This window comes from Corvus cornix, chromosome 2 (genome assembly GCF_000738735.6).
Source record: "Corvus cornix cornix isolate S_Up_H32 chromosome 2, ASM73873v5, whole genome shotgun sequence".
Taxonomy (NCBI): Eukaryota; Metazoa; Chordata; class Aves; order Passeriformes; family Corvidae; genus Corvus; species Corvus cornix.
In genome coordinates, this window is record NC_046333.1 from 94,166,991 (window position 1) to 94,311,169 (window position 144,179).

General features: G+C 41.9%; 1 protein-coding gene across 3 annotated transcripts; it reads left to right on the forward strand.

The window, feature by feature from the left end:
- The first annotated feature begins 5,059 nt into the window (after positions 1–5,059).
- Positions 5,060–105,386, forward strand: ZNF516 (zinc finger protein 516). Of its 3 annotated transcripts, none has more exons than XM_039549130.1 (6): positions 5,060–5,195; positions 47,536–49,557; positions 91,082–92,551; positions 97,467–97,571; positions 98,482–98,549; positions 105,094–105,386. In XM_039549130.1, exons 2-6 carry the CDS (start codon positions 47,748–47,750, stop codon positions 105,289–105,291), a joined length of 3,651 nt encoding a protein of 1,216 aa, XP_039405064.1. In that variant the 5' UTR covers positions 5,060–5,195; positions 47,536–47,747; the 3' UTR covers positions 105,292–105,386. The 3 variants fall into 3 exon arrangements, with proteins under 3 accessions (XP_039405064.1, XP_039405065.1, XP_019138096.2); XM_039549131.1 differs by lacking the exon at positions 5,060–5,195 and adding an exon at positions 5,261–5,337; XM_019282551.3 differs by lacking the exon at positions 5,060–5,195 and adding an exon at positions 24,717–24,737.
- The last annotated feature ends 38,793 nt before the right edge of the window (positions 105,387–144,179 follow it).

The following is a 144,179-nucleotide window of genomic DNA, read 5'->3' on the forward strand; positions in this document are numbered from 1 at the left end:
TTATTCAACCACTTTAGACCACTGCACAGAATGTCAAGGGAAATTTTGTTAGCAAGGACAAGTGACTGTTTTGTTCCACTTTTACTTTTGAGGTATTTTTTACTCAGCAGCAGATAGTACAACGATGTATTTGCCAAGCTGCTCCATAAATCATTTAAATTCTTCTCCTTACTAAACTCCAGAAATGAACATTTGTGAAACTATTTTTTTCTGTAGTCCTTTATTTCAAGTTCGTGAAACAGCCCCAAATAACACATTGTTTAGAGCTAGCAACCATTTCCCCAGTTTTACCAAGCGGCGCATTCGCTGTAACATCAGAGGTCATTTTTAGCTATTGTACGTCTTTGTCTGGTCCAGTTAGAAAAGCGCACAAGCACTCCAGTACTATCAGTTATGCTTGGAGGAACATAAGAAGGGCGAGGGGGAGGGGAGAGGAGGCAACACAAACTCAGAAATAGCCCATTTTTCTGCTTTGGGAGAGCACAGCTCGCTAACAGCCAGGTCGAGCCTGCCAGAAAATCAGTGTACTGCAGTATTACTATTGGTAGACAGCATGGAAAACCCCAGGCCACAGAAATATGCCCTCCCAATGATCTCTGTCTCAAAGAAAAAAAAAAAAATCTTAAAAGTCGCATCCTTATTGAATTTGTCTTCCTTGAAATTAATTCTACTTTGTGGCCTAGTTTTTTTTATTTCTGAACCTATTATGGGTCACATCTGTGGAAGTCTGTATCAACTACTCTGAAACCAGCTGCTGCTGAGATTCTTTCAGTTAAGCTGAAATTAAGAACAGGTTTGTGGGCTCCTTACCTGCTGTGAAGCCGTGATGTAGTTTATAAAATTACATATGGGTGAGAAAATCTGACTGCCAGGGCTGGAAAAGTTGGTACATTTAGCAGGAACCTAAAATAACCGTGTACGCTGAGGCTGTACTTATTTGCAATATTAACTTTTTCTGCTCTCTTCCTCAGTGTCATTGTAAAAGCAATATTGGATAATTCAGTGTAAAAAATGTGGGTTTGAGAGGATCAAAGCACAAAAAAATCAAAATCAGGCTATATCCTAGCAACTGTGTTGGCGGTAGCGGCAAATATGAAAGACATTAGAGTTAAAAATGTTGATTCTTCAAGAAAGGTCTCCAGATTATTTCTGCTATAAGGAAAAGCTCATTATATGCCATAAATGAGACGATGGAAACAAACACCAGTCATCTTTTATCATTGATGCAATTACATTGATAGCAAGGGGACAACTTGTATGAGTAGAAAGTAAAGAGGTTATGACCACATCCTGACACCTGATACAATTTGTCAACAGATATGACCAAGATGCTTATTGCTGTTACACATTAATAGACACATCAGATCATGAAATATGTGCACCTCTCCAGATGGAAAAATATTTTCAAATCCTTTTGCTAGATTTATGCCTGAATAAATTAACAGGGTGCAAGAGCTTGACCTCAATCCATGCAGACCTGGAGTATGCTGGCGTGCAAAACTTTGATGGGTTGGGGTATGTTTTCATAGTACAAACTCTGGAAGCAGCCTGACACTGCACAGCTACTGAGGGATGATTAGAGAAGAAAGATTGTTGTGGTGCACAAGAGAAATCAATGCATTTAATCCAAGTGTATAAGCTTGCTATTAATTGAAACCATTTTGTTTCAGAGTGAAATCTGTGCCACCCACAGAAACTCTGTAAGCACACCAGTGTTAGAATGGCCCATCTTAACTGGAGTCAGATATGTGAGTTTCTTGCTTAAAAACATTACTGGTCATGCTTCTGTGTGGTGATCTGTAGACATAGATGGGTATTAGAGCTGCCTGTGCCTTCCAGTTGGTAACTTCTGCACATGCTTTTTGCATCTCCAGATACACCAAGAAAATTCTGGTTTAGAATGTAAAGAGTAATAGAAGATTATTTGTCATCAGTTTGTGTGCTCTTTTATCTGACCAAGCACAGTTTGAGAGCAAAACCTCTGTTTTAGATTTAAATAGAATTTCAGATAGATTTGTAACAACAGAAAATACTAATTGGCACAAAACCTGAGTAACTCTGAGCAAGCACACAGAAAAAGAGAGACTGACTCCCCTAGATTACATTTCACTGACTGTATCTGTGTATGTGACGTGTACACACACACATACGCACACACAGATATATGAAATGTAATCCAAACTTGGCTTGCTTGCCTGTCTTGAAGTATTTATCTATGCTTTCAGCCTTGCTTTTACAGAGATGGCCTTTTTTCCTCACTACCACAGTGTTTCTCGGGAACCTTTTCTTATCTAAATTTCCACCAATCACTCCTAAGGCTAAGTTATGCAGACAAGTCATCGCACAGAATTTCATCAAACTGCCATTTTCCCTAACTTGAGAAAGCCTGGTCCCAAACGCTGAACAAATAATTTATTAGACTATAGCAAAAGTAAATAAATGCTTTCCTGCTCCAAGTATTTCATTAGCCAGAATTATTATACATGCGAGTCTATAAATAGTAAAACACGTATTGAGCCATTAATATCACTGACATTCTCATACAAAATACTGTAATTTAAAGAATTTGAAACTGGAGGACATCTGGAAGATTTCTGGCAAAGACAAAATGAGTAAATTGTCTGCAAACAAATTAGTCGCCCATGGAAATGATACATTACTAACGAATTGAAAATTAAGAACATCATCTCTACCTGAAATTTCTAATGACATCAATGATATTATGCAAACACATCCTGCATCTCTTTTAAGTATATAAATTCTTCCACTGTTTCAGTTTTGCTTTTAAAACCCAGAAGTGCTGGACTCAGCAGAAGAAATGTGAGAAAATCTCCTATTTAAAATTACATGGACAGAGGAACTCTGCTGGTGACTTTCCGTGAAATTAATATACCGCTTGATTGTTTTTAAGGTCTCTGCGTCTTCTGAATTTTTAATTGCCTTTCCATTAAAGTGGAATACCCCTCGCTTACTAAGCTTGAGTTAGGTTCTCCTGTCCTTTCACCCCTGTAGCCTCTTATTTTCTTACGGGGGTTAAAGAAATGTAAGACTGGGCCCTATGGAAGCAAGTATGGAAAATATTAAGCATTTTAAGCATTACTCTGTCAAGAAATAGAGTAAGAACTGTGTTGTGTATTCTCATGTTTTACTGTCTAAGGAAAAGGATCTGTACAGACTCCGAGAGAAAAGGAGTAGGTCATAAAAATCACATTTTTAGGTAGAGGAGTTGAGAAGTCTCATGCACCTTTCATTGCTCTGACTTGTCAATTTTCGCCATATGGAAATTGTTAGCTTAATACTGTAGTTCTAAATACTGCCCAGGAATGCTGATTTATGATGGATTTCTTACTCTTTGTGTAAAGAAATACTAAAGTACTATATAAACTGTGATTAGAGAATCTACACGCTTGTGTTACAGGCGTGTGCCTGGGGTGGATTCTTCAGGCTCAGAGAGGTGACATCTGCTCTGGTCCACTCACAGGTAAATCTGGCACCAATGAACTCAGAATTCCCACAAAATGCTGCACTTCTGGAGTAACTGGGAACCCAATTTGGCCTGCGATTGAAAAAGTGTGCAGGAAAGATGCTGATGCATAAGGGACAAAATCCAGACATTCCAGATACGTTATTTACTATTGAGGCACTTAAAGACACCACATTAATGTAATGAAGCTGCCTTTGAAGAACAGGCAATGTGCATTTTTTAAAGCATGTCCTCTATATTTTGACCAGCTGCTATGCATGCCTAGTTATTTTTTCTTCTGTGAATTAGAATTTAATTTGATTGTCCCAAATACATCCCACTCAGGCATTCATGCTGAAAGCAGCAACAATTGTCAATGACCTTTAACACGCCTGCTATACAAATTAGTGCAGATCATTAATCACACATAGCTTACATTTTATGATTCGTGTATCCTTCATTACCAACTTTCCCCTCTCGCTCGCTGCCCCCCACCCCCACCGCTTCCCTTTATTCCGAGGGTTCCTGTAGTAAGCACTGGAAAGGGCAGGATTTAAAGCCTCCCCCGGCCCCAATTTTGTTTTCTTCTCATTGCTGGAGCAGTTCGCGTCCCAAGTGTGAGACGGAGGGAGGGTGGCAAGGGGCCGGTGCGCCCAGGAAGGGCCGGGACAGGGGCGGGGGCCGACCACGGCGGGGAGCTCGGAGCCGGGGTGCCCGGGGGCGATGGGGTTGTGCCGGCCCGGGGCGTCGAGAAACACCGTCCCTCCGTCAAAAGTGCTCCGTGTCAATTGTACGTCATCGCACGTTACGAGACAAAGAAAGAAAGAAAAAAAAAAAAGGCTCCATCCACACCCTTGATGTCTAGTACCGAGCGTTAAATTAGGCTTCCCAGCCATAGACTAAACACACTCCCCTCGCCTGTGGCACACACAGATTTGGCGTGATTAAACCGAGCTTCGCAAACAGGCAGGAAAACAAGAATTGAACTTTTCAGCCATAGGAAAGGGGGGTGGCATGGGGGGCTTTTTTGTTGCTTGTTTTTTATTTTTTTTCTTTCTAAAGCCATATGGCAGATTGATTTGTTCGGAGGTCTTTCAACTTCCCCAGCGTGGCTGTTGAACAGTATTCCTCTTTGATCTTGATTGAGGACTTTAATGTTGTTGTTTCTGCGCATTTCAATAGATCCATAAATATTTTACCAGTGGAATTCGCCCCCCCCAAAAAAAAAAAAAAGAAGAAAAGAAAAAATAAAGTTTCTCATAGAAATGCATCTGGGGCAACTCCAGCCCGCACCTTTCGCAGCGGAGGAGGTACGTGGGAACCGGAGCGCCGGTGGGCAGAAGCGCCACTCCGCGCCCGCACAACGCGGCGCCCGCCTTCCTCCCCCCCGCGCTCCCGCAGCGCCCGGGGGCGGCGGCACCCGCGCCCCAACTTTGCCCCGCGCAGACAATGGTCCCGGGCGTGTGCGTGCGGGATCCGCACCGGCCACACCAGCGCGACCGCCGGGGGACGCGCGGCGGGGCGGGCGGGGCGCGGCGGGCGCGGGCGCGGCGGGGGCGGTGCGCGGCGCGGGGCGCGGCGGGGGCCGGCGGGGCCGCCCCCGCCCGCGCCAGTGGAGCCGCTCGGCGGATCATGTGCAGCGCGGCGCCGCTCGCATGCGGCGCGTGGTTTCACCTTCAGGGCGGCTCGGCGCGCCCTTCCCCGAACGCTGCCGCCGCCGGCCGCGCAGGAGGTGAGGGGCGGCGGGGCGGGGGATGGCCCGGGGGGCGGGGGGTCCTCGGTCTGTGCCCCTGGGGGGAAAAAAATCCCTCAACTTCGCGCTTCCCCCCGGGTACGGGGACTGTCCCCCTGGTCATCGGAGCAGCTCCAAAATGGTAACTTTGCGCTGTTCCGCGAGGAGGAGGTCGGGTTTACTGCAGTGGTGGTGCCGGGGGGTGGGGGAAGCCCTGCGGGGTCCGGGAGCCTTTTGGCTTTGTACGCTCCGTCAGGGGCGTTGAGGGGGGGGCGGACTGCGATATTAATCCATTAAGAGACAAAGAACAAATTGCCGCACTTTAAAGTAAAAAGCTTCGGCTGAAGAAGGTGGGTGATGGGTCGTCGAGCCCCGAGTAGCCACTTCAATTATTAACAGTGGGTTGTTCCCCCCTTCTCTCCCTCCACCCCCGCTAATATTGATCCAGCGTGTGCGTGAAATACCCGATGTGGGGCTGGGTCCGTGTGTGTCCCCCCCCTTGTTTGCGAGTCGCACTCGGTTCCGTGGCGAGTCGGTCGCTGCGTGATCCCCGTTAGAGAAGTACACAGTTTATCAAAGGAAGTTGGGGGTGGGCGGGCAGAAAAAACAATTATTCACATATAGACAGCGAGGAGGACTCGGAGGACAATGTCTCCGTAGCGATTATTTCCAGAAGAGGAAAAATAGCCCGTTTGATGCGGGTGGAGTGGGGGAGGGAGGCAGGGAGTTTAATGTACATGTTAAAAAAAAAAGGGGGGGGGGCGAGAGGAGGGAAGGAAGGGGAGAGAGATAGGGAGGGAGAGAAAAGAAGAACAGAAATAATGCAGTTCCAGACATTTTGTGCTATAAAAGCTTTCCTCCTCCTGGTCCCTCCCTCCCTCCCCCCATTACTATCTTCGGTGATCATTAGCATAGCGCCGAGTCGCGATCCTAATGCGAATTAAGCACTTGGGCAAGTTGAGGAAAGTTTGGATGGGTAAACTTTGCTATGAGGGAAGAAGGTGGGGTGCTAAAACTGGCAGTACGTGTGGGGAGGCGTGTGGAGCATGACAGCCGGCCGTTGTTTTTCCCCTCAAACCAGCTAACCTCTGCAATTAACTGCTGGAGACAAACCCTGTGTTTTAAGCCGAAAAGTGTCGGTTTGGAGTCAGCACCATTTATTAGGAGCGTTAATAAGCTCCCAGCAGCAGACAGGGATCTTCTGGGGAATGCGCATTGTGTGTGCCCACAGCTTATCCTTTACATTACCCCTATAGATACTGAGGCGCTTGGGCACTGGACGTGCAAATATCATTTTGCTCGGACTATTTTCGAAACATTAATTCTCTTCTTTATTTAATCCAGATGCAGGGTTCCCCTCCCCCCCCCTCCCATTTGCTGCCTTATTGTTGGTGTACATTTTCTGAAAAGGCGACTGGTGTAACCTGTGGAATTTGAAATGCAAATAAAAGCCTGTGGGAGTTGAGGCAGAACAAATCAGCATTTATAAAGTGAAAAAGATTTAATGTCTTTGAAACCACTGCGAGATTTATTTATTTTTTTTTAAATAATAACTGAATCGTGACGTCAAGTCGTTTGGGCAAGATTTTTTAAATTTTTTTTTTAAATGTCTGAAACGCGGGTATGCGAAGTGCTTACAGGAAAAACAGATTACAAGATTAACATCTGTTAACATGATCGTTTATCTCCAGCCAAAAATAGGTCAGTCCTTTCTTAAGGAAACACGATTGCTGGGCGCATGATTAAATAATGAAATTAGGCTGATGAGTTCATAAATTAGACGCTGTGTCGACGTGCGTTAGGATCCGACCTGTGACAAAAATATGTAATTCGCGGTCCGCCGGAGAGTGGTACGGGGTCAAAGTCCCTTTTTGGGGAGAGGCGCAACTCTCTCACCGTCTCCTCCTCCCCTCCTCTTCCTCCTCCCCTCGCTCCCCATCGCCGGGCGCTCCCCGCCGCCCCCCCCCGCCCGCACCCAGCGTCTCCCCGGCTGGGGAGCCGAACTCTCCCAGCGAGCGGAGAAGTTTCCTCGGCGGGGAGGGACGCGGGGGTGCCGCGGTGAGGCGGGGTTGGGAAACGGGGCCGGACGGACGCCGAGCCGAGCCCCCGCCCGCCGGCGGCCCCGCCCCGCCGGGGCGGCCCCAGCCCGCGGGCCCGCCCCCTGCCACCGCCCGGCCCGGCCCGGCCCGGCCCCGCTCCGCTCCGCTCCGCTCGGCCCCGGGGTGTCGGGGCGCGGTGAGGTGGGACGAGGAGCCGCCGTGCCGCCGCCTTTCCCCGGCCTTCCTCCTGCCCTGCCCTGCCCTGCCCTGAGCGCACCCCCGGCCCGCCCTCGTTACTGGTGTCCGCTCGCCGTTCCCCCCGCAGCGCTGGGATCCGGCTTTTTTTTGGAAGTGGGTGCAAAAGTGCCTTTATGAAAAAGCTCCTCGGGCCTGGCGGGGCCATCGATCTTTTGATTTTTGCAGGGTTTATTTTAACCTTACTATCATTTTGAGGCTGATTCACCGGTTTCTGGAGATTCTCCCCCCAAAGCTGGTGGCTGGCTGCCGTGCTCCGGGCCGGCTCCTCGGCGGCCGGGGAGAGGTCCCAGAAGCCTGCCCGGCAAAGGGCCGCTGCGCTTTGGCCCCATGCCACGGACTTTATTTCATGCTTGCTGCACTAAATGAGTTAACAGCCAAAGGGTTTTTCATTAACTCGACTTGGCAACCGTGTATTTCGTTGGCTTCTCCCCCCCCCCCCCCCCCAAAAAAAAAGCGTAATTTTAAGCAAAAGCTGAGTGGCATAACATGGGTTGATTTTGATTTGGGAGCGGGAGTCTTTTTCAAAATCTTCCGTCAGATTTCCTTTGTGCCCCCATCCCTGGGCATGGTGTGTGGGTGGGATGATAGCTGAGTTTTATTTTGTGAGATGTGATGTGTGTCCTGATTTTTGACCATTGCTTTCCAGCAGTGTTTTAAGGCCCTGTGTGTCCTGGGCCAAGCAGGAGGATGCTGACCCTGTGGGAGGGCAGTAACCTTCAGCTGCCCCCCCCCCCCCCCGGCCCTGCGAGGGATATGTGGATGGGGCCGGGGGAGTGTGTACATGTACCTGCTGGGGAGCTGGGTGCTGCGTGCAGGACAGGTGCACGCAGGGCTGGGAGGGGCGTTGTGGCAGGTGGATAGGAGTGTGTGTGCACAGATGCAAGGCAGGGATGGGGTATGTTGCATTGCTGCATGGGAGCCAGATGTGTGTGCCTGCAGGTCCTGCTGGGTATGTGTGTGCATGGCAGTGAGGCTCACATGGCTGCAGGGAAGGGGAATGCTTCATTGAAGCAGGTGCGTGTGTGTGCTCGTGCCCCCGTGTTTGTGGCTGTGTCCCACGAGTGGGTGTGGGTGGTAGTGCATGTTGGGCTTCTCTAGTGAGGCCCCCATGTGCTTGCCCCCCAGGCTCGCTGCTGCCAGTGGGTCGAAAATAACTGCATTGTAAGAGGTGTTGGCTGTTTTTGGGGGGAGCAGTGCCAGGGAGGGGTGATGGTGATTATAACAAAAGTTTCCTCTCAGCGTGGAGTATATTGGGAGTTTTGCTCCAGTCCCTTTGTCCATGGCAGCTGGCTGGGATGAGTCGTTTGTTAGAGAATGTTGTTGCTTCGTTTCTCCACCAGCGTGTCCTTTACCTCTGTCACAGCAAACCCACAATCATCAGCCTGGTCATTTGCTACTCTGTGCATCCCAACTTTGTCCCACTGGGGTGGGCCACAGTGGTTTTTGGAGCTTTCCTCATGTTGAAACTGGAAGCTGAAGTTGCGTAGGAGCAAGGTGTAATTAGTATCAAGGTGCGGATATTCCAGGAGACATCTTTTCACAAGAGCAGCTGCTGTAGCTATCTTGAGTGAGTTTTGTATAATAAAGTCATTTGCATGGGGCTCTGTGTTACTGGCACAAGAACACCTTTACTAGCTCCTGGTGTAAACTGGTTTTTAGCTATCTCTAGAAATTCTTGCCTGGGGTTTGTTTTCAAGCCTTTAGTTCCTATAAAACTGAGTGGTGTTGAAGTGACACCTAGTTAGTTAGTGATAAGTACTGTGGAGTCTGTGTGAACAATAGGGCATTATAACGCCCCCTCTAAACTGTTAGTTTAATATGCAAAGATAATGCTTACAGAAGGGAGAGAAAAAACAAAGCATCAGTGAGAATAACATTGTCCTAAGGAATAATCTAAAACATGTTTAAGGAGAGGAGTGATCTTTGTTAGCGTGGCACCTATCTAAGCTTAGCACAACCTTCTAAACTTCTGTACCAGACAAACTATGTATTAGTTCCTCTATGAATGTGAAGGACTATTTCTCTGTGCATCACAGAATAGAAAAGAGTTTACATCACTAGGGTGAAATCTACCTATTGTTACTTGCAAGTGACCTCAGTAACTCTCTCTGCCTAGAATGGAACAACATTTTGTAGATTAAAGTTTTCCTGTGGCAGTGACTAATGTATTTGCTTTAAAAATTAGATTAATTTTATGATTTTATAATTGGTCATAGTATCATGCTGTCACCAAGATTTAATAATAGCAATTATCAGTACAGAAGCATTCATTGAAGGAGTTGAAAACTATTGTGCCATTGTTCTGAATCTCTCCCTGTTGAATTGATCCTTGTTTTAGCAAAGGAGGATGTTTATGTTTTAACATCTTACAGATCACCTTCAGAAGCTGGGCTGTTGGCTTCAGTTGACTGAAAAATGAGTAACCTTTAAAATGCACCTTTGCTGTGGGTGCTTACACCAGAGGGGGCAGCCTGGAAGAGTATCGTCATAGAAATGGTGTAGTTACCAACTCTTAAAAACTTTGGGCAGCCTGTTTATTTGGATTTTTTTGTTAAGGTCTTTGTGTGCAGGTGACTTCAACAGTTATCTTTAATTACCTATAACTATTACCTTGTATAGTTATATGTATGTATATAGTTAGCGATAAGTATTATCTGTCTGCAGTTACCTAGAACTAGAGTTATCTATAGTCATCTATCTATAGTTCTCTGTGATTAAGATCTGGTGAGTTTTATGCTGAGGTCCCATCTAATGAAGGGCATCTGCATTTAGTATGATCCAAAACCTGTCAGCTTTGAAAGGCCTAACTTCTGTGAAGACTTCAGTTTGTGCCAAGAACTTCCAGGAGTTCTCTGGAATTAAATGCAGTATGTAGAATAATCCAGTGCATAAGCTTTCATTGAGACCAGTGATGAAGTCTGCATATGTGTACTTAAACTGGAAATCTGGGTTTGACTGTACTGTTTCTTAAAAGTCATCAAAATAGAAAGCTGAAATGCAAAGTGATTGCATTTTGCAGGAAGCAACTTGTCCAAGCTTGCAGATTTCACAAGAAAATGTGCCTGTTTAAGTTTTTGAGACACAAGTATGAATTTGTAGATACATACCTTTCAAGCCCAAATGGGCATTGGATTTCTGCACAGAAAGGAGAAATGGACTTACTACTGTTTTTCACAGCCATGTGATGTTCTTCAGTTGGGTAAGAGCATGTACTAAAGAAGTCCTAAAAACTGACTTGTTGCTTGTGAATCCACTGCTGCCCCATAATAAGCAGCTTTTCCACTCCCACTGACTACTGGGAGTTGCATGAGGGTGATTCTGGGTGGAATTACAGTTTCTGTATGCAAATCCGAAATCCTTAGTTATATTGGCAGTTAATCAACTAAAACTTACTATGGTCATTTCTTTTTCTCTAGCCATAAACTTAATCCAGATACCTAATCACAGTGTGGCAAAAAAACAGGAAAAAAAAAGTCACATTTATTTGATTAGGTATCTGCAATATAAATATTTGAAACTTGGAGCAACATTGCTTTTTCAAAGCAGACATCTTACATGCTGCAAATATTTATACACTTCAGTGCTAGGATAAAGCTGTTCTGAATCAGACACTGAAGGCAAAATTCTGTTTTTCAGTTACCCACTGTAACTGCACAGAAACTGTGCAATACTTGGGAGTTAGAATGACTTAACAGATAGCAATATTTCTTGATTGTCAATTCTATGTTGAAAGTAAATGAAACTTCCTTTCCTTTTCCACCAGGAGCGATTCCAGTAAATATTATGTTAGTGAGCCCGCACTAAGACTTGCTAGTGGATTATGGTCCAGGTAGTTAACACTGCCACGGCTTTCATTAGGATGGTGACTTCATTACAAATGTTTACTTTCATTACCTAACTATTAGTCAGCAAATGTTTGGTCTCTTGATCTGCTGAACCTGCTTTACCATTTGAAGCCAGCGAGCTCTCTTTTTTTTGGTGTGATGATTACTCAACGCTGGTTGTTCATTTTTTGATGTTGTGTACATCTTGGTTATCTGCAGAGCCCCGTCAGCATTGTTACACACTTGGTGTTAGCAGTTTCTCCTTGTGTTTCTGAAACTGCATTACGGCAACAGCGCCTTGTGCTGAACACGAGGCATTAAGCGTGTGTTCTGAGATTAAGTTAGTGCATGGATGGACAGAACTTGCATCTCATAAGTTGCTACCAAACTATTTCTTGCCAATAAATTCTAGCAGGTCTCATAGCAGTAGCACAGGTCTGCTGTGAGATAAGTTGTTTATTTACCACTCCCAGGTTGTGAGCTAATATTGCACATAGTGTCCATTACAGGGACACTGGGACAGGGCTGCTGAAGACGCTGGTCTAAACTGTTTTAAGTCATGGAGGAACAGAGGCTCTTTTCTGTGCATTCAAGACTGCTTACCTTCTGAGAACTACTTAAAATTCATTTTTGCTAACCTTTCATTTAAGTGATTACATATGGAAAAGAACTTAATTTGTATCATCAGGATATTGTGTAGCTTAACGCTTGTTCAATAAAATCCGCATTTCATTATGTTGGAGAAGCTGTAGGCCTGGCATTGCTGTTGTACCGTCGTGGCAAAACCCAAGGTAACTTTAGTAGGGTGACTGAATTTACAGCACTGGATGTGGGGATGAATTTAGCACACAGCACTTAGCTCCTAATTAAAGCTTATAGTATTACATCTGTAATCAGGGCACTCTTAGAATCTCTAAGAAATTACTTTTTGCTTTGTCTGCTATTCTCCCTTTTCTTTCTCACCATCTAACTGTGTGGTGTTGGGAGCTTGCTTCTCCATGTTGGGGCTGTCATATTTATGTCCCAAAGGAAATGCTTTCCAGCAGTGTACTTCAAATTGCAAAGTAGAAGAATTTTGTGGCTCCCCAAATCTTTAAGGCCGGTTTCTAAAATGATCTAGCTTTTAATCTTCTTTTCAAAGTAAAATAGAAACTACAAAGCATATGTAATTACAATTTGTAGCTATTTTTAGACTCCTGACATGTTTCATTTATGGTATAATGATAAAAACAAATATTCAGCACAGAGGCTAGACAGACAATTTTCAAACCAACAGCATCCGCTTCAGCTACCCTGTGTGTATTTCATACGTGTTTCCTTTGTTTTTTTTTTTTTTTGTTCTTTTTTGGCTGGGAGTGTACTGAAACTGTATGTCTCAGTACATGCTGGGGGGTGCAGAGAAAGTGAGAGCTCTGTCTGTTGGGCAGGTCCTGTTGTGAGTGTTTGCTGAAAACCGGATCGTATGTCAGTGAGTTTTAACGTACTGCACACACACACACACACAGACGCACGCACGCATGCTTTGCTTCTCCGGCAGGTATAAGAAAGGAAGAACGGTGAGTTGGCTTGTCACTATTTTTACACTGCATAGAAATGCTTATGTTGGCTTTTTACAGGGATAAAGCTGACTGAATAGTAATTTTTCCTTGCCTTTTTTAAAAAGATGGTGAGCAGTGAAGTGGTGTTAGTTTTCAGTAAAGAAAGAAAGAGAGAAGCTGGTGGAAATTGAGGTGTTCTAGTCACAATTGTAGCCTAATTTTAAAATGATCACGTTTACTTATTTAAAAATAGATTTGGGAATGAAATTAGCCATGTTCTTTGTTTTTAAAAGGGTAACGTGTGCGCACTCACCATATGGTAGCATTTAACCCATATTGTATGAGCTGACAACAAGTCACATTTATTCTCTGATTTATTTCAGTGTTTCAGAATGTTCTTTTTCTGAAATCTAGTACAATAAAAGATGCATTTAAGATTGTGCAATGTAATTGTCTGTAGCTGTTTTGCTTCATTGTTACACTGATACCAGGTTCATGAGTAAGCAATATTTTTCCCTTCTGAAATAATTTCCTTAAGAAATAGTCATTCTCTGAATGTTGAAATGGTTTGCGGGAAGAGTTATGAACAATAGCCAGTGACACGGTGTGTTGTAAAGGATTGCGGGGTGAGGTGTTACAGTCTCTGCTGGCTGAAACTAGAGCTGCTCCTTTGATGGTTGAGTGTGTGCTTGCAAAGTCTTTCTCCCCCTCCCGCCCCCGTCCTCCAGTCTTTACACAGAGGTTGCTTAGTTGTCTATTTTAATGGATGCATTCTGGCTTCCTTTGCGGTAGACTCTGAGGCACCTGTATTGGTGAGCTGGTACCAGCATTGGCAGCCACAAGTATGATAAAACCATGAATCAGGCAGCTTAAGGATTGACTTAAACTATGCAGTTAGGGAAATAAGATATCTTATTTTCCCTTTGGATTTCCCTGTGTGTTGTATTTTTAGGCTTTCTTTCCCCTGTGCCATCCTATCTATGCACATCTTTGGGGTTTCAGGAGATTGAGGCTCTACTGCAAAGTTCCAAAGTGTGCAGTAAATAGACTCAGCCCCATACGGTGCGTAGCGTGAGAACTTTGAAAAGTCAGTGGCACTCCTCACTGAGGTACCGGTTGCTCACCATCTGTCTCCTAAAGTAATTTCTTTTAACCTTGGGACTCTAAAATGTTTCAACAAGGTTATTCATGTGTTTGTCTGAAGTGTCTATAAGTGTACCGAAAAACTGCTAAGCTTCTAATTTCAACGTGGTGTTTGAATACTAATGTATACTAATTAGGAATGGCTGACGTTGTAATTTACAGAAGTTGAAAGGAACATTAAACACCACCCTTCCAACACTAAATACAGCTTTTCCTCCTGTGTGTAGCTGCTTACTTGAAACCAAGGGTCCGTCTTCCAGACTGTTGTGCTAGCACATTGATACATCCTTGGATAAACTACCAGGCTCATGTATTATCATCACATCAGTCCCTTTGCAACATCCTGTGTGTAACTGTACCTTTAGCTGATTAACACAATGCTTTCTTGGTACTGTTTTTGATGGCTCTGTGAATGCTTATTTTAAGACCTTTTTTAAAGAAGTGTTTTCATCACTAAAGAGAAAAGCTGTATGAAATCTGTAAATACTTTAATTAGATTTGCTCTGTCTCTTTTTTTTTTCTTTCCCTCCAGATAAATTTTACCTCAGTAATGAATGCTGTGATCTTCAATGCATAATTTATATTGACATTAATAATGATAGTTGAAGAATATTTTAAAGCCAGTTTGAGAAAACATGACAATTTATGTTGATAACCTTGGTCCCAATAAATTTGAACAGATTTTAGAAGAGAGCTGTGACTATCAGTGGTGTGATGAAATAACCCACTTCTTTTCATTGTGGCAAGCATATTGGAGAGTTCATCTTATCATGAGCGGTACATACCAGGTGTCAAGTGACATGCCAGACACACAGCTTTGCTTCTGAATGACTCTTTCCAATTAGAAAGTAATGGCTTTAACGGGATCAACCAAGTAATCGGAGTCTCTCAGTTCTCCAGTGCCAGGAGGTGTATATTTGCAAATGTTACTTATTTATCTGCTTTTTAATGAGTTGCAAAATTGTTGGTAACCTTGAGTAAATTTGGGGGGTGGTGGAAATACTATGTGGAAATTGTGGGATTAATGGTTTAGCAGTTGGGATTAAAAATAGTCTCAGCAAATTACCCTGTTGATACTGAAGCCAGAATCTGTTAATGGGGTTACAAGCAGATTGGTTTATCGGTCATTTATTTTCTAGGTTGATTAGGGATTATAGGTTGCCATCACAAAAGTAAGCAGTGCAAAAGGCGAGGATTGCTAATATTTCACTTCGAAGTTTCATGGATTTATAAGGAGGTTGTCTGGAGCTCAAAAGTGGCTTCTAGATTGTGGGCAGCCTTTCCCCTCAGATTTTTACATTCTGAAGTAGATGTCTAAGGAGCCTAGGTATTGTAAAGGGGTGGTTTGGCTTGTTAAAAGTCTGAAAAATGGTACAAAACAATAATTGTGAAATTCATGCAGGCCGCTAAGAAAATTTAAAATTCCTGCTGCTGAGTTGCCTGCTGTTGTGTCTCCTGTTTCAGTGCAGAACCCAGGGCATTTCTCGCTCACAACAATGTGTATGATGTGCAGTCTATGCAACAGACTGGAGGCTTTTGTGTGTCCTGTTCTAACCTGCGCAAAAACTGTGTGTACCTCTGCATGACAAAATCCTTTAACTCCGACCTGTTTATTGCAGATCACACATTTGTCTCTGAGGTAGGGATGGAGTTGCAAACCAGGCCATCCCCTCTGAGTCCTCATAAAAGGATGACAGCCATGATGGAGCCCTTTAGATATTACTCTTATCTTCTGGTATCTAGCTTGGGAGATGCTGTGACTTTCACACTCTTTGCTACCTTGTCCTGACGTACAGCTTGAGATAACCGAGTGACATTTATTTGGCTTTTCAATACTTGCCAAGTGAAATGCAATGAAATAGCAGGTGAGCATTTCTGCAACTTTTTAGCTGGATGTGGAGCACTGCACAGGACTGGTGGAGAGAACCATAATTGTTTTTGTGTCCTTGGCTCTGACAGAAAATAAGGGGGAGAACAAGAAGTTTAAGAAGAGAAATGCTGACTTCTTTTGTTAAAGGAGTGGAAGATATGAACTTAAAAGGAATCCTCTGGGGACTGGCTGGTCTGGCAGGCTGGTGAAAGGGAAAGAAACGGGAACCTTGAGATATAAAAGATTCTTACCCTTCTAAAGACTAGGTCTTCTAATGTCCTTGCAGAAGGCTTGTCCGAGCTTCGTGCAGGTTCTGTCACTGGTATCCGAGGATCAAGACTTGTATCACCAGGCTGGAGAGGAAGACAGATGGTTACCTGCTTAATGTGGCTCTTTGAGTTTTGTGCTCCTGGGGGATGGGAGAGAGAGTGTAATGGACTTGATGAAGGACAAGTGGTCCAGGCCAGTGACCAGGGTCAAGAAGTTTGTCTGAATTTTGGTTCCAAGTCTTTTCTCCTGCAGTTCAGCTTGCAGACCAGAGCAGGTTAGTCTGGAGTGTGTAGGGAGCTGTCGTGCTGGCTCAGTGGGATTGGGAATGCTGTCCTCTGAGGTGGTACTTCCTCTGAACAGGAAAAAAAAACCCATTGCTTGGTACAGTCTGTGTCATCTGTGATCCGCGTGGAAGAAGAGCACTCTCTCTTAAACTAAACTCTCTTCAATATGTAAGAAAAAGGCCAAGATGATCAGAGTTGAGAGTCTGACAGCTAAGAAGATGCTAGACGAGACAGATTTTTGTTTTCTTACAAACCTGGTTTATTCTGCTTTATTCATTGTATTTTACAGTTTGAAGAAGATAACAGTATTTGAAGGGCTTAAATATCAGTTTCTCATTCTAATATGCAAAATGAAGTTTTGAACTTGAATCTTCCCTTCTTTTAAAAAGAAAATATCTGTGTCAGTGTAGCAGTATGTGAAGGTAGGAAAATAATTTAGCAGACGAATAATAAAAATGCTCTTCACACAGTCCTCCCTACTTTCCTCCCATGCTGTTAGGGTCTTACGGATTTTGACTAGCAACTCAATTCTTGTGGAATCTTACGGCAGCTCTGTGAAGTCTATTGAAGACCAGATAACCAGAACTACTCCTCGTGTAATTCCACCCACAAGTAAGATAATTACACCTTGTGTTTGGGATAGCGGAGCTGTGCCAGTATGAGCTGGTTCACTCATAAAGATCTCTCAGCCGTTTCACGTCTGGCATCAGCATTGGTCTCTTCGCTCGGAAGTGATGAAGAGCTGGTGCAAGCAGCAGGCACGACAAAAGCTGGAGGAGAGGAAAACGGGGTGTGATGAGCTGAACACAGCCTTAAAGGAAAAAAGACAGTAACAAGATCGTACAGAAATAAAGAGGAGAAAATGGATGTTTGGAGGAGCTGTGAGTGTCCAGGAAGACTGTTGAAGGTGGAGGACCACTTTCCCCTGTACCTAGGGGCACTGAGTTTCTGTAGGTGGGCGTCTTTGTTTCATCAGAAATCACCATGGCAGGAATCTGTAGTTACCTGCATTAAGGTAGCAGAAGAATCATTGTCTTTGGTGATCCATTTCTTCATGAGTGGTGAGGCTGAGGTTGTGGCCAGGGCTCCGTTGGTCATCTCGTCCCTGAACAGTGTTGCTGGATGTCACTGTCTGGGATGCGTTAATGGGGTCTGACTGAGATTTGTTTTATTTCCTGTGGCACTGGTCTGCTGGGTGGTTGCTGCCGTCCTGCAGCAGCACCAGAATGAGATGGGGTGTGTGCAGAGTTGTGTACGAGCAGGATATGGGAGATACCTGGTGTTTTGTCTGGTGCCTAGCATGTGCAGTCCTGCTTCATCAAGGCTCTGGGAGAAATTAAAGTGGTGGTGGTTGTGGAGAGGAGATGTTAAGTAGAAGAAGAAGAGGAGGTTGGTCAAGCACGTGTTTGCATATGCATGGGGTAACTGAATTTTTCTTCTGTGTTGTTACTTGGAGGGACTTAAGACTTGGTTCTTCTGCACAAATCACCGTTTGTTGTAGACTTCTTTCCTGTCTCTTGTCCCCTAGGTGTACTTTGCTCTGCAATCCCTTTTTCCTGGCTGTTGCACACTTCTGAACTTGAAGGTGGCAGAGACTTGGGATGAGTGGGTGGATGTGGCATGCTGAGCATGAGAGTTTTTGGAGGAGGAATATGAAGTGGAGCAGGTTTGTGTTCAGAATGAAAACAGGAGCGATTCGGGTGTTGCAAGGGGCCTGTGAGAAGGATGAAGCTATGCTGAAAAACCAGGCTGTTGGCACAGAAGGGTTGGGAGGATGTCAGGCATGATGCTAACAGCCACCTAAGACTGATTAATTTTTAGCACTGGTAGCAAACTTCCTTAAGAAAGGAAACAAAGAAATTACTGTTAATGAATAGAATTTGTTAGGACTAGCTGGGTTTGTGAAAGATGCATGTCAGCAAAAACAGCCATGAAAAAAAGCACTTGGGAAGTCTGTTGTTCATCCCGTCTTTTTTGTGAATACTGTCATGAATCTGTCCTGAAAGCACATTTTCTAGACATGACTTTTACTGCTACAGCCTTAACTCTGACTACTTTTGCAAAGAATGTGCTGGGTATAATGTTTCTGCTCTCCTAAAAAGAAGTAGTAGCTTTATGTTTTTAGCATTATAAAGGAGATAAAATGAGGACTTGGAACAGTTCCCTTTTCCAGGCTTTTGTAGCTCTGATCAGTTCCTTTTGCTAACAATCATCCTCTACATCAAACCACAACATGATGGTCAGGTAAAGGTGCGTGGAAACACTGCAGGCATCTGTTTTTATCTGACACAAAGTCAGCGGTTTAGGCTTACAGAAGATGATGATTTATCAAGAGAGTATAATTATAAGCTGTTGTCATATGGTGGCACCCAGTAGCAGTGATGATCTGTTGCTGCTGTTCTGGGATGTGTACAAACACACAGTGAGAATAAGTCCCAGGACTTGATTGTATCTTGTCTGTGTACATGTGGTTGTAGGGATCCATTAAGGGGTCATTAAAGTTCTCCAAAGCATATCTGCTGTCAAATTAAGTGCTAATAAAAGACTGTTAATTATCACAGTCCTCTTCACAATAATATGTTATTAGAATTGAATTTACTGTGCATTTTACTGCAGTGGGGGGAAGCCAACTTTGGCGTTTGATCCTCACCTGGCATTTGAATGTGTGTGCATAATACGAGGCAAAATTTTGCCACAATCTTCCTGGTACTGAAGGCTGCCTGCATGGTGGTCCTATGGAAGTACCCTCTGCTCTCCTCCAAACTCAGCTGGTTTCTGTGCAGGAACCAGTCCTGCCCCAGGCTTGCAGGAAAACAGCACCATGGGGCTCTGGTTCTGCATCACTCCATGGGTGCCTAGAAATGTGGTCAATGCCAGAGTCCCTGGGTCATTCCAGAAATTAGCCTGCCAGCTACCTGGAAAATACTAGGATGGTTCATTGTGTCCATTACAGAGGGGTAGTACTGAAAAGTCACTCGAGATGAGTGACCAAGGAGGAAAAGGTTCAGCATACCATATAGCATGGGTATAATCAGGTGAGTACAGCTTTCTTCCCTGGGGAAAAGTGTTGTGTATGGAATTCTCTTTCACTGCAAAGATACTTTCCTTTTGCAAACAGCAGCAGCGACTTTCTGGTTTTGGCAATTTAGCCTATTAGTAAGAGCTGTGTGGCATAGTAAATATACACAGATATAAAGCTTACTTTTATATATTTTCTGAGCAGTGCAGCTGGAAGTGAAGTAATGCCACATGCTGTGGACATGTAAATGGCATTGTAGTTTCTTCTAGACAGTGGTCAGAAAATGATACAAATTCCATTACTTTAGGACATTGCATCAACTTGACCCCAGAGAGTAAACCTTGCTCAGTTACTGTGCATTTTGGTGGTGTTTCTCCAGTTACTTTGGTCATGTTAGTTTAAATTTACATCAGCATACATTAGGCTAGAGCTTGGCATTAGGTGTGCTGAATATGCACTGTGGCATAGAAAGTGGAGCAGGATGACAGGGAACTGGGCTGGCAGAAGGAGGTGTGCTCATGGCGTCTATTTTGTTCCTCTGTATACTTTATTTCAGCCTTGTACTCCCTGAGTCATGTTAATCCTGGTATCGATAGGTACCGCCTACGCCCAGGTTATTCCTTCCTTGAGGTCATGGCATAGGGTCATTTATCTCACTTTCTGACTGCTTTTCTCGGTAAGCCATACTGCTTTGTAGGTCAATGATGAATTCATGGCTTTCAGGGAGTCATGTCTGCTCATGTGCATGTGCACACACACATACACATACACACGCCCCACTACAAAATAGTGACTTCAAAGCCCTCACTGGGTAATCTTTACTGACATCAGTGAGTACTTGTTACTCATCTGAGGAGTCTTGCTGACTTGAGAGGCACTTTCTTGTGAGTAGGAGTTTGCCAGTGTTAGCAATGGTGGCCCAGCTTGGCCCCACAGGGTGATCGTATGACTCAAGTACCCTAAGCTTAGCATTGCCTGGGCACGGGCACATACACACACATGCACAAAGAAAAAAAAAAGAAAAAAGGGTGTTGGTGTTACCAGGCCAGGATTTGAAAAATAAGAAATTGTTGGTTTCATGTCTGTTGTTGGTGCTGTTTTAAGTCAAGCAAACAGAATACCTGCAGCCCTGTAGGTGCAAGTGCCTCCTTGGCTGCACATAATGATGTGGAAGACTTTGTGTTTATGACAGTGCAACGTGATGTGCGTCTGTCCCCTTGCTTCCTTCGTGACATTATGGGCTGGATTCTCCTCAACTCTTCGCCATCTCCACCTGCCAATCAGTTCTGGGGTGTAGGCCGGGCCAGTTTGGTTCTCCGTTTATACAGGACATAGACCTGCATGCTCTGAATATATTTGTTTAAACAAGAGGTCAGTTTTTAACAGAAAATGGTATATGCCTTGCTGGGTAATGGGAAAATGAAGGCAATACTGTCATGATGATGGTTTTAGAAACAGAGATTGTTTTCTGTAGTTCCTCGAGTATGACAGAAGACACCTAGCTAAGTATTGTTAAAAAAAGGTGTTTGCTAGACTAGTAGTAAGTGTTTGATGAGCTTAATGCCAAAGATGGCAATGCAATTTAATAGAGTGACTTCATAATCCTGTAGTCATTCAGTATTTCTGCTTCTTTTACCTTGGTAAAGAGCAGATTTAATTTTTTTTTCCCTTCTATTTCCAGTTTTGTGGAAGTAGGTTATTTGTAGTCCTCTATAGTTTTGAGGTTATACATTAGCAAGCATCATATTTTTAACCCTTGCAAGTTAGTGTTGATTTTTTGTAGTATAAACATAGTATATGCCTATACATGTAGAAACAAAAGTCAGAGATTTATTTTAAAGCTTTAAAGGTGGATATGTGGTGTTGGCAAGAAGCAGAGTGTACCCTAAGGCATCCTTACATTGCCAGTTGGGATTTAAGCTTTTATACTAGTAAATTTTATTGTCTAGGTTAAAAGCCAAATTCATTCAACCAAATTAATCTCTGGATCTTTTCCAGTGTGGCAGAGTTTAACCAGGGACAAGTGTAGCTGTTTGGTTAAACATTAAAAGATGCTGTTGATTTGATAGTTTTTTAACTAATATTAGAGTGAGCTCAAAATGAAAAGAGGTTTTGAAGTTTTTGCATGGGGATGCCATGCTGCCAATAATAAAATGGATCTTTATTTGTTTATTTATTTATTTAATCAACATGCTTGCCATGAGTACAAAGCTGGTAATTTATCTCTCCTCCTACAGGGTCCAGCAGGCTGATCCCTGTAGGCAGATGCTGGTGGCCACTTGGAAGTCTATTGAACTGACTGCAAAGATTTGATCATGTGGGTCAGTCTGTACAATTTGGGGTTTAGTTTCAGAGACAGTGATTCACTGTTGCCTAATTTTGGAGCTCAAATAATTGCTTGCTATCCGTGCTTCTTTTGAAGTGTTCTTAACTAGGGTGTAAAAGCAGGTAGTTTATGTTAAATGGCAGGAGAAACAGTTTGCCTGCTGCATGAAACCACTGTATTTGTGTACTGGTGTAATGTGTGTAATCCATCCATAAGTTTATGCATTCAGTGTCCTCCTGGAAGTGTCAGAGATCCGCAGTGCCCCCGAGCACTAGATTTAGCATTTGATGTTCAGATGTAGTTTTCAGATCTATAAAGTGTCTGCATCCTTACAGCTCCCCACTGGCTGTGTTTTTCAAGGCGTCGAGGTGCTTGGTTCTCCTCCCAAGTCAGCTGTGATTTATGCTCAATCAGAGAGGACTGAGGCAGCCCACTGAAGTTACCCTAAGGGAAGCTTTCATCATCAGGATGATTAAAAAGCCTCGTTTGGCATATGATGCAATACCAGTGTGCAGGATAGCCCTCCTGCAGGTCTAGGGCTCAGGCCCCAGCTGATGCTTCTGCCCAGGTACCTTAAGGATGGCAGAACCACAGATGCAAAGTCAGGAACAGAAGGAGCAGGCAGGAATGGTTGTTCCTTGTTCCTGTGGATTTTTCTTGAAGCAGTAAGGGGAATGGGAAAGAAGGTTTAGGAAAGCTGAATTACCAACTTGCATAAATGAAAAACAGCTTAATAAATGCAGTGCTGACATAGCATGGGTGAGATCTTGTTGCCCGGTTGCTCCACATGCCCCGTTGTGGCAGCTGGGGCGGTTGAGCAGGGTAGCACGTATCCGCTCCCCTCTGCAAGTTTTCATGTTGCAACTCCTGTATGGATGTCTTCTGGCCGAAAACTTCTCTCAGGCATCACTTTAGGAAGCATGTTTTGACACTGCCATCTTGCATATGTGCTTAGAAGGAGTCACTGCAGGTGTCACTGCAAAGACAGCTCTTCTCTCTTGTGTGGTTGAAAGGTTGCAAAGCAAAGAAGTCAGTGAGAATTACTTTATTTTCTTTGAAGAAACCAAACCCTAACTCTTCCTCGTTAAAACTGCAGAAATGTTACAAAAATGTGTATCATCATTGAATATATCTGGGAGGAGGTGATTAGTTTTAATATGAAACATTGGGTTTGGAATGCTCCAGATCCAGGGCATGGTATTGCAAGTATAACATGATTTGGGTAAACCAAAACGGTATTTTAACATTTTGTTTTGTGTTTTGTTTGTTTCTTGTTTTTTTGTTTGGGTTTTTAAAATTATTTTAAACACATCAGTATATGCACTTGGGCCCTTCATTGGGACCTGTTTGTGGAGAGGTGACCTTAACAAGACATCCTGGCCCGGGTGGGTTCCAGCCTACTCTACTCCTTCCTTCAGCGGAAAGGTTTGGTATGGAGTGGCTGATTCAGTATTGAGAGGTATGGTTTTTTGGGTCTCTTTTTGGATTTAATCCATGTGCTTTATTGCCTTTTTTTTTTTTTTTTTGTGGTGGTGACACTGACATTTGTGAAAACCAGGTCTGCTGAGAAACATCATTAACACACTAGATGTCCTATGTCACTTTGCCAGGGTGGGGAGGAAGGGATTTGGTTGGGATGTAGCAATTGGCAAGTATACTAAAGTGTGGTAAGACCAACTGGATGCAGTCACCGGGGTGCAGTCAGATTTGATTGTCCTGTGCTTAGTTACTCTTCCTGTGGTTACTGACAGGTGAGGCATCCTGCAGTGTAGCAGGCATCTGCATGTTTGAGCTAGGTCATACAGTAGCTGATCTTACAGATTTAGTAATCTGGAGTGGTTTTGCAGCATAACAAAAAGAGTTTGCACCCTACTTCAGATTAATGAGATCTGTCTCTTAAAGCAGGGGTTTTAAGATGTAATTACTCTGTATTTATATAACAATCACTTACTGTGGTGGGAGGTAGCTTATATAAACTTTTCTTTAGGATTGTTTTTGTTACTGTGAATGAAAAGTCAGTTGAGTTTTCTTTTTTTTTAAATAAAATTTGAAGGTAAAATCAAGCTATTTTTTCCCCCTGTGCATAGGATGTAACCATCGCAGTGGTGCAAATTGCAACGAAGGTGTTATTGCTTTATGTTGATTCAACAACATGGAAGTTCTGCCATGTGTTGTATGGGTCTCTTCTTCTTTCAAGCCCAGTGGGCCAGACTTCTTGAGTAGCCAAATCTCATAAGAAAGAGCTCCTGTCTCTTGTGGCATGGTGTCTCTCGTAGTGGCCATGCAATGGAGGGCAGAGCCCTGGTGGAGGGGTAGGGGTGGAAAAGGTGGAGACCTGAGGGCAGGACTATAGCCTGGAGGTGTTGGCTCACCTCCATGGAATCATTGAGACATTTTTGTTTGAGTTGGGGAGTGCTTTGAAGTCCTCCGGTGGAAAGCCTGCCTCCTCCCCCCGTCTTAGCTTTCAGGTGGGTAGATTTTTCTACCTACACTTTACCAGAAGTGTAGGTTTAGCTGCCTGTACTTTACAAGAACAAAATGTTTCCTGTGGCAAACAGAAAAATTGCATGCAGGAAGCCATGTTTGATTTCTCAATTCTAAGTCTCTCTGTTCTTACAAAAGAATAGGTTTGATGAACTTCTCTTTGTTCCACTTGTTAAGTTTTAAAGGAAAGGATTCAAATTGTGCTATTCAAGACCATGTAAAGTATTTAAGTCGTTGTCTTGTCGAACAGAGAAGACCTGGGGGAGTTGGGAGGTGGAAAGGAAGGGAAAACAATACCTGTTCAATTAAAAATGCTGGTGCAGATTCAGGAACCTGTAGCATTTTTATGCCAAAACTCAAACAGCAGTTTCAGTTCAACTGTTGACTGACACAATCATTGCCCCTGTTTCAGCATCTGAGTAACTGTGAGGAAATACCTGAGTATCTCCTAGTTGCTGATGGTATCTTGGTGACTTCATGCAGTGAGGTATGTTTTCTCCCACTGGTGCCTGAACACATGCTGCTGCCTGGGCTTTCTTCTATCCACAGTGGACAGGAGTGAGCACCAGGCTTCACCTCTGTGCTGCTGCCTATCCTTGATTAAAACTGTTGTTGCCTCTCTTGATGCATGGAAGCACATTCTTGGATGTTGAACGCTGGCATCTTACTTCTCTGTTAGGAGTGAAGGCTGCCCTCTTGAGCTTGGGCTTATGAAAACTGCTACCTTAGTGGTTTTTATGAGGTTTCCTTCTTCTGCTTCTGTTTGTTTTTCAGTAATTGAAACTTGCCAGTGTTTGAAATTTGCACGTGAAATTTTAATTGCTAAATAAAACTTAAGTTATTGATACAAATTATGAGGAAACCAGTTAACAGCTTTGTGTTTCTTACTGTTCTGGTTATGCCTACTAGGAAACTTTAAGGAAATATATGAAGCTGTCAAGGTTGCAAAAGCAAGAGTCTTGTTCTTGAAGAGAAGAGACTTGGATAGCTCATAAAATCGCAGCCTTTGGGTGCTGCGCAGAAGTAAATTGAAGTCATTATGACATTATGGCAGAGAGCATCTGATCTGCCAAACTGTCAGTGTTTGATGGACGTGGTATCTACTGACACGATGTTGCACGAGTGCCAGCCAGTTTCTTTCTGTCAGCACAGTGTTGATACTGCCAAGTGCCTGTTACTCCCTCGAACTACTGCACGTGTAGAAAAAGCTGCTGATCAATACTATAAAAGGGCAGTTTATGTTTGGTGATTATCAAATGCATATTGATCTGTTTTTCGGTTATGGGTGTGTAATGTTAGGAAATCAGTGATTGAGACGATTGAAGTATTGGTAACAGATAATTTCTCTAAATTACAACATAAACATTTGCAACACTTAATAACTTGCCAGATATAAATAGTTTCCTGACAGCTTTCCAGCATCAGTTTCATTTGGGAGCTGAGTCACTAACACCCTAAAGTTTAGGAGGAAAAAAATCAATGGAAGTATCAGGAAGTGACTTTTTTTTTTTATAGTATGTTTGGTGTGCTTTTTTTTGTTTGTTTGTTTAACATAGCGCAAAATGAGCATCCCAAAGAAGTGATTTTACCACCCTGCTATGACTAAATGCCTCCAAAATGAGTCTGGAAGCAGGTTCTGAAAGTGGAGATGCAGCAGAAACAAAGATGAAAGTTGAAAGAGCAAATACTGATGTTATGCAAGATAGAAGATGAGAAATGATTCAATAATGGTTACAAGCATTCATACAAGGGAAGGAAAACCCCCCCAGATTCCCACTTAACAATATTGATTCCACACTTGAAAAATGAACTGCAGTTTATTGTATCCAAGTTGTAGAGAATGCTCTCCGCTCATCCAGGGAGAGGTAAGACAGGAAGGTTTTTGCTATGTGCTTAGACAACAAAGTAATACAGGAAGGATTAAAGGACTTCTCCGGTGAAGTCATCCTCTATTTAATGCTTATTGAGAAAGCACTACCATCTTGTAGTCTTGGCTGAATATATTTTGGAGGGTTAAGGATATTTCTGCCACTGTATGTGTGACTGTTGAAAAGAAGATCAAAGCTCCAGTCTTTTATTGGCATCCTCTCATAGCAAGGGTGTGTGCTTTGTATTTTACTGTGTCATAATTTCTAGAGGGTTGTTTTTGTTTGGTTTTTTTCTTGTTTTTGTGTGTTTGATGGTTTGTCATCTCTAGTACAATGCACAAATTAGTTATTCAGGTAAAAACTGTAAAATCTGGATGACCTAATTATAGATTTCTTAATTTGCACTCCTGTGTCCTGGTATTAAGTATTCCCTTACTCAGAAGAGCTGAGTACTTGGAAATCCCATCGCAGTCAATGGGAAATGCAATAATAAGCACTTTGGAAAGCAAGCTTTCCTTGTTAGGCACTTAAGCATGATGGTTTGTACAGATACCCGAGACATGAAAATTCTTTACTTAAATTAGTAACCTAGTTAGTATCTCCAGAGCCAATTAAGTGTTTGAAAAATATTTGCACATCACTTGGGAAATTTCAGGTTTAGTTTTAAATAATTCTGAATGTTGTAGGTATTTTTGCTTAGAGCAGATGACTAGAATTTGATTGTGTATTTTAAGTAGTGTCTTTTTGGAAGAAATTTTCAAGTTTCACAGTGGAATCTCTGATTTAGTTTTTTGTTAAATCTACTATGTCATGATTCTACTCACACTTAAAAGGTATGAGTAGTTTTGAAAATAAGAGTAGGCCCACTGGATTTAAGCAGATTATTTATGTGTGTGAAGTTACTCAGTTGCATAAGTGTTTGCAGAACTGGGACCTGTGTAAAGGTTCAGTTAATGGCTTAAATTTCTTTTTGTTCCATTCTTAGTAATTTTATTTTTAAGATGTCTGAAAAGCTTGTATTTACAGCACAGCTCACTCGCTGCATTTGGTTTCAGAAAGGAAAATCATTTTAGGTCATCTTCTCTTCAAGTACAAGGAAAAAAATTGATGTGGAAATAGAACGGATTTTGGCTTCATGCATGTTTCATCAGTGATACAATGGATTCATTCATAAACCTTTAGTAGGATGTATTTTGATATTTTTCCTTTCATTGTAAAACATAGGTGCAAGTTTTCCTGGAGAATTAACAACACAAAAGCCTTAATTTAGAGTTATAATTAGAAAATGATGACTTTACCATTTGCAGCAGTTTAATGGTTTTATGTGGAATGAGAACACGGATGAGGCTTTCTCGAATGCAGGCCACTTTAGGGGACACCGTGAATAATGTGCAACAGATAATTTTGTTCAAGCAATATACAACAAAATACGGAAATGCTAAGACTACATGTCTTTAGGAAAGTGTATTCATAAATGATCAGTTTTAAATACATCCTGAAATAGTTCCATACACTATGGACATGCTGTGAAGCTCAGGATGTCCTAGATTTCCTCAGACAATATAAAATACTCCTTGTTATTAAATTTCAAGCAGGATTCACTATGTGTCCTTTTTTGTAGTTGTTCTGGGTAATACCTGAAAGTTTGATGGTTTCAGACAGTTTTTAGTTTGCTCTGCAGACAAATTGGGGCATTTTCAAAGTAGCGGTTAAAGCAAACTTAACTCCCACGGACTAAAGGGTAGACCAAAAAGTACTTCCCTCAAAAACACACACTATAATCTCCCTCCCTCTGTCTTTCCCCATTTTCCTCCTATGTGTAAGAGATTTTTTTTTTTCTTTTCTAGCTCTGCATTCTTGAGTACTTATCACCAAATTATCTGATTAACTCTTGTATAAAAACCCGATGAGGAGACTTAAAAAAGCATAGCTGAAGTTTTCAAAGGAACCTCCATAACAACATTTCTAAGACTCTTCAGCTACTTTGAAAATTTCAGTTCATGCCTCTCTCCCTGTCTGCCTGTATTGGGTATCTCTGCATGTGCAAGTATATAGAATGTGCTGTATGGTGAAACTGGCTAAACATCTGTTTCAAATTAAATGTAGTCATTGACAAAAGATTGCTTTAGGCTCAGGTTATTTCACCAATATTCTACATTGAACTTCTATTCAAACCCAGTATTGCCTATTCACAGTCTGAGGAGTTGGAGTGAGGCTTGAGTGAAAAGAAATGTCTTCATGTGGCTGGGTGCCAGAATGAGCTGACCTCTCAAAGACATTTGACCTGTGGAACTCACTATGCCGAGATATTATCAGAGTAAAACATTACAGCTCAGGCTAACTAATGGAGAGGTTATGACATACGACTTTTGGCATAAGAGGGCTACTCAAAGCATGAAGTGAAGAAGACACATTTTCAACAAGGATGCTCTTGCCTACTTCTAAATCACTTTGTGCCCTCTGAAGTTGGGGTACTGGTCTCATCTCTTACTGCTTTTCTTAAGATGAAGGATGGCTGTGGTTTTAGAAAAAGTGGTTTTTCTTCATCTGAACCACTGCTATAGTGGCTCAGATTTTAAGGAAATATCCTCATGATTGTGCATGCTCTGTTATTTTGATACCAAATATGAACAGTGTGTGTCGCAAAAGGGAACTTATTATGATAAAATTGATTTTTAAAAAAACCAGTGCAACAGTTAAGCTTAGTCAGCCTTAGTAAAGCCACAAAATGCTTGCAATGTCACTGAAACTACACTAAATTGTATGACAAGGAATGACCTGGCAGCACTTGATTGTCCTGAGAATTTTTGTACAAGAGGTTCCAGTTCATATTAGAAACCAACACTGCAGTATTAGGAAAGCAACACACTGCTGTGGTCTGCAATTTACGTATTACGTGCTTCCCTGAAGATTAGCTTTGTTAAACCAGCCACTGCTTGCAGATCTGCTTCAGCAAGACCAAATCTGAGGCTTTTTTTAAACTTTTTTTCTTTCCCTCAATGATGAAACAAGCAGAAGCAGACAGACTTACTGCATGTTGCTTCTCCATTCATGGAAAAGATGAATTCAGAACTATTAAGACAGTTTCCTGTTTAAATTGCTTGAGTTTTTTGTTGCCCAGAACTGGAATTCAAATGAAGCAAGAACCACTATTTCTCTCTGACCTTGACACATGTTTGCTTTTCTTGGCCAGCTGGAAAAATGTTAGAGCAAACTTCATGGCAAGACACTAAGAGAATAATTAAAACCTTACATGTAGTTTTTCAGCTGTTGGGTTATGTTTCTTTAGAGAATTGATTCAAATAATTATAGATAAAAATAATTGTAACACTAGCAGAAAATCTGCCTGTGGATGCTAGAGTTGAAGGGTGAAGAACTGTGATTTTGTGCACATTTTATGATTGATTTTTGATTATTGTGGTGACTCTCCCTGAAAGATTTTATTGTGCTGAATGAATGTGACCAACTTTTGACTTCAGCCTTTGTTTTGTAAGGTACTTGAAATGAGGAGTGCCTTTGGTGCTCAGCAGCTGCATTTCTTCCTTTAGTGCTTTCATCAGTGCAGAACAAAAACAATAATGTGGAGATAACTTAATTATGAAATGCATAAATGTTGTTTCACTTACTTGCTCAATAGGCCAGAGACTTGGGAATATGAACCAGTGAAGCAATAAGTATTCTTCTAATAAGGATGCATTTACAAATGAAATAGCTTTTAAATTTGGTATTTCTGTGCTGTGCTAAAGATATGTTGTGTTTTTATGCCTTGGAGTTTAGTATGTTCATGTCAGGGGGTTATTGGAGTGGTTTAAATATTTTTGGGTTGCATATCCCTTATAAGGAAATGCAACATGATACAAGGTGTTGCACTTTTGGGTTATTTGATGTATACGGAAAAATACTTCTCTGTTTTGTGAAAAACACCACTCTAATAATACCAGTACAAAATGTGGGTCTTTTCTTTGAGCCCCACGCTGTGCAGTTAAAACTAAGCTGGGCTATGAATTGCTCTTTTTTGCAATACAAGCACAAGCTCCATATTGGCATAGCTCACCCCTGTAATTAGCTGCCGCCGCACAGGCGTGGTGGCCAAGGGTACAAACTATTGCAAGCACATCTCTGGATCTGCATGTGTTGTTTTCATTTACAATGTTAATGTAGATGACAAACATTGCTAATATAGGGTAATTAAAGTGTACATCTATAACTTTCTGACATCTCTGCAGTTTGTTTTATTTTTGTCTGCAGGAAGCATTATGAACTCAGAAAAAGCTGTAAAGAGAGGTTAATGGAAGTTACTTAAAAGAATGTGAGATTTAAATGTGAAAGCCTGTAAAATTAATGCTCTTTCTCTTATTTAGGTATTAACATATATTTCATGATTTCTAAATTACTTTGGTCAAGGGCTTATATAGATTCTGGGTGAGGAGAAAGACTTTAGAATAAATGTTGGGATGAAGGTTGATAACAGATGAGTCCAACTCTTTTTAATGATTTAAAGTTGTTATTCATTTAAGTTAGACCTTGCTGCACTGGTACACATCTGGTCATTACTTTCTTTTGGCAGGATTTCCCTAACAGTTTGCGTTCATTAACAGCTACCAAGTGAGTCTTTGAAAATAATTAAAATTTTATTTGATGGTATTTGTAATACGATGGCTGTATTGTTGCCGGAAAGTGAAATCAAATGTTTGTTAGCCACAAAATTTCTACAGATGAGCTTTACTGTTTCAAACAGAGAAACTGTTGGTTTTACAGTGAAAGGTGTGAAGTTTGGTGTGTGTGCCAATACACTGATAATGTCCTCTCTTCATGGTAGCATACCCTTTACTCAGAAAATCTGTACTGAATGCACTTTAAATCTTACTGACATCTTTTTGTATGTCATGATTTAAGATGTAAAAACTCCCTGTCATTAGTTACCAAAGTTTATTAATTTGATGTTTGTTCCTTCCCTTTGGATGCAAGATAATTGGTGTGAGTTGGTCATTCGATGGAGGCACAAGGAGGCTGTCTCTGAAGCCTCTTGTAGGCAGCCATGGCAGTGTCAGGTTTGTAGTAAGGGAGGTGTCTGTGTTCCTGGCAGCCTGCGTGGTGGGAAGTAGTGACGTGCAAACAGAGCAGGTAGCAGAGTGGGAGATGTGTGTGCTTTTAGAGCTTTTTTTTTGGTTTGTTTTTGTTTTTGTTTTTTTGTTCCAGGGAATCTGCACTATTTGCCTTCCCAGTTTGAAAGTTGTGTTGTCAGCTCTTTCGGAGACTGTTGACCTCTCACAGATGTTCATAAAAAGGTGGGGAAGGGAGTCCTCTTTACCTTGCCAAGGCGTGTTTCTGCTGCTGTGCCAGAGGTGGTGGCTGTGCTCTGGGTGGCTGCAGCGCCAGCTGTTTTGCAACTTGCCGTGGAAGATAAGCCTTTCCCTGAAATTCTGCGGCCACATAAAAGCGACTCCCCACCCTTTGACTGGAGGTGGCTGGGCTGTAACATCTGAATGTGGGGAGGCCTTCGCCCTTTTCTTGTACAGCAGCAGATGGCTTTGGATTCCTCACTAATAGTCATGGGAACATAAGAGGGTCTGAACTGGGACAGGCTGAAGACTCATGTGCCCCATCCCTTATCTTTTCTCTGACAGTGCTTGGTGGCAGCTGCTTGGGGAAGGAGCATCAGAAGCCTCTTGGGGTGCTCTCACAGTTTGACCTGTTTGCAGTTCAGTGACTAAGCTAGAGGTCATATCTGAGTCTTCTTGGTTTCTTAGCCTGGATGGGCTTTTCTTTCTAGAATTTGTCCATTTGCAAATACTAAGCTTTATGTGAATTGGGTAGATAGTGGTGAGGTGCTAGGTAAATTGGGTACTTTCTTAAAATTTTGGATGCCTTGGTTTCCAGCTAATGTACATCCTGTAGGCTCAGGCAGGGTTTAAAAAGAATTCTGGTGCAAAAGGAAATAATTCTAAATGTGTAAGAAAGATAAATGTCAGCCTTCCAGTTTAAAACAAAAACTGAAGGGCTGGTGTCTCCCTTCTTGTATGGGTATAAGCGTGCAGTGGGTGCTAAAGTCGTCACAGTAAGTCAGGAGGGACACCTGTCTGGCTTAGGTTAGAATTTGACCCATGGTTTGTAACTGAAGCCTTGAGTGGGTCTAAACTTCTAATATGCTGGCAGTCTTTCTGCAAGTCCCGAGATGAGAGAAACTTGTTGATTAAATGACCTGTATCCAGCTGCCCTAATGGGGTTCCCAAAAAGCAGTTGACGCATGCAAGAGGTATCATGATGACCAGTGACAGGGCCCATTGGTGGCCAAACTCCACTACAGAGGCTGGACCAGCCTCAGTTGGTCCAGCCATGTAGAAGGCGGCATGAGGAAGCATCTAGGTAACAGCATGAGACTAGTCTTTGTACCTTTGGTTTGTTATCTGAAGCATATGCAGGAATGTTGTCTTCCTAAGTTCCAAATTGACAATATGCTAGAGAATAAGTGGTGAAACAGAGGCTATTCTGGACCTTATTTTCCAGCATTATTGCTGTATCTCAGAGGGTTGGTCTGTTGACTTCTCCTTTATGGGATACCTCTTAATTTGGGTTGAAACAACCTCTTAGTGGTTTCAGTGTTAGCAGATGCTGCAACTGCCTTTAGCTGTAACCAGGAGAGACACAGTTTTGCAGATGAAAAACCCAGTGGGACATAGCGGGGTTTGTCACCTCCTTCAGAGCTGTCTTATCTTACAAAGGTATCATGAACATCTATTCTACTTATATTCAGGGTTACACTAGAAACATTCTGGCAGATCTTTCTTTTGCCTAATTTTTTGATTGCCTGTACATCCTGTGGAGTAAGTGGAGACTATGCATGCTCTGTAAATTGGACCATCCATCCACCAATGCACATATGGAGGGATTGTTCTGTCCCCCTGCATTAGATGTTTATAGGTGAGGTGGTGTAACCTTCTGAGGAGTATTTTATGAGTGAAGCAGCAGAGCAAAGGAATACCACACCTGTTTGCTTCAGTTATGATGTTCCCACTTAAAATTTTTCAGTGGAGAAGGTAGGGATCATTTCCTAAAGCCCCTTTTTCTGCAGTCCAGGTTCTAAAAGAGAAGATGTAAGCCTGTGAAAACAGAAAGTTCCTTGACTTCGTGGTTGTTGGAAGAAGCTTGAGATATGACTGAGTGTACTGTAAAAGCTCAAAAGACAAATAAGAGAATCCACAGCCAAGATACAGTCAAAAACCTCTCCTAAGTCGATGGATGTACCATATTTGAGTACTTGACCCATGAGGTTTAGTGCTCTGAGTTGGCAGTACTATAATAACCATTTCAATTGTGCTTTCTGTGCAAGTTTTATCCATACCTGGTTTTGGATATTGTATTTAATTAACACCTTGATTTTATATGTTAATTGAATGAATCGCATTTGAATTAATCAAGTTCAGGAGATTCTTGAAAGCCTGTCAAAAAAGAAATGTGACAGAACGAGGAACAATACTTCTAGTTGTAAACCTGTATTTTCAGAATCATGGTATTGAAAGGAGTTGTCCTGCTTGAATACAAGCCTGATACAAGGGTTTAAGGAAAAAGTTTCCTTATGTTTACAAAACACGTGATTATAGATAAGGTGGTGTACTTTTGACCCCATACATGGTAGTAATAATGTGTGTGTTTTTCTTTCAAGATTGTGGGTTTTTACTGCTGGTGAAATTGAGGCTGTTTTTTTCTTACATATATATGGCAAAATTTTTCTTGTGAGAAAATCATCTCTTCAGATTATAAACAGTAGCTTTGATAAATGTACCCATTACTTAAGGAAGTGAATACAGGTGTGCTTATCTAAACCTGTTTAAAAAAAACCAAAATCCCAAATCCTCTGAAGTATTAGCAAACGTTGTAGCTGACTGTTGTAAACCTGCCAAAAATTATTTTACACCTACCTAAAAATGTGCTTTTAGTCAGGCATTTTCTACAACTTATGTTTGCTATTTCTACTGAAATACAAACCTCCCTGGTGTAGATTGGTTCTTTTTATTTGTATGCTCTTTGTTTAGTGCTGCAAGTGGCATAGCCATGGAGTACTAAAGGTAATATATAGTTATAAATGGTTTGTTTTGGTAGTAAGAAGTGTCAGGTAACTGTAGTCTAGCAGTCATTTATATATAGAGCAAGTATAATACTGTGCTGTTACATCATGATTATTTAGCACTGTCTGTGGTGTAGAAATGTATTAAATAGGGAGTAAATGAGTAATAAATGGGTGAGATGCAGAGAAGTGAAAGCGATGGTAAAGATGGATAACCTGAAATAGGAGAACGGTCTTTATGTATGTGGCCAAGACAAATGGCGTTTGTGTGTTAGGAATAGCATCACAAACATCCCATAATGAACCAGCCACGCTGTAATCCATGCTTATTTGTTGTGTAACAGGTTTAAGGATTTAGTGGTGTGGCTCAAATTCTGCTTTTGGAGTTAAAGAGTCACAGTTATGTTGTGCTTCTCTAGTGGAAAATCTACTCACTTCAGCATTGCCCTGAGGGGTGAAGGAGTGTATTTCTATTTGCAGAATGGTAAAATGTGTGATATAAAGCACCATGCCCATGCTGGAGGAAAGTGAGTTTGAAGAGCTTTCAAATCATACCTACAGTCCCAGGTGTAGAAAGATACTAACTCCTGTAAGAAGAATATGTCACTGAAGTGAGCATCACCTCTAAGGATCTTACCCTTTAATTTCATGTTCTGCATAGCCTAATTTTTTTCCAGTTGCTTGTGAAGAGATGGAGAGAGAAGTGCAGCACTTGGATTCTATTTGTCATTATGCTTTTTGTTTGTTATTAAATGTAAATGCATAACATTGGCTGGAAATATATGTTTCAGAAAGGCAGACAGGCTAGAGGTTAGTGACGTGATTTATGCTGTGTTAGCTTCTTACTAGCTTAGCTTTACCATTTATTTGATGGTCCTTTTGGTTAACTTAAGAGATGAACTCTGGGTAGGCAGAAGAGGGGATTAGTTTACTTTCAGAGCTCATGGGAAAGAAGCTATTTCTCAACTTCTGTCTGTACCTCTGATGAAAAGAGGGACTTTGACTCTTTGAAAAGGTGAATCTTGACTTTATAATGATAATTTGCTCTTAGAAATTATTTGAAGTTGGAACGTTTGGCACTGTATAAAAGTACATAAAAGAGCACGTATAAAAGATCTCAAGTTCCTGCCTTGAGGAATATACATACCAATTAGAACATAGCAATATATAGTACACATATTATGTATTAGGGGCAAGGAAGTATACAAAATTGAGTGATGGATTTAATTTTGGAAAATAATTTTGAGTCATTTTTGGAAAATATGCTTTCAAGAATGAATGAAAATGTAATGAAAAACCAGTTCTAAATACAGTGTCAGAACACAAGCTCTTAAGTGGGAAACCGATATAAAAGATGTATTAGGGAGGGTGAGTCACTGCCCACACAAAAGAGAGTAGGGTGGAACTGTGTAGGTCCTTGAAGAATGGTGCTTGAACGTAACATGCGAGGCATATGGCATGGGTGTTGGCATCCTTTGATTTTTGGGAGAGCAGAAGACAGGGGGGCAAGTTACAGGCTTGGTGGCTAGAGATGATTCTATTGTAACTGAGGATATAAAAGCTTGAAAAGTGGGCATCTTCTGTGGAAGAGGACAGAAGGGGCAAGGAGACGGCATGTGAGTGTGTTGGAATGTCCTGGCAAACAACAAGCCAGTGAGCAGGGACTGAACTAATGAGGGACAGCCCAAATGGAAGAATTAGTCATGAAGAGCCCAAACAGGTTTGGGAAAGAGAAGAAAGTGAAAGTGCTCCTGGAAGAGGCAGAAGTGTTGGGGACAACTGGGAAAGGGCTGGAGGGCAGGCAGACAGATGGGGAAGAGTGGGGAAAAGTCATGGCCTTTAAACTACATCTGCGGGATGGCAGTGGCTGGGAAGGGAGTGTGAGCCTGGCATCTGGCCTCAGGTGATCCAGAAGGAATCTGACAGGCAGGCAGTGTGCGTGGACAGCTGGGGCTGGGAGGCATGGTGGTGACGGAGGTGGGGTGGAGCCAGGTCAGAGAGCAGCAGTAAGAAGGTCAGTGCCACAGAAGTGGTGTGGGGGCGGGTGGGATGGACAGGGACGTGGGCTGCGGTGGAAGGTGCAGTGACATGTGCAGTGATGGTGGTGTGTTGAGTTCTCTGTTGTGAAGGGTGGTGAGGGGAGCGGGTGTTGGTGGGTGCATGTGGTACACACACTCATTTCTTTGAAATCAGTAATAAAGTCTAACTAATATTTTGTGATGCAAACAGATTGGTGTTCTTGGTGTATGTAATTCATGTTTTTCTTACCAGTTGATAGATTTGTCTTGCAAGTTTTAGTTGTAGTGTATCGAAAAATAGATAAACCAGCAACAGCCTGTGCAACAGACCTTTCTTCCTTACAGGCTTGCTTGCTTGCTATGCTATGAGTGATCATTTCAGAGGTTTTGTTTTGAAGTAGTTGCTCAGCATTTGAGTGTTGAGGCTGTTAAGAGAGTATCTAAGTAGGGGTGGGGTTTGTTCCTTTACTTTTTTCTGCTCTTAACTCTACCTTCCTGTACCCAAGGCCAGCAACGAGCTCAGGAATGGTTTTGGAGATTGATGTCCATCCAGGCCCTTCTTTTTCACAGAGGATGTAACACAGAATCATTTTCTGCACTTGGGTAAATTTCTGTCTATCTTTGGAGTTCTGGGAAAGTGCCTTGTACACTGTAGGTGAAGGACTGGCCCAAAGGTTCCAAGTGTTTGATTAAATGGCAAGGAGAAGTACATGTACAGAGTAGTTCCGAACAGAGTTATCGGGGCTCATCTTGTGATTCCACAATGTCCTGACCTGCCAAATTCTGAAGCATGCTTTACATTGTGCTGTTATGTGAGCAAAGTTGACAGGGTTGGTAAAATGTGCTTTGAAATTGTATTTATAAGGACCGGATGGAATGTTTGTCTCTTTTAGGTGATACATTACAGTGATGTTCCACAGAGATAGTTCAGCACTTCATACCAAAATAAGCCAGGCCAACAGACAGCTGAAAGATTTGATTTCGGGTTTAGTTTCTTTTCTCCTGACTGGAAGGTTTGAAATCCAGAAAAAGTCATCCTGTGCTTTGTATTCATTTGGCATACAGGAATATTGCTTTCTTCCCTTTGTGTTTAAATAAGTATATGAATGAAAAGAGGACAAGAGTAGTTATTTCAGTGTGCAAATCAACTCATGCTTTATGGTTATGCCACTTTCATTGTACTGGCTATACCTGTTTGCTTTTCTGTGCTGACAGGGAAGGGCCAATACAAGATTCAGTATATTTCAAAGTTGGATTTATCACATATGTAATGGAAATGGCTTTTAATGATGATAACTGCAGAAAACTCTAAAATGAACTGTTGGAGTAATGCAGCAACAGCTGACTTCTTTAAAACTTATGCTGAACTTAGGAACTTTTGATCCTTCTTTTAAACTGCTAGCAGTCAGCTGTCTTACTGCTACGTGTAAGATAAGCTCATCATCACAAATTACACTTGTGGATGGATTGATCTTCAGGGGTACTGTGTACTTCAGTTTAAAGAAGGTGAAATGAAGGTATTTCTGAGACACCGGCTGTCCACAGATTGGCCTTTAGCACTGTCCTCTGCCAGTTTGGGACTGGTGGTGTCATGGAGCCAAAGCTGTGTGCGATTTAAGCAGCGCAGTAAGTGCTGAGTCTCAGCTGGTGTAGAGCAAGCTTCAGCTTGGCTGGTGTGGGATCTCTGAAGTGCAGTGTCTTTGCTTGGGCCTGGGCATAGTCTGCATGCTTGAAATTCAGAAATGCTGCAGAGTGTGGAAAAACTGTAGTTGAAAGTCTTAATGAATTACCTGCTTAAGTTCTTAAACGTTTAAGAAGGCTTCCTAAAATAGAGCTTGTCCATGCTGTTTTGTGTTTTACAACAGCTTACAGTGAAATGCTTTATATATACACACACATACAGACACATACATATCTCTACACACACACACACACAAAAAACTCGCCCAACATCTGCAAATGTGTGTTTTGTGAGTTTTGTGTTGCTTCTCAGTGCTAAGCAATGCTATCTCAGAAGGTAATGTTTAAGAGAACGCTTCTATGGTTTATTGCACATGATTATTCCTCCTTGTATTTCAGGGCACAGTCCCTCTGCCCTTTCTGTCCCACTCCTTCTCCCCTCCCCCCAATTTTTTTTTGTTTTTTTTTTCAATGCACTCTTCTTGCTTTTGTTTCACTGCTTTACAATTCCTTTATAATACTTTGGAAGGGGAATAAGTAAGCAAACAACTTGGTGGTGTTACTTCAGAAATAATTTTTGTTACAGTAAGAAATTAGTAGTTCATCAAAGCACAGTGCTGTAATTCTAAGTCTGTTAATGGGTTAACGCTTGGCAACACTTCTGTTTGTAAGGTAATGATTTTACTGTTGTAGTTTGAGCTGTAGGATATATTAGGTATAAGCGAAATTAATTTATTACCTTGAATTTCTGAATTCTTCACACAGCTTATCTTGCAGCAGTGGCCTATAGAAATAATATTTACTTTCCATTGACCTGGTGAACACATAACTGTGGCTAGTAAACTTGTTTGGTATTAAACATACAGCTTTATGCATTGAGGTCTGCTATGGACAAGTTGTTACAGCACTGCATGAATCTACTAAAGCACTGAAGTTTGTTCCTTACTGGTGTAATTGTTAGTTGTGACAGAGTAGAATATGGGCTCTTAGGGCAAGGTTGCTTTGTGTAACTTTTGCTGGGGTAGGAAATGAACAATTCAAAATGTTTACCTTCAATTATGCTCATGTTTTTCTTGCATTCAGGTCTTGATGTACACAGCACAAAGACATTCCAGTTTTAGTTAGCGGTACAGCTTCTGAATTGATACAAATTGATTTCATGGCACTGTGTGCAGTTATGGCAGCTGAGGATGTGGTTTGTGTGTAGCTTGCATTGATGGGGCAGAGGAAAGAGGCAGTGAGAAGGGGTGGGTATGTGTCTGTGTGTGCCATGTACTGCACTCTTGCATTTTCTGCCAGCTGGTGATCCAGTCCCTGTTCTTCTATACAGATAATGTAAAAATTGCAAAAACCCTAAGTATTTCCTTGTCGTGACACTGCAAATAAAAACAGATACTTTAAAATTTTTTACTGTTGTAAGATACAAACTGAGCTTGGAACAGAGCATATTGACAGAAAAATACCCCGCCCGTAGAGCTTGAAATCAGCCCCCCCACACTGAAGATTTAAAATGGCCGTGTTACAACCCTGTGTAAATTGGTCTGCAGTGGAAACCCTAACAAGATCATTAAATATAAAAGCACTATTGGATGCTGGGAAAATACTGTGCTGCCCATATATATATGCATCTCCATAGACATGCATGAATAGACAGCATCAATGCCATCGATTTGAATAAGGAGGTAATACACAGTATTGAGGTGACTCTGCTTGTAACTGAACTTATTTTTTTGTTTGAAACTATCAGGAAAGTAAATGTTTCTTCAATGTTTAAATCTTAGGCTTTGGGAATAATCAGCCACTGAAGTTAACGCCCTTGGTGGGTGTGGCCAAATAGGAAGACATTACTGTTATACTGAAGTAAAATGGAGGGGGTTTTTTTGTTGTTGGGGTTTTTTAAGTGGGGGTTTTTTTTTTTTGAACCTAAGTTCAAACCTAAATTGAACCTAAGTTGATGCTTATTTTCAGAATTAATGATACTGTTACAGCATGTCAAAATAAGAGCTTTTGACTTGCCGGTATATATCATTAACGGCCCTAGGAAAAGAAAAATCACATCTGCACTAGTGCAGTTCTTGGCTTTTCTAGGGCTGATCAATAATCGCATTGTGCATTCATTCCCGCTAGCCCCCCACCCTGCGAGGTCAACTTTAACTACTAGTCTTTACATTTCAGAAAAAGGACATAGACTGCCTTACGCATCAGTAATATCAGTCTCAGTGTTTCCTTTGGGTCTAATTTACTGTTACCCATCAAAAAAATCGGTAACTTTTCTTTTTTTTAATTTAGGTTCTTTATCTGTAATTTTTTGGGAGAGCTTTTCTCTTCTGCCTTCTGGTGCTGCTGTGCTGAGAGGTCTGAGTAGAAAACTGGACTCAGGATGCTGAGGTTTGCTATGGTTGTGTTATTTAAATGGATCCTCTCTTGATTGTATTGTAGCATCTGACAATGACAATGGGAGAACAACAGTTTCAGGGCCTCATGTCTGGATGGTAGCACAGCTGCTGCAATAAAGTCTTGTTATGGTTGACCAGTCACATTTGGACAGTTATTTCTAATTAGAAGTTCTTATTTACGTTGCATTAGAAAATAGTTTGAAGCAAGCTGGTAGATGTTTGGGTGAAGTTAGTTCATATTCTCCTCCTCGCCTTGAAAGATTAATGTTGCTTTTTGTTTTGTCCTGCAGCCAGAATAAGTAGCCTTGAAAAAATCTTGCTGTTAAAATAAGCTTTTTTTTTTTTTTTTTTTTTTTAATAAAATGTAATGGTCTCCAGGAACTGCTGTAAAATAAAGGATTATTGTGGGTAGTTCTGTCAGTGTTAGCCATCACCAATAGTTTTAAGTCTTGTGATGGCATTTTGTGATTTCTGCATTGTTGGGTTTTTTTCCATGAAAGTACTAGTGTTACTGATTCCCTTTTATTCATTTCTTCATATTAGGGGGAAATGTAGTTTGTTCATAATGGATTATTGATTGGTCTGCGAACAGCAGAAGCCCCAAGGCCTTGTCATCAATGGTACTTACTCTCCCAATAGTGAATGCATCGCTTCATGCAGCCATTCGCAACCTCAGTCTGTAGAATATAAGCCTGTAATTGTTACTCTTGTGCAGCACAGTTTTTAGGGAGACGAACTCTTCATTGTCATTATGGGATTTTCCCCCTCAATTTGTTCAAAGAATAGTCCCTTTGTTTTGGTAGCAAGATAAAGCTTGTCCTAGATGTTAATGATACATTTCAATTCATTGCTTAGAATACTACAGTGTAACTAGTAAAGTACATTTCTTTGTCTCTCCGAAGACAAACACGCACAGTACACTAAAACACAAAATATGTACTGAGTGGGTGACAGCTCTGTGTTTCTCAACATACCCTGTAGCAGTGAGAAAACAAACTCCCCCCACCCTGCCTTGCTCCTGAACTGATTCCTGAGGACCCACAAAAAAATCTGGGTTACAGAGGTTTTGCTGACTTCATTTTGAAAGCGATCACCTTGTTGCAAATGCATACCTCCAGCTTTTTTCAGCATCAGTGTTTTTACCTTTATTTCATGTATTTGTTCCCGTGCTAAGGGTGGGGCATCAGTTGGGAAAGGCCTGACTCTGCTTTCCTGGCTCCCGCTCGGAAGCCTGCTGCAAAATGTCATTAGCTCATGGAGGGAGAAAGACACAAAAACACATGATGTATTTGGAGAAGCTCAAAATAATATCTCAGGGTTCAGACAGCAAACTTTGAAAACGGGAAGAGCTTCACCAGCTGCGGGGGAAGGCTGGTTGAAAATAATTAGACAAAAAAAGTATTGCAAAATGCTGCCCAAGGATTTTAAAAGCCTGAGTGGAAATAGATTAATAGAAATTTCTTGTTTGTTTTTCCAGAAGCTTTTTATTTTTCTTTTTCAGTCCTGTGTCAGTTTTGGCACGCTTAAACAGACTTCAGGAGGTCTGTTGTCAGGATTGCGACTTCTAATAACTGAATATATTTGGAAAATTTGTCAGTCTTCTTGGGATTTTTTCATAGGGCTTTACTTGGTTAGTTTGGATTACTCTCAAAAAATTCATTCAGAACTGTGCTGCCTTTACCGTTACAGGTTGCAGAGTGCCAGAATTTCCTGCAAATTCAGGTACAGGCTGACTGTTTAAAGATAAACTTGTTCTTCTGTGCTCTGGTGTAGTCTGTGGTCCATAGTCTGGTGATATGGTCTATAAGAGGCATTTAGGTAGGACTGGTGGGTAAATAAGGATGGCAGGATTGAGCCTTTAGTCAGGGTGATGGACTGATGATGCCTGTAGGATCTGGCTGTTTGGAAGAAGCCGTGTCCCCTCCCAAAGTGAAGAGAAGGGTGTGCAGGTAGGGCAAGGCTGGTGTGTGTGGAGGACAGTCTGTAGCCTGGGAAGAAGACATGGAGGGGGAGAAGGGTCTCTGCGGTTCAGTGAGCTTGAAGGCTGGTAGGGCTGCTGTAAAATGTTCTCTGTCTTTTGTCTCCTCTCTTCTGGCCTCTTTGCTCTGAATGGCAAAGCCTGTTAAGCTCTGAGGCAACCTGAGCCTTCTCAAATCAGCAGAGAGCCTCTCTCCAGGTGGCTGTTCTTGAAATACACAACTTCCTCAAATTCACCTCGATATTTACGTGCTATGTCCTATCATTTCATCATCTAGAAGGAATTTCAGTAAGATATTTTTCCACAAGATCATGATTCCCCTTGGCTTTCTTTTTTTTTTTTTAAGTCCTTGTTGCTCTTGGCAGAAGAACATGGTGGAGTGATTGCAGTATATGTTCAAACCTCTTGGAGATTAGAAGAGCGATTATTTCTCCAGTGCATTTATCTTTCAGCTGGGACTTGAAATACACCCAGACTGCAAGCAGCTTGTTTTAAAAGATACACTGAGCTATTTGAATAGGTCTATGTAGCTTCCCAAATTGTATTTTCTTCTTTATTACTTACTGAAGAGTTTTCCCTTCTTGCTACTATAGACCATGCAGTATGATTTTTAAAATCATGTTTAATTGAAGAGAAATTTAAAAGAAATGTATGTTTGCTTGTTGTATGTTGGAACAGGAATAATTTTGTATGTTTTTCTCTGTCTGCACTGCACAGCATATTTGTATGTAAGAAATGAATTTGCAATTACTTTTTCAGTGTGGTATCTTTTGAATTCTTCTTTTCTTGATTTATCCCCCCTCACCAATTTTCCTGTGTTGTTTATTTTCAATTTCTCATTTTACTAATTGTTTCCCAAGAGGCACAAAAGGTCCTTAGGGGGCTCTGTCCTTCCCTGTGGGCAGTCCTCAGTAACTGGTCCTCTTCCAGAGTATTAAGGTGGGATGAAGAGAAATGTGTATTTCAGAGTTCTCTGACGTTACACGAAGTGCTCTTTCCCTGTACTTCTCTGCATGCTTCATTTCAAAGCTAAATGAGGGTCTTGCAGAAGTTGTGAGGATGATGCAGCCGTGCACCAGAGTACCTGCCGAGCTGCCAGCAGGGACAGGCTACCACAGCCTCACTGGGAAAGCCACAGATGATGATGGAAAAGATGCTGGGGCTCTCTGGTGAGAACAAGTCACTTTGGTCAAATGTGCTTTCTCTGAAAGGAAGCAACTCTGTCTGAGTTAATTTTAAAAAACAGAGAAGTTTTGATGCCTAAATGTTTGAAATAGAGTAGATTCTGACAAGTAGTTGCTTTAAGAGGGTAGGAAGGCTTGTTTTCCCTTCAGGGGCACCAGGGGGATAAAAAAAAGTTTGTTAGTATTTATTCCCATGTGGGTCAAGGCAAAGAATCTAGTGAGGCAATGATGCAGGAAGAAACCTTATAACTAAAATATTTGGCTGTGCAAAGGCATTTCTCAGCACAACACCCCTCCTGTTTTTTGTTTTTTTTCATGTTTCTTTACCATCTTGCTTTATATACCAAACTTGCATGTAAACAGTGATGATAGCTGTATTTTAAAGGGGCTGAAAATGCCCCTTTATACCGGCCAGCTGCTTCTTACACGAACTGCTGATTCCTCGTTCAACAAAATAGACTGAATCTAGTTCCTGTGCCCCTTAGAGTATCACACCTCTTCCAAGTAGCTGGATGGCATTTGCCATAGACTGCAGCGCCATTAAAACACACAAAATATTTTAAAAGACTACATATTAATTTACAATTTACATTTACTTGTGTTTTCTTATGGATTGCCTCTCTGCTAGTGGGGATTTCTCTGCTGTGACAGTCTGGCAGGAGTCCGCAGGCTGGGTGTGACTGCTGTGCATTCTGTGTGATGAGCCAGTGCTACGGAACTGCTGGGTGAGCTTGGACCCAAGCAGTGAAAGGCTGCTGGTTACCACCTGAAATTACTGAGAGGTGAAACACTTTTGGTAGCCTGAGGGTAGCTGGAGATGGCTGCATTCCATGCATGCTGATAGAGAATTATTTCAGAATACTTTAAAATTCGGAATTATTTCAAAATACAACTATGTTTATCATCACAGCCGGAAAGAAACAGATAACTCTGGCAAAATTTTACTCCTAATGAAAGAGTAACCGGTGTTGCCGGATTTACCATTTGATGTCTTCCATCCATTCTGCCACCTTTGATGTTTAGTAATTAATCCTGAGATAAAAATTATTAAGGCAGAATGTTATTTTCTATTGTTAGGATTCTTCACAGGTGTTTTTTTCCTTATTTTGTAAGTTCAGTCCTCTAAATTGAAGCTTTTTTTAAAAGTTGTTACTTTATTTGCACTTTCCAATGAACAACGAGCTTTGCTGTTCTGCAGAGACCCCTCTAGAAGAGTTACTTTTAAGTAGCACTCAAATGATGTGAGGAGCAAGAAGTGAGCTGTTTATATATTTTTGTTTGTGTCAGTCAAGTTACCAAAGCCTAAGGCTGACCTCTACACACCGTGTAAAGCAAGCTCAGGTTTGGTGAACACCCTTCATCCCCCTAGAGTTTTGTCTGTGGAATATCAGACGTGAATTTTTGTGAGTCTTACATGTGTATGAACTCAAATAATCCAAGTCTAGGAATACTTTATTTCAACTATTAAAGTCACAGATTGCAGTGCACTGGCCAAGATAAAGTAATAAAGATGAAAAAAAATTCTCAGAATATTTTTGTGAAGACGATAACACTTCCATTAAGTATTTTAGACTAATAAAATTATTCAGTAGTTTTTTAACTCTGACATTTTTCCCCCTCAGGCCTAATTTAATATGGGACTAGGGGGATCTCCTGTGAGTGGCTAATACCCTTCTTATAAGTAATGCTTTCTTCATAGCCTCATTTTCATAACTAAGTTTCATTAATGAAAATGCTATAAATAATTAAAGTGAAATATGTCAAGACTAAGCTCAGGGAATCTGTGGCCAAATAAACAAAGGGACTCTGAAGCTTTGGATCTACATGTGCTTGGACTGCTGCATACAGCATTCTTGTCTAAGCTTGGCTCTTAAAGCTCTTTTGAACTTTCAGACAGGAAACACTGCAGAAAGTTGAGTTAAAATGGGCCCTACATTTAAAAATAATAAAAAAAAAAAGTAGTTAGACTAAAAACTGGCCTGCCAATAGAAGCAGTGTTCTCACTGGTATAAGCTGTAGAAAATTATGAATGTATAAAACACATGAAGAAAATTGTTCCCAAAGCTTTCTGGTTTTTTTTCTGCAATGGTGTGGAACATTTCAGAAGAAGCTGTTGCTTGCATTTAGCATAGTATACTTGAACAAGGACCTGGTGGGTTTTTTTATGATTTAATGACTTTTAGGTTAAATCTTTGATTATAAGAGTATAGGTTGCTAGTTGGCAGTTTTAGATTGTGGGTCAGATAAATAAGATGTTGTTACTCTAAGTTATTTCATCCACTGATAGGCAGTATAAACTGCACTGGTATTTGCTGTTTGGTGTGTTTGTACCTTCTGGTGCAGCCACAACTTCAGTGGCTCACATCCTTTATTCACCCAGAAAGTTTCTTCTGAGGCTGTCCCTCAGTTTGGTTTTAAATTACTAATTTCAAAGGTTAGTTTAGATACTGTAGTTTGTAAACTTCCTGCTCATATGGACTTCTGAATTTGTGATACCTATTTCTTCTTTTTCTTTATTAATAACAAAATGCTTCATTCAAGAAATGAAATTGCTTTTGTAACTCACCCCTTAAATGTTATTGTCAGCTCTCTGATGAAAAGGTAGTTCGGGTTTGATGCTGTTTGATAACTCCTAACATGCTAAATGGATACTAGATATGCAGAATATCCAACCCAGAAATGAATGCTTTGTAGCAAATAAGAGGGCTAGATTAAATTAAATGTAATGAAGTTCTTCTGTAGCCTGTGACTGAGATGAGAATTGCGACAGTCTTGCCTTGCTTTTTGTTAAGCTTGTGCTGGTGATGTGATTAGACTGTTTATGTACGTATTGAAGAGACTCAGAGGTGAATACAGTGACAAACCTTAAAATTTGCAGCTGTAGATCTGTAGCTCTTGGTTGAATCATAGATGTCAAGTGATGGATGTGGGAATATATGGTCTTGTTAGTGCTCTGCATATTTTTAGCTACATTTTGAGAAGCTGATGTTTTCTTAATGTGGCAATAGATCAGTTCTCTTCATTAGAGAATGCTGTGTTCTTTGATCTTAGTCATGTGGTGTTTGTAGTCCTTAATGAGGATAGGAGGGTGGGAAGATTTTGTTTCACAGTGTAGTAATTGGAAAAGAAACAACCTATGTGGATTTTGATCATTGTTTTTTGCAGTATACAGGGTGGGGAGTTGCTAGTGTGTTCCATCTTGCACTAAGATACTGACTCTTGAATTTAATCATGAAAAGATACAAAGACATTTAAACTTTTATTAATCTATTCTGTTAATCAGAGTTTTTTCTTGTTTTGTTTGTTTGTTTATGGTTAAAATTCTGTTTCATTGAGGTGGGTGGTGGTGTCATTTCCTGTGTGTCATGTTGACATAAATCACTCACATTTCAGGTAATTTGATCCATACATTATCACTTTGCTTTGTTAGTTTGAGGCTAAAATTTATACTTGGAGGAGTTTTGTAGTTTACTGTCCAGCAGGAAATAACTTAGTTTTCATGAGTGCTTTGTCAGGCTCTGCATTCTTGTTTGCTCTGTAATCAAAGTACTGAGCGTCCTCAGCCTTTGCGCCTGTTCTGTGCCTGCTACTTCAAGCACAGCAGAGCTGTCTGAGACACAAAGTAATGCAGTTGCCAGCAGGAATATGATACTTGCTAAAGTCTCTAGGAAAGCCTTTTATCTTTGGCAAGTAAGTATTTTACATGAAATTACACACGATGGTAAAGCCACAGATTTAAAGTGTAATAACCCCCACAAGAAATGTTTTCCTCATTTAAGGTGTATTTTTAGCCACTTCTGCCTGGTTTTAAAACAAAAAATACTTTTCAAGTTTGCACTTCCTTCAAGACACTGATAGCAGTGTATGGAAATGAGTATTTGCTCTTTTATGGATTTTACTTATTTAGTAATTATGCTTGTCACTGAAGTCTAGAATATCAACCGAAAGAGAAACTACTGCCTTTTGGTGCAATAGATTGTCATATGGTGCGCTTCTGAATGCGGAGTGAGTGATGGAAGCTGTTGAATTCAAAACATGAATAGGTTTGAATATATTTAAGAATCTGTACATTTGTATGATTTTGTTCTTGTTTCAGGTGATCTATGCCATCTGCTTACAGAGCACACGGAAATAAATTGGTGCTTTGGACTCTGTGGAGCAGCTGAAAGGAGAAATGCTACCCTGAGAATGAAGCAATAAACCACCTCTCTGCAGAACCGTGTGATTGAAAACGCGGTCCAGCCCTCCTCTGCTGCCAGACATGCTTTTGTCCTCCTGCCCCGCTTACCCTCTGTTGCAGTAATACAGATGGATCATAGCAGAGAAGCAGAAATGGAGTTACGAAGATCCTCCAGCCCTGGCAAGCTAAGCAAGAATGACATGGATGCTGACAAGACCATGTGCCACAGTTGTTGCATCTGTGGTAAAAGTTTTCCTTTTCAGAGCTCCCTGTCGCAGCACATGAGGAAGCACACAGGTGAGAAGCCCTACAAATGCCCTTACTGCGATCACAGAGCTTCCCAAAAGGGCAACCTGAAGATTCACATCCGCAGTCACAGGACAGGCACTTTAAGTCAGGGGCATGAGGCAGAGATGGGAGAGGCGCAGCTGGGGGAGATGGGCGTTTCAGAGGGCCTTGGCGGGTGCACCAGCCCCACTAAAAGTACGTCTGCCTGCAACAAGATCTTGAACGGTACTGCTCAGGTCGATAGCAGCAAGATCTTGTTGAGAAGCAGCAAGAAGGAGGTCACAGAGACAGCACCAGCTGAGGAGGATGGCAAGCTGACCTCTTACAGGTGCACCTTCTGCAAAAACAAATTTGAAAGGAAGAGGGACCTGGAGCAACACCTGGACCAGGTCCACAAACCGTTCAAGTGCAGGTTGTGCAGTTACATGACCCTGAGGGAGGAGACGCTGTTAAACCACATAGAGAAAGACCATATAACAGCTCAGGTCCCCAATGGGGAGGTCTACACTGAGAACTGCAAGAGTGAGCTGAATGCAGGCGAGTTCCCATGCGAAGTCTGCGGTCAGACCTTTAGTCAAACCTGGTTCCTGAAAGCTCACATGAAAAAGCACAGGGGCTCATTTGATCACGGGTGCCATATTTGTGGCAGGAGATTCAAAGAGCCCTGGTTTCTCAAAAACCACATGAAGTCGCATGGCCCCAGGTCCGGGAACAAAAACAAACCAAAAAATGATTTGGAGCTGATAGCCACTATCAATGATGTGATACAAGAGGAGACAATTGTGACAGGCCTGTCTCTGTATGAAGTTTGCACCAAGTGTGGAAATCTGTTTACAAATATGGAAAGCCTGAAAGTGCATAATGCTGTTCACTACCGTGTGCAGCCAGGCAGCACTGGGGATAAAGCTGAGGGCTTGATTGATGGGAGCCTGAGCTCCTCAGTAACCAAGCAGTTTTTCTTGCAGTGTCTGAATCTATGGCCATCTGTAGGGCTGGATAGAGTTACGAGAGGACAGCCTGGGAAAAGAGTAGCTGAGCTGGATCCGGTCAGTAGCTACCAAGCTTGGCAGCTGGCCACCAAAGGAAAAGTAGTAGAGCCCTCAGAGTATGTGAAGTATGTGGGATGGGATGAGGCCCTGGCAGATGCAGACGTGACTTATGACAAGGATAAGAGGGAGTATATCCTTGTGAACCAGGAGAAGCGCAAGCGAGATCAGGACTCACCCAGCAACCCCAAGAAGAAGAGCTGCACCAGTGGGCGCCTGGAGAAAACTGGCAGTGCCCCAGCGGGGGAGAGCTGCCCGCTTGCCCCAGGGGATCTGGACTATCGCCCTGCCTCGCGGCAGAGCCGGCGGGCCACCCAGAACAAGTCCACTGAGTGCTTTGAGTGCGGGAAGATCTTCCGCACGTACCACCAAATGGTGCTGCACTCGCGGGTGCACCGCAAGGAGCGCAGGAGCTGCAGCGAGAGCGGGACAGCCGCCCCGCCGGACCGCTACGTCTCCAGCAGTGAGGAAGGTGACTCGGGGTCCGTCAGTGGGCCCAGCACCCCTGGCTCCGCATCCGCCCCAGAGGACTCGGCCACCTCTGGCTTGGGAGAGGAGGGGGCTGAGGAAAGCTCGGAGGACGGAGCAGCCAACCCCTTGCTAGGTAAGATCGCTCCTAGCTTTGCGTGGTAATTGTTGCAGGTCCCTGTGTCTCCTGGTCTGGGACACAGCGATGGCCAAAGGGAGAAATACATGAAAGCATGTGAGAGGTTTTAAAGGTCCCGTGCCTGCTGCTTGTCTCAGTGGGGCGCAGCTAGTTTCTGGTGCAGGTAATAAAAGCGAGATTATGTTTTTGTAATGTGCTGGTGAACTTGTATTTTGGTGAAGGATACCTGAGAAGTATTTTAGTTGCCTATAGCAACACGGTAGGGTAGGGTTGTGTCTTCCCTGGATATCTCGGGGGCTGTTTTTCCACAATTCATGGGTGTCCTCTGCAATGTTCTGCCTGCAGTACACAGGTGAAGCCTGCGTAGCGTAGCCCCAAAGCACATAAACTTGTTAATCGCCAGCGTGAGAGGAGTCTCTCTCCTCTTCTCCGCTTCACTTCCCAAATTGTGTTTATAACTCCAAAGGCTATAATTAATCTCTCTGGATTAAAGTGGTCCTTTGAGCCCAATGCTACTAAATGGAACAAATTATTCTCCAAATAGCAGCAAAGTAAATATTTAAAAGAACACCATTAAGCACTTTAGTATCTTTTTTTTTTAAATCCTTTATTTTTGTTGTTCACCATGCTTTGTTTATAATACCCTTTTAGAAATGTGAGATTAACCATTCTTTCCTTACTAGCCCTTCTGCTGGTTTTTGTTTGTTTTCTGTTTGGTGAACAAAAACGCTTTCCTCTCATTTTCATTCCTTTTGTTGTGAAGAGCATAGTTATCTATAGAATTAAACTCATTTTCACGACCATCGTGGATGAAGTAATCTGCACCATTGTGGAAGAGGGTGGGTTTCTTCAATTACCTTGCTCTTTCAGGATATTATATAATGTTGTCTTTTCTCCTGACTTCAGACCCCACAGCAACAAAGCAAAATTTTCCAGAACTGTGTATTGTTACATGTTTTTCATAAGTTTTTGAAGCAATGTTGGATATATTAAAATTAATCCAAGAACACCACTTTTTTTAAATGCTTTTTTACCTTTCCATAAAAAAACAACTCCAAAAAGTCTAGTGACGAACTAGATTCTTACAGATTCTTAAATATTTGCAGTATGGTTACTTGCCCATTTAAAAGACTCAGACTCTGGCTTTCCCATCTGCTGTTGGATTCTTGAACACTTAAATTTCTTTATGGGAGTGTGCCTACTTTGCGTGAAAGTCCATCAGCTGCCACCTGAAACACTTCGGTACAGCTGACATGAGGTGTGGTGATAAAATTGCAGCTTTGTCTAGATTTAAATGGGGCTGCCATGATTCACCAGCAGAATGTACAGTGCCGTAATCAGAACTGCTGTGGTGGAAAACCATCTCTCTGGAGACGGGCTGAAAACAGCGCAACACTTTTTCGCATGGTGTTCAGATAGGAAAACTGTTCTTACATGCTCTCCATATTAAGCCTTTTATTTTTAACAAGAGAAGTTGTCTCATATCTTTACCTGTTCTGCTTCTTGCCTCAACTCAAGCTTTGAGCCGTTGTTGCAGGAGTGAAGGGGGAGAATTAGAGTCACACTGCAGTTTGCTCTCACAGGAATTAAAGTTTCTGACTTAACTGATGCCAGCAACTGGAAACTCACTTCTTTGGGTACCAAACTGGTCCTTGTTTTCTTTAACTATAAAGAAGCAGCAAACTGATGGGCCTGAATAGAGGCACATTTTGGAAAAGGGATATGTTTGCAATGATGGGCCAGGAGGGTGGCTGCTGAATTTTACATTTGCTAACATCACAGCTGAAGAGCTAATCAAGTATTTAATTGGCTACTAAGAAACACTTTATTGCTAGAGAAATGTTACCTATTATTAGAGGTTACTTAACACAAATCACTGTCTCAATGAAGGGAACATTTTTTACAAGTGACAGGGTTTTTTGTTATTTGAAAGAAAGTTTAGGGGTTTTTTGCTTATTTGTTTTGTTATTTTTAAAAGGAGTTTTCGTAGGTCAGTGTTCAGGACTAAAGTTTCCCAATTGTCTCTTTCTGATATACAAGTTTATTGGCACTGCCCTTATATTGTGTTCTGAGGAACTGAGGTCCTTCTTTCCAGCAAGCTGTAGGATTAATTTTACTCTTTTGCAGATTGCTGCTGTAACTCCAGAGGCTTTTTTTCCCCTCCTCTGTGAGCAGTAACTTAAGGTGTATGGAATATAGGCCAGATTCTGCCCTCATGTATGTGCTTGCAAAAATGAGGTGTTCTGGTATGGCCTTGAAGTGCATTTTGTCCTAGAACTGCTGTAGTTTGCTATCCTTTGCTGCAGCCTTTTTTAGTTACTCTTCCAGGTGAAGTTTTTCCTTCAAGAACAGAGCTCCAGCCCCATGGACAGGCTTCCTCCCCAGTGGAGGCAGGCAACCAGGGCTCTTGGTTCCTGTTCCTGAAATTATTTCTGCAGTTTTTTACTGCAGTTTTTATTTTTACTCAGGCCATAATCAGGAAAATCTCGTGCTACTCATAAGGTTATACAATATCTGTTGTGGTTTTTTTTACTTTCCTATCTTTACTCTTTCCTTCCCCCTTTGACGCATTACTAAGTTATCCTGTGTCAGAAAAGGGCCTTGAGACTGCCAAGTATTGAATGTTGTGACGTTGACTCAGCTGAAAGTATTTCTTTGTGCATTTAATTCTTAATAATCTGAGGAGTGCTGTTGATGCACAGCGTCTCACGGCAGGGAAGCTGGCAGTGCACCTCTGTGGTCACTTAGGGCCAGCAGGTTGTCAGGGCTGAGGGTGGCCGGAGCTGGAGAGTACTGACAGGGCTCACTGGGAGAAGAGCAAGAATTGGGGTTGAGAGCCTCTAGGGTAGGCACTCCTTTGTTCTTAACCCTTCTGTAATTTGCCTCTGCTGCCTTTGTCGAGTAACATCATGATTTCTCAGGCACCGGGGGTGTAGTGTTGCAAACTCAGTTTATCAGCTGCCAAGGGTAAGCTAGCTGATTGCAAAGTGTACTTCATCTGGTTGGAGGGAGGGTAAAAATGAGTTTTCTAGAGTTACACATAGTGTGCTGTGTGATACCTGTCATGCAGAGATCATGCATGAAGTATCTGTGCTTTGTGTGACAGCCACGTGGGAAGAGGTGGCCCAGAGCGCATTTGCTTTGTTGAGACCAAACTTTGAATATTTTTGGGGTATTCCTGTCCCAGGTGATTCTTCATTTTTATTTATCATTCAAGCCATTGGTGAAACTGTACCTGAATGTTCACCAAGTTGCATCCAAAGCTGTGTGAACCATCTGTAGGTTTTTGCTCAGCTCTTCCCCAGATTGAGGTTCTTGGTTGGGTTTTTTGTGATTTTCATTTTTCCCTGAAAGGAACCCTAGAGATATGACTGAGAGAGCAGAGAGGGATATATACATGTTGATAAAAGTGAAGGGAAAGCACTATCTTTCTAATCTTCAAGCTTCTCACTTAAAATGTAGTTTTAGATATCTCAAAGTAATTTGGTGGTCAGTGTTTTTAAGGCATGAGCCCCTTCATCGCCATGGTGTGTTTAGCAGTGAAGGTGTTTGGGTTTGTTACATTAGGCTCTGTGTCAGTCCTGAAATGAAGAAGAATAATTTTTGAGGCTGCAACTGCTGTTGTCAGGTGGGAAGATGAAAAAAAGAAGTGAAAAGAATTTAAATACCTCTTGGTTCTTGGCAAGCATGTAGTAAAAGCACAGACCTGTGATAGCCCAGTCAGTGAGGGAGTTCCAAAAACATGGTACTTCTTGCGTGTAGGTGTCAGACTGGAGTGGAAGTAAATGTTGAAAGTAATCTAGGAGAGGAAAATAAAGAAAAGTAGTGTTACATAGGAATGAAGGAGAGGAATGCTGCTTCTAGTGTGACCATGTCAGGGAAGGACATCAGGGAAAGGATGTAGCACCTCAGAATGCTGCTTCCAGTGAAAACCATCTTGTCTCTTCTATTTCCTTTATCTCCTGCCTCCACTCTCCCTTCTCTTTGCCTTTTTTTTCCCCTTCTGTCAGACTCCTCTGATTATTTAAATGATTCAGGGAGAGACTGATCCACTTGTATTGCACACATGCTGTTTCTACTAAACTGGACATTGCAGGAAGGGGCTGATTGCGAGTGAGGACTGTTTTGCCAGGCTCTGTACCAATACTGCTTTCAGCCCAAGAAGCTCATGGCCTGACTAGGTGAGGTGGACACAAGTCCCTAGACTCTGCAGAATATAAAAAACCCTCAAAACAGTGGTGTGTGGCTGTACTTGGTCTACATCAGGAATCACTGGTGTGTGGTGGGACTTGCTTAGAACATGAGCACCATGTGGGATGAGTTGGGAATAAGGTGCAGGGTGGAGAGTAAGGAGAATGGGGGAAGGCAGAGAGAAGCAGGACTTAGGTGAAAGGAGCTGTGCCATGTGATGAGGTTTCAGAGGGGATGGGGGCCTGAAGAAAGGTGTGCAATGGCATTGGGGTTCAAACCCTCCAAGGCAGTGTCAGCATGCTGGATGGCTTGCACTGAAGCTGTAAAGGCTCATGATGTGCTGTGCACAGGTGGATAACTCCCAAAGGATTTCTATGTGAAAACCAGAAGGTCTGGACCTCTTCCCTTGTGTTTGTTACATTTCAAAAACTCTTAGAAGAGCATGGCCAGAGACTGGTTGAGTATCTTTATTAGTAAACTGAAGAAGAGACAGCTGCCTGTGAATTTCATACAGGTTATATACAGTCTTGGGGATGTAACACCTGGGATTTATCCCAGGCATGTTATAAGAAAATCCTATATGTAAACTGGAATGCTTGAATAGAAACATAAGAACATTAGCAAGTTCTGTGGAAGAAGAGTAGGAGAGATTTATGAAGCATAAATTTGGTCTTTGTTTTGCTCAGATACTAATTATAACAAATGCAAGACCTGGGACTTTAATGAAAAGTGTGTAATTTCAGAAGTCATTTGATGTAACATAATTCAAAAGTAAAAGTAGTTTAGAGTTGCTTTAATATTTTAGTTAAGAAGCAAGGCTGTAATTTTGGGGAGGAAAACAACAGTAAAAATAAAACAGCTAAGCAAATGAAACTAGAAAAATAAAAATGTACAGTAGTAATTCCAGAGAACAGAGAAAGATAGTCCTAGTAGATGATTTCTGTTGCTAGCATGAGTGTATGAACAGCTGCCAGTATCCAGTACCAGGACTTCATTGTTCTTACATGAAAAAATGTTTCTCTGTGTGCAAGGGGAGGTCTCTCCACTATCTAAAAATCAAACATTTTTACTACATATCAAGAATAATTACACTTCAGATACTTCTCATGCCCAGACTCTCACTTACTGTAAATCCCACAGTATCATGCTGCTAAAGGCAGTGCTCTTGGGGCATTTTACACCAAATGATACCTTGTTCTGTATGTACAGTCTCAAGTATGTTTAAGTTATTTAGTATATTTAGTTTGCTGAAGGAGCATATAACAAACTGGAGAATGTTTCAGTGCTGGACAATTGGTAACTTTTGCCCCAGGCTTCCAGAAATAAGGTAGTTTCATGAAGGAACAGTGTCTCAGAACGGCGAAGATAAGAGTGTTATGCTGTGATTACACATTCACCAGTTAATTTGGGCATTGCTGAGGGGTGGTTGTTGGAATATAAAACCCTCTCAGCTTTACAACTAAAACTAATTGTTTTGATTCTTAACTCCACTGGGATCAATGGAACTCTGGGACTTGGAAATACAAGCAATTGATGATTCAAATCATAGGGGATGTTGGGCAGAGGCAAGGACACTGTGCTAGCAGTAAGAGATCCATTAAATATTGGTTGGGAACTTAGCAGAGTTCAGCTGTTCTTTATATCAAATTTGGACTAGATCAGTTACCTAGTTTGTTACCTAGTTTGAACACATCTAATAATACCATTTAGAAATTTCTCTTTCTTATCTGCCTTGCTGTAATGCACGTAGTCCAATCCTGATGCATGTTAGCAAAGCCGTATGCAGTGTGGTACTTTCTCATTATCTGAGGTTTCTCTGCAAATCACTGCAAGTTGAACCATCGTTTTTGACCAGTACAGGCCTGTGTGTATCTCCACAGCAGCACTTAGTTCCCTTTTTCCTCCCCTTTGGATTTGTGTACTCTCCTCAGGACTGCAAATGAAATCTCCTATATGAGTATATATATTCCTGTGGTGCTGCCCTCAGCAGTAGTATTTGCTTCTATTTCTCTTTAACTGTGGGTTGATGTTAATGGGAAGAACTGTTGAGGAAACAGAACAAAATAGAACTTACGCTGATTGTCCCAAGAAAATGGATAGCAAGAAAAATTCTGGCAGCCAGGATCAATCCAGTGTGTTCTGAGAGGAAGAGAGAAAAGCCATGGGACATCTAAAAAGTGGTTAAAGCCTCCCTTGGCAGGTGCACCTCACACACATGAAGTCGCTTGTCCCGTCTGTATTTTAGGCTGATGATGGGAGCTATGCTTCAAGAAACTCATGCAAAAAGTGTTTGACTGGAGCAGGGCAGCAATGCTTTGGTACAAAGCAGTCTCTGTACCCTTTAATACTATCCATTAACCTGACATCATACCGACTAAGGAACATGTAACCATTGCCTTGTAGGTATCTTAGGTAAATTCCACTGTCCTCCTGATTACCACACTCTGCTCTGCTTTACCAAGGCCTGTTTTACTCAGTCACATGTAATGTGGGTGGCCAGCAAGAGTGTTAAAAAGCAATTCCAGTTCCTCTTGAAATGGGGCATGGTGGTGACGAGCAGATAACACACGGTCAGCTCAAGTCAGAACTAAGGACTGCTGGCTGAATTTGGGATACTTCAGTAGATTAATGACTTCTTGTGACAGAGATTGCCTTTATTGTTGCTCAGAGACAATTTCTTATGCAGCATTTTGAAGTTATTAGACCAGCTGTAGCACTGCTTTTATTCCTTGTAAACATTTCAGTAGGGGTTTTAAGTACAGGAGAGCTTTTTGCCTGTCAAAGATACTTCTACTCTATTTAGTTTTAATTGTTGATATTCCTTTTTTGCAGGTTACCATATGCAATAACAAGCAACACAGTGAGATAGAAGTATTTTTTAGGCAGTTTATTGTAGCTGTCTTTCTGTGATGTGAGCAACCAAAACACAGCTCAGCTTGGAAGAAAAATTGTACAAGATGCTAAGAGAGATAGGTTTACCCAGCCTTTATTTTATCTGTTAGGAAGCAAGGAAGTGAGTGTGGTTTCTTAAAGACAGGTGATAGTAGGATATGCTTTGCCCTGAAGCTTATAGAAGATGCCCAAGATTATTTCTTCATACTACTACTTCCACAGTTTTTGGAAATGTAGTCCCAACAGCTGCTTCAAAGGATTGCTTGTGTCTATGTTTAGTGCTTCCTGAGCTGTCAGTCACCATTCCACGCTTACCATGCACACTAGCATATTAAAAAGAATATATCCAAAGGTGTGGAAAGCTATTGGCTACTTGGTTTCAGTTTGTGCATTCAAAAATACCCTTTTATGTCAGTTGCACAGGGACTCCAGTGTTCATAGTAGACTTTTAGCTCTTCTTCAGTAAATACTATAAATGTCTGCACGTAGGGATGTGTGCTTGGGAATCCAGCTGCATAGAACCTCAGTTTTAAAAAACCTCTCACTTCCCGGCACCTACCCTGGCCTTGCTGCCTTGTAAAAGTCAGTTTAGCATCTCTGGTAATTCTTTGTACTGGATGTTTCTATTACATCAAACTATAGCCTGTGAAATACTGCTTTGTGACATTTATAGTCAAAAGATCACATTGTGTAGTGCTTTTATTTTCAAGCAGTTTCCGATCAGTGAGCAAGGACTGCCTTCCCCCCAGCTAGTAAAACAAGATTCAGGCAATGAAAATGGCGATGGTAGTGTTTTTAATCTGATTCCCAAATACTTCCATAGCTCCATGACTCTGTTTAGTGGGATTCTACTGATCTGTAAATGACTGCTAACGAGGGGCTTGTGTAAACGTCTTTAATGTTAAATCTTTTTGCTGTTCTTACCATTATGGTTCACCATTTGCCCTCAATCGAGAGTCAGACTTGCTTTTTTAATGCATTAAGTTTGGCAGTAGGCACTCTCAGGGGATGGAGTGGGCTAAATTCTGCAGGAGCTGAAATGTGGGGGAGTCCCAGGGTGGCACAGGGTATAAAAGTAATGTGTGGTTGGGCCTAACATTGATAGATAATTTGTGTTCTGCAGGTGCGTTTTACAAATACAAGTTTTACTAGGTCTCACTTGACTTCACTTTATTACTTTTTAACCCAGTAGTCTCATTCAGGCACTGGATTACTTTACTGTGAAAGGACCTGACTGTGGTACCAGTCACACCAGTAAAAGTCAAGAGCAACTTAGCTGCAGTTAAGGGAACCCTTTACGATGGGAGCATTGATAACTTTTCTTATTCTCAGTTTTCTTTTGATTGCCTACGAGATTTATCATCAGTAAGCCTGTATTTTTTAGGGACATGATAAGCATATAGTGAATTATATTGAAACTGTGGAGGAAAACTTTCGAGTTTTTCATTATAATTTTCAGTGCCTTAGGCCTTGAATGAGACTTTTGAATGCTTGTACTTGGTGTGTGATTGCTACTGTCCCATATTTTGTAACTGACAGCTAGACAATATTTTCAATGCCCTGAATGGATTTGTAAATGTGTAGGGAACTTACTTTCATGGTGAATTTGTTTTTCTTGTTTATAGACAGCATGGGTTTGGACTGGAAAATTGCAGAATACTTTGGCCCTGATACAGCAATAGTTATAACTGCTGGCTTGATTTTAAGCATAAGAGCGGTCAGATTGGAATCATTGTTAACTGCTTTGTTGAGCCACTTGGCACCTAATGGCCTGAGATTAGAGAAGAATAGAGAAATCTTTCTTTTCTGTAGTCAATGCCAGTGTAAATTGCATATCCTGAAATGTACCGTAGCATGCAAACTTTACAGGGGATAAGACTAGGGGAGGAGCAAGTCTCAGAATTGTCTTTTGTGGCTACTCTGTTGATGGGTTTGGTTGCACTTTAGTGATGCTGAGGGCAAAAATCCAACCCTTCATCCTTTTTAAGTGCAGAATCTCTATTGAGAGAGTGTCCATGTGAAAGACACAATAATCATCAATTGAGTACTTTTAACTTTGATTCAGGTGCTTACTTAACATGGATTTAGAGCGTGAGATACTCATCCTTGTACAGGACGCATGGGGGAAGATTTGCCCTCTTTCTTTCAGAACTTTTTTTTCCAGGTTGGTAATCTCAAACCTCAGCTATTACTTCATTATCTCTGTTACTTTAACAGAAAAATAAATAGCCATTAAAATGATTGTTTTTGTGATATCACAGGGATAAAGCGAAAAAGTTTAGTTTTGTTTGGGAGCCAGAAGTTGGGGTTTACTCCAAGTCAGATCTCTTCTTTTTTCCTTTTTTTTTTTTTTAAAGGATGCAAAATCACAGTTTTTATTTATTTATTTAAAGACTAAAGTTGGGGTTAGTTTTTAATATAAGGCACTCCCAAACCTTGTGTTTCTTTGAGATAACAAATTCATCAGGCAGTTGAAGGCATCAGCTATACCTAACAGCACTTCAGAGGTGTGTGTTATCTTAGGATAGCACATGTCTTGTGATGTCTTATGCTTAAATAGCATTCGAGGCAATCTGTTGTCAGCAAAACCTAAATATTTGGCGGGGGGAAAAAAGCATAACCACAACAGAAATATATGGGTTCTTTGGGAAATATGAATCTCAGGTCTAAAGGGCTTTTTTTTTTCTCTCTCTCCTCTCCTCCTGTGAAATATTTTCTGGGTGTTTCGACAGTAGAGGTCATTCACCAGTGTCACGATGGTGAAAGACTGAATGCAATGACTCGGGTTGATAAAGGGGTATAAAAGACTTCATCTCTTCCTATGCCTGCGGTACCTCAAGGTAGTGGAGCAGATGCTGCATTTCCTTGTTGCCTTTTGTATGTTTTGGTAGGTGTGTAGCACTATTGAACCAAAGGTACGTTCAGTTTCCCGTGATTTAACCTTTATTCAGTAGGTAGTAAAGTCTTTTTTTACTAGATAATGAAGCAAACAGATCTGTCTCTTCCCTTAAAAGAGAATTCAGGAAGTACAGCTTACACTGCACATGGAACATATTAATCCTAAACCCCTTATAATACTTTGCAGAAGTTTCTTGTCCTTGCACATGTCTGTATCCGCATGCACAGCAATTTCCCAGAAATGTCTTAACCTTAAGTACTGTTGAAGCCTGGAGAAGCCTTAAAAAATACCCAAACACAGAATGACAAGTAATGTTGTAACAGGAAAAAATTAATCCTTACTTGGATTGTTCTGGGACAACAAAATGGGTGCGCATAAGTGAGGATCACTTAGTTGCTACTGTAATGTTAAATATATTGGACAGAGAAGCCTCAGTGCTGTTATTTGTGTGGAAGTAGGGAGTGTTGTGCTTTTATTAGTTTAATACACACAGACATGACACATTAGTTATAATTCAAACAATAGTTTCATTTCGCAAGTTATTAGGATTTTTTATCTTAGGTGTTATCAGCATGCAAGTGTCTTAATACTAAGGCTCATAATGGAAATGAAGTGCTGTGAATTCATAATGGAAGTTTTTATGTGCCTAGTAGGATTTTCTGCTATACTTGGTCAATTATATTAGAGCAAGATTCTGTTAAAAAAATTATGTATATATATATACATATATATATATATATATATATATTCAGTAAGTTGAAACACTGACTTAACCAAGGCATCATGGAAACTACTCTTCATAAAGTATTTACTCTAATTCCAGTTTTGCAACTTTCTTTGAGGCCTTTAGAAGCCAAAAGGATAGAAACATGATACCTAGGGAGGAAAGAAGGGTTGGAAAGGGCCAAAATCATAATGTAATTAAAAAGTCCATCAACCAGAAAAAGGTTTGAGAAAGGACAGACAAAAATTCAGAAAGTGTCTGAGTTTATGTAGCAAGTATAGATAAATAGATCTAAATGGTAAAGGCCTGATGTGTTACTATTAGAGGTGCATCCAAATGATGTAAACAACTTCTTCTGGAAGCTCATTGATAGTTCCAAGCAGATCTCTGCTACTGACAGCCCTCCAGAGATCCCTGTTGTAGTGGGGAGTGGGAGCCATGCAAAAGCACGAGCCAGAAATGTGGTTTTCTGCAGTAACTGCCCTATCTGTGAATTTGCTTTCTGACATGCACATGTTTGCTCTGATGCACGGTATCTAGATCATCTCACAGCATATCCTCTGTAAGATAACCAATCTGTATTTCTTCAGTTGAGGGTCCGAACTGGGAGCGAGCCAAAGTGCCATTTCGTGACATGATGTGTCCCAGTGTTGCTGTGGGCAAACAGGGCACTCAGGCTGGGGCTGCCGAGAGCTGGGTGATAGATGGGACCTGGCTGGGGGTATTTTCCTTTGATCCATCTTGTTGCAACCATCGTGTGTTTGTAAGCCAAAGGAAGTGATGGAAGAGTTTGTCTTGGAGGGTCTGGGTTTCAGGCTCTTGTCAGCTGCAAACCATAGGTGGTTTATGTAGGAGTGGGGAGGCTTAGGAGCAGCCTTGGAAAAAAGCTGAGTCAACGGCAGAAGGAAGTAGGCTGGAGATAAAAGCATGCTGTGTTTGCATAAATAGTGTCACAGTGTTGGCTTACTAATGGGAGAAGGTCCACGACGATAGCCATGGCCTGGAGCAGAATGTGCCAGGGAGGTTGGCACACTGTGGGGACTCCTCCTGTGTGGGCACAGCTGGCACTTGGGAACAGAGTATTGTTTAAAGAAAGGAAATGAGTGACCATGGAGAGAAGGTGGAGCACCAAGGAAGAAGGTGCTGGTAGCTCAGTGTCATCCTGCTCACGTTAGGGGGTGGGAGTGAACTGGGGAAGGAGGTCACACAGTGGGCCTGCTACAGCCCTGCATGAGCAGTCCCAGCATCTGAAGCTGTGCATAGCAGCAGAGCAGGTGAAAGAAAAACAGGTGAAAGTTTTTCAGGTCCTGAGAACAGTGCAAATGGAAAAGGGAAGGAAACATGATAGGGAAACATAGAAATGAGGGATTCCGTTTTGATACGTTGCATGTCCTAGTGTTTCACCTGGCAAATCACAAGGATAAGATGTTCCTTTGTACCTTTTCATCTGAGTGTTTGAGTGTCAGGAGATAATTGTTAATATTTGGCGAAATACTTAGAAAACATTTGTACCTCTATATCTGTTTCACTTTCCTGGTATGCAGGGAGAAGGATTAAATATATTTTTATCAAAAGTGTTATTGAATAGGAAGATTCAAAATGATAAAGTGCTGTTTTATTATTTTATATATGCTATTTTATTATTCAAAACTGGTGTGACTGGACCTCTTAGCTTAAATGCAGCATGTCATTTCAAAGGCGCTAAAGCCAGATGGGTAACTTGCCCCAGATGTTTAGGTTCAGTGGAGCAGTCACACATGGTGTTTTGAACAAAGTGGCCTATACCCTAATAATGATATTTTGTGAATAATACTGTAATTTCAGACACCTTTCTTTGTCTGTATTTTTCACACAAACTGGCACCCATGGCAAGCACAATGTTTGTCAGACTAGCTTCAAACTCTTAATGTGTTGCTTTCTTGTTACAGTGACTTGAAAGTACTTGCTCTGTTTCTTTTCTTCAATGAAATTAACAGCTTGTTGAAAGCTAAGGTTGCATGTTGGATTCATAATCAGTTTTGTTTATACAGAATATTTTATTTTCTGCCTTTCTTTCATTTTGGGGGGCATTTATATATTAACAGAACTTCCATTAACTCCTGCTGTTTATTCTTTTCCCTTAAGCTACAGCCCTTTGTTGTAGCATCACAGAGTTGACCCTGGAACCAATTACTGTGCATAACATCCAGAAGATGATGAAGCTTATTCTGCAGCTATTGTTTTCCAGCAGTCCTGGTGTACATAATTCTCATAGTGCAGTAGGATAACTGTGTTTAAGAACTTTGTGACACTACTTGGCCAAAACCAGTAGTAAAACCAATAAAAAAAGGCTCCTTTGCTGATCTCTTGCTTTACAGTCCCAAGAGCACAGCTGGGAAAGCTGCAGCATTCTTCCTGCATTTGGAGAGTCGGGATGTTCTCCATTAGTTTGATGTCTGTCGCTTCCCTGGAAGTGAGCGCATGTGTAAATGTGACACAGATGTTGTATGAAAGCTTAATTGTGTCTCTCTTTACTTTAAGCTGTGGTGCTGTTCTGTTTTGACGCCCACCCTCCCACCCCAAAAGGTTTTTTCCTGAGAAGAGAAGGGAAACCGTTTTCCCATTCCTCTCTTACTCAAGAGTTAATTATATTCTACACTGTGACTATACCTCAGCAAAAGCTGAATGGAAAAACAAGACTCTTGACAGAAAGGCGGAAGTTTTTAGGCAAGCTTAGATTTTGTGTTCTTTCTTTTTCTTCTAAGGACTTAGAAGTTGTTACTGATTTCAGCCAAACGAAGAAATCCCACCCTGAGGTTACGTTTCATCCATGTGCTTTGTTTCTGAGAGAGCTTAAATCGTCATGTTTGGCTGCAGGTCGTTGACAGCCAACTTGGTTAAGTTGTCACAGGTGCAACTGTAAGCAGCCAGCAGGAACTGAAGAAACACGGGTAATCCCACTTAGGAAATCCCCTAGTAGCTTGGTGCTCCCTTGAAGCAGAACACCAGAAATACAGTTAGTGGCAGTTAGGGGGGAAAAAAAAAGGAAGAAAAGAAATTCTCGCTCATGAATCAAAATTAAAGTGATACACACACTTCTCTAATTTCTGGGGTTACCATGTTATCACTGCTCTTCTTACAGTCTTCTTCTTGCTGGACTGCTGAAACCAAAGAAGAAATCGCTTGATCATTGTCTTAAACTAATACTGTACTCTGGTTCTGGGATGCAGTCAGACTGGATGAACCTGTTTAATTTTATTCTGCTGTATTTATTTTTGCTGTATTTATTTCTGTGTATGCCTTTGTGCCCATAGAGTTTTCATGCTTTCACAATCACCAGTGTAATCTCTTCCTTCTTTATTTGCAACCCCCAATACAGCAAAATGAAACAAGCCGTTTTTTCAAGATGTCTGAGACCCAATTTGTTTATATTTTCAGATAAGCAGTAACAAGAGTAGTCTCATAATTTTTATGAATAACTGTAGCATAGATTTTAATTTTTTTCAGTTACCTGAATCATGAGGCAATGAGATTGTCAAAATCCAGTTCTAAACTAACACGGCTTGTAACCTGTGTTTGTGGAAGAAAATTAATTGAGCAGATCTGAGACAATTTTGGTGTTTGTTGTTTTTAAGGTTTTTTCCCAGAAGTGGAGCTTCCTGTCTCTTTCTAGAAAAATGGTCAGCTTTTCTGGGGAGGAAGAAGTATGTGAAATGCATTATTTCATATGTCATTTAAAAGAAAAAAAAAAATAGCAACCTTATCTTGTCCATCAACTTCTGTTGGTCAAAAATACTTTTTTTTTCTTTTTTTTCTTGGATCTTTTAAGAACACGGCTTCCATTTTCACAGAATTATATGTATGTATATTATATGTATGTATATATATGTATTATATTTCACAGAATTATGTGATTTTTTTCTGTTAGAAAGAGGCACAGTCACAATGTCGCAGAATCATTTTCAAGTGGAAAGCTTGACAAAGTCCCCAAGGGAAAAGAAAAAGAAAACTTTAAACAGGGATCAAACCAGAGAATTAAGGAGTAGATAATGGTATACCTGAGAATTGTGAAAGTGTTAATGACCAAAGTCTTCCAGAAGGATTTCCCACTGCGTGCTACCATTTTCAAACGTACAGCTGTGTCTAATTACCTAAAACTGATGTACAGTGCAATTAATGCTGCATCTGAAGAGTCAGGTAACAGGACAGCTGACTACCTATGTGAGCAAATAAGCCAGCATCTGTGCAATCTGGGCGTACAAATTCATGAGGCACATATTCAGATGTTCACAGACCTTTGCAGGCCTGGCTTGTGAGCTGGTGCCATCCCCTGCCCTCAGACTGGACACAGATGCATGGAAGTCAAGTGAGAAAACAGCAGAGAGAAGGCCAGTCAGTCAGGAGCATGGTGTCTAAAGTTCATGGAAAACATTTCTAGATTCAGCTTCAAGCCATAAATAAAAATAATCCAGCAAATAGTTACTTCAAAAATAGAAGCAATCTGACTTTTTAAAATTTCTGAACAGCTGATATCATGACCCTGTATTCTTTGTTATTTATGGAAATCTGTTACTTGCCAGACTGTGAAAATGGCTGCCTGCTTGTATATATATTATTTTTGAATTGCTTATAAACTAACAGCAGCATTTTTCACTGAAAGCTTAATAAAAATATGAAAGATGGAAAAGACAACATCTCTTTATTAATACCTAGATATGAAGCTATTTCAATACTTTAAACATTCAAATCATTTGTGTGAAACAAAAAGGCTGGAAAAGCTTTCCCAAATAAATGGCTGTCATCAAAGCTTCTTTCCATATAAGGCTCATATTTCAGCTCCAGGCCCAGCTAAAAAGAACAGAAGTACATGATCATCACATAATTAATAAATTACTCCCTTCTGATGGTGTAGTAATTTTACTACGCTTTCTTTAAAGTGCAATTAGTTATTTTCCTACATTATGAAGTTTGTTTGAGCTTAATATCTTGTATTTTGCTCAGCTGTTGTAAGGCAAAGCTAATCTTCATAACTGATTTACTAAATGCTGCTGTTTGTATTTGCCTGTCTATGTCGAGTATCACACAGGCCTTTAAACTAGCTGAGGAATTACATGGAAGCAATGGAGTGAAGTTAGTGATAAATTACTTGTTTGCTATGAAATCTGTTTCCCTCTTTGTCTTGTTTTCACTTCACCCTGCCACCAAACCAACGGCTCAGCCAATTCAGCTGTAAATTTCTTAGTGGAAACTCTCCGGTCTCTTCAACTGCCCTGTCTCCAAACCAGTGTTTCGAACCAAATTCAGGACTTGCCTGGAAGTCTGTATCCATAAGCCTTGGGAGTGGAATAGCTGAGAGTCTGACCCATCAGAAGCAACTACTGACTGTACATGTGCAAGGTGTCTACAGCCTGACCACTGCACACAAGCTGTTGAACAAGAGCTTGGTGTGAGAAAAATATTTTAAAGTGAAGATAGGAGTAGGATTGGGTTTTGCTGTTTACAGGAAGCGTGAGAGAAGAGGCTCTACTGGTGTGTTCAGACAGGATGTTAATGAGTTTCTGGTCAAAATGTGGCTCCACTGAGTTGGTGGAAAAGATGAGTGGCAGGTTGTAAAAAGTCAAGTATAAAACCAGTATTACTGATCTTGGAGTCTGCAAGTCCAAAGTATGGTATGCAGGCTCCAAAACTCAGTCAAAATAAACAAAATTTATCTCTGGGTAAGAAAAGGTGGAGATTTGCACAAACCCTTCTTCAGGCTGGTTTCCTAACAGGCTGAGCTGGGGAGAGGATGGCTTTTGGCAAGGAAAGTTTGAGTTTGTCAGAAATACTTTAGCATTTTTTTGCTTCTGTCAGACAGAAGCCTAGGAACTGTGCTGTTTACAGAATATGTACTACTACTTTGCCAAAGCCCAAACAGGTTTTTTGACAATCCTTATGCTTCCAGTGTACTCTGACCTGCCTTATATGCAAAGAGAGTGCCTTAAGGCTGGTGTCTAGACAGAGCCTTGTATTTCAGCAAAGGGAATTAAAAGCAGGCTCTGATATCCCTAAATTTGCAGAGAAAACTGTATTTTGGCTACCTGCTTCTCATAGTTATTGGAGAAAATGTTACCTATTTTGTTGATTCCTGGGATGTGCAAAGATAGGGAAGGCATGTCAGGTGTTGCTTGTCAGGACGTAACTATATCATGGCTGTTTCAAATGCCACTGCTGAACTGCTGTTGTAAAGATTAAAAAGTGGGGCTGCTGTTCGTAGACAATCCTATTCCATATCTCAGGTGTCATTGTAGTAAAGGATTATTCTGCCTTTAGAAACCATACAGAGGCAGCTCAGTGAGCTTGACCTTAAATCTAAAATGAAATTGTGATCTGTTCTGCACCCTGCAGTATGGACTGAGGGAGTCAGGATGGTGATTCTTCAGTCATGGTGAATTGTAAGTAAATAAACAAGGGACTAGTACATAGGACTGTTTGTAGTTAGTAGATGCTTATTTGTTGTATTAACCTTTCTCCAAATTTCAAAGGTGTGCTACCATTTGCTACCATTAGAATGAATACCATCATGGAGTAAGTTACTTGGGTAATGTCTCTGTCAGGGTTAATACAGTGTGGGTCATGTTGCAAGACTTAGTTCCTCAAACGCCCAGTGTGTTCGTAAATATAGCTATTCCTGGTGTATTATTTACTCATTTTAAAAGTAACATCAAAACTTTGGGCCATAACACAAAGGTTTTTTATTCTTTGATTTTAGTTCAAAGTCACTTTATCAGGATGAGACATAGTAGATGCTCAGTGCAAAATATCTAAGGGAGTGTGAGGCAAATATGCTTCCCAGCCTTCAACTCAAAACACTCTCAAAGCTCTCAAACTTTTAAGAGATTTAAGACTGAAACCTCAAGTTCATATTTGCCTTATGGATTTTATTCTTGACAATAAATTGTACAAAGTAGGTATACATTAAATGCTGTTTTGCTGATTCACTAAGAGTAGTATCATAGGTCTTAGAAAAAGTCGGCTTTTGTTTTCAGATCATCTACATTCCCTTATAATTGCTTGCATTGTTGAAAATAGTTCCCTGTAAATGCCCCTCTATCCTTCATCTGCAGTGCTCTGCTGTTGGTGAACAGCAGGTTTAGAGTTTTGACTAATAGCCTGGGACTCAAATGGATGACCTCTATCAATTATTCATCATAGATCTGAGTAGCCAGTGTATAACACTGACAACATTCATACCTTTCTGCTGTAATATGAACTGCAAACGATATAGTGATTGATAGATTACCCTTGGTCATTTTTATTAATTCCTGTTGCTGAGTTCTGTAACCTGTTTTTCATTGCTTAAGCTATGGACCCACTGGGTTTTTAAAAACTCCTACTGTCCAGAGCTAGGAGAGGCTCTGAATTTACTGGTTTTTATCTATTTGTGTTCTTTGGACTGGTTTTCCTTCTTTTGAGGTTAGTAGTTGTATCATTGGGGATTTCACTGGGATCACAACAGGCTTAGTGTACATATTTAGAATAGTATTAGATGAATGAAATGAAAGGTGGTTGGGGGAATCTGTGCTGTGGCTGATGGTGAGTAGAAGTGAGTAGAGCTATGGGAAGGGGAGTTCTCAACAAAAGCAGAGAAAGAAATGTTGCTTGCCCTTTGCTCAGGGACTGCTTCTGTTCGCCTGGTAGGTTAATGAAGAAAGAAGGTTGAAATACAAGGGTTGAGGTGTTTTGCTTCCTAACTGCTGCATAAGGGAGTTCCATTGTTTTACCCTACATTATGCATACTGTGCTGTGAAGAGCCTCGAATACAAATTTAGTGATTCAGAATAAGCTGAAGTTTTAAGAGCATTTAAATCAGTTTACTCAGGGTCTTACTGGAGAAGTGTTTTCTAAAGTCCAGAGTGAGAAAAGGCCTTGAATTTTTAATTTATTTTGGTTATGGAGTACATTGCATATAAACACAGTAATTTGTGTTTTTGCAAATATAATAAGAGCTGTAGGTAAAGATATGTAAAAACTTAGTTCTGCATTTAAACATGCTGCTTACCAGGAGTTCATAGAAAGGGCCTGTTTAGCAGGTAAGAATAAAATTGAGTCAGACTTGGGAGAAATCAACACTGGGCCCCTGTGCTGGAAGACAGAAGGGGATGGAGGGGAGTCCTAGTTTGTGACAACATCCAAAAGTAACCCAAAATTGGAAGATAAGCAAGAAGTACCTGTTTCAAGGTGACTTAGATGCACTCTGTGTTGCAGGTTCTGCCAACAGAATTGTCTGTGTTAGGTGTGTTAGGCTTAAAGCAGCATTACCCCTTGAGCCCTGTAGGTCTGGTGGAAGGGACCCCAGGTGCAGATGCAGCACTACCAAGTGGCACTTCCAGCTGGGTTTTGTGTTGAGGAAGGGGTTGGAGGAAGGGCTGTGACAACACAAACAGCAGCCTTGCCCAGGGTATCTCCATCCATGCTGACAGTCACATAGATGTCTGGTTTTTGGCTGCTGGCATGGATGTAATGTTGCTACTCTTGGCGTGAGGATCCATGCATTGACGTCCCCTAAGACCTGAGCAAGGGCTTCTTAGTGAGGGGTGACAGGGATGGTGGTGACGTGCTCTGTAGTAGCAGCTACACCACGATTCCCTTGTGTGTGAGGGTGCTGTTGTACTTGGGGTTTGCACAAGCAGGAAACAAGTGTTTGGAAACCCTGCCACCTGTGGTCACAAGTTTGCTTCAGTCACAGGCATTAAACCAGTAAATCTCTTCCCTTCAGCTTCTTTCCAGGGAAAGAGCTGTGGCAGTTGTTGCTTTATGCATTGCAGGAGACTGTACCTGGTGTGTTAGGTTACCAAGCAGACCTGCTGGCACATCTGAATCCTGATCTGTCTGCCTGGCCTCTCCCCCAGCAGCCCTAGTGTGTCAGGCACCTTTCCCTAGGGAGCACCAATCCTTGTGCTCTGCTCCCTTGTATTTGCTGTGGGTCTTTAGCGTAGCTGAAAGTAGGACTGTTCTCCACTCATCAGTCCACCTTAACAGAGCATTACTAGCCAACATATTTTGTTGATCAGTGTGATTCCAACTCTGCAGCAATATGTAGACTAACCAGATGGAGGCTTGTACCTCTTGTGATTGTAAAATTAACCAGAATCATTGATAGTTACGAGAGTGATGACGGAGACCCAGGCGCTGTCAGAACAATGTGCTTTGAGGCATGCTTAAATCTGTTAGGACAATATTTCATGTTGCTGCGTGCTCAGTACACAGTTCTACAGCACAGCAAGGCACGTACGCCTCATTCAGCTCTGAGGGCGGATAAAGGATGAAAATTATTCACTACTGAATTTGACTCAGCAAAGAAGGTGCAGGTTCCGCTCCATTCAGAGGCATAGCCAAGAAATTTTAGTCGAAGGTCTGGGTGACTGGATTTGTGGGTTTTGTTTATTTTTTAACAGGCCTAACTAGGATTTTCTGTCTGAATAAAACAAAGTTTTTTAATTGGTACCTAGTGTGAGAACTTCCAGGGAATCAGTGAGAAATTTGTAAGGAACAGCTGGAAATAACAGTGGAGACGGCAGTGCCATCTCTTTTCTCTTCCTGCCACACAGCCCACAGGCGTACTGTGGTTCCCTGTTCCATTTACATCAGTGACTGAAGGACCTATTTAAGTGAATGAAGTTAATGAATTAATAAATGCAGAATGGGGGAGAAACCTGCATTACAAAAGGTACTTTGTTCTTAGATGCTGAGAGTAAGAGTTGGGTTTGATATTTCACAACGTAGCGCTGACTGCTGTTTGCTGTATTTCCTAATACACCCCTGGTAACATGAGATCACACCACAGATTCCTCCTATTAAATGGTTATTCAGATGTGTTGTGCTACCCGCAGCTTTTTGCTTGCATATGAATTATTAGGTGTTTGAATTAGCAAAACGTGGATTAGCAGAGTTTTTGCTTCGCTAGTGGTACAGCAGACTCTTTAGCCATTTGGTTGTCAGATACAGTCGTTCTGTGTTTGAGCTTCTCAAAATAATGCCTGCTAGTGCCTCTGTAATTAAACATCTGTCAGGGTTTTAGAAATGCCCTATGGGTTTTCTTTTTTTGGGGGAGGGGGAGACAAGCCCCTGCTTTTAGGGGGAAAAATGCTATGTGCAACAGCAAAATACATCTTGTCTGTTTTAGCAGGAGGGCAAACTTAAGAGATCAGCAGCTTTCTTCTCCATTTTGGCTGATGTAAATAAGCAATAAATTTATTGAGACATCCGGCACAAAACTGGTGTGAGAACAGAACTTTGGGCCTTGTGTGGCAGCTTGAGCAGATGGGTGCTTCTTACTATTTCTTAAAAACTGAAATGACAGGGAGATTAGGGTTTAAAAATCACAGCTTCTGTCGCATGCATTAATTAAAGGGTTTTAGTGTAATAATTCTATCTTATTGTTCTAGAGCATACGCTCAGCTACTTTCAATTTTTAAAAGTACTCAGCCTTTCTCTGGGAGCCACGGCTGTTTGTTCAGTTAAATTCCTTCTGATTAAAGCTCCCTGAATAGTCATTGCCTTCATATACCAAGACCAGCCCTGTTTTCTCTATGCTACGCTGGTAATGGGGTCACTGGGAGATTTCTAAATTACAAGTTCTAACTGAAGTTATAGCGCTTCAGGGATGCTTCACTGCTCAGCACAGTCTGATGCGCCTCAAAGTGCCGTTGGAACACTTGGGGCAGTGGCTCATACATTTCTGTTCCTGACTCATTTGGCTCACAGGGGAAGAAGCACTGAAGAAATTTTGGTTATTTCCTATCAGGTCCAAAATACCATTATACTTTTTAATGTGAAAAGAAGTTTGAACCCAATGTCTGCAATGATCCAGCAGTACTAGCATTTCCCTTTTTTTTTAGATATGCCTACACTAGCATCTCCTTTCCTACTGCTTCACTGCAAAATACAAACCTGCAGATTTTTCAGATCTGAAAATGGCATGTATTAAGAGTACCCATGTAGCAGCGATGTAGGTAGTTCTCCTCTGGGGTCCCAAACTGATGAGATGTGACAAGGTTGCTTAAAGAAAAAGGCCCTTTAAGTAACTGCCATGCAAGTTTTATTTAAAAATGTCAGTCCTATGTATACTGCGGATTTGTTACTGGTTTTGCTTCTTCCAGCAAAGCTTGACATTCCCTGGAACAGCAGATGTTCATGGAATGAACTCCTTCTGGGGAATTAACTAATTAAGAAGGGCGAGCTTCTGCGTTCTTCCAAACCCGTGTATCCCGAGGCTGCAGTGTAGTGTCAGGGCTCTTCCTTGGCAGTGCTTGATAGAACATGTAGGTTGAGAATGGGTGATGCCCTGTAACTGTCTGCCAGGCTGGTAATCTGGTGTTGGACTTCAGCAAGGGAAGAGGAAAAAGCTGCCAGTCCAACAGCTTTCCTGTTTTCCCTTTAAACTGATGATCAAATGTGGTGGAGGTGGCATCCATTTCAAGCAGTTTGCTGGGAGAGCCTATCTTGATACCAGTTCAGTGAGTGAGTAGGCAGACTTGATTTATGCTATCTCTGGCCAGCATCACCTGATAGACACGGGCTTTGCATCTGGGATATGCAGATACTGTCATCAGCTCTGAGATGAACTTAGTGATGAGTAGTAAAATGATGATTTTTCTTCTTCTTTCTGTGTGGGTTTTTTTTGTTTGTTTATTTTTTGTTTTGTTTTGTGTTTTTTGTTTTGTAGTTTTTATTTTTTTGGCCAAGCTGGCAAATGCCACTCCCAGCAGTTGGGAACCTCAAAGGAGTGGAGTTGTTCTTTGCCTCATTGAGTGCTACAGCTGCCTGTAACGAGCTATTAAGCTGTTAGAGCAAGCTGATCTATCTTTAGACTGTATTGACCCATTGTCACCCCAAGTCTTCATGTCTTAGAGGACAGGCCACATCAAGTGAGGGATTTCTTAGATCCTCTTAGATGCAGGAAGGAGCTTGGTTAGAAGAGGTAGGATGGCACCCACCTACAAGAAGACAGCTATGGTAAAAGGGGGTGTTGGTTGTCTGTTTCCAGCTTTGGGGGAATGGAAAACCTCCTCAGAGGGAGTTTAAAAATTAAAAAAGGTGAGACTTTTTCAGTGGTGGTTCTCCATTTTGAGGCTGCGGCCACCTCTTGCAGAGAAAGTCTGTGGAATGGAGAAGACTAACTTGGCAAGGATTTGAGTTTGAGAAGACTGGCAGAAGGATAGAGAAACCCCCCACTACCCCTCCTCATGCGTTTCAGTTTGGATTATAGAGCCCGTCAGCCCAGAATTTGGAGGCAACTTTAACTGAGCTCATTCGGATACATTAACATTTCTCATACTTAATTTTAAAATGAAGGTTAGAAAAATTTCAAGAAAGCTACTTAATAATGGGTCTGAGATCTAAATATGCTTATTTTGGAAGTACCATTTGCAGAAAGTACTTGTAGCAGTGTGATACTATAATACTAAAACCACTGCTTTCCACAGAAAATAATTAATTTCTTGTGATTCAGTTATGTTAGACAAAATATTGCTTTGTTTTTCTGGGTTTTTTTTTTTCAGCCTAGTAACAAGATGACTCAGATAGTAACCTGGATAATTAGGTTGCATAGAAACAACTTCTATTAAAAATATAGGTTTATGTTCTCAACATTACAGCTTAAATTTGTTACTAGTAGCAGTAGATCAATTTTGAACCAAAATAGGATATGCATAAAAAATTCAGCTCCATTTTAAAGGTACTTCTCATTGTAAATACAGGAGTATGACACTGCAGTAGCACTTTTTAGCTAAACCAAATGAAGAGATTTTTAGAAGAGCTGCTGTGACACACTTTTGATTTGTTTGAAATGAGGATTGTGTTTTACCACAATATTGAAAGTACTCCATAGTCTTAAAAGTTTTAAGTTGTGTCTGTTGAGAGGATTTCCAGGGTAAAACTGTCCTTCACTTTGAAGTCCAACGCTAAGCAGCAAGAAAACGTTTAGCACAGTGTAAGTGCCAGTAATACTCAGCTGTATGAAATTCACAGTAGGCTAATTGAAATCTGAATTTTGTGTTTAGGTTGAGGGAGCATGAATTTCTTGGGCAAGAGTTTCTGCCTAAAGGAAGTTTTTTGACTTTGCCTAAGGGCAAATACAATGCACTGGAAGTAAAAAGAAAACTGAGAAGACCTAAAGAGCGGGTTCAGAGATGCTGGGACAAGGGAAAAGGCAAGGAGAATGTAGAAGGCTGTTTGTTTATTTTAAATTTACGTTTTTTTCATAATGACTGGGACTTTTTTTGCCATACATAATTACTCTGAGCTTCACCGCAACTAGTTAACTAGAGTCAAAAGAAGGAATAACCAAAAGAAGGAATAAGGGTTTACAAACTCTGATGTAAATGCTCAATTGTAGTAAATGATGAGGACTAGATATGGTGAGGAGTTATGATCAGCAAGGCTGTTTTCAATGTGTTACATCTTCAAAACTGGAAGTGTACCAGTTTATTAAGTTCTCTGTCCTGGCCAGGGCAGGTGATCAAGGAACCACAGCTGAAATTAACACAGAGACTTCTGTGTGGAGAGCTGAGTCGGGGAGAGGACAAATCTTCTCAGTTAGTTGGAGCTAAGAGACTCACTTCTGAGTAACAGTGCTCTTCCTCCAGAGGATAGAGAACTTTAATCTCCCAGGGATTGAACAACTTTCTCATGGTTGTTTATGGGACATAAAGTATGTAGCAAACCCAAAAACTGTAGCTTGGAATGTCTTCGGTTGTCTTTAACTACAAAACCATCCTCCTTCTGAGATGCATTTTTTTGTCTTGTGAAGCAGAGAATGGAGCAAGACAAAAGGACAGAGAAAGAGTACTGATGACTAGCAAAAAGGATGTGTTCAGAAGATACTGGAAGGGTGTGGGGAAAAGAGGTCCAGAAGGCATCTTTATAGTTTTCGTGAAGGTAAAAGGCATTACACCTATGTAATGAACTTTTCCACAGGCAAAAAAATACAGAAAGATAGGAAGATTCAGACAGGAAGGACAAAGGAGAAAACCGTTGGGGTAAAGTTCTTTAGTGGAAGAGATTGGAAGGTTGACTCAGGTTCTCAGTTGGCAGAAAGTTTTGCTGCTGAACTCTGTGTGCCGCTAAAAAGGGCGGCTTTCACACCTGTGACCCTAAATACAGACCTGGCTTATCTAGAAACCATGCTAAGCATTCCCTTCTCATGGGAAGCCTTCTTGCACAGCCTAAAAAAGATGAAAGGAGGTACCTCATAGTGCAGGATTTCTTAATTATAGACAGAAGAAAACTTTGAAGACTCTTAAAAACCAAAACAACCAAGGGGAAGGGGAATTGTCAGCCGTGAGCTTGGGAAAGCCAGTATTTCATCAACAAATACACAAAATTATGACAGAGCCTTGGAAAGTCCCTGGTAAACTCAGTGCTCATTTATGCTCTTATATTTTTCTGGAAACTTTCATTCTGAAATAATGAAGGAATTATGTGAATTAAGCCTAAATATTTAAACGAAGACAATTTTTTTGAGAATTTACTTTGGAAGTGCTGGCTTTTATAAAACTTTGCTAAAACATCCTTAAACTGCATGTTCCGACTCGGCTTCTACTGTTGCTTTCCATTCCCAGATAGTCAAATAGAAAAGTGAGGCATCAGGGAAGAGTCAGTGGTATGCTCTAATTTCTTCATAGGCTGGAAGTGAAAACAAATGCCAGAGAAACAAGTGCACTTGGGTGCCCAGTGGCAGTGCAGAATACGATGAAATGTGCTTGTCGTCTGGAATGTCGCTTGCGAATGAAAGCATATGAAGTATGTTTTAATGCTATAAAGCAGGAGTACACAAAATCTTGCATTGCTTCAAAAAACCTAGGCCTTTATTTCAGGACTCCTTCCTCTAAATAACTGAATTCTTTTTTTCCTGAGAATAGAGTTGGCTCCATTTATCCTTCTCCTGGTCTTTGTCTTAAGTTGAATGCAGAACATAATACTGTACTTATTTTTCTTCCTTGCTGTATTTGGCAAAATCTGAAGTTCTTATTCACGTGCACTCTGCAAACATTTTGAATTTAATAATGGGTTGTTGCAACATCCTAATTTGCCCTCCTGTAACCACAAACCAGCAGTCTGGAGTAGTTTAAAACTGACCTGATTGCAAATGTCAGCGACCATCTCCGCAGATACCTGTTTTCTTGTGCTAGTTACTGCTTATTAGTTTACTTTCCTGTTAGCTGTTAGCTTCTCCCACTACCAGAGCACTTTTTTAATTGGCAAGAATGTTCTCTCAATTAGCACTTGGCAGGCAGAGGTTTTTGCATTTGTGAGGTCTTTGTATTCTCTTCTGCCATGTTTCTGTATTTTCCCCAGTGGCTGTGCTAGGAAAGTTCAAGCCATCCTTTCCTGTGGAGAGGAACATGTGGGCTAACTGATTACCACGCATCAAGAAGGACACTCTGTAAAGAAAGATAGAGTATGGCATTATCTCATCCTGCTGCTGGTCACCCAAACTTCAGCCTGTTCTGACAGGGATTTTTCTACATAGTAGGGGCAGCGAACAAAAGTCAAAACGTCTGTGTTAGAGGTTTTGTCTACTCTAAAATGAATGCCTTTCTACCATCTGCAAACATGGTCCTATCTTGTAAAGTAATCTATATTAACCTGTTAGGAACTAATTGCATCAAGAGAATTTTTGTTTTATTAAAAGAAAAAAAAGAAAAATTACATCATACTGTTCATTAAGAAAACCCTTGGTCTTCCTGCAATTACACCCAAAGTTACTGGACTCAACACAGCTTTATTTTTTTGATGGTAGCAAACACTTTGACCTAGGGTGAATTGTCTGTCACCATCAAACACATCAGCCCACCACAGTCCTGCAGGGAGCATTTGCCGCTTGATGGAGCCTCTCTTTGCCCCACAGCTCTGACAGGAGCCCTGCACTTGTTCATCAAAGGACTTGTGTCCCTATTACACGGAGGTGGAGTGATACGTCTGCAATTGGTTATGGGTGGCAGGAGGAATGGTGAACTCAGAGTGGGGACCAGGTTTCCCAAATTCACAGCTGTCCCAGGATGTAATGGGAAGAGCTGTGGGATGCTGGCTGCCCCTTCCTGGTCCCGTGGCCGTTTGAGCACTGCAGAGTGGATCTGTCTCCATCCTTTGGAAGTATGGTGGTGGGCGCTCACACGAATGGCAATGGCTGTATGATCGCATTCAGTACAGGGATGGGGCTGCCCCGAGTGGATGGTTGAAGCAAGGAGGAATCCCTCTGACAGCTGCCTCTACAGCGAGCTGTGTCCCCTGTGGCACTGCTGTCACCTGGGGATGCTTCTGTGGGGTCAGCCTCTTCTTTTTTGTGGTGGTGCTGTTGTGTTAGTTGGTAACTTCTGTTTAAAATATTTTATTGGGATTTTTCCCCAACTTGTCAGCGTTGCCTGGTGCAGGAGACTGAGCTGAGGCCACAGGTGCCGATGGTGCCAGGAGGGGTGCATGCGCATGGAGGGGAGGTTTCTTCCTGTGCTGGGTCAGCGATGCTTAGAGCCGGTGGTCCTGAGCAGCAGCGGGGGGGGGGCGGCACTGTCGCCTCCCGCCTTTTTCTGGCGGGTATTTTTGTTCTTTTGTTGTTGTTCTTGTTTGTTTGTTTTTTATTTGCCTGGAGGTTTGTTGGGCCGTGGGTAGGGTTTGGAGCAGGAGGCTTGGGCAGCCCCCGGACCAGGCCCCCCTACTCGAGCCAGCGAGGCGGTGGCGGTGCCTTGGGAAGCGGCTCCGGCATCATCCGCTGGGCGGCGGCGCCACCTGGCGGCCACAGCCGGAGCGGCCGGCGCCGGCACCTCCTCCCTCCCTCCCTCCTCCTCCTCCTTTCTCCTCCTCCTCCTCTTCTTGCCCGGCCTGCTCTCCTGCTCAGCAGCCCGCAGCTGCCCGCTCGCTGCCGAGCCAGGCACTGACATCGGCATGCAGGGAAAATAACTGCGCCTTTAGTGACAGTGAAAATATGAGAGCTTTCTTGCAGGCGATGTGCTGTACAAACTGATTTCCCTGGGCTCTCTGGGGAGCTGCGGTGGGGGTGTTGGTGGCGGGGGAAGGCCGACTGGGCTGCACATGGCAATAGGGCCCTAGGCTGGGATTTCAGCTGAGCGCTTACCTGTGCGCAGGTGAAGGTGCCACGGTGAGCTCAGTAGTGCCGAGAGCGCATGGCTGAACTCCCGGGGATGGGCAGCTCCGTTCGCTATGGAACCTCCCTCACAAGGGCTTAAAGTCCCTTTGGAGGCTGTGTGTTTCTTCTGATTAAGGAACTAAAGCTGAAATTGGCTCAGTGGGATTGATATCTGTGCATAAGGACTAGTTATCACCTGGACTTTGTGTGTAGTCAGGTGTGCCGGTGGATTAAGTCACGGATTAAATGCCTCTTAGTGAATAGATTTAAAATGACTCTGACTTTGAGAAGGATTTTCAAAACATTTTATTTTTGTGACGTTGGCCTAATCTGTATCTTTACCAGAGTAGTTGTGGTGCTAAGTACTTCTTTATGTGGTGATACTGGGAAGACACACACACATGCTCTTTGTAAATATCTGGGCAAATACCTGTTTTTCTATGTGATTCTCTACTATTTAAGAATCTGAATTAACCAGATTAATTTCTTAAGCCCATTCTTCTGTAGACAAGTTTTATTTTAGTCTGGAAGCAGTCTTAAGGGGCCAACTGTGGTTGGGATGAGTGGTGTGCTGCCATTTGTAACAGAAGGGTGTGGATAAATGATAAGGAAGTGATGTCAGAGTTCTGAGGAATGCCTTCTTTATTAGTAAATTAATCTTTCTTTTTTGTTGTTTTTTTCCCTGTGGAGTGTTATGTTCATAAAAACAGACCCTACAATTGATACGTCTGGAGCAGAGGAGTGGGGGTGGTTTGGTTACCTTAGTTCCCCTCATCCCTCCCCAGTGTATCCACTCCCCAGTAGAGTTGTTCTCACCAGACGTATTGTGTGCTGCTGGGAAAGCAGATGGCCTTCCTGAGATTCCAAAAAATCAGGTCCCCGTAAGTCCTTAGCACCGGGGAATAATTAACACTTAAACTCCTCAGGAGGAGAGGTGTCAGTACTGCTTTCTACAAAAATACACCAAGCCACAGCCCTTGCCCAAGGTGCAGCTTGTTCCTTGTTCCCAGTGAGATGCATTTCCATCCTGCCAGGTTTGCATGTCTGAGCAGACAGCCTTTGCACTGAAGCGTCAGACATCTTTGTGTTTAAGGACACCTCATAAATAACTGATCATTGACATTTTAAAATCTTCCTCTGTTCATCCTATGGCAGGCCCAGGGATCTTTTGTGGGGCTTGCTCTCAATATGGAGGTGAGAGATGGTTAACGGAGCCCCTGGCCCAAAGTGATGTTTGCAAAATGCTGCAGGTACATGCGTAGAAGTTCTTTTTTATCAAACCAAGTTTTTAAGCTGCCCTTAAATATACTTATCTGCTCACTTGTAAGGAATGCGATAAAAGGAGTGCTGGGGTAAGGAAATAGATCTGAAGTACTTTCCTGCCCTTCTGGATGTGTGTATTTGGTTGTTTGGTTTTCTGCTTTTAATCCCTTTGAAAAGGAGAAGTTCCAAATTAAGCCAGCCTGTGGCAGTGTTTTTCAGCATTTCTTTTGCTTCAACTGCTTTTAAAGCTTAAGCCTTGGTGCTAATTGGAAAGTGGAGAAGCTTCCTATGTGCTACATGCAGTAGTTAGTTTCAGATTTAATAATGTTTTAGCATTTTCACACAGCTGTTATTAAAAGGAGGGGGTGATATAAAGATTCATGGCTCACAGGTGCAGAATTACTGTTTCATTGTCTCTGAAGCTTATTTTAAGTGATGTGTTTCTGTTGCCATTTTTCAAATGGATTTGATTTCTCTTTCCCATCCTCCTTTAGTATAACAAGGTTTCTATTATTTGAAGGATTAATTAAAACATGTTTACAGCTGGTTCTTCTTTTCTTCAAGATGTCTTTGAGACCCGTGTCTCCTGACCTTTCTGAGTTACATGATGCACCCTGGGATGATTCTCATCTGACTTCTTTACCAAACAGAAGACTTCCTCTGTCTCTTCCACCAGAGTTTAATAGATGTTGGTATTTATTTATTTTATCTTTTAAATGACATCCTAAAAGTTATTTTTTTCCCTTTACTCATTTTTTCAGAAGAGAATTTAAAAAGTAAGAATATAAGTGAACCCAGAACTCTGGTGTTCTCGTGAGCTCTCTAATTTACTTCTTGGTGTAAAAGGAATGGTGTCAGGAAAAATGCTAAAGCTCCATATCCCTTTTAGAGTGCATTTTGCCTGCAGACAGCTGCCCTTTCTGCTGCTGTGCTGGTGGTGCTAGGTTCCAGCCTGCTTTGTCTATCAGCTTTTCAAGGGGATTATGGAAGTTGCCAGTAAATGGCTGATGTCTTTAGTGATCTGCATGAGGCTGTCACAGAGTAGTTTCAAGCCAGGTCTGAAGGACCATTTACTTTTCTGGAAGCCTTCCATTGTTATTGTTACTGCAAGGAGGACAGTGCACGGAAGGGGAAAGGGAAGGTACTTACCTAGCCATTAACCAACCTGCAAATACCCCTGTCCTGTGCAGTCAATAGGGGCAAACACTGCCAGTGCCAAGCCAGAGGCAGCTGCAGGGGAGCTGTGTCTGGTACCTGCAGCCCGTTCTCTTGAGGCCTTTGGCTCAGGGCTGCCGGTTGTGTGTCACATGTACAGCACCTTTGGGGCAGTTCAGCTGCAGTGGGTACCGAGTCAGTGGCCTTCGCTGAGTGACCAAAGGCTGCCCTTGTGCCTACAGTCGCATCCTCCTCAGGAGCCCTGGTTCCCTTTGGTCCATCCAGAGAAGAGCTGTTCAAATCAGCTTTTGGTCTTTCAGTAGCATAGGGTCTTCTTCTGCCTTGAGGAAAACTGCAGGGCTCGGTACCTCATCTCTCCTGCCACGTGCTTGCGGCATCACATAATGGTGCTAGTTATGATCCAGCAATATCACACCTCGCCAAGATCATCTAGTTTCCAGTGGTGGTCACAGAATCATAGTTCAGTTTGTCCAGCCTATGTGTTGGTTTAATAAGGTGTACTTCTTTCCCTATTGCAACCCTATTTTCTTCCATTCTCTTTTCAAAGTCCTCTTTCCTCTGAAGGCCAGAAAAACAATAAGCTCAAGAAAGCATATTTTCTGTCCAAGCACTGCGTAACTACTGAATCTTTAAATTTGTGTAACACGTAGCATCTAAGTTCCCCTTTCTGTCATGTGCTCCTGTATTTTATGTGATGGACATGCACAGTAGAGATTCTCGACTGCCTTAAGTCTGTTTGCAGAGTCACCAGCTATGGTCGCATGGCCTTCAGCAGGAGAAACAAGGTAAATTAGGTCATGCAGAGCTCCTTACTTCTGTGACTGCTGCCTCTGTTACCACACTGGGCTTGCCGGCTGTAGCTGAGGTATTTCTGCAGAATGCTGGCTGACAGCACAGCTGTACCCTCTGTTTTTAGATTGAGTAGCTGTAGTAAAGGGCTTTATGATGTATGGCAGTACACTACCCATGCTTAATAAATGATGGGAGAAATGAAATACTGGATGAGGTATGTTAAGCTGTGTGGGACGGCTGCCAGTCCACAGTCCTGGCCTGGAAAGCCTTCCTCCTTTTAAAGCACTTGAAGGAAGATGAACAGGTGGTGGTCAAGAAGATGCTGTGGAGCAGACATTGTGGCAAATCTGACTGTTGGAATGAAAGGGAAAATCTCCAGGAAGATTTACAACTGTTTGGGTCTGTGTTTGGAGGGATTGTACGGGCAAGCTGCCACTTGCTTAAAAAAATCCGAGTCATAGTTTTCCATCTCCTCTGCAAGTATTTTTGATGCATCAAAGCCAATTGCGCTTCTCTTCCTGTGCCTTAAACTAAAAGAAAAGAACCAATACCCAAAAAACCGCAAGAGCCCTTGCTCAAATCCGACCCTCTGAAATTTAATTATGTATCCTGCTGTGTTAATGGTCTTACACCCTTTCTTTTTCCTCCATCTACCTGCACCAAACTTCACAGGCAGGCCACACATGGAGAAATGTGCAGCAGCTACAGAGCGTACTGGAGGCATTTTGCCTAGGTTTTGGACCACTTCTATTGCTGTTAACTCTGAAATTACGACAAAGCTGTGTTAAGAGTCAAATTGGTATCATCTGGCCTAATCACTGCCTAATTTTGCAGAGCATTCCAGGGGTTTTATATCCCATAATTTGCTTTAAGTATATTATGAGCAGCAACATTTAAGGCAATACCAAATGGTACAGTTTCATTTTGGCAAGCAGTCCCTGCAAATGTGTTTGTATTGGTTGTGTGTAGGTATTGCTCTGTCCCTTTATTTTACCCATGATTTTTAGGTAAGTAGTTACATTCCCTCACCACTTTCCAGGACCCAGACTGTAGCTTGAGCAGCCCTCTGTGAGATGGGAAGACATCAGGATGCTCTTGAAGAGGGCAAAGAGGGGCTGTGGGCCATGACCGGGAAGTCCAATCCCAAGTCCCAGAAGGCGCTATGCTGGGGATGCGAGCAGGATGTAGCATCAGGATGGGGATCAGATGCATTAGGTGCAGCCTTGCTTTGTAGAACTGGTCAGACCAGTGTCACCTGCCCTCAGCTCTAGATAAAAGACAACAAACTTTGTTCACAAATGGTGAAAGTCCCAGTGAAGTCTTCACTACTACCCTTGGGTCGATACAATATGGATGAAGGGTGAAAAAGGCACTTGGAAATGCTGTGATAACAGGAGCTACAGCTTCACCTGCAGATAAGTACCTGTTATTTTGTGGGGCTTTTTGCCTGCTGCTGGGCAGAGAATAGGCTCATGGACCTCTGTTGAGAAATACACAGGTGAAAGGACTGGTAAGTCATGACTAGCTCTGCCATTGCCCAGAATTCCTATGTGCCATGTATAGAATGACTTGCCAAAAAAATGCCACCGAGGAGATACAGAGAAGTGTGATGAACACTGTAAATGTTGTGTCTGTGGCATGCTGCCAGCAGCAGCCATTTTACCCACATTTGCACTTTCACTTCATGCCCTGCTGTGGATGCTTTCCTTCCATAACCCACAAGTCTGTGTTGACTCTGGTACCTGGGAGACAGAACCCAAAGCACCTGCCCTAGAAGAGGGTTTGTGTTTGGGGTTCAGTACAAAGCTTTTTGCACCTGAGGCACACTGGTGCGAAGCTGAGGGTGATGAAAAGATACTGTGCAAGAGGATATTGGAATAATTTGTGCATGGAGATGCTGTTTCAACCAGTTGACTTCTGGGAGGCTGGTAGCATCAGTACCCTAGATAACAACAAAGCCAAATATTCTTCAAGAAAACATTGTAGGCAAAGTAGCCGGAGAGAAGTTCACTGTGAACTTTCAGGCTTGTTTTTCCAGTACCTAACAACGTGCACTTCACTCTGAGAGATTTTGGACCTGATACCCTTTACAACCTAGTTCCTTAGTTACTTTTTTGGTGCCTATTCTCTTGATTATGCTTGAAATTCCAATAACCTTGCTGGCATTTGCATCTGTAGCTGTGCGGATGGTTTCAGACCTCCCTTTTCTTTTGCAAAAAAAGAAGTGATCTTGAAGTGTGACATAACTCTAAAGCATTTCTGCTGTGCAGAGGAATTTGTAATTTTACTGAGCTAGGGAATACCACAAAAGGGGTCTTTTGTGTGCTGTACTGTTACTGTTGTCAGGCTCAGATTTCACTCATCTTAAAAGGTTACGTATCAAATGTAATCAACTAAAATTTTGTGCTTTTTTCCACTCACTTTGGTGACATTTGAGATTCTTTCTGAAATGCAAAACTGATGCAGTATCTCTGATGATAACAACACTAATAATCTAAAATAATTCAGAAATCTCAACATGTGTAGTCCAGAAGTGAACAAACTTTATTAAGTCTGATGGTGACATATTCATGTTTTTTGCTGTCTGCATTGTAAGAGCTCTGTGGATTTTGTTTTCACAAGCAGCAGGTGTCATACTGGACAAATCAGTCAAATGGAGACCAGGAAGCATTAGAAGTGATGGGCTCGGCTGGCCTGTCCTGCTTTTGTCCCCTGCAGTGTCCCCCAGTTCTGCAGGGGGAAGGATATGAACAATGCAATGGGGCCCTTCAGCTGTTTGCAGTCTCTGGCCTCGGCAGGATGATGCATTTGACAGCGAGGGTAAAAAGTAACTTGCAGGTAAAATTAGAAATTGTGGAGGGTTAAGTTAGTGAAATGAAGGAAACAGGACTTTGAGATAAATCAGTTCATTGCTGTTCCAGGAATAAAGGGAAGCCTGGGGAAAAAAAAAAAAAAAGGAGGAAAACCAGCTGAAAAATAGCATAGTCATAAAAATAATTGAATTAAAGACACCGACCATTAGTCATATAATCGTTGTGGCAACAGCAGTAGTACTGTTTGGGAAGTAAATGGTGTAAAAAACGTTAAATCTCGTTACTCTAGGGTGCCTGTTGTGATTTAGGAATATTATTCTCCAATTTGGTATTACCACTAACATCATGCTGCCACTGGTCACTTCCTCCTCCCCCTCCTGTTGGAAGCACAAAAAGCAAAAATCACAGATTGAGATGAGCAATTTACTGGAAACAGAAATGAGATAAAAAAACAGTAACAGCAACAATATTAATAATAAGAGGTATAAGAAAAACAATTTACACTCAAAAAAACCCCCAACAACAAACAAATACAGGACTTTCCTGGTCTGCAGGTTTCTCCCTTCTCCCAGGCAGTGAGAGAGTGTCCCTTTCCCCTGCCCAGCAATTACCTGAGGTGGTATCAAATGACATTAGGGTCCTGGCCATGCCCCCTCCCAGCTCTTGGAAAAATCAGCCCTGTCCTGGCCAAAACCAGGACAGTGCCTAAAAAAAGTTAAATTTTTTTCATGAGATAATTGTTTTTCACCTCTAGGCCCACTCCCCTCCCAAAAACCCCCCCCGAAACAAAACAGCAGTTCTTATGTCTCTACTTGTGAGATCATGGGTTTTCATAGTCATCATCCTTCCCCAAGAAATATTTGGTAGAAAGTAAAGAGTTCCCATGAGGATCCTTTGCTTGAAATTATTTGCTAGGAGTTTGAAAAGTCAGTGGGTAATCATTTTAGGAACTATGAAAATTTAGATGTAGAAAGAGAGAATGGGGAGACAATGAATGCAAACTGTACCAAAGGGCTGCTACTTCTGGTTGGTAAACCCATGGCCTGGGTCTATTGGCTAAGGATGGAAGAAGTATAGTGTTGCTAGAAATGTATAGGTGATTGCGTGGAAGTGCAAAACTAACTCCCTGACAACTAGCCACAACAAAAATAAGAGAAAAAAATGCTCAGAAGTAATAAGAAAAAGCAGTGTAATACAAACCAGAAGCATCTTGCTCATGACCAGGTGAAGGCAGGACTTCTTGGGGCACCTGGGACTTGCTTTCCATGTGCTCCTGGGTTGTGGTGTGGGACGGCATTACTCCCCTCATGTAGCTGAAGGGAAACCTCTGTGGATCAGGGTGTGCTGTCTGACTGATAAACCATCTGTATCAGCCAGCATCAAGAGCTGTGCTGTGTTTCTGCCCTGTTAAAACCTCAAACCTCAGCCAAAACCACTCACCGTCAATTCTAAAATTAGTTGGAGAGAAAGCAGGGATATTAGTTGATTGTGTGTTTTCTACCCTTCAGTATCACCCTCTTACCTGCTAACCTACCCCGTCCTGTGGTGCTGAGTGCTTCAGTCTAGTCCTTGATCTTTTTCTCTGAATTACTGGGGAGCTGGTGTAGGAGCCCCTCAAAACATCTAACAACGTGTAAAGCAAGAGGAGCTTCGCAGACGAGAAGCTGTATCTCTTATCAAAACAGCGTAACTTTCACTTAGCAGTGTCTCATTGTGGCACGTGGCCTTGTGGTGTAAGAAAACCTAAGAGGGTTTGTAGGAGTTGTCTCTCACCTCATGCCCATGTTGCCACCACGTTGGGGATCCTCTGAGTGGCACTGATGCCTGAAGTGGCCACCTAAAAACAGAGACTAGACAAGAGTAAGGGAATAAAGGTAGGTATTTATTTGAAAGGCCTTCAAAGCTACACTCTGGGGAGCCAGAGGCTACTGCCAAGATGGACCCCAAGGTGGACAACAGGTCACAAGTTCTTCACGCTTTTATAAGTTTGTTTCATTTGCGTATCAGGGTTAATTCTCCATTTAAAGCTTCAGTTAATGATGTAATTTCCCCAAGCTTGCCCCCCTTTAGAGGCTTTTGGTTTATACTTTTGGGCCTAGGACGGTCTGAGTGTCCTTGGAGAGCAGGCCTAGCACGAGAGAGCAGAAGTTAACAGGCTACAAGAAACTTCAGAGTTACACAGTAGGCAGCACAGGGTTTGAAAAATATGAAGGTTAAAACCTAAGGCATCAGCACAACTGGATCAGAAAACAGGGGAGGTGATGGACAGCGTGTGGAGTATAAAAACTTGACCCACAGGCAGGTGGAACAGGGGGCATGGCTCGGGTAAGACAAATCCTCTGAAAAACAGATACTAGGTCTCTTTGAACAGCCTGAGCTACACTCAGAGGATAAACCTGCTTCGAAGGAGTGTCATGGGCTCACTGTTGAATGCTCTAAAAGTCCTTTCTTAAGCTAATTGTGTCTGGAATTAATATGAAAGGAAGGCTAGTTTTTTGGCATGTGTCTGTAAAGCGGTTACAATGTGTGGATACTGGCTAATGCAGGGTTTTGCTTTGCTGTGCTGATAAAGCGAAGGGGAGGAGTAAGTCATGCTTTCTGCCTCCCCATGAAAAAGATGGATTTTTATGTGTTGATAGTCCATGTTTTTGTCCATACAGGTTTTACAGTCCAAGTGGTGTTTTGCCTCTTCCTTGACATTTATTCCTCAAGCTACAAATACGTATTATCTTCTATTTTCTTACTGTTAATCATGAGTTTTTCTGTGTGCAAGTGTATCTGATTGTTGTTGATAAACTCCAGTGCTCTGGATGACATAATTCTTCTGGAGCTTGAACTCCTGGGGAGGCTGCAGACATTGGCCTGTCACCCTTCTGTCTTCCCTCAGCCATGTGGGGGAACTGTTTGTCTTTATTTTCTGGTGGGTTACTTTTCTGTGTCAGTTCTCTGAACTCCTTCTGATTTACCTGTATTTGCAGATCTGCACAGATATTCTAGGGGCATGGACTGTTTTTGTTGAACCTTACTTTCACATATTAAAAGACGTGATTTTCTGCTGCAAAACTGCTTTTTGCTTTTTTTCCCCTGCCGGGTCCCATTGTATTATGCTTACTGTGGGCTTTTACATATTGCCCATTATTATGGTGTGTATATATATTTATATAGATAAATTTTTTTATATATGTTTTTCATATACTTTGTATATTCAAAACCCCCTGTGACCAGCATGGCCATTGTGTCTTCTTCAGAGGGGTAGGTTTTTTTTGTTTTTATAATGTGTACTTTTATTTCTGAAAGCTGAGCTGAAGAACTTCTATCTAGTACACTCACATTTAACTTGCTGTCTATTGTAACATCTGTTATTTTCAACATTACTTCTTCCCAGATTCTGCCTTCCCACTGCATGGATTTTTTTGGATCATTTCCCTTCACTTGTCTTGGCCTGCTTTTCTTCCCCAGAATGAATCTCATTTGATTATTTTCAGACTGCATTTCTATTCTCTCTGAGTTCCTGTGCATTATTTCCTCATCCCCATTATTTTTGCAGCTCCTCCAAATGTGATGTTTCCTGGAGATTTAAGTTAGCATGCTGCCTAGAATCTCTTCTGGAACATTAAAGAAAATACCAACTGAAATAGGACCTAATACAGGTCTTTGCAATATTGCACCTTCTTCCCATGTTATCCTTTGCTTTTATCATGATTTATTTGCAGTTGGTTTTCAAATCAAGCCACAGTATTCATCTCAAAGTGCAAATCACTATCAAATGTTTACTGAAAATCAAACACATCACATCTGCTCCTTTTCCTTAGACTCCTAGTGCTGTAACACTAGCCAGAAAAGGGGCCAATTTCTAGCCAGTTCTGCTCTTCTGAATAGAAATCACGGTTTCATTGTCCTCTGCCTTGTAGCCTGGTTTACTTTATAGGAAGCCTCATGAATTAAAACAGCTGTGTAGCCCATTCTGAAATTTGGTTTTGTGGAGACACAGTGTTGGGAAGAAAACAAGTGGAGTTTATGCGTGTGAGGGGGAGAAAGGGGGATATATGTGTGTGGGTAGAAGGGGAGTTTCTTTTATCTATGTGTGTGAGTAACTGAGCAATGCCATTAGGTATATTTCTCAGGAACTGCTCAACATCCCTGAATGTTCCTTTGTTTCTAGACTGTGGTTTTCATATAGTTAAGTGTTTTGCACTCTCCTGCTTTGTTTTCCCTGTGGCCTGTGATGCTGTTGATATTTGAAGCTGCAGCCAAACTGAAGTCCTGAGGTGGCATCAGCAGCCACCTCGTAGCTGGGCACCTTGGAGAATTCCTCTGCTTTAGCTGTTGCCCAGGTATCTGTGACACAGAAAAGCTGTAACACTTCAGGGTTGTCGTAAAAGGACCTTTCTCACTCTAAAGTGAAACAGATAAACAGCTGTTTGGGGTAAGAAACAAAGGAATTGAGAGAAAATAAATATAAAGAGATGATAGAGACTGTAGGATAAAAAGCAAGAATATGCTAAGCAAAGAACTCTTTCAATGAGAAGTATGATTTATAGTCCCTGGAGATCAAGCAGAAGGCATCTCATTCATAGCTTTTTGCTTTGACCTGGCCCTAATAAAATTCCGAAAGTTTCTGGTGACAGTAATGCCTGCACTGCACTGATTACAATGATATTTTATAACAGTGATTTAAAAGGATTATTAGTACCCTTTTTAGCTGGGGCAAGTGGCTGGGAGCAGGCAGAAATAAATTTTACCTGTTTTTCTGAAAAGACTTTACCTATATTTTAGGTATGCTTACCATCTTCTCTTGCTCTTGCCTTCATCCCCTCTTCCACCTGGCTTTTGTTACCTGCTCATTACCCAGCCTGGACCACCTGCCATGATGGGAAGGATGGCACGTGGCAGTCTGGATGTTGAGGTCTGTAGTGTTGGATCCCTGGTGGAGAGCAGGATGGGGCTAGGGAAGAGCATAGGCTGTGCTTTGTACTGATGAAGAAGTCTGAGTTGGCCTGCAGGTGAAAATTGTTTCTGTCCAAATCTTGGGAAAGAGGTGTAGGGGGTTGGGGGTTTTTGGTTGGTTGTTCATTTGTTGTTGTTTTTTTCTGTTTGTTTTTAATTTTTTTTTAAGTACAGCTTGAGCAATTAGCACAAATACTGCTATTGAGCCTCCTGATCTAAGCTTTAAAATTATTCTTGGTATGTTCATTACTGTTCTTGTGAGGCATCAGAGGAATTTAATCTAGCAAGACATTACTAAGAGGTGTTAGAAGGTTGTGTTTTGTACTAGCCTTACTAATTTTCATCTAATGCACTGACAGTATTGCAGGCCTAGGTACACCTCAGGAATGCCTTCATCGTTTTCCTGCTCTGTGTTAGATTTTCCACCTGGAAAATCCCTTTTTCATAGACAGATGCACTAGGAAATAGGACAAAAAGGACTGCAGCCACCTCAAAGTTTGCAGTCCCAGGCTTTACTGGGGCACATGGGACTGTGGGCTCTCTCTGTTTTCTCCTCCTCCTCCCCTCCCCAAGTACAGACCTAAACTGAACAGTCCAGACCTAAAGATCAAGCCCAGATCTGACATGTGCCACCTCTCGCAGTCCGACCATGTCCTCTTTGCTGAAACAACTTGGTACATTGATTTTGACCAAGCAAGAAAGTATTCAGGGATGTCTGTGCTACACAGAGCAACCCGGCAGTCGCAGGTATCTGCTGATTCCCCCCTTCATCTCGGCTGCACAGGTGAACCAAGAGCCTCCCAGCTCTGCAGTGCCTGGAATGGGGCTGGCAGTGGTTTCCCGCCTCCCTCCTTTGCCCAGCACAGCCAGCAAATTGGTTCTCTCTTCACGGAGTACTGCTGCAACCAAAGGATTTGGTTTGCTTTGCTTTATTATTTACTACAATGATCAAAGCAGCCACTCCTTGTGATCATAAAAAGAAACCTTAAAATCTTATTTAAGAGCACAAATATTTTGGGCTTTGACAGATATGCTTTGAAAACAACACAGATGTGCAGTGTCAGATTTCACTGCTGCATGTGGTGTCTTTGTTTCAAACTGTAAATTTGGCTAGTAGTGCTGGGCATGTGCTTTCCCAAAACCTTGTCCCTGCAATATGGGAAAAACAAGTTTCTGGGTTGTGAGGTTTTTTTTAGCCCCTGAATATACCCCCTTGGAGAGTTTGAAAGGAAAATGATCTTAGCAGAGTGAGCATTCAGCCCTGCGAGGCTGCAAACCTATGGGTTATTTTTAACCTAATTACCTCGAATTAAACAAAAGCTTAAGAATGTTTTTGCCTGAATTGAAGGTGAGGCTAAGTAGACTCTATTTGCAGAGCAGCTCCAGCCAACAGCGTGGTTCTTCCATTGCGCCGTGCAGAATAACGCCCGTGGCAGTGCCCTGCGCTAATGAACAGTACTCGATTTTCTGAAGGGTTGGCTTTTCTGAGCTGATGTGAGAGGATATGCAGCTCTAGAGCAGTTCACTCTTTCCCCCTTCTCACCCCTCCTACAGATGCGGTGATCACTTCGGACTGGTGATGTTTTAGATGGAGCATGGTCTTCTTACACTTGCCTGGCAGTGGCTCATTAACTGCGTGTTAATTGAAACTGAAAGTTTGTCAGATGATTCAATTCAGTTACATGCTAAATGGATTCAGTGCAGTAAGCATTACTGCTGCGATGAAAATCTCTGTGGAATTGATCTGTGAACTGATTTGAAGGGATTCATTGGCTTCATCAGTGGCTCTGAGAGGTCAGCATCAGGAGAGCAGGCAGAGGTAGCCATGCTCCCAGCAAAACAAATCCTACTCTTCTCTTTCGCCCTAAACAGCTCTAATTGCTGCCCACTATGTTCCCTTTCCAGGACATATGTTAGGTGGATAAATCTACTCTGGAGATCTGAGAAATGAAAATGAGGAAAATGAAAAGAGTGTTTTAAGCTCTGTAATCTAAATGGCTGAAATGTTGAATTCTTATCTTCCTATGGATTGAGCAGTCACAAAATTTTCCTAAAGTTTGATTGAAACATAAACACATGTTACAAAGAAAAACAAATTTAAAAAACAAAAGAAAAATATCTGCTTTTAACTAAAGGACAGAAAATTAAAAATTTGCATCCTCTACAACTCATCGTTTATACTTGGCCGCTGCAAAAGTCCCCCTTAAAGTGGGCAGTTTATTCTGTATGCTGTACCTGCTTATATGGTTGGTTTCCGTGTGGAGCCAATTTTTATTGCTGAGTTATAAACCCTTTGAAAATAGGGGCTTGTAATGGAAGAGCTGACAGACCTTTAACTAGGTCAGTTTTATCTGGCTCCATTATCTTTGCTTTTGTTAAAGCATTAAATGGTTGCAGATTTGTTTATTTTTCTCGCAGTCCCAGAATTTTAACATGGGTATGTTATTGAATTGTTTTTTCTTCAAAATGTCATGAACATGCAGTATTAGAGAGTTTATCCAGACTCCGCAGTCGTCTTTAAAAGTAAATTGAGCTGTTGTGTCTTATTTCAAGATTTTCTTGCTCATGCAGTACATTTGGTCTGTAGCACGTCATTACAATAGTAATACCGAAGTTTCCTTTTTCTCCTGCTATCTTACTCTAATCTTGAATTATGCTTTGTCTTTTGGGCTCCTTTCTGTGTAAAACGACAATGATATTTTTTTGTTTGTCCCATTCAGATGGAAAGCCATACCGCTGCAACTTCCCTGAAGAGGAAACCCCAATGATAACGTATCAGTTGGATGAACTCCCAAAGCTGGGAGGCCGCAACGCCAGAGAAAATGAGGCCAGGGAATCTAAACCAGAGATTCCTGCTCTGGTCTCAGCACTGGAGGGTGTCATCAAGGAACCCTTTTCAAAATACCAAGGTTCTGCAGACATAAAGATGCCAGTATTTCATCACAGCCAAGGGCTTCCTTGCTCCAGTCACATTGCTAGCTTTGCTTCGGGTGTGGGCCAGACATCTTCAGACATGGTCATGGACTTGAAAACATCGCTTGAAGTGCAGGCTAGTCGTGCTAGAGAAAATTTGCTGGACTTGCACAGGGAGCATCCTCTGATAGAAAAAAGTGCTGAAGCTCTAGAGGTAGCTCCACTTGATTTGAGTGAAAAATCAACAAGGGATAATTCATGCAATAAATACATGAATACATCCTTGCAAGCTGCTTTAATTGTCTACCCGTGTCCTTTCTGCAGTCACAAGACCTACTACCCTGAAGTCCTGTGGATGCACAAAAGAATTTTGCACAAAATCAGCTGTAACTCGATGGTACCCCCTTGGGTTCAACAGAATGGATTCAAGAGTATTAAAAACAACCTGGTCTTTCTGGCAAGGAGTGGGCGCACTGGCCCCCCTCCAGTTCTCGGTGGTAAGGAGTGCCAGCCTTTGCCCATTGCCAGATTTACACGTACTCAAGTGCTAAGTGCATTGCCAGGTTCCAAACCCAGCTCTCTTTCTGTCGGGATGACTGCAAAGTCTGTGAGTACGCATCCATCAAAGGACAGTCATGCCCTCGGCCAGTGTGGTTCACGCATGTCAGGTCTGGATGGGTACAGGCAGCCCAAGTTAAACCATTCCCAGGAGCAATACGGCATAGCAGCACAACAAAAAAGCAAATACGAAACGAATTCCAAACTTACGCAAATGGGAACCTATGGCAGAAGCGTAACACCTACTCAAACGGTCATATCCAGGCCTAGCACACAGCCCACCAACAGTAAGCAAGTGGAAAAGTATGTGGTTCCCCAAGGAAGTACTGGATTTGCCTCTCCAGGTAAGCACTGTGCATCTGACTCCATGAAGGCCAAATACAACCCCCCGCTGCAGTACCATCCTCTTTGTAAGAGTGAGCAGTACCCTAAACATGAAGAGCCGTCGGTGCCTCAGAGGGAGCCTCACGTGAAGGCTGGGAATGAGATCAGGACATTGGCAAACTGCACAGCGGTAGCACGAGTGAGTCCAGTGCTGCAGCCTCAGCCTAGCGCCGTGGGAGTTGCTCCGGCTTTACACTCCAGCAAACAGGATCTGGGATCAGATGGGCATGAGAAACATTTGGACATTTTAAATATCTTTAAAACATACATTCCAAAGGACCTTGCTTCACTGTACCAAACCTGTGGTGCCAACAGCCCTGTCCTAGATCACACAGGTACGATTTTCACAAGGCCTTCCATAGCTGAGGACATAGCTTGCTTGTTCCTTCTTTGTTCGGAGTCATGACATGCTGTTTCCCCGTGTTTTCCTTCTCTTCCTTTAATGGCTAGGATTACAAGTTCACTGTTTTTATCATTGCTGGATAGGCTTGAATAGGTTTGTTTACTGCTCTCTTAACATTGCAGCATCCCCCCCTTGTGCACTTTGTGACATTTCTGTCGCAGGTTAAATGTATCTGGTTCCACCTGGAGTACTGCTGTTCCTTTGTCCTCTTGCTTCAAGCAGGCTAGAGTTACACAGATGTGCTGTCACAGGAAGATCCCCCGATATGCTGGTGCTGGCACACATCATCCTCTTTTTGCTTCAGGCGAAATAAACGTCCTCTGGGGCTTATCTGTGATGTTATTTTGGAGGTTTTGTTCAGTTTTGTCTGCAAACAAGTCTTCCAGCAACACAGAGGGATAATCACTTGTCACTGTCCTTTGTCTTTCTTGACAAAAGTCTTAAGATCTTCCTTGTCCATATCAAAGGCTGCTAGATATTTTTCAAATGAGTCTTTTGATCTGTTTGTATGCTTATAATTAAAAAGAGGTAGAGCTGAATATGTGCCTACTAATTCACATAAGCAGAAAAATCAGTTGTGCAAATAGCCAGTTTAAAAGTTCAGGGACTAAAAAAGCTCAACTGCCATGTAAATAAAAATACACCTACATATTTGCGTTTGAAACCATACTCTTCTGATGATCTGCCAGAATTAGTTTGTCTCAGTGGAAACTGAAAATCACACTGGTTGATTACACGTGAGAGGTGTGTGTGTCTGTAGGAGAGGCGAATTGGAGCCATAGTCTCACCTCTCACCATTTGTAAACCATGCTATTTTTTATACTCTTCTCTTTGTAGAAGTTGTGCAAATCAACTCCACATGAAAAGAGCACACATTCCAGGCTGGTGTTCCGGTGTCCTCACTTGACATAATGTGCTCTCTTTTGTCAAAAGCATGTGTGAAATGGAGCTTTTTGCAAGTGGTACAAAATCCAGGACACTTGGAAGCTGCTAGTTTTAAGGACAGCTGTGGTCTAGTGCCCAGAAGGTGTGTGCAAGTTGAGGCAAGGAAGGAGCCCAGAGCGTTAGGTCAGGTCTTGGCAGAAGGGCCTTCTAGAGAAGACAGGAAGGCAGAATCTGTCTGACATAGTCCATGGGTGAGTTGCACCTTTCAGCCACCCCATTGTCAGTTCTGCTCAGTCACTTCAAAGGTGGTGCTGTGTAGGGGCCTGTTATTTATTGAGCAGATCATTTCGCAGGTGCTTAGGGGCTAACCAACATCAGGCTCCTGGGTTTTGTTAAGGAAGCAGAGGAAGACTGCTTAGTTTCTAAAACTGCAGTTTCAGCGTTCCTTAGAGATTTTTTTGTCCTGCCGGCTTTGCTTTCTCCGTCCCAGTGGATTGTTGTCTAAAGTTTCTCCCTGCCCACTTCCTGCTCTAAGTACCAGTTCCACCATTGTTCCACCCCCAACTTGGGGTACCTTCATGTGGGTGCCCTCCTTGATGTTATTACATTGTGTCAGCCTGCTCAGAGAAATCTTACTGATCCAGTGAGCTCCCAGCCATGTTAGGAGGGGTAAGAGAGAAACAGTAAAAGCTGGGAAATAGAAGTTGACTTAGTGAAGGCAAGGACCAGAAAATTCATGATGACTTTTCGAACAAAGTAAAATAGGGGCAGGGTTTCTAAAGAGGTCTCTATTTACCTGCTTTTTAAAGAGGAATTTTATTGCCAAAATGTTTTTGCTGGGCAGTGATTTCTAGAGACACTTTAACTGGAAGTTATTTAGTGCCCATCTCTGCTTTGAAACCTCTTCTTTCATTCCAAGTGTTTTACAGCAATCAAGTTTTCAGAATTTGAAACCTCTTTTTTTTTTTAATGTAGCTTGTCTTCATTTTATATACAACTTCCAAGTTGTTGATGTTTCTCCAAACCAATTGGCATGATGGCTGTTTTTCATAGCACTCAAATAAAAAGCTGCTTCAGGCAAAAGGAATGAGATCCTACCAACTGCAAACAGAGGAGGGTAATTGAACTTCGCCTGAAATAACATATTGCTCTACATAGGCTGGGTCCTCTGAGTCAGTATGCATCATTCAATTTAGCCTTAATACTGTAATGTGAATATGGCAATCATGACATAAAGGACAGCCCAAAATCCCGCTTAGGTACACTATTTGTCATGGTTTTTCCTTAGTTGAATATTCCCAATAGACTTTACTTGGGTTTTTTTGGTATATGATGTCATCTTGGATCACAATAGACTATTTTAGTGTGTGGTAGTACAGTGCTCAACTTCCTTTTGAGTGGCTACATTTACTTTTGGGATCCTTTCTTTTACATTCGTGTTTGTTCCAGTGTGTCCTTGGAAGAGAGTTGTTGTGTGTACTGTTGTGATACAGCTGCAAACATGAAGCTTGCTGTGCTTAGGCTAGGTTTGTTTCACACTGCCCAGTCTTCCCAAATGCTTGTAGAGAGAATCTTACTGTTATATTTAAGAGTGGTTATTTATTTTATTCATGCCATTTAGGTATTGGGTGGGTTATGGCAGCAGATGCACTCTTTCTTCAGGGTTGAGACCAGCTTTGAGCATGGATTTCACAGGAATTCCATTCACACAGTCCTGTTCATTTACCTTAATTTTTGAACACCTGTAGTTATCCACCTTTGTTCACCTAGAGGATACCCTGAGTGATGACTCATAGGGTCATTGTCTTTCAGCAGCCACGCCCATGGCTCAAAGCTTTGAACTATCAAAAGCTTTATGGTGCTACTTAGGAAATGCAACAATGGCAAATACACCTGGGAGCTATCCATTTTTTCCACCAGATTTTTTGAATAACTCCCATAAAGTGAGTGGTAGGGATGGGTTAGGTGGAAGTCTTAACCCACTCACCCTGCGTGTTTATACATTGGCTTACAACAGCATCCTCAACTGTCCCTCATGAGTGGGAGCAGTGCTTCCATGAAGGCTGTTGGATCAGGTTAGTGATGGCTTCTGAGATAAATGTATTCCCCTTCAGCAGAAGGAGACGTGGGTTATAGAGGGATTAAATGTCTCTCCAGAGGTGTCAGAACCATGACTGGAGGAACCCAGCTCTCCTGGGCTTCACAAAGCTGCTGTGCCAGTCCCTGCCTGTCCAGCAGTCACCATGGCACTCCTGCAAAGGCCACAGCTGGTTCCTCCACACGCTTCCCTCAGCTTTGTTTTCCAGCTTGCAGCTACAGTTCTGGCCAGTGAGGGGAAAAACACTCGTAACAGCTCAGAAATCCTGCTTCAATCTTGACTGCCTTACAAGGCAAACCCCTCCCATTATAGTTCAGTAAGGTTCTCATTGATGCTTAGGACACTTACGTGATGTTTTAAAATAGTTTTGTTAGTGGTTTTTTTTGTTGTTGATTATTTGTTTGTTTTTGTTTTGGTTTGGGTTTTTTTGCTTTTGTGTGTGTGTGTGTCAGTATATCTGATCTGGATTTTCCCCCAAATCATGATCTTGTATTTGGCTGCCAGAAATTTAATTTTGTGAGCGAGAGTGTTCAGGTGTATTATGCAGACTGTGCTGCCATCTGCAGGAGGTGCTATTATAAAAGGAGAAAACAGTCTGTGAGTGGGGTGTTTGTTTGGAAGTTTTTTTGCAGCATACTTTTGCAGCATACAAAGAATACTGCATATTCTTTGCAGTATATGGTGTGGTGGAAACCATCCTGGGATGCTTGGTGTCATACCAGCAGAGTAGATTGCAGCTGTCATCTTCTCCATTCATTTTCAGCTGCAGCATCCATATTTTGGATGAATCCTGTGGCATCCTGCAGTAAATTTTTCAGTTGTGTGGAGGTTTTTTTATTGCCACTTTTTTGTTCCAATTTTATTCTTTTTAAATGCTGTTAACTGGGGAGGGGGGATATGAAAGAAAAGCTGAAACTTCACTTCTGTTGACAACCCTCTCAGAATTTCTTTAAAAGCCGAAGTATTCCAGTGGCAAATGGAAACATCGACTCTTTTCTTTTGAAGAGGGTGTTTTACCAAAATAGAAAAGATGATGTTCAAACATTTTTTTTAATAATAAAAAAGCCCAATAAAAGTCAAATGTGTCTTTTTTGATCAGCAGCAAAAAGACAAAGACCAGCCCTTTAAGTCAGATGCTGTAAACTGACCTTTGGAGAAAAAGGAGAGGTTTGAACGGTTTTCCACAAATGCTAATGGCCTAGAAAACATGTTTACCCAGGGCTGGGGAAGGCTGCTGTGCTGCTACCAGCTCAAAATGTCCGGAATGACACTTTCATTCACAGATGTCTTTCGTCTGTGCCTCAGAGGTCCGGGGTCAAAGCAGCACCGGCAGGCAGGTAGGCAGGGGCGAAAGGTTTGATCAGTCTGCGATGGCTCTGCTCTCTCTGCATTTGTCTCTGAGGTATTGCCGCCTGGGGGGGACAGTCGGGCTCTGGTCCTACTCACTTCCTATTATCCATGTGACTTGTCTCCGCCACGCTGGAGTCACTTTGATTTGCCTGATGTACTGCTTGACAAAGCTGGGTGATGGCTGAGAAGTGGATCCAGCTGCTCTGAAAAGCGCACACCTGACATGCCAGTCCTGGTGCGGGCACATCATGGGGAGCATTTTTTAATTCAATGTAATTTATGCATTCTTGCAGTCCTGTGTGTGCCTAGCCTGTCAGCCAGTGCCTAGATGAAGGCTGACAGTTGTCATCCAGGGCCTGAAGGTAGCCTCACATAATGACACATTAGACATACTAATGATGTTTTCTTCTGGCATAATGTTTTCTTCTCAACTTTCCTCTCTCCTCTCCCCCCCACCCCCCCCCCCCCCGTCCACCCCCTCCTCCCTCCTTCCCTCCCTCTCTCCTGACTACAGGGATGCTCAGGACACAAACACGCCAAGGAGACTGTGTCTGCAGAGAATGTGGAAAATGCTTTACCCAACCCAGCCACCTCAGGACTCATCAGAGGTCCCATGCAGGTACCTTTTCACACTCGCTCTTGCTTTCTCCCTTTCCCACTTGCCTGCCTTCAGATTCAGCTAACAAAATGCCAAGAATTCAATTTCACATACCATGTTAACCTAAGTAATTCCAGTACCTAAATCTAATAGACAGGTTTTTTATTTTTATGACTATTGCTCTTGTTCTCCATATATTCCTTACCTGATCCCTGCCCAAACTCCATAAAATTGCAATGCATTTAAGATAAGTCTATTTGCAAATGTTTTATTTTAATTAGAGAGTAGGGTACTCAGAAATGAATATGCTAATGAATTCTGTTGCCACCAGCACAAATTGAAATCAAAGTACCCCTTTCAGCACAACATAAGGCTTTGTTTTGCCTCGTCGTTGCTGTTGACAGGAACATTTTTGTGGGAAACAAGATTTTTCCTCAGACTGGTCAGCCCTAAAAATGGTAAATCCCTATCAACCATTTTTAACCTGACACGGTCTGTGGTTGAGGCTGGAGGAGGCTGAAGCCACCGGTGTCATGAGACCTCCTGAGCGCATTGCATGAGACAGTGAGAGTAGCGGGTTCCTCCTCAAAAGTGTGAATGATGCATACATAAGCCAGGCTGATGCAAAATGACAGAAGCCAAATGGTAAGTAATGCAAGAAGAGGGTCCCTTTACACATACACTGATAATTAATGTTGTCAGTGATTGCTTTCTTCAGTGCTGAAGTCTGAATTAAAAAGGGCAGTGGCCCTAGGCTGCCATTAGCACACTCTCTTCCAGTAAGTGTTACGGTAAATTGGTATTTTCCGGCCACAGGCTAGTAGCTGGTGTCTTTTTTTGAACGTGGTTAATCTGTAATGGTCTCAAATAATGTACACACACTAACGAAGCTTGAATGTTCATCTGTTAACAAGCCCCCTTGTTCCCACAGTGGTATTTGAGTCTAATGGACTCCGAGGTACTGAAGTTCACACCACCTCCGCAGATGCCTCAAAACAAGTATGTTTTACAATTAATTGGGTGTTTGGTTTTTAATGTGGTAGCTGGGAAAAAAATTGCACAATGATACTCATCACTAGAGCACTGACTGTTCTATAACATGTATAAATAATAATGGTATTGCTTAATTTTTAAAAAATCTTAAATTTTTTAAGCATTTTATCAGAATCTGATATATAGAGCATCAGTTAACTGTAAAACAGGTAGTTAGTGTTCAAATAAACATGTTACTGGCTTACTGGGGACTGGGTGGGATAGGTAACTCTGTAATGTGCCCTGACATGTAATAGTGAGATAGTACATAAAGAATTCCTGGAAATTTGCTTTTACAATTAACACATTTTCTGCTGCAATAAGACAATTAATGTTTAGTCTTCTTTTTTCTGAAAAGTATTTGTACCCTGATATCCAGTATCTGGCCTTTGAAAAGTTCTTATCCACCAGTTTCCCTGGACTCTCTTAGTGTGCTTTCCTGTTTCTAGTATATCGTTTCCTGTCTTAACAAACACTTCTCAGAGCTCTGAATTATACATGACAAAGCCGTTACACAGAAAATCGTTAAACAGAATTTGTTTCATGTATCTTATGTCTTTGGAGAATAGTGTTATAGCCTGGACCTTCCTATTCCATTTGCAGCCTGGCAGGTGGGTTTCAGAGCACACCTTCTCCTGGGCGCTTCTCTGCCACTGTGAAACAGCCTTCAGCATCACTTACGTTTCCTTTCATCCTCACTTTTAGTTTAATTTTCACTATAGCAGCCCTTGTCCTCCTGTCTCTTACTAAACTATTGCAGATGTTTTAGCCATGCTTAGAGAATGCATCTGTGTGCTACTCCCCACATTATGAAGTTTATGGGTTGGTTTCCACTTGCTCATTAAACATTCTCACTGGGCACCACCACATTGCCTAGTTCCTGTGCTGCACCCTTCATGAAGACTCTTGGCACCTTCTCCCTGTCCTTGCATCTTTCTGGCCCAAAGGCTGCATGGAGAACCCAGCCTCTGTCACAAGAGCATCTGGATTGACACCAAGCCATAGGAGTGGCCAACAATTCTCATAAAAGTTTCCAAGATGGCATAGCACTTCAGTTGTTGTAGCTGTGGGCAATGTTTACTTTGCTTTTGCGGGACAGTAGCTGAAAAGTTACGCTGTAGCGTCCCCCTTATGATGCTTATCTGATAAAATTGTGCAAGGACACATCTCTCAGTAACAGAGTGAATGACAGAGACGCACTGTGAGTGTGTCAGAGTGAAACACTGCAGCTCTGCCAACTCGCTCAGCTAGTCTTTGGTTCTCATCAGTTCAATAATGTAGATTTAGTAAACCTAAGCATCTTTTAAAATGCTCTTTCATCTTTTCATGCTCATGGTTTTCTCTCATGTGTAGTTGAGATCACATTCTGAAGGCATCTGGGCTTTCTTCTTCTAGAAGACAATGAAAGGTCAAAGTTGGAAATACATTTCCAAAAAATTCTGAAATGGCCATATATATCCAAAATGAAATGTGGTAGCTCAGACCACATCTGGACTCTTTTTGTAATTTGGGTTGTATTACTGCACAATAAATTGACTCATAATCTTGTGTTTGTAAACTATTGTCATGCCAGAATTTATTGGCTGACTTCTTCCATGGTGAAGGTAGCTTGCTTGTGCTATCTGCCAGTCTGCCTTCAAAGCATTTGATTAACTTACAGCATCTCAATACAGCAGAACACCGAGTAGGGGTTAGCTTCTTGAATGGCTTCATCTCATGCCAATCAGTATTTTCAGAGAAGATGCAGTGTGATCACTTCTGCAGGAGATAGTTCCCTTTCTTTTGTCCTGTTTGCTCCTCAGTACCAGCCTTTGTCTCAATTTGTCAGTGTCTGTGTCGGGTAGGTTATTCAGTTGTCTGCTGTTTTGCCAGCTCGCGTGGTGGGCAGGCATTGTGCTCCCCCAGAAGACTCCACCTGCACAGTCCCTGGGCATTACAGAGGGAATACTCTCATTTCCACATGCAGCTGTAGGGGCCTTCAGAAGCACAGAAATGAGCTCTCACTGAGAATGGTGCCTGCAGCATTCTGTTAACATTACCATTTCCCACTTAAAATGTTGTCACTCCATGTCTTCATTTCATTTCTTAATTGGGGACAGATCTATTCGTGAGGGTTTATGGTGTAAAGTCAGTTCAAGTTACAGAAGTGCCACGCACATGCTCCGAGCAAGAAACACTGGTTACCATGTACGGTAGTTTGAGAAGGAAAGAGGGGTTTTTTTGATGTCAAGTGGAAATGATTCACTTTACATAATGTTTCCACCTCACAGGTAAAATATCTTCCCCTGAGTAGTCTGCCAAAGAGTAAAAATATTAACATTAGTATTTCATGGTTCCCCCATTCCCTTCTCTAGTGAGCCAGAAGATCATCTCTAAAGGTTTCCTTTATGAAACAGTGTTAGGTAGGGCTTTTCAAATCCGCCAGCATGGTAGCTTACAACAGTGCTACGTTGAATAGCAGTTTTATCACAGAATAATTCTAATTCTGCATGTTAAAAATAGGGTCTACAGCCAGGCTTTTTCAAAAACGAACCAGCTAAATCTATATTTAGGTGTCTAAATAAGAACCCTATTTTAGGGTAGTGAACCACCAACAGGAGGTGCAGGTGTTCAGCATCACTGAAAAGGAGGTCACCTATAGCACTGTATAAAAAAGATCAAACACACACAGTTTTACTACTGTTAGCACTGGGCTAACAGTAGCTAACGTGTGTTTCATGCTTTGTTATCAGCACCGATGAAATATAAATAAAATGTAGGAAATAAGATACTAATTCATAACATTATTTATTGTGGTTTCTTATTTCTACCTGAATGCTTTAAAAAAAACCCAAACCAAAATGACATTTTTACATAAAATGAATTTCCCATGAACTTTGGAATATTTCCTACTCTTCTTTATCTAAAGGACAAAAAATGCTCATTACATACCCCAAGTCAATACAATCTGTGCTAAGTCATGTGGATTCTCTTGAAAAGCTGCCATATTAAACATATTGAATATTCTGAATATTTTTATAAATGCTAAATATCCCAGTATATACATAATAAAGCTTGCTTATCCACAATGAATATGTATCTTAATTTGGCGTAGTCTAAGCGACATCCAGAGACATGATTTAGTAGGCATGAATTTGGGGAGCGCGCTTCAATTGCGTATACATGGCAAGACAAAAGCTGGCTCCCCTTCAGAAGGGGCCCTGCAACCATGTGTGTCTCAAAGCAAGGCTCTCCTAAAGCGTGGGGTCATTTCAGAGACACTGCCTGATGCTGCAGCACTGCAGCCAGAAGCCCAATTCCCAGTGGTACAGGAGTCAGTCTGGAGCCTGCTTTTTCACAGTGGTGACAGCAGCGGTAGCAGTTTCTAAGGCATACGCCGTGCATTTGACTTCTCCTTCTGCGTTTTTAAAGCCGTATAAAAACTTGGCCCACTTTAGGAATATAGTTTATGCTCTATCAGTGTCAATCAATATGCTCTAAAAATTTTAAGGGACAAGAAATTGGGTGTTCAGAAGGCATGATTTACTGGTTGGCAGTGAGGGAGAGCTCTCTCTAGTTGAGTGTATATATATATATATGAACTATATTTGCAGCACTGGAGTCAGAGACACCCAAGTTCTCCATCTTCTGTGTGAGCGAAACAAGGAAAACCCCCAAAGCTCCAACCTTTGTCCTCTCCAGAAAAACACCCTTTTATTCACTGAAAATTAATTAGAAGCTGCAGCCCAGGGAAAAAACCCAGCTGTTGGTATCCTGAATTCTCTGGCTGAAGCTTTCCGCATGCCAGAAAGCACTGATTGTCCTTCTTTCTGGACAGCACAGTTCTTGGGCCTCATTCACTGAAGAGAGGGGTGTGCAGTAGGTCCTGTACCTACTGTGTGACAAGGGTAAAGTACCTTCATTAAGGGGTCCCTAAACCTTCATTTTCTCTACTCTAAGAATTTTAAAATATTTCTTGCAGCATTCAATATTTGAAATAGCATAAATTTGAATAGCGAGAACTTAGGGGATAGACGGGCTGGAGAGAACCATCAAGAAAACACTATATATATATATATATATATATATGTATATGTATATGTATATATGTGTGTGTTGTAAAGGAGCTTGGGGGAAAAGCTGGGGACATCTGTTACCTGTAATGTTTTTATAGTCCAGCAACACTATAGCTCTGCATGTCCTAAAGCGACTTTACAGAGAAGGGGAGGAGGCAAAAAACCTAACCCAGATTAAAAAGTTATTTAAACTATTGGTTTCTGAGTTTGCCTGGTTTGGGTTTTCTTGCACTCAAAATTCTAGTACTGTCTGTTAGAAGTCCTATTTATGACATTTGTTCATATGAAATGTCTTGCCCCAGTTCCTTGCAGAGTTTCTTCCAAAGATCATGATTAATAGTTCAGTCCTCATTATTGCAAATGTTATTTTTAAATAGTTATTCTGAGAACAAGAATTCCATTAATCAAAATAATAGATAATGAACAAATAAATGGCAACCTAATTTGTCTCGTTCATACATATGGAGATTATAGTGCAAACAATCAAGGAACCATGGAGGCTGCTGTACTGGCATCTGAGTAATATGCATGTACTGTATGTCTGTTACTTTATGAGCATTAGAGACAGGATTAGGAGCTGTAGTTCTTGTCCCAACACTTGTCCCTTGCCAGCAAACTGCAGTGGTATTTGTGCTTCTTGCAATTTACTTCAATGTCATGCAATAATCTGTCTCCAGCATATTAACATGCACACAAACTGGGTTTTTCCTGTTAACTGGGGAAAAGCCCTGGAAGTTGCTATGAGAGCAGCTTTTGGCATGGAAAGCTGTAGGTTTCACGTAAAGATCTGCCACTTCATTGAAAGTGAAGAAAGCCTACTTTTTAAAAGGGAAAACATTTTTATTTCAGGAAGAATTCAATCCAACTCTGTATCAGCTGGTTCAAAATCTGACCGTACCTTGGGACAGTGTGAGTACAGGGGGCTGAGCCACTGAGTGGGTTTTGGCACACGTGAAGCTCAGGTGCTGTTCCCTGGTGAAACAGGGAGCACAGCTGTGCCTGAAAGGGGCTCAGCCACCCATCACCTCCATCCCCTCTGCGCTATCCTTGCAGGTGGGGAGGATGGATTGTCCTTTTCCTGGATCCCTTGTTTTGTGTGATCCATGACATGCAGGGCGTGCCTTCACCACCTTGCAGGCTATCCATTGCAAAAGAGCGCCCCTAATGACTCCCCTTTTTCAGTTCCTGCCCAGGGAAAGTGGGACAAGGTGCCTGCCATCCCCTCCCCTCCCCTCCTGCCCTCCTCGCCAGCCCCGCAAAGCTCTGCTGTGCTCCCCCGTGTACACGGAGCCGGTTCGATCCGAGGCGTTCCAATGATGAACGCCTCCTCCTGGAATTGTGGCTGTCTCTCAGGCATGATGCAGCCGCGCAAAAATGTAAAGCATCTTTCTTAGTTTACTGCAGGAAATTCAGCATCCAACTAAGGAAGTTTTATCACATCTCTCATTCAGTTACTGTTTCCTACATTTCAAATATACTGCGGTCTGTACAGCAGCTTTTTTTTTCTTTAATTTTGTTGCAAATCTTTCCGCCTTAAAACCAAACTTTGACTGGTAAATGTCATGAATCTCAGGCCAGGTTTAATTAGGAATTTTCTAAATCTATTAACAAAAGAGATGCACTTAATACGTTATGTCAACCAGAGCTGGGCTTTCTTTAGCTATTTCGAGGGCTGCCATAGGCACAGCTTGAAACTTGCTTGGATTTTACATGGGTGCCGTATTTTATGTTGCATTAATTTAAAATGGTCTGTTTCACTTCATCAAGACTTTAGCTTAAGGATAATGCATTTATGTAAGATTAATCTTGCCATGTTGTTTTAGGATCAGGATTGTAAACTGCATTGTTCCGACAGTGATGTTCTAAATGTCATTTTAAAGCTTTTCTTGGGAGCTGCAGGCTCCCACTTATTCATGATGTTATCTTTAATTTCACTTGATTTTAGAATATCCCTGCTATTTTTTTTCAATGTGGTAATTATTCATGAAAATTGGCTAAGAAAATAAAAGGAAGATGACAAGGGGGGAAAAAAGCTGCCTTAGCATTTGACAGACCTGCACAAGAATTCAGTTTTTTTTCATTTAGCAGCCTCTGTGACGTCAAACTTCAGCCTTTTTAAAGCACTGATCTAGTTATGAATCCCTTTTGGCTAGCACAAAATTCCACTTTTTGGAGGCCTCTTCTTTCCCTCCTTGTTCTCAGCCTTCTCTGAACTGCTCCGCCAGATCCTGTTACTTCTTGTTCTAGTCCATCAGGGACTTTATATACGGGCCTGACGCGCTTTGCTCTTGGGGGAGATGCTTAAAAAAAACCCCCCAAAGTGTTCTCACGTGGTGGGTCAAGATGAACGTACGTGATGCTAATAAAGGGTAACGAATGCCGGCACAACTTGCTGGAGGGTCGTGCCTTGGAGCAGGGGCGAGAATGAGCTTTTCCCTGTGTTGTCCTTCTTGCAGGGGAGAGAGCACGGCGGCGCGGAGGTCACCCACACGCTGCATCTTCCGGAAGGGAACCTAGATCCCGGGCGGAGGAGCCCCGGCAGCCCCCCGCGCTCCAGAGCATCCCCCTGCCAGCCATGGCCGCACCCGGAGCTGCTGCGCCAAGGCTGGGAGCAGCGCTGTGCCAGGAGGGGGGTGCCTCCTCCGCGCTGTTAATCATCTTAAAATAAATGAAGATGCTACACAAGATATATATAAATTGACGTACTAATCAGTCCCATGGTTCCTTATTTCCTTTATAATAAACAGTGGAGTTGGCAAGCACTGTGGCGGCACAAGGCATCTATATTAATCAAGAGAAGTTTGAGACACTGGAAAAATTAAACTTTATGTGATTTGGACAGCATGAAGAAGTTAAGCACTGTAACAAAGACCTCCCTGATGCTCACAATGACTATTTGATACATTTGAAAAACAGCAGTGGATTTGAGGGCTGGAGAAGTATTAATTAATGAAACTGCCACTGCCTGTCATGCTGAAAAGCAAATTAAAAAAAAAAACAACAGAGAGAGGAAGAATGGGGGGTGCAGGGAAGAGGTGGCATTCGGTGCTGAGAAAGCAATGCTTGATGAAGGATTAAAGGGACTAAAGAGAAAGACCGTCATTCTGCAATGGTTTGTTTCATTACAGTTTGGGGACCACTTGGATTTCTAGTGCTCTTGCTCTTGACTGCGCACCATTAATAGTATGTGAATATGGAAATTGAAACACTTCCAGAGAAAAGCTTCTATTCTGCTTTGGAAAAGAAAAGCTAGTTGAACACTAAGAAAAAAAACCAGGCTTCTGTGTTTTACTCTCAGGACCTTTTTTTTGTTAACAGGGCTACTTTCTTCAACCTGGTCACAAAGGAAGTCTTCACTTAATGAAAAAAAAATGGAAATAATAAAACATTCAGCTGTCTAACACCGCTGATCTGTCTATTTAGAAGAGAAAAGGTGTCACTGAACGAATTCAGGCAGCCCTGGGGCCATAAGGTGCTCTCTGCTCCTGAGTTCGGTTCAGCAGACCAGCTGCCACTCCTCCTTGGGCCCGCTGATGTTCTGGAAAGACAAGGAACTTCTTTTGTGGTGGCAGGTTAATGTTCATATAAATGTGTCATGTCTTGTACTTGGTGATCACTGGTGGTGTTAGGAAAAAAAAGAAAAAAAAAAGCTTTATATACCTCTTCTACAGTAACTCTTTAACTGCAAGTTTTCAAGGTGGGGTTGTGGCACATAACAGGTTGTTAAACCATGCAGTGTAAGCAATTAAAAATGTATTCCACAGATATAAATATTTTCTTTTCTTATTGCTGTGACACTATGTGTGATGGTAATATTTCTGAGAGTTTCAGATTTTGCACATATAATTTTATGCATTATCAAAAGTTACTGCTGCCTTGAAAGAAAATGTTCTGTGAAAATTTTTGCAAAAGCTTTACTAGTTTTTTTTTTTTTTTAATTGTAACAGTTTGTAAAGGCAGGAAATGGAGTTAAAAAAACAACTAGCATGCTAAATATATTTTTCAAAAAAGCAATAATTTTACATGTACAGAAATGATGCTAACCTTTAATACAGGTGAGACCACAGTTTACTTAATACAGTAATGGAATAGTGCTGTTTTTGTAGAAATGGGCTTCTGACAAACGATTTGTTAAAAAAAAAAAAAAAAGCAGAAAAAACCTTAAAACGTGATCTTTCTGTTCTAACAGTTTTGGTGGGCAGGGGGGTTCCTTTTTTTAAAAAAATCTAGTCAGTAATTTGGTCTGGATACTACTTGTTACTTGTGTTAAATTACTTGACAGGTTTTGTTACTTTGCAACACTTGCAACAATGCAAATTAACTTTCTTACGTATTTTTTTTAAACTAGATTTTCCTTATGCTATTACACGAGATGTAAACCAGAATTCTCTGTAAGTCTCGGTGTAGTTAGGAATGTCTCTGCAAGTACTTAAAAGTGACTGTAATTAACTGTTCTGTGAAGTTATTTTGAGGGAGGTCGCATAGACACATTCCATTGTACACCAAAAAAAAAAAAAAAAAGAAAAAAAAGAAAAAATTAAATATTTTGCTGTGTTGCTTAATGATTATCATTTTGAGTTTGCACTAGCTTTAATTTTGATTTTTTTTTCTTTGTTGATTTCTTCTTTTGTTTTGTTGCTTTTCTGAGTCATATTTTCCATGAGAGAACGTAATGGTGACAGTTCAGGAATGCACAAAAGCTAGTTGCTTAACCTGTTTGTTTGTGGTTTAGTTATTAAAAACTCTTCCATACCCAAAATGGCACGGAAGTGTAGTGTACATTTGTAATTTCTCTCTTTTTTTTTAATTGTATTTTTTTGGCAAGCTGAACTAGAACTAGAAAATCTGAGTTAATACTTAGAGCCAAACCTTCTTTCTGGAATTTTCTTCCCGAATCCTTCACACAGAAGCTAGTGCTGTCACTGCCATTACCAGGGTACTAATCAGCAAAGTTTACAATCATAATTTAGCTTCATGAAGAACAACAGTAGGGGAAATCAGTTTAAATAATTATATGCTGTGTATAGCACAGAAGTGAGATTTTCACTTAATTAAGCAAGAAATAAGAGTGGGTGGGGGAAAACCAACCTTAAGGACCATCTGTTTTTGGAAGTGAATCCCACGATTTCTGTTTTTTCTTTATCATTGTATTGTATTGATTTGCTATTTTAGTTAGACCATAGTATTTAAAATGAGTTGTGTTCTTATTTATTTAGTCAAATGGGCTTTGATCAGCTCTTTTAAGCAAAGTCATAAGCTTTTTTGGCATGACACACTCCTGTAAAGCCCTTTTATGACTGTTACAGGGACTTTCTACTACCTCTACCAATCTACTGTTTCTTCTTCTTAACAGGTTTTTATGGTGTTGCAAGTCTAATGTAACTTAGACAATAAAGGGTTTGATTATCTACGCTGCAGATTCTCCGTGTATCTGCCATCTCTCCCTCTCTGCGCCTCTCTCTCTCTCTCTCTCTCTGGTTTGTGAGTGGTTTATTATAGCTGAAGTGTAGGAGATCTCTTTTATTATGGTGGAAGTGAAAGAGACAGACCACCTTCACCAGAGTATTTTTGTATCCTGGATGTTGTACGCTGACCGGAAGTCAAACTTCGAGAAACTTTCTCCACAGGCCTAATCAGCTACTACATTGCCACCATGCTGCATTCTTGAAATTCCTTCTGTCAGAAATGCTGTGTATAAATGGGTGCATTCTACAAAAAGTTAAGCCAGTTGGAAAGCCAAGACAATTTTTAGGTTTGTATTTTAAAACCTCTTAAATGTCCTTAGTGATAAACCTTACCATAAATTGCTGCGTCTGTCCTATAGAAGACCCAGCTTTAATGAAAACAACTGGGTATTATCCTTTAGAAAACAGCATCTGCTGGTAGGTGCAAAAAGTGTTTTGCTGTTAACTGTAGGATACAAATCTCTCTCTAGGGGGATTTCCAGGCACTGATATCCTGCAGGTTTCGTGGTAATCCCAGTAAATGTGTTGCTGGGTTCTCATGCTTTGGGGAGCTGTGTGGTGTCTTCGTTTATCCTGCTGGAGGCATCAGAGCGTGCTTGCCATTCGGAGCCATCTTACAAAATCCTCTTACTCTCTTGGGAGTATCTGCATCACCCCTGTTCACTCCTTCTCATGCCCAAAGAGTTTCTGACCAGGCCTGTGCTTGGTATTGTTCTTCCAAGCCATGTTCCCATGCTAGGCTACCTCAAGTATATCTCAGCAGCTCCACCAGGAGTGCTGGAATTCATTGACATAGGTGGGGATTTATCCTTGAAAAACCAATCTGCCACAAGACCTGGAACAAAGCAAGAGGTAACTTCTTCATTAGGTTCTTACTATGTAAAATGTGTTGGATTATTAGTGGAAAAGGTTGCATTTTATGACAAGTCAAATTTCCCAACCTCCGTGCAAGCCACTATTTTTAAGCAAAGCACCGAATTGCAGAGTCTTCTCTCCTCATTCGTGCTCTCTGCTTTCTCTTTTGCTGTGTTTGGGAACTCCATACTTCAGGGCAGTCCAGTGTTCAGAGACAACAAGTGGATTCACTGAGAGCTCACAGGTAAGGAACACCAGCCTGGTCCACTATTTTAGAAGATAACACAAATGAAATGGAGTGTGCTGATCTATAAAAAACCTTCCACTTCAGGTTTTTATTACAAATTATGAAATGATTGTTTCTGGAGCAGCAAGTGATGTAAAGCAGTTGAAGAGAATTGAAAGCATAGACATGCTCCCCTATTAGCCGCTTTCCATGGGGCTGTGGGAATGCTGGCTTTTTGAGAGGGACTGTAACCATGTGATGACATCATTAGCTATCTCCAGGTAGACAGTAGCTGTTTCAAAGATACTTTTGCTTGGCTTTTCATAATCCCCCCAAAACACTAGAAAAATACTCCCTTTGTTTGAGGCTGGTAGTCAAAGAGTAAATTGTACATGGGAAAAAAAATCCATATGTGTTGGATATAAGCAAGTATTTCCAAATTGACCACCAGTTACTGGTCAAAGTAAGGGATGCTTTTGCTAATGAGAGAGGCAAGGGTATGTTGTGAGCAGGCACAGACCAGAGGTTTATTTTGTTTGTGGCTTAAGTAGTGGCATCAAGAGCATCAACGTGATGGACCAAGGAGAGGCTAGAAGTGGAGTGAGAGGTTCAGGGAGGAATTGCCATTGAGTGGAAAAGTTGCCAAAAAGGGCAAAGTCAACAGTTTGAGAGACAAAAGGATGTGGAGATGGAGCAGAAACTCTGAAACCTAACCAGATGAGGTGTGTCCCTATTGCGGAGTGCTTCTGTTTAAATGAAAGGGAGGAGGAATGTGCAGGCAGCTTCTGGGAAGATGGATTGGAAAATTCTGAAAATAAGCACATAATTTAATCTTGGTGAATCATCTTATCCTGCAAAAATGTTCTTAGGGTGAATGATGTTCTGACAGAAAATAAGGGAATGCCTATTTTGATCTCTGCTTTCTTGACTGATGAGTGAACCAGAGGTAGAACTGTAATTATGAGTAGTTGAGGGTGGACTGAAGGGTCTCTCCAATACCTAAGGCATTCTGAGAAGCATATTGCTCTTTTAGAGAAACAAGCAAGCTGATTAGCCCCAAGCAGGAGGGGGAAGAAAAAGGCAGGCAAGAAGTCTTAGTGTTTTAAGCAGATGCTGAACTGGAGCAATCCTTTGAGGATGCTAGAGGGTACATTCAGATAGCATTCTGTAATACAGAATGTTTTAAGATGCCTTGTAGTATGTTGGATAAAAGAGCTGGAGATGCTTAAAGCTGTTAAGAAAAAATGTCCAATATTAAAATGGCTTAGACATTTGGCTCTTTCCTTCATGAAATCCTTTGTATCTCAGATTTAAGTTGTTCATGTGAGATTGGTACAGATGGCTTGATTTGTTTGTTCCTGTGTCATCAGGTGAGTTACCTGTCAGGAGTTTAGAAAATGTGAGTTACCCATGTTGCCTTTCTGTAAGTGAAAATCTGTGCATGTCATCTTTCATCATCATCAACCCAAAGTACCACAGGAACCTCAGAAGGTTTTTCTAAGCAGAGAAAAATGATTTATTTATCTTTTAAATATTCATTGTTATGATATGACATAAAAGGGACACTGACCCTCCCGTTCATCTTACTCTCAGAAATCAGCTTATTCTGGGACAGGGCAATGTTGTGCTTTGCCTGAGACAATTCTTGAGCCAGTGGTGGTTTCTGAGACCTACAACTTGTCACAGAATGCTGGAGCAGTGCTCCAATAAGCACAGTTCTTCTGTGAGGGGCTTCCCTTGGCAAAGGTAGGTCACAAACCAAGCCGTTTCTTGCTTTTACCACGAGTTTTCATGAGAGTCATGCTGCTGCTGCTGCAGGGACACGGGGTCTGTTTTTCCATGTGGGAGCCAGCAGTGGGAGGTCGCTGCAGTCACCTCACCCACAGAAGACCATGGAAATAAAACGGTAACCAGTTTGCTGGTACTGCTTTCCCAAATCTTTCTTCCTCACGTGTTCGTCTCCTCCTTCAGAGAAGACAGGTGTGGGTGGTTGCTTGCACCACAGAGAAGGTGATATCTCCAGAGCAGTGGTGGGGACAGGCAGCTGGCAAGAGTTTTCTCTTCTTTTACAAGAAGTCACCTCGGGAGCTTGCCAAGTCCCGTCCCCTCTGCTGGGGTTTCCTACTTGCTTGTCCTGTGAAATGGCAAATCAGTTGTGTGGCCATGCTCCTGATCATGTGCAAGAGCCTGCTATGGATATGGGAATGATTGGCTTTTCCCAAGGTTTGTTGTTTTTTTTTTTCCAAATATTGATAAGAGTAGGGTGTGTTCTTGTTAGAGTGTTTGACTGCATTGTTAGAGGGACTGTCAGGAGGAAGCTTAGTGTAGATGTGACATGAAGCACATTTTTTATCTCTAGGAACTGTAGGTCTAGAGGTAGGTTCTAGGAGCTCTTTACAAAGACAGATTTTTGGAAATTTGCTAACAAGAAGGTGAAATTACGTAGAAATTTGCTTAGGTGCCCAGTCTCAGGTTGCTCACCATCCCTGTGCCTTGAGAGGACAAGGCTGCCTGCTGCCAGTGGCCCTGGGCTGGCACCAGGATGGTGAAGGAGGGCCTGTACTCGCTGTTTCCCCGGCAGTGACACACGTGCATGGCTCTTCTTGCCCTCCTTTCCCTGACCTGCTCACTTCCCAGCTCACAGCCTCAAACAGGGAAGCTCTGCTCTCTCACATCCCAAGAGCCACATCCACCAGGACAGAAGTGTGAAGGGAATTGGGGCTGGTCTCAGCCCTGCCATTGAGGAGATGGTCTCTGCACAGCTGTGTTCTGGCATTTTTGGTTTTGCACCAACCATGCAATGGGACCAGCCCAGGATCCAGAAGCCCTGTACTCCCTGAGCTGGGGAGATGTTCAGGCCTCTCTGGGGCCCTTGCATGTGATGAACAGCTGAGAGTCTAGGCAGTGACTTCTGGAAAGGTTCACTGCAGCTCTGTGTTCATCCTTTGCAAGTTAGGGCCTTCCTTGCATTTGGCCAGAGGTTATCCCTGGTGCAATGAGAGCTGCAGGAACTTCTGAGCTAGCTTGAATGCAAGTGCTAGAGTTAAATTCAAGCAGACCTAAGCGAAATTCCAGGGGGAAGGACAGGCAATAAGCAAGTGTCAAAAATGACATGGGCTGTTTACTTGCTGCTGACAAGGCTGATGATTTACTTCACAGCACCATTTCCTACACAGCCCCTTAAAGTTCTAGTGCTTTCAGGGTTACAAACATATGGAATTCCCTGCAAAGTTATATAAGTAATTTTCATTTTTTCTCCTCTGACAGCATATGATACGAGGAATTCCATGACCTTTAAGGTGAGGCAAGTAGAAGGAGAATAATCCAAGTGGCAGCAGTGTTACTCTCCTAAACTGTTACTTTTTCAGACCATGACATTAAAGTATTTCGTAACTCAAGTTAATTCTCCTTTGCATTGATTCTGTTGAATAAACAGTGACTTTAAAATGAGGCACAGCTGGAGGCACCATTAAACCCACCTGAATTTTGCTTCTCAAGCTGTGTTTTCTGAGTATTTTGCAGAAAATGAGTCTTTGAGAGTTTTTAGAAAAAAATAAACACGCTCCTAAGTTTAGAGAAATCATCTTGACTGTAGCTAGAATTGCAATGCTTCAGGAAGCTGAACTTGCAAGGAACAGGTGAGTGGCTGAGGTGGCACAGAGAGAAGCACCAGAGCTATAAATGTTGCTAGAAGGTGTTATTACTAAGACTGGTTGGTAAATACGATTACAGGGAGTCCAGGTGCCTTGTAGAGCCTCTTCTGATAAATTTTCATGCCACTTTTGGCAGATTAATTAGTAAGATTACAGTTTCCTTCATTATATAAAGAGTGTCTTAGGTGATTGTCCATCTGTGCTGGGCACTGTATGGTAAGGGACATTTCCTGATGCTTAAGCTGCATGTGGGCTGCCGTGCAGAAGTGATGCTGCACCAGCCTCCGGGGCAAATTCCCCCTCTGACCACGGCACTTCCCTGCTTGAATGCCTTTCAGCTGCACGTGAGGCAAACGAGTTGCAGCTTGGAGAAGCGAGGCGCAGTGCGCAGGGCACACACGCTGTGCTCTAAAGGCGTTACCTGCTGTGGGGATGGGCCCTGGCACTCCTGGATTTGGCCAATCTGCCCCAGCCTCTGTTCTTACTGCAGCCAAGAGATGGAACAAATAAATGTGGCTGGGTGATGGACACTGCTGGCCACAAGGGCAGGTGCCATGTGTAGGCAGTCTGGCTGCAGATTGAGCCCAGGCTGAGTGCCAGGGGAAGTTAGATGAGAGCAGGGTTTCAGTTTCACAGCTCAGATAAATGCACAGGTGAGAAGGAAGGCTGCAGAGGAGCCTCGCCTTGCACAGCTCGGTGCACAGCGCAGTGTGCTGAGCCACACGCAGCAGGGACTGTGTGAAACGTGTGCTGACAATCCACTGGGCTGATGCAGAGAGAGAGTAGCTGCTCGCTGCCCTACAGCCTTCTGTAAAGGAAGATGTGCCTTTTTGGCTTCCAAAGAATGCTCTAATGAGAGGACATTGAGCTGAGGGTCTGTGGAGACACAAGAATTGATAGTCTTAACCTGCCCAGGTAATGATGAGGAAGGGTTGATACTTGGCTGCTTCTTGGAGCATTTAATTGTTTGTAATTATTCTATCTGTGGGCTGTATCACTTTTGTACCATTGGAAGGAGGCAGTCTGTTTCTCAGAGGAGACTGAAAGCCTTTGGAGTTCTCCATATATGTTGCCAACATGGAAAATCGGCAAACTATCTTCTCCTTCCCACCTGCGTGTATTTGAAGGAACTGCATTAGCATCAGTGGGATTTTTGCATAGATGCATGGCTGACTGTGAGGACAAATTTGACCTCCAGTCAGAGATACATGGGAACGTGATACATGCCTGTTTACAGTTACTTTACACAGGGAAGGGGTAGAACAGGGTTTGCAGGATGATGGCAAAGTGGTTCTGCTCCATACCTGCATCTGGGGAAACTGTGACGCTAGTCCTAAAGCCAAGCTCTAGTTAAATCAAGAGATTAGTGTGAAGCTGATGTCATACATTAGTGCATAATGTTTTAACTAAAGTTTCTTCTTTTGGAAAGAAACCCGCTTCAAAAGAAACCCCAGTAAAACCCAACAAAAAACTTGCAATAAAGTAGTCTCAGAAGATGGAGGTAAACAGATGTAGTTGTCCCAGTGAATCAATTGCAAATAAGCAATGAAAATGATACTTAATGTACTTTAAAAGATTTGGCTTTAGTATGGAAATTATACTAGCTGAAGTGAAAGCAATACTATCTACGTGGGAAAGTGGCATTGAAATATTCTTTCTTTCTGCTGCCTTTTGTCAATAAGAGAGGCTTGAATTATGCATTAGCAAGCTATAGAGTTATGGAAGATAATACAGCAAGGTTATGAACCCAGAACAAAAGAAGGGGAATCTAGGTTCAACTCAGTAATATATCACTTGGAACATATATAAATGGTTATAATGCTTTGCACATTATAAAGAGAGTAGTCACGTATTTAAATGAGAACAGAGCCAGTGCTTCAAGATTTTCTTCAAATATTAATTTGGGCATTGTAATTAGTTCTTCTTGGGAAGCCTTGCAATGTTCAGTATGTTTAGAATTTTGTGGAATATTCTAGAAAATGACTCTAGCAGATGTACTTTAGATGTAGGATTTTTCATAAATATCAATTTGTATTCACATAAACGAAATTCTAAATCTCTGGCTGTGAACAGTCATCTTTTGAAATGGAAGCGATCTTCGGACAAAGATGGTCAAAGCAATACTAATTCTAAATATTTGGAGGAGAAACCATAAGTGAAGAATTATTCACAGCATTTTTTTTCATTATTAATATTTGTATAATGTGCCTCTCTCCCTAAATTGACAAAAAGAAAGGGAAGCAAAATCCATTGGCTGCTCTATTTGCTGTCTGCTGATAGTTCTGAAATGGCTTGTTCCTTTAAAGCCTTTTTCCTGAGTAACATCCCAGCGCTGGGTGCTGGTGCTTCTGCCGACCTTGGTGTCCACCCCCGCCCACCAGGCTGTGTCCACCCCTGCAAATGCAGCAGGGGAGAAAAGCAGCCTGCACCTAAGCCTGACCTTAGCAGCCCCAGGGTTATTTAAATTGCTTTGTACCTGTACAGGAGGGCTCCTGTCCCCAGGTCAGTTTTGTTTGGAGCTGGAGCACTCTCTAGTTCTCAAAGATGGAGCAGCAGAGGATGGGGATTGGATCATGGGACAGAGCTGTGGTTGAAACATCGTGTTTCCCAGTGATCAGTGGGATGATTCAGCTGGTACTTCTCTGCCCCAGGGGCACGGGATGACCCTGGGAGCTACTGCTGTGTTGGCTCTGAGGTCCTTGGCTGCCCCACCAGCTTTTACTTGGGCAAGTGGTGGAGCCAGGTCCACTCCTTCTTTGTCCTCTGATTTGCTCCACAGCTGATGCTGAGCCCAGAGGCTGCATAAGCCTGTTGAGATATGGTCTCTCCCTTCTTTGCTCGGCTCTGGAGGCAGCCTGACTCCTTTGGCCCTCCATGCTGGGCTGTGGGTACCACCAGTCCTCGCTGTGCTGCTGCCCACACGTGGCCACCTCCTGCTCCCAGAGCTTGTCTTCCCTCCTCCTGCAGTATCAGGGAAAAGATTCCATGTTTTTGTTGCTCTTGCAAATAATGAAGCTAAGATTTAATTATTTTTTTTTCTAATAGGATTTTGGGCAGTGATCAAGTAGAGAAAAGTTAGCTACAACATTTTGGGGTTTTTTTGTTTCTGGAAGGGAATTACGGACTTTAAAAACAAGGTCTTCTGATGGCTGAAGCTGTTTACTAAACCAATGAGGTATCTGAGGTGCGCTTGCAGTTCCCTGAGCTGTATCATTAAACAAGTGTTAGTTAACCAACCTTCAGACCACTGTTATTTGCTTTTAATCACAGCTGAGGAGCTACTTAAAAAAGCTCTTGGGAAAAGCAAACCATTTCTTGAAGAGAGGAATAGGAAGTCCAAGGTAAGCATTTACCAGTTGCCAAGAATCTTTAGATCCATTTAGTGTCTCATTATTTGGTGAATAAACCACCTGGCATTGCTTAGAAAAACATCAGTATAATTTCATTCCAAGACAGACCTAATTGTATAGCAGTGTGTGGCCATTATTTTCTTCCACTCCCAATTGGAGACTGGGAGTACACGCCATGTAGTTTCATTCTCTTTTTGTTTCAAAAACAGTGTCCTTAAAAAATTAATAACTGTGGAGAAAGGGTGCTGTGTTGGGCTGCTCATGCTAACTGCCTTGCTTAAGAAAGGTGCCAGCTGAACCCTTACAAAAGAAGTAAAAATACACACACTTGCCCCAGCATTATTGTGCTCTGCAGTGAATGGTTATGATGAGGGAAAGAGAAGAGACTTTGGGTTTGTCCTTTGTGTGGTTACTCTTTGGGCTCAGAGATGAGGGCTCCATTGTCTTGAATCAGCCATCAGAAGCCTCTCATTTTCTTCCTCCGCATTACACAGTTCCAGTCTCCCGTGCACATAATTATGGAGATTGCGGCTTTTGGTTATGAGAGGAGGGTTAGTTCCTGAGGTTTGGTTGTTCTCACTACTTGTAAATTTTGAAAACTGATTCTGACAAGTGTTCAGTGGGAATGGGTTGGAATGTTGCAGGAATATATGTACAGCTCTCCTTCATTTTATTTAGCCACTCCTTAATTTTTAGTCAAGGGACTGCTGCATATTGCACAAGGCATGGAGGCTTTTTGAACTTGGGTTTCACTCCTGAGCACATGGTGCACTGCCTGTGATTAAGACTGACAGTCCTGGACTCACAGATCTCTTTGAGAGAGCGATTTCCACTTGGAAGAAATGTCTCAGGGCCACCTAGGGGAAGAGGTAAATGCAAAGTAATTACCTGAGTTGTTTAGCCACTACCAGTAGAAAGCGTGGCAGGGCTGAGTTCTCAGGTACTGATGCCCTCCTGCAGGTGTGAAGGCCACACCTTCACCCAGCTGTTTGCTTCTGCTTGTGCCTGTCTCCTTGTCACTGAGGTCTACTCCCGCCAGTAGCTTTTTAGTGAGTTTCTGGTTTCAGACAGGCTCTGGGAGAATTCGGAAAGTGGGACCTATGGAGGGTTGATGGCATTTTCCTGACTTTTGTTAGCTGCTGTGGTACGCAATGGTTGGAGCTCAGAATGGATGTGGAATAGAAAAAATATGAAAATATACAGTCTGTGGAACTTGGGGGTGCACTGTCTTTGGTGCCAATGTCCATCCAGTGCTTATTTTGTTGCTACACAGCCCAAATAATTTTATGCTTTTCATAAGATTTTTAGAATTTCCCAACTCTTGGAAATTTAACAGAAGTAATGTTTGGTTCATAAAACATAACATAGCTTAAAAAAAAAAAAAAGACAGTGAGGATACAGCCAGTTTCTGGGTAGAAAGTAATTCACAACTTGGGTGGTTTCAGGTCAGTTTTGGGTCTCATGCAGGCTGAGAAAAAAAGCTGCTGCTGCTTTCCATAAAAATAAGAGGCTGTCCTTGCTCCTCATTTCCAGTACTTATTATTTTTACCACATTCATATATTTATATTTTGCTTTTGGAAGACACAGGGACAGAATGATACTCCCTTGCCCCTGATCTCACTGTGATTATCTAGCATAAATCTCCCTTTATAATCTTATCACTGTGCAATTCGGTTATTCTAAATGTGAGCCTTCTTGCCCACTAATCAGTTCATCTTCAGGTTTTTAAAAGCCCTATTTCATAATTCTGCACATTCCAATTGCTTCTGAGTGTCCAGCCCAGCTCTGCCGTCACTTATCCCCTTCTTCTTCCTTTCTGACAAGGCAGCCTCTTTCTCTTGCTCGCAGTCTTTGCATTGCTTCCAAGTTGATGCACATAGTCATTTGTAATCAAGGCTGTAAATTGTATTTAAAGCTGTACTGCACTATCCATGGGCATTTGAATCATAAATGAGAGTATTGTCCTGCCTGTACTCTCACTTATTCTTTCAGCCGTAATAGATCCTTTCATTTGTGCTCAATTAGCTTTTCCACTCCCGCATTCAGACCCTGAAAGTTTCCACTCTTTTCTTCAGGTCTTGAATGCTGATGGTGTGGCCATGTTTGCTTCTACCCCATGATTTGTTTAGCTCTTTTGTGCCACAGATTTTCCTGAATATGGTTTGTTTGTTTTGACATGTCCAAACACCACGACTGTATTGTGCCATAATACAAAAATGTTCCCTTTAATTATTGCTGGGGTGCTGTGGCTCTGGGATGGACCTCTTGGGTGTTTTGGCTTTTGTCTCCAGGTTGAACGTAAACAGAATTTTTCTAGAAAATGGATTTTGAATTGTTGTTGTTTGGGTTTTTTTCTTTAATTTGGTTTGTTTGTTTGTTTATTGGGTTTTTGGGGGGTTATTTTGGTTTTTTATTCTGATAGAACAGCGAGCCAAATCACAGCAATCATGTGTCAGGAAGAATAATTTTCAGAACAGCACCCCACGGCGTGGAAGCACACCGAGTCCCTTCCTTTCGCTGCAGTGCCCCGGTGCCGGGACAGTGGATCCAGCCCGGTTTGGCCGAGCGCGGGCCCAGCCCCTGCCCGCTCTGCCCTCCTGGCTGCGGGCACGGCAGCCTCGGGGCTGCGCCTGCTTGGGCTCACAGCTGCCCTGGCACTTCAGCCTGGTGCCAACTGCAGCTCCTCGCGTTCCTCACGGCTTGTCCCACTGCCGGCACAGCTTTCCATGCTTGCTGGCATCTCCAAAGGTGGAATTAGAGAGAACCATCTTGTGACAGAGTGTTTCCTTTTCCCTGCCCACTTTCAACCACACTTTTTATTTCCTTTTTTTGGTGTCTTCCTTTTCTGAGAAAAAAAAAGACACAAAACTCAGAGAAAATTAGCTACAGCTTCACTTCCTTTCTTTTTACTACAAAATGTGCACGTACTTCTGCAGTGTGATCAGACAGGTTTTATTTCTCTTCTTGTTTCATAAATGTGGGCTGATTTTTATTTATTTATTTTTTTAAATTGATGTTCATTTCTGTTTTGAAAGTATTTTACAGGAATTTTCTTTCACTTTGAACACAGCTGGCATGTTTAAATAAATGTTTCTCTCCTGTACTGAGCCCTGGGATAATGTTGCAGGCAGAGTAATTGATGTCTGTTTGAAACTAACATCTCAAATGTCAATACAAAAATTATTTTGTAATCCTCTTCCAAGAGGAAGATGATCATGACCTTTCTTTCCAGGACTGTCCATGGTTGGAGGGAGAATCTAGTTGGATTCTGTTTTGGCTGAATGTTGTCCTTTATATTTTTGAAGGTTTTAGTAGGCTTTCTCTTGCTATAGATAGCCATGCCTATTTTACTCTTAACATTTTCCAATCCTGTGATATTCTAGAATTAAAAACTAAAATTGAAAATAATATATATCTCTGACAGACTAAAATGAAGAATGTTCCACTTTGTGTGTAAATGCACACAAAGATGGAGAGGGACACAGGCAGTGCAAGTGTTAGGATATTCATCTGCAATGTGAATCTGAAAGCAAACCAGGAAAATACAGCAGCTAACAAAACCTTTGTTGATCTGTATTTTGTGGGGATGAATTGGGACAAGAACTCTGTCCCTAAATCTCACCAGTAGGAGATGACAAATATAATAAAATGTTATGCTTGGGGCTCCACATCAGGGACACCTGAGCTTGTTGGACAGAACTTTCTAGAGCAACCAACTCTAACATTAACCCATTCATGAACATCAAATGTATCTAGATTGTCTTTTCATGTTTAGGGATATCCAAAGTATAAGCCTGCCTTCCTGCCTTCCTGCCTGCTTTCCTGCCTTGAATGGACTTGAAAACTCCCCCAAACCCCTTTTATTTGACAGTTTTGAATTGTTTAGATCTTTGTGGCTCATGGAAGAGCCCTATATAACTAACAAAAACTTGGCACATGTCTTCAAGTCCTTTATATATGTCTGTATAAAATCACAGTCGCCATTCTTTTCTGTGGACACTTTTCCCAATCTATACAAAACCCCAATTTGAAATCCTATGATTTTCTTCTGAAAGAAGGGTCAATGTGAGCCTCTGCTGGTACAGATTTTTTCCACATAAACTGACCTTGTGCAGCATTTCTAGTTAGAGAATTAAAATCAGTGGAGAGAGCCAGCCATGTACGAGTCTCAGTGGCCTCATTTTATTATATGCACTTTAAGGATAGACTGTTAAGGAGGGACATTGCTGGGGTGATTCAGACAGGCAAAGCACAGTGGAACTGCTGGGTTAGTATCCTGATCTGGATATTTCCATGGCTGAAAGTCCTGTGCTATCCTCCCTCTTGTTACATCTGTAGCCTCACATATTATATTTCATCTCCAGAGCTGCTGCCATACTGCAGTCATAACATCTAATATTTCTACCAATATATTTTTGGTTTTTAGTTTTATTTTGGATTTGGACATTGTCTGAATTTCAGACTCCTGGCAAGAGAGAATTATTCCCTTTTCCCAGTCCAGAAAGTTGCCTTTCTTTACCATGACAGATGTGTACCAATGCTACAAATGATGACATCCTGCCACATTCTGGCAAGGTAGCTCACTTAAAACATGGATTTGGATTTCTACATGTTTCTTATTTCTTTATATTCCAAGTTCTCCACAGTTTAAGGATGGGCTGAGAGGGAGGTAGATGGAGGTCAGGGGAAGAGAAGACTGGAAGGAAAATGTGATGCAAATTAATAAGCATTATAACCAGCAGCATGCCAGAAGTGCATTACAGGGACTTGGATGTAAGGAAGTTTGAGTCTGGCTGGTGATATGGAAGAGAGAACCTCTGTTTTGGGGAGTGGTCAAACAGGGGAGGAGAACCAAAATCATCTATTCCTGGCTGCTCCTGTACTGTTTGAAAGCATGCTCATGCCTGTTCCCTTTGGTATAGGTCCTTTGGGCACCTACCAAACTGGAATTTCCTGGAAGCAAAGCAGAATTTGTCAGGATATAAAAATTTCCCTGCTTTGCATTTTCAAGTGAAAACTGCCAGAACGCTGTAAATGCTGTCTGTCCATACCCCTGTGCACAGAGCTTTGGTGGCACTGTTTCCTGACCAGAGACCTCCAGGAGGTCTTGAACTAGAGATGAGACATTAAAGACAGATTTTTTTCTCCAAGGAGAAGTGAGACTTACTATTATTTTATCATAGTGTTTTGGTATTTAATATACAAGGATTTGATAAAGTACTACTGTATAACCTTCTAACAATACCCATTTTGTCCCATAAAATTATTATATCCAGTCTTAAAATGTTAAATATGTCACTATTAGGGTAGAGTATCATAAAATACAGTTTATAATATTAAAACTCAAAACTGACACAATGCTATCAATTACATTCCTTGGTAATATTCAACTTTTTTCATTCTTCTTTAATTTTGCATTTTAGTATAACAAATTGAGATTAAAGCCGTAGCCTCCAGTTCAAGGTCTCTTGGCGGTGAATGGCTGTAAAGTTACAAGTAAAGTGATAAGAAAACAAATCACAGTGAAATCTAATATTTAATAACATTTCAGACAGATTACAGAGATTTAAGGCCCTGTGCTGCAATCAGCATTGGATCAGAGCAGATATGCTAGTAATTGCAGAGGGAAATGCTCTCATCTTCTTGAAATAAATGCAGATCATCAGTAGAAGACTGTAAACATACTGAACAACCAGTATAAAACTGAAATTTCTGTCTGGTATGATTTAAAAAAAAAATTTCTGGTGCACTCCCAGAAGACAGAAATCAGTGTTACATTGTTTGGTTTTTTCTAAGGAAATGGTATATTCCCCCTTCCCTTAAATTCCTGATGACCTCTCCAGTTGGTGCTGGTATTACACATCTTTCATCTGGACTTCTACATTTCTTGAACAAATGTAAGGAAAACTTCCCTAAAAATGGAAAAAAGGCCACAAAAGAGGCTTTAAATGCTCGGATGCATTCCTATGTATTTTCTACTTTAAAAAAAAGTATCTTTATCCTGTATTCTATTTTTAGAGTACCAGAATGGAACAAAATTTTTATTCCGCTCATAAGGGACTAAATCTCCTTTTGAAAATTTGTTCAACTGACAATGAGCCAATGGCCAAGTTACACAATAATGCGAAAAAAAAAAGGAAAGTTACACATGAGTTAGCGGGGCTTTCTTTGCACGTAATGTACATATCAATTACTTAGTGATGCATTATATAGCATAATCTAATTCAGCATGTCAAACTTTTCAACCCAATTTATAAATTCAGCTGCATCAGCCTCTGCATCATTTACACTGGGTAATTTTTAGCTTCTCTTAAAATCAGCTCCTATGGAAAAAAAGAAGGCTCGATTTATTGTGTGTGTTATACTCTGGGACCTAGTTTGCTCAGTGAGCAAAATGAATGCAGTGAGTTTCACACAGTAGAAGTAGATATTGTGTATTGTGTTTTGTATGCTGAACCTTTTTCTTTCTTTCTCTCTTTCTTTCTCTTTTTTTCCCCCCCTCCAATAGAGCTATCCAGTCTTGAATATGTCAGTGTGCCTTGAATGTGCAGTCACATTCTGAGGTATGTCTTTGAACTCTTCAATGGTGCTTTGCATTTCTTTGAGACCTTTTATGAGAAGGAAATAGAGAAATGTGGACTAAAATGCTGTGCAGTTGTCTCATTATTTCTCTTCCATTAAAAAAAAAAAAAAGGAGAAGGAGTTAGTTTTTGTTAGACAGGGACACCACCATTATATCGGATATTCAGCATCTCCTGTGCATGGCTCCACACTGATGCTTGCAGACAGCATGGGGTATGGCGTACCAATTTAGGAGGCCAAGACAATAGTTCTGTATCTGCTCTGAACAAAGAAATTATCATCCCCAGCTAGCAATTACTTTGAGAAGAGGAAATTTATTTTCAACATATATCTCATTCCTGGCCATTTAAAAAAACCCTGTTTTTTAAAAAAGCAAAGAAACCCCAAAGAACCCCCCTTCCCCCCCCAAAAAAAAAAAAAATCCAAAAAACTCAAGCCCTAGAGAAAGATGAAGACTAATGGTTAGTAATCAGAAGATAATAAAGTGTGACCAGAAAAATTAGAAGCTCCCCTGCAGCTCTAATTAAGCCAGTAGGAAACTAGAAACATTAAAAACCTGTGGAAGGATGGCAGAATGGGACCTGTAAATACATGGTCTTCTTTAGGTCAGGATTCTGTCACCCTTCTTCAAAGTAACTTTTTGGTACCTAAGTGGTCACAAGCAGCAGGCAGTGGAGCGTGGGGTCACAGGACAGCATTTGCCAAGTTTCAGCTGGAAAAGCTCGTACCACACACTGGATGCACAGTGTGTAGGGTACAGCCAGCTGCCTCCATACTGCAGGGATGTTCAGTGTGAGTGTCACCGGCCAGAGAGATATAAATTAAATATATTTAAGGAGAAATTTCACAAAGGATTGTTCTGGCATATAAAAAGGGAAGGCAATAAAAGTTTGGTACAGAGGAGTCCTCCTAGAGATTGTATTAATATATTTTATGAGGTTTCTTTTAATTAAATTTACAACTTAACAGGTTTAATTTCTATGTGTGTCAGGCATGAAAAGGAAAGAGGACAGTTTGAGACAGTTTTTCTAGAACTGAGGCAATTTTTTTCCTCATAGTTACAAATATATCCCTTGCTCAGTGACTGTGTTTATCTTTTAAGTGATGGGGAGTATGGGTTTACTATCTCAGTTAATTCTCTGCTCTAACACCCATGAAGTGTAATGCATTAAACAAGTTTAATTTTTAGAATCTATTTTGCACATGCCCTTTTGACAGAGACATTCCATCAGCAGATAGCTTTTAATACTGTACTTGGGGCACAGCGCCTGACAGAGATTACTGTATAACCTGAAGTAAAAGTATTAGTGTAAAATACAAGACTGTGTACATGGGATCTCATCCAGAGCACTCAGCCAAAAGAAATACTGAACCACTGCTAAATCATCCTAGTGAGTTAAGTATTGTGTGTGGTTTTGTTATTCTAAGCAAATGCACTTGTATTTGTTTCTGGAACTATAAGGGATCAGTCAAGCAAATGTTTCCGTGAAAGGAAAAAAAAAAGATGTATGTTCATAAAACTTACACTGCCTTACTTCATGGTGGCAAAGTATTTAAAATAATTGTTCAATGGAAGACTAAACATTTTCTTGGAAAACTCATTTAACTCAAGAATTAGCCATATGAGGTGTCCGCTCCACTGTGTAAAATAATAAACTTTGTTCTTTCTTTTTCTGTTTTACCTTTAATACATACCCACCTTTATAAAATCCATATGTTACATGTAACTAGGCATTTTCATTTGAAAAAAACCCCAACACAAACCAACAACTCAAACCTACGAAGAATTAGACTTGCAGGCCTAAGTAAAACATTTGACTGGTTTCCAGCTTAAAATGGGGGTGAGAGAGTGGAGAGAGGGGCGAGGTAAGGAGGAAATGGTGTTGGGCTGCCAAAACGGGGGCTGGCAATAGGAACAAGCAGAACTGCCTGAGCCTTTATGCTCTGCTCCAGTTCTCCGTGGGTGTAGGGATTAAGTAACTACTGCCATTCACACACCAGCGGTTTCCCTCCCAGGTGTGAAACATCTTCCAGATAGATCAGCTGGGGGTTTTGGAAAGAGCTGGTGCTCTCTCTTCTCTTTTCCCATCCCCGCCTCCTGGTTATCCCCACTGTGATGCATATAAGAACGGGAAAACAAAAGGGGCAGTTCCTAGATATTATCACTGGTAGCTTTTGAATAAGAGCTGGAAGTTTTCCTTCAAATGCATTGCAGTTGCTCTTGTGGGTAGTGGAACAAGGAGGGATAAATGTAGGACAGTGTTTATGGGGGGTAATTCTGGTGGGTACCACACCTTCAAAACGATTCTGCCTGGCAGGGGAATTCCATCCCAAAGGCCATTTGATACAGCCTGGGGCAGGGGGCTGCACAGCACTGGCCACTTTATTATATTTTTTGAGGTCCCCCAAATCTCAGCCTACTGTGAGTGAGAGTTCATTTCTGCTGTAATTTGGTGTAGTCACAAGTGTGACCCAGTCACCCAGGGGGTTCTCTCATCAGCACCGTGTTGCTGGAGTCCCTCAGGTGGGACTGTGCCACAGGCTGATTTTAAAATGATTTTAAAAAGCTGTCTGTCTTTCTGAAAAAGCCTTCAGATGGTCATTTATGACAATGCATGAGACTCCCAGGAACAGAGGACCTCGAGGTATCCTCCCTACTCCAGGCTACAGCCTTTTCTTTAGCCTTCACCAGGCAGTCTCAGTCCCTGCTCACTGTGGTTTGCTCACACACAGTATATAAATACATTGTTCTGGCTGGATTTGCTGGGTTTGCACTTCTCCTCTCCAAAAAAATCCTCAAGCTGACCACTTTAGGAGATACTTCACTGAGCAGCATCTACAACTAAAACATTTCAAAGGATTTTCCCTTGTGATACAGAAAGACAAAACCCATATAGAACTGTTACTTTGTTTTTCTTTATAAATCTCTAGTATTTAAAAATCATAAAAATACACAATTCTGTTAATTAAATTTGTTAAAAATAATCCTCACCTTTTTGCGACAAAATATGTTTCAGCTAAGTACCTTACTGGTGCATTTTCCCAGCTGTAGTCAAAAAAGACCCATTTTAGCATAGATGTCACAAATTCAAAAGAGCAGAGGCCTATAAAACACAGAGTGTGCTTTCAGTTTTGTCATTACAGGCTAAGGCACAGTGTGTCCATTACCAACAGCTGGAAAATGAGACAATGACTAAAAGTGGCATCATTGTGTTTCTTGGATGCTTTACTGGCAAAGTTCAGTGAGGTGAAGACACTTGTGATGGAGACAGCTCAACAGGGATTTTTCACTTCGTGTCACATGGTAGTTTAAAAAAAAATTCTGCTAAGAGATGTCAGAGGTGAACTGAACAGCTTGAGTCTACTACGAAAATCAGTGCACACAAATTGTTTAGGTCCCAGTTTTGCTCTACAGTGTGTGTGTATGCCTACAAATTATAAATATGGCTGTCTAGGAAATGATGCCTTTGCTGTTTGTCACCTACTTTATCATTGCCACGTGTTTCAGTGAGGTCAGTAGATGTTTGCATAGCTGCTGCAACTTCCTCTTCGCAGGAGGGGACAGCAGAGTCCTGGCGTGGCACAGGGTGTTGCAGGGTCATTTAGGAGATGGTGATTTCCTCCCCCCTCCATTTCTATTTGTTCACCTTGTGTTCTGCTGAGCAGCTTCTCTCTCAGTTATCTGCTGAGTAAGGATATTTCTCCACAACACCTTTTTCAGGCATCCACGCTGCCCATGTGCTGGGTTGACAAAAAGCCCTAGGGCCACCATGAACCTAAGCCCACCACCCCCTCTCTTATGAGAGCAAACAAGTCAGGCCTTGGCAGCTCAGATGGAAGGCAGAAAATTCTTGTGTAAGCCAGGGAAATGTCACAGAGGCTGTATCTTGAGTCTGCTGCAATTTCCACACCCAGATGACTTCTTTAGTGTTACTGTTTTAAGTGAAATCTAACCTTGATTATGTGGCAGAGACCTATTACATTATTTGACTGTCGGGTGCTAAATGCATTTGCAGTGCAGTATTTGATTATGAAATGTTAACAGCATTTGTGGTATTGCCATGATAACTACAGACCCCAGCTACTAACAAGGCCTTACTGTGCCAGTCATTTTACACATCTGGAGCAAAAGACAGGCCTTGTCTCTGAGACCATGAAGTTTACAGAGAAACATGTCTGAGCACTGAACTTAAGCACAGACCGACTCAGTAACTTGCCTGAAGTCTTAACAGCCAGTCAGTGGGGGAGCCAGAGGGAAAAAACACGTTCCCTGAGCTCTGGTTGTGCTGTGTTCTCCTGATCACTTTGCTTTTAAATAAATCTGGTGTTTAAAGTGCTGTTTATGGCTATTTTTCCAAGGGAAGTTGATAAGGTCAGTGCACAAGCCCCAAAGACCGAGGAGAGTTATATTTGGAGGTGCTGCAGTGCACGGGCACTGCAAACATGGGCAGCGGTGGAGAATTTTGGAGAATGGTGGAGTAATGAAATGAGTTAACCTGTGAAGTGGGAAAACTATCAGACCTTCTTGTCTGAGCAAGTGTCAGGATGTGTGGGAGTATGGAAGCAGAGGAGGGAGAAGCAGAGGGGAGAAGCAGAGGGGAGAACATATGGATGTGTCTATGTGTCTTCTCTTGCAGTCACAGTCTCCTATGCAGGGGAAGGTCGCAGTGTTATTAAACACAGCAAATGTGCTGCAGCTGTAAGGCAGACAATCTGAATAATCCACTAAAAATTGTATGCATGTATGGAGATTTAAGCATCTGTATATACAAACATAAAACTTTCATTTGTGGTAGAGGGTTGACCAAAATTGTATTTAATTTTATTTCCTTATTTAGTTGAGAATATGTGATTCATATTCAAGGTCCAACAGAAGCTGAACCCATCTAATTTAACTAAACCACAGTGGGTGTCTGGTACATCAAAAGTGCATGAGTAACTGATGGGACATGGCAGGGATCTGGTGACAACTCTTCTCAGTGCTGACCTCAACAGCAGCTCCTCCTGTTCAGTAGCAGGGACAGATCAATGCTTGAATTTATTTATCACCTTCAGTTTAAACACTGGCAGTATTTCAAATATTTTCCCAAATACTGTACTTTCATATAACCAGATCTGGAGGAAAACAAAGGATAGAGGATTTATTTGAGGAAAAATGGTATTTATCTTAATGAAATGATTTCTAAATGAAACTTGTTTTTAAAAATACAATTTGTAACCGTGCAACATGGAATTCAGTCTTCTCTCACTGAAGGTGGCCACAAAGCATTCCCTGAGTTCTATGTAAACAATGGTTTCCTTGGATCTCATTTTAGCATAACATTTGTATTCCATCTTAACTAAAGGTCGGCTAGAGTCCTGTTGTTGTTAAAAAGCCTAAAGGTTGGTGTAAAAGCTTTGATGAATGAAGATTAACGGCTTAAATAGTAGAAGAATGCAAATTCTCTTATGAATTGCTAGAGCTAGTCACCTTTTTTATCACTGTGGAACAGAGGTTTCCAGTTTTCTTCATGTGACCAGAAAAATCTCTGTTTTAGAGTGCTACTTTAACCATTTAACTTTGAATAAATGCGCATGCCACAGGCAGGCAGAAGTCGTTGGGCTCAGAGGTATCTATCTGTAGGCTCGCCTTCTTACCTGTTCTGACAAGCAGCTGTAATAAGTTGTGTCCATGTGCCATCTGTTCTTTTCAACCGACCATGTGAGAAAGTTTGCTTTCGAAGTGATTTTACTGCTTTGATTCCATTCCTCCATGTCTTTTACTGCTTCTTACTTGCCATTCTCTATTACTTTTCATTGTTTCCCATTATTAATCCTTCCTTACCCTTGATATGTCCCCCAGGGCTCTTATTCTGTGGGTGGTGAGCACTGCCCCGGGCACGAAACTTTTGTCATCAGGCGCTGACTGATGAGTTTTTTTCTGAAATCCCATGAAAGCTCTGAAAACCATCTCTCATGTGTGTCCCTGTAGAACAACCTTGACACCTACCAATGAACTTTTTCATATGTTGTTTAGTCTAGGTATTAATGTGCACTGGGGTAGTGGCACATCTAGACATGAGTGGCACAGAGCTTTTCCTGTGCATTTCTCTCTGTGTGGATCAGGTGTATCAGATGTTACTTTCGCCTGGCAGTGTCCTGCCTCCTACAACTTCTGAGTACAATGTTGGAGAATTGGTAGCATTTCAGGCTTTCAAAAAATGAATAGACATGGCTGGACCTTGATGTTGTTTCAGTGTGTCTTGGGGTTGATCATTCTCCGCCTCACATTCCCATAGGAAATGTCCTCAGCTTTGCTCCTAAGCTCATGTGATTGTTGGCTCTGTGTCATTCTCTTTTCTGATCCTGCAGAATGGCAAATTTCTCTCTGCCTTTCCTCTGGGTCTGTTTGAAAATATGAAAGGTAAAATAAGATGCGCACACGTGATTCCACCTTGAAGAGTGTGGTAACCTTCAGGAGTTATAAAGCCTGATCAGTGAAGATACCCATGCCAGAACCTGATGTTGCAGGAAAATGACATTTTCTAGGTAAGTATTTTAGCCTTCTGTCTGTTACAGATAGACCTTTTGATGTCTCTTGTAATTGAAAAGGTATTGCTTCTCTGTGGTAAGAAAGAGACAAAGGGCCAGGTTTTCTTCTTGGGCTGTGTCTAGATCTGAGCTCTCAATTTCAGCCTGTATGCCTTGAAATACTTTCCTGAACTGAAAAAGTCAAGTTCACTATAATCACCTGAGATGCAGGTTCACAGTCTTTCCCCACTGCTGCCAATTTAAAGATGAGGTTGTGTCCCTCTGCTCCCCTGGGGGCTGGGTTGGTTCCAAGCCATTGCAGCAAATCACCCAAATGTGGGGTCTCTCTGCCTCTTATCACTGAGTTTAATTTAAACCAGGAGATACATTGAAATACCTGACCTCACACCTCCAGAAATGCAGCCTCTGAATGAAACAATGCACAGATGTGACCTCAAAAGTCAAGTTTCATACTCAGAGGCCAGGCCATTCTGATGTTCTCAACTTGCAGGCAAGTCAAAGAGTAGCTACAGAGCTGGACAGCATTGGATTTTGGATGGAATTTGGATGTTGACATGTGATAGACATGCAAAGGTGATGTCCTCTTTGCTGACCATGGATCACTCTGCCAAAGCTTTATCCATGCGGGGAGTGTCCCTTCAGACTGTATCTTGCATTGATATTTGCAGGACATCAAGGAGTTCCTCTCACATCTAAGTGTATGAAACACAAAGACATGCAGAAATAAGGATGGATTTGGCAGAGAAGCAGCTGAGGTTGCTCTTTCAACAAAGAATTCTGAGACTGACTTGTAAGTGTCACCTCTCAGGTGGATTGTAATTTGAAAGGAACTGGGGTCCAGAGATGTCCACCAGCCTGTATGCATGGCCATGTATTCGTTTAGTGTAAGGAGGTATTAATAATATTTATAAATAATTTTTTTTTTGTAAATTCATGATGAAAATATCTCCAGCTTTACCTAGAGGGGACATATAACCACACAAAGTCATAATGTATATGTAAAAAATACTCCTGTCAAGTATTCTGTTTGCTCTGCTCTCACTGGCGCTCACTGACATCCAAATTAACTTTCCCAGGAGGAAGACTGCAGGCTAAATGGTCTTCTGGCTGGAATTTCCTTTGACTCAAAGGTTGGAATGTCCAGGTGAAGCTCTGTGATGGTATACAGAAGCCCCCACAGCACAGGGTACCACTTTTGTTATCACTATTAGAATTCACATCCAGGCAAGAGAGTCATAACCAACCTGAATAAAACATAGATGGTGTCCCGCTGTGCGTGACTTAGAGAACTTCAGTTCAGCTGAGGTCCTCTCAAATGCACAGATGACTGATTCCAGCCATGTGCCATGAATGTTATACCCTTTAAAAATGTCTTCCTCAAAATACCTGAGAATATAGAAGAGCACCCCAAGTACTCAAGTATCTGGGAAACTGGCTTAGTATTGTTTGACAAATCCTCTCTGCTGAGCTAAATCAGCCAATTAGTCATGCTAATGCTTGTTAATGGCATTTCTGTTAGAAGAACAGTGTAATTTGGTTCTAAATTCTAGCAACAAAAAACCCCAATATGTATTGATCCTATATTGCAAAGGAATGATGTTTCTATGCTACTGAAACTCAAAAATGTGTGATTGGTTACACCTTGCTACCATCTGCCAAGGCAGCAACTCAGTAGTACTTTCACACCTTCCAGTAAAATTTCATGATACGGATCCCAGCAGAGACCATTAAATCAAACTTCATACAGGCAGGGCTACTTCTCTGAGAAAAACAGATCAGGCCTAAAGAAGCACCAACAGTTGGCTTGTTTGATCTGAACCTATTAATTGCACTGGCGTCCACCTCCTTTGTGCTCAATTATGAGCCCACTTTGAAAGGACACTTTGTCTTTAATGGGTTAACGGACGCCACATTAACGGAGGAGCTATAACACGATAAACAAATATAGTTTAATGCACCCTGCTTTGAATGCAGAGTTCATATGTATTCCAGACAAAAGGCCAAACAAATTTACAACACTTCATGCATTTCTATAGCTGAGCATTTTTTTACTGAAGGATATGTAAATCCTGCACTAATCAGAGGTTCTGGGATTCCAAATGCCACTAAAGGTTATGACCTGAAGCCCTGCTAATAGATGACTGAGGGCGTAGACTAAGTAGTTCTGAATGACAGCAACCACAGGGTGTTTTGCATGAAAAGTAACCTCTAATAAATGACCTCTGCTTTTTTCCTTTCAAAGCTATGACAGTAATGAATATGAAAGGGGGAGCTTTGTACACACCGGGTGTTATTTACACCTAAACACTGCAAGAGTGTGGATGTATGTGAGGGTTTCAGTTCGGCTGAAAAAAGGAGGAATGGGTGTTTTCGCTGCCTTAACAAACACTGCTGCACTTCTGCTAGCTTCATTAATAATCCCTTTCTTAAACAGTGGTACAAAACAACAAGGTCATGCTGTTAAAGGAAGTATTTCCTCCTTCATTGTGCGTTTGTGTGTGTATATAAACATCTGTATATATGTATGCATGTAGATATGTTTACTGAATGGATTATAGGCTTTATGTGAATTCTCCTGGATTGCTAGAAGCATTGATGGAAGAATTCAAATTTCTGCTGTTTTGTGACCTTTAGTTAGGCAGAACACTGTGTCTTTGGTGGTATGAACAAAGCAAGGATGGTTTTAATGGCAGAGTTGCTTCTCATGGATGATATTTACACTTGGACTTCTTGCAGGAAAACAGTTCTAAGATCTTTTTTCATATATACATGCAGAACTAGAGTTCTGTAATTTTTTTTTCCTTGAGTGAAGGTGATCAGTTGCTGAAACCTTTCACATCCTGATGGAGATCCTGGAGGGGGAATAGAGCAATTATGAGTGGACTGTGTTGTCTATGCTCCTACCAGCTCAGGATTGTTCCCAGATGCACGCATTGCTTTGCCTTAGCCATTCTCCATGTAAATCACTTGCAATGCATTGCTTTGGGAGCTCCCTTCTTCTCCCTTCCTGGTTTCCGTGAGTGAGAGCAGACCAGGAGAGGGGAAGGCAGGCAGGCAAGAGCATGCCTGTTCTCTGTGCAGTTGGGAGCTGAGCCGTGCAGGTCTCCTTACTGCAGCTGGCAGAGGGATTGTGGGGACAAAGGAAACCACAAAAACTGGGGTCACATCAGATGTCCCTGAGCTGATGTGCTGAGGCACAGGCTGTATGTTTGAAACACGGGGTGCAGGTGTGCCTGCCTGGGACCCAGCACCCTACAGCCAGCTCAGACAGTGCCAGAGGGCACTGATTAACCCTCCACTTCCCTCTGCCAGCTTGCAGTTTGGGGGCTTGTGTGCTTAAATCCCATTGTAGGCTTTCTTGACAGTCCTGCCAGAGTCATATTGAGGGCCCTGCATCTTCTGGGTGCTCAGGTGCCAGTCTTGCTGCTGAACAGCTCAGTCCTGTACGGTGCTGCCACTACACACTGCTGTGCACAGACTGCCTCCAGACACGTCACACATGGCACTAGGGTGGCTGTGACACTCCACTTGCCCCTGAACCCTGTTAGCTTCCCTTTATAAAGTCTGTTTATTTAGGATTCAGGCATGTCAGCAAGCAGCATGTGGCCTACAAAGAGCATCTTGATAGCCAAATGCACTTCATACCCCAGGAAGCTTTTGTCTGATGCACAAGTTTTTTGCTTTTCTTAATATCCAAATACTTTTTCATTAGTTAATCCTTAATACAGGTGTTTTCTGTGCAGAACATAGTTATGTTTGTTCAGGTATGACTGCCATTTTGTTAGGTGGCAATTTAGCCTGAGTAAGAAGACCAAAGCAGGGCTTTAAAATGCACTCCTCATAAAAAATTAAAGAGCTATTCTTTATTTACATATTTACACAACACTCAATCCATCGTGTAAAGCTTTCTCTGCCTTAAACCCAAATCTCTGGGGTGTACTCTGTGCCTGGGGAAATTGGATGGCTCGGAAAAATGATAAAGAGGTATCTGTCCATCCACCTATCTATCATTTTTTACACCATACTCATTACCATGGTCTCTGAGCTCCTATTACACATATGGAACCTTTCCCATTTCGGTACAGAGCTGGTCAGCAGAGACAGCAAAGCCATCATTATTTTCTGAAGAGTGCGAGCCTGGGGAAGGACCGGCTGCTCACTCTGCAGTGGCCATTTGGCAGCAACCAGTTTGTACAGAAGACAAATCCCTTTTATTAGCTGCCTGGGAAGTCCGGTTTGGCTTCTGGAAGATGCAGTTCAAATGGACTGTGTGCAGAGAATTAGCCTTAGGTATCAACATTGCTGCTCCCACATTCACTTCATGTCACCTTGAGAGAGAGGCTACCTCTTCCCTGCCTTCCTGACAGCTGCTTACCAGGAGGCGGACTTCAGCTCTGAAAAGGCATCAAAAGACCTGGCAACTTTAACTTAGACTGTCCAAGAGACTCTTCAAATTAACAGAAATAGCAGCATTTCTCATTCTCTTGCATGTAACTGTTTGGCCACTTTCAGGCCATGTCATCACACATTTGTCTCATTGTTACCCTGGGGCCCACCTGTTTCTTTGCAGAATTCACTTATTGTCTTTTGACTTGTGCTTCAATTTCAAGCTCTGAAGAATGGCAGCTTTTTATTAGGTTGTATTCAGGACCAGCCATAGTGGGGCCTGATCCTTGACAAAGACCTGTAGGCATTCAGCTGACAAATATTAGTTAACAATGATCATTACAAAGAATAAAGTAACATCACCACTCTGCAGCTCGCTTCAAGGCTGACTCTATTACAGCTGCTATTGCCAGTGATTGTACCAGCACCATTAGCCATCCTGTAGCCCATTTGTTTTAATCTTTTTCCCTCCTGCGCTAGGAGGAGAAGTTTCAAATCCATCTTAGTTTGCCCTCCAACTCTGTCAGACATACAGCACCAGCCAGCAGCCTCCTGTTCACCCAAGAGGGCTGTTCCTGGGATGTAGCAGTGTGGCCAGGGCATAACACTGGGGTGTGGGTTCCAGGATCTATAGGGTGGATGGATGCTCCAAACAAATACATCCTTCTCTTTCCCCGCTTCCTGTGCCATAAAGCAGCAGAAGAGCAGGAAGAGTGGTAGTTTTGTTCGTTTTTTATTGGTAAAGGGCAAAGTGGTCTGTCCTAAATCACCAGCCCAAGAAACATAGAGCCTAAATGTCTGACTTGTACCTTCTCTACTGCAACCATCCCTCTCATTCAAGCATCCCTCTCGTTCTAGCCTGGCTCAGGCATGCTGTAGTCTGCTCCTGGCTTTATTTTAGAAATAGAAGCAGACTTCATCAGTCAGTCATCAGGAGTGGCAGACAGCCTTCAGTTCACAAAATGAGTCCAAAAGAGAAGATTGTATTTTTGAAATAAATGTAACGGAAAAATTATAAACGGTAAATGAAGAGCTGGAACACCCCTCAGGCCAGACTCTGACAGGACTTTGTAGATCATCTTTATCTAAAATTGGATGGTTTTGATTCAGGCTTTCCTGTTCTTCTCTTACAGAAACCTTCTGGCACAACTACAGGCCCCCTGAGTAGAGCCAGGACAAAACTCAAAAAGGTGTACTGTTAGTTTAACTTGAAATGCTTCATAGAAATATTTCAAGTGTGACAGATTTGTGGTGGAAGTCTGCCTTTTTTCTTGGTCAGTTGTTGGCACCCTGGGCTTTTGGCCACAAGTTCGGGATTCCTGCAAACCTGGAGTTCTTTGCAGCCTTGGAGGACTTTATTTTAGGACTGATGACTGACTGATACTCCAAAAAGAGTCCATGGGACATAGTACAGTACTTAAAACATTTTATTTTCTCTTCCTTTCTTATTGTTGTCTTATAGAGGCAACAAAAATTAGTTTTCTAATAATATGCAATAGAAATGCATTTTCTTTTAAACATTGAAGACCAGATTTTCATCTCTTCCCAACCAGCCTAACTCAATTGATACTTTTGATTTATGCCAGCCTAAGGAAGAAATTGGGCAATTTAAATTTTAACTTCCTCTCTTAGGAACAATCCTTTCATTCCTGAAATCTGCAGATGAAGAATGAAACTCTAAAAAACCTGCTCAGTCTGGCCACAGCTTGACTGCAGGACTCTGACAGCAGCAGTCTTGCACTGCGGTAAAGAGGCGATTAAAAGTTTTACTATCCATTTTATCATCTCGGTTTTTACAATAAAGAGAGCTGTCATTGTTTTAGGATTATTTTACTTATGTCTATTCATTTTGTTTCATTGTCTTTACAAGTCTCACTCCCATTTCATGCTGCTTTCGGTTCTGCCCTTTTCAACTCCTCACGGATGAGTGGGGAAGGAAGAGCAGGCTGGCCAAAAAATTGGGTAGGGAGAGAGTGTGGAAACTGAGCTCCTATGACAACCTCTTACTTCATTTGGGAGGAATGAGAACAGCATTTTTTCCCCCCCTCTCTATTTTTACAATGTCTTTGCATCTTACAGGTGCACTGGAGCATTGTATCTGCTTACATGATCAAGCTGTGCAGCAATATCCCTCAGTGACTGCATTTTTAATGGTCTTGGAAATCAAGGCAAAGATATGGTTAGTGTGCTGAGACCTAGGTGGGGAAAGCAGAAGGGAAATATTTTTAGTCTGGCATTTGGAGGAAAGTAAGGGAAAAAGGCTGGCAATGGAGACAATGGGACAAGAGAAGACAAGAGATGGAAAGGCAGAAGGCAGATAAGCAGATACAACATTTTAAAATGCACTTTCATACAATCATGGAACTGCTAAGGTTGGAAAAGACCTCTAAGTCAGTGTGATAAATATCTAACCCAGCACCACCATGTTCACCACTAAACTATGTCCCCAGGTGACACATCCACATACTTTTGCGGTGTTTTAAGCAGCTTTTGTAGCTTTAAACATCTCAGTAAACAAATATTTCTATCATTAGATGATAGAATTACTTCAAAGTTCAGTGTATTGTAGCTTTAAACTTTATGCCTAAAAATTAGGGATAATCATGCTTGAACTTACAGGCTTTTCCTTGTACAGACAGGAAAATTTCCTGAAATACTCAGTTTGTGGAGAGAGAGAGAGGATGGTATGTTTTCCAGGTGTCATGCAAGTTCAGAAGTCTTGCAATTTAAAAACACAGCTAAAACCAGAAAATTTGTTCTGGGAATATTCATTCCAATTTATTAAAGAATTAAGGTCCAGCTGTGCTTACTTTCCACAACAGTTTGCTTTTGGGACATTTTTCATTTGCTTTTTCAGCAGTTTCTGTATCAGAAACATTGTTTTAAATGTCACAGTTGTCAAATCAATGAACTAAAACAGTATCACATGGCTTAATTTGAACAAGTAATGCACTTGGAATTTCAGATTTGGAACAACAGGCTTCCTGATCTGTTCACTGTCCCTCAGCAGATGAAAACAGAGAAATTGGAGTAAGGTTAGGCTATGCCCTATCCCACAGGGCTGCACAGAAGAAGGAGGAGGGGAGGACATTTGTGTATGTGTTTAACCTGGAAGTACCTATCTATAATGGAAGTTCAAATTATGGAAAAAAAAGCCCTGTTTTGTCTATAACTGTCTGTCTGTCTATCTATCTATCTATCTATCTATCTATCTATCTATCTTTAATTCTGTCACTGAAGGTTTTATCCAACATCCATCTAAGTTTCCATGGACTTTGGTTAGAGTTTAATGGGGTTCCTGTTCCTGCCCACAGGAAAAAAAAAAAACAGCAGGAAAAACTCTCACTGGTATCAAGAGGAGTAATGTTCGTAGCTTTAGGCTGACAATCTGATGACACTATAGAAAGAGCCTTTACACACAGTGTATTTATTTAGGACACTAAGAAGTAGCTCAAAATGGATACACACAGCTGGGGTACCCATAACCATGTCTACATCTGAAATCTAGGTAACCAGAGCTGGAGCCATGGCTGGGTTGTAGAGCAGTCCTTCTTCCTCCAATTTCCACCCCCCCCACCTAATCCAGTGGCTTGTTCTCTGCCTTTTCTTCTTCCCACATTTCCTTCACAGCCCTCCTACTCCCCAGCACTCAGTGTTAGTATAGCCCTAGAGAGCACTGGAGAACTTTGAATAGCACCAAAACTTATCAAGTCCCTCTCTAAGCTGCTTTATTCTCCTTGCTGAGCATGGCATGGACCCACCAAGGGCAGGTCAATCCATAAAGAAGTAAGGGATGGTGAGACTGGTGAGATGCTTTCAAAAAGGAATATTGCTTCAGGATTTTCTTATGTGCTACAGAGTATGGATTAAATAGGAAAAAAGTATAAATACCTGGAAAAGCAAACTATTGGTTAGGATATGTTTTTTGGTTAAAGAACCACCATTACCCATCCCTCTGGTTTAACCTTCACTACATAAGGGCAATACCAGCAAAAGAATTGTCTGGTTTCATAAGAAATGCCTACCTTTTAGCCCATCAGGTTTTGTTTTGTTGTTGTTGGGTTTTTTTGTTTGTTTTTGTTTTTTTTTTTTTTTTTCTAGTGAATATCAAACAAAAATAATGGACTAGGTGTGTTTTCAGAGAAGAATAGTTTTAAAAGAATTATTTTAATTAAGATGATAAGGAAGAGATTACAGAACTGGTTTTAAAATTGCAAAGATTTGGATTTATTTTACTTATCTGTGGGCATCATAATCTTGAGTGTTCATGCTTTCAAGCTTTAGCTTGTAGTCATTACAATTAGAAATTTAGGTTCAAAAAATAATGTGTCTGCCAGACATCCTGGCAGATATTTGCAACTGGAAGTTTATAAAAAGGTGGTGACACACTATGAGTATTGTTTAATTATGAGATGTTGGTGGAAGAGGTTCTTTCACTAAGGAAATGTTGGGAGCACATATTTTACTAGCAGTAAGAAGCATACTCGTTACAGTCACAAAGTTTCTCTGCCTCACACTAGTCACAGCTCAAGTTCATCCACTGAAGAATCAAGTCTGTATCCCAAAACATGAAATAACTGAATAAAGCCATCCATCATATCAAACTGCATGTTATCATTTTACCAAATTTTCTAGCTCTCACCACCTACTTGCCCTACTGTAGTTACTAATTTATCATCATTAATCCCTTAGCAGGAACAGGGAACATTCAGGCTGGTGTAGCACTACTATAGAAAGCATCTTGTGAGCAAAAATGATGTGGTGTACCAGAACTTTGTTCTGCGGGTACAGCTCCACTGAACAGGGGTTATGGCTGCTTGAGAGTTCACCAAACTCACAGGAAAAATAACCAAACTACTAAAAATTAGGTTTGATACCAGATATGGTGATAAGGCAGTCTTCTTAATTTGAGGTAAAATTCCTGAAGTTTGGCCATCATTTTTATTTGAATTGCATTTAGATTCTGCCTTAGATATGTAAACATAAAATCATACCAAAGTGACAATCTGGCCAAAATTTTTTCCATTTCTCTCTGTGCAGTTTGAACATGCCTTTGACTTACAAAAACATTTCTGCAAACTATTCTATTTTAAGCAAGCTGTGCAATTAAGGTTTGAAAGGTGGCTAATGTTCAGTTAACTTTTTGATATATATGGCTTTGGAGAATGGATCATCTTACCAAACTGGGAGCTGTTATGAATGTGTGTTTGTGCATTGTGCATTCTTAGCCTGTCTCAAGGTAAAAGTCTTGAAAGGATTTTATATTTCCTAAATACGTGCCTAGTGATTAGATCACAATAAATCTGAAAGGATCATAATATGCCTATTATAAATTATCATGTTTCAAACAAATTATTTTTTTTTAGTGGGTAAATATGCATCAGTGCCTTAGGGAATAACAGAAATTAGACCATGAAATGTATATAACCTTGAAGATCTGAGAAAAATCCAAAACACCAACAAAGAAGGCTGAAAATTTGGTCTGACACCATCTTTATGTAGCACTATGCTTCCTTCACATGCAAAAGTTTCCAAAATGTGTGTGATTTAGTTTGATACAATATAAGGACAGCTGTTAATTTGGGATTACGACAGCATGTGTTAAAGGACAAAATGTCAACCGGATTGGATTTTCAGCTTTGAACACACTCGAGGTTATGATTTTAAGTCAGGGCTTAGCTGTCAATCTGATAAAGGACTATATTTTTTTCTGTTGGCATGTTTAATTACATGAAACCAAGTGCTCAGATGAGGGAGAAGAACTGGTCAGCCACAGAACTAGGGCTGCCTTTACATACTGCTAAATTCTAGGCTGCACTTGCAAGGTAGTGGCTGTGATCAAGAATAATGGTTTAATTTGTATCTGACAAACACAGTGCATATCACTTTTCCTTCCTGAGATGGCATGACTGTTGATGTTTATGACACTTTGGAATACATGGTATTTGAATTTGCAAAGAAAGGTCAAGTCAGTGCAGAGTACTAGGGGTCTTAAACCATGTGTTGGTAGTCCTGGTGTCTGAGCTGGGATCCAGTCAGTCTTCAGCTGGAGTCAGTATTCTGGTTTTCACTGATGCAGATCTCAGTAGCTGAGGAGCTTACTTAGCTAAGTAAAGCTCCTTAATAAGGAATTGGCTCTTCCTTGTGTGAAGATAGCCATGGTGTACATTTGGGATTGGCAGTGGAGGTGCCACAGCTCTTTAGGAAGGGGAGACAAGTCCAGACTTGGAAGGTTTCTGAAGGGTCCTTCTGTAAGTTTTTCCCCTTTGGTTTTCTAGCTTCTGATTTCACTAATCTGAAACTCCCTCCCCATGCTTAGATAGGCAGCCCTCTCCTTTGATGGGTTTCTAGATGTTTCTTAGCAATGGGATTGGAAGAGCAGTGTAAGCCATTTAGTGATCTAGCTACATTGTGATAACTCTGGACATTATCAACTGTCTGCTTTGAGACACAGACAGAAGGAAAGAGCAAATATCAAGGAGTTCCTTCACCACAAATCTATCAACAGGGGCTGATTTCATCGTTCAGACTGCCTGAAAGCTCTCATGCCCAATGACATTATTTCTAGCCCAGAGCACAAATTCAGGCAGGCTAAGAGTTAGGAGAAGACCAATTACTGAGATAAAAGGGTTGCTCCAGCCCTCTGAAGGCACTGACCTCTAGGCCCTCAACCAATTCCTCTGAGACCTTCCAGGTGAGCCAAAAAAAACCACTTTTGGGAACCCTGCATTCAGTGGCCTTTCGCCCCACATTTGCCATTGAGATGGAGGTAACATGGAGGAGGTGAGGAACTGGTATCACAATTCATCATATGATTGATCAGTAACATCATGGTTCCGTCCGCAATATCAAAGCTGTCGAGTGCTGATATTACATCAGTATCTGTAGTACTGTTTTGTTTTTCTGTCCTGGCCTTCATCAGTCTCTCTCCAAAGAGCTGGGGTAATCATATCTCTGTGACATCTCTGCTTTGACAGAGAGGATAAAAATGAACGGACAATATGATTGTCTTCCTCCATCTGGCCACACTCATCTGTCCACCCAGGAGCACATCAAAGCAGACCAGTCTGGCATGGAGTCAGTGTCAGTGGGGTCAAGAAAGGGAGGGAAGAAGTCCCATGGCAGGGTTACCATCACTTTCCCAGGCAACCAGCACAAGCTCCAGGTGTTCGTCCAGCAGAACAGGAGTCCTCCTGCAAGAATTCTATCACCTGAATTACCAGACTCCTGAAAAAACACCACACAGAACAGGCAAATGTGTTCCTGATGGATCCACAGACAACAATGCAAAAATCAATGGCTCTGTGGTACTTTTAGGAGCCGACACTTGCTTCTCCTTTCACATCATGGCATAAACTGAAGGCATTTGCTGTTGTGCCAGTAAGTAGATCAATCACCAGTCAGGGAAGGCAGTTTAAACTCAACTATAATAATGTAAGTTCCTATATTAGTCTTCTTTTATTATAATATTGTATTATATGGCATTATACTACGTTTCTTTAGAAGATACTTTGATAGTTTCTCTACACTGATCCAAAGATAACATGGCTTTCCCATTATACACCTAGACATTGGGTGTTAGAGAAGAGCTCTGCTCTGAAAAGCCATACCTATAAATAATCTTCATTATTTCTCTATTTCGTGACCTTGTTTCCAATTTTGTGATCATCTCAACTTACATTTTGCTGGAGTGAAAATACATTTTGCTGGAGTGTGAGTAATTTCCTTTCTTTAAAGTTAGTCTGGCAACAGGCAGGATTTGGATGGACAGTGTGTGCTTTGTTTGACCTGGTTACAGCTGGAGGTGGATAGTCTTCTGGTGTCCACAGCTTGAGATGGGGTTTTGATGGCCATGAAATGTCTATGCTCCTCCCACCCAATGAATAAGGTCAGTTAAGGGATTATGGGAACAGGACATAAATCTGTGGAGAAGACTTTTCCACTGCAGGCAAAATCCATGCTGAAGTCTTGGAGCATGAGCAAAGAGGCCTCACTTGTCCTAATTCAAATACTACCTGATTCTTGGTGATCTTCCACATGTGTTCTTTTCAGCTGTGTGCTGGAAATGTTTAAAAGAACCCAGATTTCTTGAGTGTCTGTACCTAAAAGAGGTTATGAGGAAAAAGAAGTTGGGTACGTGGGTGTGATAAAGTTGCCTAAACATCCATTTCTAGTGTCATTTTAGATATTAGGCTCTGGGGACACCCTACAGCAGCCTTCCAGTTCGTAAGGAGGGCCTACAAGACAGCAGGAGTGGGATTTTTTACAAGGGCATGTAGTAAAAGGACAAGGCATAATGGCTTTAAACTGAAAGAGGGGATATTTAGATTAGATATTAGGAAGAAATTCTTTACTTTGAGGGTGGTGAGTCAATGGAAGAGATTGCCCAGAGAAGCTGTGAATGCTCCATCCCTGGAAGTGTTCAAGGCCAGGTTGGTTTGGGCTCTGACAGATGTGGTTTAATGGAAGGTGTCCCTACCCATGGCAGTGGGGGTGGAACTAGATGATCTCTAAGGTCTCTCCCAAACCATCCTGTGATTCTATGCTCTTGACCACCTACCTGGCAATCAGCCACTTCTCTGGAAAGATATGGATCTTCTGCAACTCGTTTGTAATCTCTTTCAGAGTCATGAAGATATATTGGAAATCCCACAGCATGTACAATAGTGATAGAAATCTATGTTCAGAAACCTCAGATTTTCTTATGGTGTTTAATAGAGGGAAAGGCTAATTGGGAGATTTGCCATTATGTGTGAAACGTTTATATACCTTACATTTAATATCCTCAGCATCCTGAGGAGCGTGAAGCATTTAGTCCCCTTTTTCTACCGGTGAGAACTGGTACATTACAAAACTTTTTAATGCTTTATTTAATACCTCTGGGGAGAGCAGGTGGCAGTACTGAACAACTTCACAAGCAGGAGGTCTATTAGCAGAGGTCATGACTCCACAGCATGCCCTTTCCACCACTGGCCTTTCTCTGTCAGGAGGTCAAAGTTTACAGGCATTTTGGGGCCAAGGAAAAGAAGGATTGTTTTTTTCTTCACTGTCTCTCCTCGCAGGGGCCTGTTGAAAGCTCATTTCTGACAGCAATTACAACTCCTTTGGCCTTTTTGGCACAGGGATGTGCTGTCAGACAAGGCCTGGAGTTTGGATTCTCGTGTCTGTTCCTGGAAGAACAAAAACATGAGTGAAGACACTATCTGAAAGACTTGGGGAAGGACCAAAACAAACAAAAATAATTGAGGACAGACTCACAAAGGCCTAAACCACATGCATTGTAATTCTGCTGGCCCAGCACACGGTATCTCATCACCACCTACTCTGTCTAAATAAAACCATCTCCCTGCAAGGATGTCTAACCCAGAAATGTGCGGGCACAGGCTGGAGCGCGCTGTGCTTGTCTCCTTCCTCTGGCACTTTGGCTCCAAAAGAGGCTGGTGTGAGGAGCCAGGGCTGAGAAAGGAGAACCCTTCCCTCTCCCCGGCCTGCTGACACAGGGAAGAGCACCATTCCTGCAAATCTCCACCCCGCCCCCCCTGCCCGCAGCTGCCTAAAATGGAGCGTAAAGGCAGATGCATCCCCCGGCTGCACCCAGAGTTAGCTTAAGGCAAGTTCTGTCTCCCACTCTCATTTAACTTCCAACAGGAAGAAGCGGGCTCCTCGCCCGGAGCATTTGGAGAGCCCGGGGGTGGCTGTGCCAAGAGGGGCGGCCGAGGGCCGGCACAGGCGGTGTCCCCCGGCCGCCGCCTCACGACCCCGCGGGCCGGGGCGGGAGCGGCGGGGGCAGTCCCGGCGGCGGCCACACGGTGTCACCCGCGCCGCTCCGTGCGCCCCGCGGCACCGGCGCTGGGAGCGGGAACGGGGCCGCGCGCGGCAGGGAAGGAATCGCTGTCCTTTATTTTATTTTATTTTATTTTATTTTATTTTATTTTATTTTATTTTATTTTATTTTATTTTATCCCTTTCCCTTTCCCTTTCCCTTTCCCTTTCCCTTTCTCTTTCCTCTTTAATTTTGTTCTTTTATCTTTATTTTCCTTCTGTAATATTTTATTTGATTTTTTGTGTGGTTTTTTTGCTGGTTTGGTTTGGTTTTTTGTTGTTGTTGGGGGGGTTTGTTTTGTTTTGTTATGGTTGGTTTTCTTGCCTCAGCCCCAGTATGTGTCAGTCACTGCCAGAGCTTTCAGGGCTAGAAAGGTAAACGCACCCCAGGAAAGGTAAACTAGAGGACACACATAGGGTCTTTGGTGCCTGTGGGACAGTCACAACGGGGAGAAGACACAGGTTCCTACTGGTTAATAAAGATTATTCACAACCTTAATTCTGGTTTATTAACTTTAGGTATAACAAGTTGTGCAGTAATTGTGGTTGTTAAGGGAGTGCCAGGCAGCTTTTTCCTAGAGGGTATCAAATTCTGTGTTGTTATTATTATACGTGCACTAAATCTCCATTAAAAGGCTTTCTGTAAATGTTTCAAGGGTATGCCAGATAGA

Excerpts from the sequence above, each read along its gene's own strand:
- ZNF516 (XM_039549130.1), top strand. The coding sequence starts at position 47,748 with ATGGATCATAGCAGAGAAGCAGAAATGGAGTTACGAAGATCCTCCAGC. Across the intron at positions 49,558-91,081 it reads AGCAGCCAACCCCTTGCTAG|ATGGAAAGCCATACCGCTGC; the intron begins GTAAGATCGCTC and ends TGTCCCATTCAG. Across the intron at positions 97,572-98,481 it reads TCATCAGAGGTCCCATGCAG|TGGTATTTGAGTCTAATGGA; the intron begins GTACCTTTTCAC and ends TTGTTCCCACAG.